Raw genomic sequence first — 133,014 nt, forward strand, 5'->3', positions numbered from 1 at the left:
TTCCAGCTTAATGGTGCCGTCGTGAGGGCTTCTGTAGAGGGAAAATGGCTCGAAAAACATTTATAAACGCCCAGAAAAGCGACAAACCGAATCGATTTGAACGCATCCAAACGACAGAGCTGAATAATGAAATGCTACGTCAGTGGGTATGCGGTCAACAACGTGGGCTCAAGTGTCCTTGGTCTAAAATTTAGCGAAATTAGCGGAAAATAATAAGGGCTGACCTTTAAAACCGAGGAACTCTATTTTCGACGAAGGCACTTTCCTATTTCCATAGGTTTAGAGTAGAAAATTAATTTTTTAAACTTTTTAGGGGGTGTACCAAATTTTGGAGGTTGTTCTGTAAAAGAAAAGGGGCAAGGAAAACGACGCCTCGAAGCAACAGAATAGGAAATCAACCATGCGAACGACTCAAAATCCGTGTTTCCGAGGCAAAACCTGGGGCATGCGTACACGTTATTCAGCTCTGTCCATCCAAACACGAACTGTTGAACTGAACGTTTTCAAATGAACTTGCTCAGTAGTTTTCAGCTACACTTTGCACTGACAAACATTTTGAAAGTTTTATTTAAATCAATCCCTTTTCTTTTCTTTTTCTCATTTTTTAGGGGGGCGTGGAGTAACGTAATATTTGAAAATTTTTCTCTTCTTCGAAGAAATTATTCACGTCGGGCACATCTGGTTATGCAAATGTTGGACTTATTCAAAACAAACTAACGACAGTGGAAGTACGATACTTCGTAAAACCTCTCGCTCTCGCCCTTTAAGATTAGTTTGCCGCTTTTAGTAGGCTGAATGTTGATTGGAACGGAAGTACTTAAGATCTCGTTTGGAACACGTAGCGCATCTAGAAATAGTGATCTTGATGATCTAGAGCCCAAATTAACTGCTACTAACTAAAAACTGAGGCCCAGTCAAAATATTTCACATAAGTAAGAGTACATGCACATGGTATATCCTAAACGATCCAACTAAGTGACGCGGTCATTTTTATAATATACCGGGATATCGGTGCGAACATTCTATGAACAGTTTTTTTCTATGTAGCTTTTGAAATATGTCACTACGTTCGTAGATAAAACGTGAAATGATGTTTAGGTTACTGAGGAACATTATTTTTCAGTTACGTTCCGCAGTTAAGAGGGTTTGGCAACGGTGTCTGAGTTCAGTTGCATTGAAATCGCACTAGCTTACGGCTTTGATCCTCAAATAATCCGGTAACCAATTATAAACTATAGATCAGCACATATTAAAATTATTACTATTTAAGAAAGATCACAACAAAAGTAACTAAGTTTGGTCTCGTATATATGTCATTAACATGTCTTACGATTTGAATAACCCACCCAGCGTTGTTTCAATGAAGCGGTTATAATTCTACTAGTATGATAAAGCAAACCTCTGGAATATTTGATCGGCAAGATCGACACACGTTACATTAAATCGTCTCAAATTTGTAGAGAGATATGTTTTTTAGTTATATTAAAACAACATTTCTTCTATCATGCGTCGTAGATAGGTGTTCGGTTGGATGTAGGACGGAGCTGTTAAGTGTTTACTAGATTTCTGATGGCAAACAATGCTTAGTAAAGTTTTATTTACTAAAAGAAAAGCATATCGAGATACCTTTCAAAACAGTTACAACACCCATCAGAAGAGCGAGATTATTGTGGCTGTGCCATGTAGTAATTATATAAGAAAATCATAATGAGAAACCATTAATTGAAAACATTGCTTTTCAAAAGTTGTATACGCGTGCGATCGGGTGGTTGCTAGAGCTTTCCATTCAACGCTTGCTGAGTCAGGAGGAAGACAGGTTTCCAAGTCAAACGGAAAAAAGAATAATCTTCAGGGAATGTTTCATTCATGCCGGAATGAATCAAATGAATTTTTTTAATCAAAATGGTATCGTCAAGTACAAATGTACAGTTCTGTTTGAAATGAACGTAAAGAGGTTCAGTGGGCCGATTAGTTGTGCAAATCATAATTCCAGGATTTTCGCTAAATGAAGAACGATCTCTTCAAAGTATGCATGTATACTTACAGTTGAACATAAACAAACTGACTGAGGAAACAAATGTGAGTTGCTTTTTGACGGTCGTCGATGTGTTTGCTTGCCGTTTCTATGGTCTCCAAGGCGATTGAAAAATAATATTCAAAAACAGAGGTACGGCAGTGGAATCCCGATTTCTCAAACCCTCGGTTTCTCGAACCTTCCGATATCTCGAACCAAACCTTGTTTCCCTTGAATTTGCTTCACTTGTAATTTCACCCCCGATTTCTCGATCGAACTCCCGATTTCTCGAACCAACATGCGTTTCCCCTGGAGGTTCGAGAAATCGGGATTCCACTGTATCTTTAGACGCTACAAACAAAAGAAACTGCGAAGGAAATTGTCAATGTGTAAAACATAAATTACGCTTTCTTTTTGCCATCTATTCAGATATTTTTTAAAAACCATCCTTTTTAATTTCGTCCCGGTTTCTTTGTTGCACACGTTAATTCTGATAATAGGAGCGCTAGCGTAAGGAATGATTAACTATTGCAAAAGTGCACAAAACATGCCTCTTTTTCAAGTAACCTGCGTGGGAGTATGCTTTGTTACTTGCCATCACACCCTACGCTCCTGAGGGGGAGGGAGGGAGGGAAATAAGGAAATTATATAGAAGGGCCATCGCTCCGTAAGGATTTTAACGGGGTTAGCCATACAGTTAGTCGTAAAACTGAAAACAAAACAAAAACAAACAAAAAAACAGAAAAAAAAAAAACAAATAGGGATTAGGTGCAAAAATTGACAAATTAAAACCTTTACTGGTAAAAAAGCAAGAGATTAACCACCTACAATTTCTTGAAAATATTAACTATAAAACGTTTTCGTTTAATCGTAAGGGAAAGAAATCACTCGTTAGACGTAAAACGGCCAAAGATTTAACCGTTAGACGTAAAATGGCCAAAGGTTTAATTGTTAGCCGTAAAATGGCCAAAGATTTGACCGTTAGCCGTAAAATGGCCAACGATTTAACCGTTAGCCGTAAAATGGCCAAAGATTTAACCGTTAGTCTTAAAATGGCTCCCTCGAGCTTTAAGTTTGTGGGGGGTATTTTACGAGTTGGGTTACTTTAATGGAAGACGAAGAAAAGGTATCAGTACCTTTGCAAAATTTCAACACATTCAATCACGGTCTCTTGTCGTAAAATAAAAACTTTCGCTTACCGAGGAGCGTGCAGTTTAAAAGCTTTGATATGCGTTGCGATGTGTTCATTATACACTGTCCTATTAGTGCTCAAATCTGGCTGGTGACAACCAATCACGTTTGAGAATTTTGTTATGGTTTTGATTAGTGAGAAATTAGATGCTCGTCAAAGGATTGAGCAGATTGCAACCATGACACAAATGCTCGGTTAAGAACTTCACAAAGCATTCGTCGTTTTCCTTCTTTATTGCCACGAACTTGCACTATTGTGATCGAAAGAAAAATGAGCGGAGTAATTTTAAAAAACTCATAAAAACATAGCATTTGCAACAGAAGAAATAATTGGCAAAGGAGTTCCTACGAGGCAGTCAGCAACAGCCGGGACTGGACCTGGTTAAAGAATAAATAAATACTTTTAAGTAGTTGATGAGGGGCCGATACCGATACCAAATATTCGATACCAGCGATACCGAGTTCGGGATCGAAAGATATCGATACTAGCGAAGAGTATCGATTCTTGCGATACTGCACGTGACCTATCCTCACTTAAATCTCCCGCGGCTAACCGCTGTCAAGTAGTCGAAAAGACTTCGGGCTCGAGATCGTGTATGTGCGCAATGTAGGACTGCCACAGTGAACCGGTCTAAATGGCGGTTTCTCCAGTCCCTAGTTCAACATTATATTATGAAATAGGACCCGATTTTATAAACTGTAAATGTAAAGTCACTGAGTACAACGGCAACAAAATTTCAACTCACAACAACCCAGACATTACCAGGACATATCTGGAGCAACTAAAATGAGTTGAGAACTACTATGCCTGCTTACTAAGGAAAAAACCTCGAGCGAGAAAAGAACTGAGAAAGGTTAAATAGCTCCAAAGTGTGGCATTTCTGTATGGTCCTGTGTGCCAGGGAGTCTCTGATGTATTGAGTATTGACGCGCAGAAGCCATTATAAGTCACGCACCCGTGTTTGGTTGTTATTAGTGACCCGAATGGTAAATGATAACCTTTTATTGTACACCTTAAGACCATGAATGCAAGAGAAAGTTGCAGATTGCTTAATGTAGTAAGTAGAAAGATTGCATCATTGCGTTCTTCATTTCCTCGAGGAAATTAAATATGAGTCCCAATAAATTGAAATTTTTGACTTGCTTGATTGTCTTGTTGATGCTGCAAAAGAGACTACACAGAAAACCACGAGTGCTTTCATAAAGGTAGTCAATCAGATCACGTGACTTACCGTTCATTTCAATGACGTCACAGTATCGGTATCGAAGAAAAAAAAGCAAATATCGTACTCGGTATCGTATCGATTCGAAAAAGCCGTATAGGCCCCTCCTTAGTAGTCGATACTCGGAGGAACAAGGCCCTTGTGTAAAATAAGTGTCTTTACCAAAACAATCTCGCAGCTGTTCTCAAGAAAACTAATCCAAGAGTTTTTTTTCCCTGTAAACCTAAACGGTAATGGTCAGGTAACAAGGAAAATTACTTAACAATTTAGAGGTAGATCGATGTAATGAAAAACTTGACAAATAACTATCAGTGCTGTACACGAAACTTTCTCTAAGAACAGCAATCGTTTCTTTGATTAATCTATTACCCCTGGACCGGAATGCTCAAAAGATTTATAATTAAAGACTTAGCTGTGATTTCCCTAGCCAGTATTGAAAATTACACTGAGACAAAAGTTTTTTTGAGTTTGATCGTCTTGCAAAATTGAAGTGAAAGAAACCAAAGATAAACAATAGAACTGTCTACAAAGCTCCCAAACTTAATCAGAAAGTTACTGAACCTAATATCGTTTAATCGCAGTCGCATCTTGAACCCGGCTCTGGTGTAATTCCTAAAATAGATATTGTTTCAGTTGCAGTGACAATAACATTTAAATTTGGAGAGTAATCAAGGAAATTTAACACACGCTAGGTCACTATATAATTCAAAAACTGGACAACTTCTCTAATAATTACAAAGGATAAACGATCAGCGAATAAAAAGATCGCTTGAAAGATTCAAAGCTAAAATATATATTTGATAACTTCCGCTTGACATATAAAAAAATACAAGTCGGAATGAAAATTAATCAACAATCATCTCTCTCCAAATAGTTTTCCAGAAAAACAAATTGTGGCGTAAAATAAAATTACTTCTCTGTGACCAGTATTTTGCACAATGCTTTTAACTGCGTGCTATTAAGCAAAATCTGGTCCAAAATCTCGTGCTTCATAAAGCATTGTATCTTAAAAAAATTGATTTCACTATTATCAGTCTTAAAGAAGTTATAAAAGAGCAATGATTGTAAAATTCTGAAAAATAATCACCTATGCTTTCGCAAATCTTAAAATACTTGAAGAATATTGCGAAAGGGAAGGCAACATTTGTATTCCCATTTAACAAAATGACTAAAAACGTTTTAGAAATTAATTTTCCTACGCAGATTGTTCACCCGTAAACGGAAGTGACAGGCGTTTAGACACATCCGTCAGTAACTGAACAGTAGTGGTAGGCGTTTCCATGGAAACGACACTTTTTATGTCTGTGAGTTTGACCAATGGAGTTGCAAACTGCACTTGAGTCATATTACCCGCGATGGGTGTTACTGAATGGAACTCCGTGTTTCCTATGTGAGGAAGTTGAATTGATAAGGTTTGTTGCACGGGGTGAACGTGTTGAGGTTCTAGCATGGTGACCACAGGATTTGTGATAACCGCTTGTTGTTTACCAGCGACAGACGGCTCCAGTGTAACTGGTTCTGGTGTCGACGTTAGTGACCTGGGGCTGTAAAGCAGTGGTGCGTTTACGGGCTGGGCCGCCATCTTGATGAGTTGGTCTGGAGAGGGTGTTGAGCTACAAGAGGGAGGGGTGGGTGTTGCCCACACTACTGACCCACCGTTACCTCCTGCTGAGACAGGGATCTGCACAAAGTAAGTACTGTTGGGGCATGCGTTGTTAACACTAGCAGGCCGCTCTGTTGCCGGAAGAATCGGCACAGGCGACATCGCGTGTGGGTTTGAGAGAGGATTCATTACAGCTCCACCCTGAAATGGAACTGGCGATGAGGTTGATGAAGTTGTACAGGAGCTCTGTCGAGACTCGGTATTTTTCCAGGGAGACTTAACTTTACGGTAGTAGCTCAACGGTTTCAGAGGGCTCAAGTCGTCTATGAGACTGGCTTGAATGGCCACAGACGTTTGCTCTACAAGTGCGTCGTAAGGAAGGGGTGACGAAGATTGATGGACCATCAGTGGATGGGTTGGTCCCCCTTTAGGAAATGCTTTCTCCAGCTCACGTTCGATACGCTTCCAACGTTCATCTTGGGAGTCAAATCCCCGCTGTTCGTCTAAAAGTTGCTGCTGTTTTTGTCTTTCTAAGAGAATCTTTTGCTCAGGAGATGCCTGGTTCAATTTTGCGATCTGAATTGTTTGTTTGGGACTCCCAACTACAGGAATATTCTTTCCTTCTGGAAGACTTTTAAACGGTGAAGTAGACGAATGTGAAAATCCAGCATCGGCTTCTTGCCGGATGGAATACACATCGTCGGCGCTTCGTCTTCGTTTCGGCTCCGGAGCACCGTCCACGTCCGATTTTGGTGGCATGAACAGGGAACGACGGCTCTTCCTTGCTTCGAAATCGTCTGAATAACTGCAAGCTGAAAGTAACTGCGACATACGTGCGAAAAGTCAAGGATAAATGAAGACGAAATTTCAGTCAGTGATAATCCATCTGTAGACATGACTTGACATTTTAGGCCCTAAGTTGATCAGGTTGAAGTTAAACTCTACTTAGCCCCAGGCATTAATACCCCATAGTAAAGATGGAATGGACTTCCCTTATAAAAGAAAAGCAAAATGCCATCAAAAGATTTCCATTTTTAAGAGAAAAGAACATCGCACTCATCCCATAAATAAATGGACATCTTTCCGGGAACAACCAGAGTAAAGAAATAAACAGAGGGTGAAATATTCAAAGAGAAAACAGTTAATGCATCAAAAGGATATGATCAGGGTATTGTTGGTGTAGCTTCTTCAACTCTGCACGGAATTTAGCTTCAGTTGGACTGCCTGTTGATGAACCAACGCCTGCCAATATAAACGAGACAAATCAAAAACAAGAACAAACTTACAGACTTTTGACTGGAATTGTACAGTTACTAAATAAAGGGGATAAATTTCTAAAGAAACTGTGGTGCTGCGTCGGTGGGCGAGTATAACAAGATAATTTGGATTTACTAACTGGGTTGATGATGTAAATTGGCCACCGTAAAGAGTTACTAAGCTGACGTTTCGAACGTTAGCCCTCCATTAGAGCGATAGACCGCTGGTCAGCTTACACCATAACCTCAGTTGATAAAAAAAAATTATTGAGAATAGTTGGTGAACTTACCAAACGCAGCCACTATCTCTTGAACTGAAAAGCCATCCTCAGATTCTTGCTGCCCTCTCTTTTTCGTACTCAAGACTCTCTCTGAACGTGAACGCGGCAACTTGCTTTTGTTTGCTTCAGTCTCCTCCGACTTTGGTCTTAGTTGTTGCTGGCTCGGTCTCCGCCTGATAAAGCGTCCAAGAGCACCTGACCAAGAAAGATATTTAATGATAAAGGTGCTCTGGAATATTACAGTTTTCTCTGAACAAGCCTTTAAAAACGTTTTGCAAAAAGCTCAAACCTAGTATGTAACGGCTAGCCTACCTCAATCAGCTTGTGGTAACCATTTCAACTGACCTTCATTGCCAAAGGGACAATCGTTACGGACAGTTGAAACTCTAAAATCGTTTTAACGTTTCGATTCACAGAGCAATTTTCATTTTTTAACTAATGTCAAGGGTAAGTAACACGAATATCGAACAAGACCCGAGATCAAATTCAAATAATATACTAAAGGTTAGTTGTCTTGTGAAGTATTTGATCCCTTAAACTTACTTTCCTCGTCTTCGTCAAATTGGAGTTGGTTTCTCTTTTCTCCACATATTCTCTTCACTACCGGTGGGTTTTGTACCTCCTCTGTAAAACGATAACAAATGAAAAGAACGCATCTTAAAACAAGGGAAGCAAGAAGAAGTACATAGAAATATCTTCACATGTTACAAGTAGTTCGTTAGCCCTTTCAAAGTCATTTACATGGAACATGAGGGAGAGGGGTCTATTTGAAATCTACTGGCGGGTTCCTAAAGAGAAGGGTTTCATTACCTCTTGTACAAAGCTTTTAAATTGCATGAAAGGTAATCATGGTTTAAATTCTGAAACCTGAATAACAATTTGCTTTCAATGTGACTGCCAGGGGTACTTAAAAGCAAAACCCTCCAAATCTACATTTTGACTTGGAATCATTGGATGGAGAGTCACTACATTATGTTATCCTCACTTAATGAATTTAATGCACTTTTTTTTCTCTGAAACCAATGTACATGAACTGTAATTTAACTAATAGGGACATTTGAGCAAATTTCCAATACCTTGGGTGTTGGGTACTAATAATTCCAGTTTATCAGGATCTATTCCTATCCACCTAAAGCCAGGTTTCCTTCCTGCCTGAATGCTGTGGATGTGCACTTTCTCTATTAACTGAAGACTTGATAGAATGTTGGCAATGTCGTACAGTCTTCTGACTTTAGCTGAAAGAGGATGATTTCGTTATTAAATTCTTGCCAACAGCTTCAATGCCTACAGTTGTAGCTTCTCAAAATTCTACTCTAGATTTTCACTGTTAGACATTATATTTTCATCATGGAAAGGGGTGGTCTTGTTACTAAGCAAAGAACTTGCTCATCTTTTCGAGGTACTTGGATGGAATATTTTTTTCTTGGGCAACATGGTCTTTTCAAATTTGGTTTTTCATCGCAAAGTTATTTTCCTACAGTTACTATGCTGTTATAATTTTCTCACAGCTGCTGTGTATACTTTATTAGTGCACATAGTTATATAATTATGCAACTTGTAATCATTCTTACTTTTATACTTTGTTTGGCCTTCTTCCTCCTCGCCAATCAGTACATTTGCAGCATCTTCTAGTGTCACATGTCTTGTCTGGCATGAAGAAATATTTGGTTCATTTATTTCACACTATTTACATAAGATTAACGTAGATAGAAAAGTAAAGTTGCAACAAATGATTACAGAATAAAATAAATAAAGTACAGATTACAATTGTGTGTGGTGGCCAAAGTAGCAAAGGCTTTCTAGTTGGCAACCACATATATTGAGTTAGAACATGTGACGAACAGTTAGGGCTGGATATTTAAACAAAGTTTACCCATTGTTTAACAAACCGCGTTTTTTTTAACTACATGTATGTAGAGTTCAGTTGAATCTTTAATCCGAACATCCATTTTTGTGGACAGTATCAAGAGAGCCAAAAGCTACACCTGTAGCAAGTAGGAAAGACATTCATTTAAAGAAAACAACCGTCTTATGGGGGAACATGGAAGGACCACTACTTGCAAAAGACTGGCCATTAACCCTTTAAAACTCCCGTGAGTGACCAAGAGAGAATTTCTCGTGACAATATCAAGCTGAAAAGTGACGAGAATAAAGAAAAATATCAATCAGGGGATTATCCGTTGATCCAATACCAAATTCTCTGAACTAAAATCATAAGAATTGTATGATAGACAGTAAGGAGAATTACTAATGGATCTTGGCAGTGAAAGGGTGAAAAGTCTATTCTTTCGGAGGATTTGACTTAAACACCATTCACACCAAAGCTGGAACAGGAGTTTCTCGCTAAATTGGACGACGAAATGGTAAAGGATTTGATCATTATGCAGGGGTTTCATTAATGTTTTCTGCAGGAGGGCAACTGGTTTTCACAGGCGGGCAAAACTCCTTGAACTGAACTTCTTTGTAAGATAAACTTTCCTCCAGACCGTCAAATCAGGTGGGCAAAACCGTCCTCACAACCGGTCAATTTGCCCGGTGCCTGGCCCTTAATGAAACCCCTGATTATGGGAGATTTCAACGCGGATGTTATTGCCCTGAAACCATGCAAATATACCAGAAAATTAATGCAAACCACTCGTCTCCATGGTCTGAGTCAACTCGTCTAAGAGCCCACACGCGTGACGGAATTCACAAGGACGGATCTTGTGTTTGTTAATAACACTCACCGTATTGTCTCGCATGGAGTCCAGGAATTCGGAGCAAGTGATCATTCTATTACTTTCGTAGTAAAGAAAGCCGGAGTTTGCAAAGCTCACGTGGAAATCCTCGACGTAAGATCTTTTAAACACTACAATAAAAACCATTTTCGGAAAGACATTGCTAGCGTTCCCTGGAGTGTTATAGAGTCTTTTGACGATATTAATGATGCTGTAGTCACCTGGAATAATCTTTTTGTTGATGTTGCAAACCAGCATGCTCCATTAAAGAGAATTAGAACAAATCATGCGTCTAAACCTTGGATCACTAATGATCTTAAAGAACTGATGTCTGAAAGAGACTATGTATTAAGAATTGCGAAGAAATATGGCAATCAGGAACAGTGGAATGAGTATCGTAGATTGAAAAACTTTACGAACAGAAAGATAAAATCAGCGGTGGCACTGCACTACAAAAATCTAATTGAGTCCGCTGAGAATCCTAAGGACATGTGGCGCTCGCTTAACTCCGTGATTGGTTCCAATAACAAGTGTGGCTCTCCTTTTCAAGTACATGACGGGAACCGTTTAGTATCGGAGCCAAAAAGCGTAGCAACAAAATTCAACAAGTTTTTCGCTGCCATTGGCAGCAAAGTTGCTGGTCGATTGCGCCCTGTGAGTAAGGACGCATGGAAGAAATATGAAACAGTGAAAGAAGCAAACAAGCAGAGTTATCAAATCCATCTTGGACTTCAACGGATTGAACAGAACACTGTTCAAAGCATTTTGCATTCTTTGAAAGTTAATAAGGCAGCTGGACTTGACAGAATTCCATCAAGGCTGCTAAAAGATGCTGAGGCGGAGCTTGCTCCATCAATCACCTATCTTGTGAATAGATTAATTAGCGATGGGATTGTCCCTGATCTGTGGAAAGTTGCACGTGTTACTCCTTTACACAAGTCTGATGATAAACTGCAAGTTGAGAACTATCGGCCCATCTCTGTATTGCCAGTATTGAGTAAAGTCGTAGAAAGAGTGGTGCATTCCCAGTTGAATGCCCATCTACATCAGCTAGATTATCTGTATCAACACCAGTATGGCTTTAGGCGTGGGCATAGCACTGAACAAGCTATCTCACAATTGAACAACTGGGTTCTTCAATTTACAGACAAAGGTAAAGTAACTGATCTACTGTTTGTCGATATTTCCAAGGCGTTTGACTCTCAGAACCACAAAGTGCTACTACGCAAGCTCGAGTATTTAGGGCTGTCTGAAAGATCTTTTAAGATGGTTCAGATCATATCTTGCCCATAGACAGCAAAGTGTTTTGATAAACGGAGAATTATCAGAGCCACATACCATCACACTTGGCGTGCCACAAGGCAGCATTTTGGGTCCCTTGTTATTTAATGTGTACATTAATAACCTGCCAAATGCTGTTAAAGAGACCCGGATGATTTTGTATGCAGATGATGCTGTTATATTTTGTGACGCATCAACACGTCAAGAACTTTAAATTGCTCTAGAACGTGAATTCACTGAAATCAGTAACTGGTACACTGATAACAGGTTGACTATAAATGTCAAGAAGACCAAATTTATGCTGGCAGGCAGTAAAAGGATGCTATTCTTATTTGAAGACTTTGAGTTGCAACCAAATGGTACACAAATCGATCGCGTGCAATCATTCAAATATCTGGAAGTGACAATGGATGCAAAATGGAGCTGGAAGCCACATATCAGCAATTTGCTAAAAAAATTAGGTCATCGTCTTTCTTTGTTTAATCGCATATTTCATATGTTAGACAATAGAACTCGCATAGCCTTCTACAATGGGCTAGTGCTGCCACACTTAGACTATGCCGACACAGTGAGGGGAGATCAACCCGGTCTAAAATCAGAAATGGAAAAATTGCAAAGTTTTCAGAACAAATTTGCGAAGAAAATAAAATTAGGCAAGATGTCTTCTTCAGAAGCTCTGAAATGTCTGAATTGGCTCCCTCTGGCTGGAAGACGTCTATTTCATCGTTGTACCACCGTAGAAAATGCAATCAAAGGAGACATTCCGCAACATTTTGAAAGTTTTAAATCGACATCGAGAAGTTCGCATGGCTACAACACTAGAAATGGCTACTTACCTAGACTGCCTAAACCTAAAACGGAATGCGGAAAGCGGGTGTCCTACTTCCGTTTTATAAATGACTGGATGTCCCTCCCGGTATTTTTAAGAAGGCCAATGCCATGCACAATTTTTAAGGAAAACCTTACAAGATTCTTAATGGATAAATACTTTAAATGATGGATAAAACTTTAGATATACGCCGTTTTAGATCTGTGACAATTGTATTTCTTATTTTAGCTTTTAATACTTTTTATTTTTACGGAGGACCTCCCTGAACACCACGTATCTACGTGACGGGCGCTTCCTCCTCAAAGATTGTTTATTATCATTATTATGTGGCAGTTAATTATTATTATTATTATTATAAAGCTAAAAAATGTTTCAAACCTGTTTAGTTCAACTCAGTTTAAAATTGGTTTCCTCAAAGAAGTTGCTTATAGCTATGTGTGACAACTTCAAATTTAGCAAAATAAAATTATAATCTAATGATTACTTGAACCCTTTTAAAGATTCAATTGGTTTTCATTTTCTGTCGCTAAATTTCATCCAGGTAAACCTGGTGTAACTAAACATGCTTTTCTGGTTTTCTGGTGTGACTGTGGCATTGGACACATGCATTGTACATACCTCAGAGACCAGAAACATCATCAAGAATTTTTGACTGAGAACTCCTAATGACTTGTCTTTTCTGCAGTATTCACTGTCTGTAAAGAAAAATTAAAAATAAATGACAGGGCTCGTTAGCAAGAATGGCTGTTTGAAATATTGGTCTTTAATAAATAATTTTTTAATTACCACGTTGTCCTACTATCACTGATGATAAAAATTCCAAAATGAGTGCATCTGGGATATTTGAAAAGATCGAAGGAATTCTACAAACCTTTAAATTTAAGATTTTTACCACCTTTTTCCTCTACTGCACTGTCTTTAATAGTTGTGGGTGGTGGCATGAGATTGTTGTTCATTTGGGACACTTCAGGTTTTAAAACTTGCACAAGGGACATGATATTAGAATCCTTTGGGAGTATAAGTGGTAACTGGCTAGACAATGCTGACCCAACTGGAACCTTACCCTAGGAAAAAAAAAAGTTTCAAAGTATTTTATATTGGCTGGATACATAATGTGAAAAGTAATAGAAAACTGATGTTTGTTTATCTCATGACCTGCCACATGGAGACACTCACCGGAAAAAGAATTTTAAGCACACATTTAAAGATTTTTTAGTTTGATTATCAGGAAGTTTTGCAACACTTAATGATGTCTTACTCAGCCACATGTGTTACTCTATAATGTATATGCAAGATCAAACTTTTCATCCAAGTTGAAAATACTTCTCAAAATCAATTTGACAAGACTTGCCATCTGCAGTAAGAATTCTTGGTTACAGCAGAGAAAACTTCATACCTTACAATTATCATAGCAAGAAAAGATAATCTTGCATTTGTATGGACATAAATACCTTTATCTTGATTACCTTTTCTTTTTTCATGTCTTTTGATTTTGGATTTTCCTTTGCTGAATTTGAGGGCTTCAATTTTAGGCCTTTTGATAAGGCATAGTGCTGTTTTAAACAAGGTGAGAAAAAAAAAAAAAAAAAAAGAATGAGTAGAAATTATGAGTTTGAAAACATGCCTGCTTCTTGTACCTCCCAAAAATTTTATTACAGTTCATTGGATCAAGATGATCAGGACCCAACCTACTGTGATTATATCGAAGTTTAAGGTAAAAACTCACAAAAGGTTGGCAATGACCTAAGCAATTTTAGGTTAAGACAAGGAGAACATTCTGTTCCTTTGCTATTACATTTCTAATGAAAAACATTCTTGTTACCCCAGTTTAGTTCACAAGAACTTGAATTCATTACATATTGGAGGGGAATCATGACAATCACAACTCTTGTTGTTTTATGGGTCTATATATATCTAAACTTGTAATAGCCTGTCACTAAGTCAAAAGAATTTTAACTTAAATATTACCCACATTGAGGTGGGCTTTTGAAGTTTATTTTAATGTTTACCTTAAGCTTTATTAGAGTAGAGGGAAGTCTTGATTTTCCATGCCAGACATATCTGTTCTTTGCATATCTGCTTATAACTTCTACACTTTCTAAAACATTCACAATGTCATAGATTCGCCTCCTTTCCACATCTGTAGAATAAAATTAGAGTATAAATTTTAAGTCCAATCTGGTCCTGCTTTGAGATACTCTGCTTTTGACTTGATAGTTGCACTATGCACTTTACATGAATTTTCCTAGCCAAGAATCTATATCCAATACTGGTAGATTACTTATATCAACAAAACAAACTTGAAGATTGGGACAGAAATAAGTTGATTTTGCCTAGAGGGTAAAAAGGTACTTTTTAAGAATCACTCTTCAAAATAAATACAACTCTCTCTGGATGGTAGACTAGCCTTGGGAATAACCAGAAATAATGTAAATTAATTTAGGTTTGAAAATTGGACAGGATTTGTAGCTAACTTGAAACAATGTAAATTAATTTAGCACGTTTGAAAATTGGACAGGATTTGTAGCTATACTAACACAACTGAACCGAACTGAATAACTATACAACTTCATTTGTTGTGTATCTCCAAATAAGAATATTTTTCTTACTGAGGTCCCTCGCCACATCGTCAAGGCCAATCTCGATAAACTCATTTGCCTTTGGGTATTCTGGATATTTGGACAGAAACCTGTGGAGAAAAGGGCAGTATTGTAATTTGGCCATTCTGCGAAACGTGACTGCACTTATTACTTAACGAGTCGGTAACGCCATCTCGTCGTTACGAAGGACAAATAATATCGTCGCTCCTTTATTTCAGTAAGAGGAAAGAAATAGTTTTCGTATTCTTACTTTATCGAAATTCAAATAATCAGTCGGTATCATTATCACAATCAAACGAAGGACAGTCGCTTTTTGGCGCGTAATCAACATGTCTTCACCTCTCATTACGAATTCAAACATTGCCACGTTTAACCTGATTTGGCGCTAAACGGTCGATTGCGATACAACGCGCCTATTTGAGAATTTTACTTACTTCTGACATAGAAGCCCCAATGACTTGTCTTTTCGGCTGATGGTTATCTTGTTTCCTCCATACTCAACATGAGATGATTCATCGCTCAAATGCCGTTCACTTACGAGCGCATCAGATTGTCTTGAATTTGAAATCAGCGCACTCGCCGCTGAGTGAAGTGTCTCAAAGGTGTCAAAACTTTCACCTGGAAATAATTCTCTTTTCTTGGTTTCCCGATCGCGGATTGCTGGACTGGCAGCACTAACGAGCATTTTAAGGTTAGCTGTAGGAGTTAAAGGATCGTCTCCCGTCTGATTTAACGAGTTCTTTCCTGCTTCGGCGACCTTTGGAGGTGTAACTGGCGGCCCTCGATTCCAGATACTATTCAGCTGATTTGTAGTTTGACTTTTGCAATCTTCGGTGCTGCGAGCTAGCATTAGTTCCTTCTCATCCATCGATGACTCAAAAGTACTAAGATTAGTTCCTCCACAGTTTGTAGCTATAGAGGAAAGCTCCGCCAACGAGGGATATCGACGCAAAGGAATCGAATGCGATGAACTATCGCACACACTTTCAGTCTCGTCATAGTCGCCTGCTGTATAATCAGTTTTGGAGTGATCGCTTACATCCAAAGCGACGAACGTCTGTGTAACTGTTTTAGATTCCATAATCTTCCTAAAATAAGTCGAATCGGAAGAAGATCATTTGCAAAGTTTTAACAAACGAATGGGAAATAGGAAGTTTGAATTTACAAAAATATTAATAAATCGTTACATGGAAATGACAGAGTTCAGTTAGCGCGTCTTAGCTTGATCGTACCGAAAGACTGTCTTGTAATATGACTTTGAAATGTTTTTTAGTGTAGAAAATATTACTCAATTCGTCTATTACTTCAATCAAATGAGAGATGGATCGGAAAAAAGATGATCAGCCTGTATAGAAGAAAATGTAGCAAATTGAAGTGCTTATTGGCTACAAATTTTATGAGGCACCAAGCTTTATGCTCGGAGCAGATGATCACGTTATTACAGTGTGTAACTTACCAATTGATTTAAAAATCCGTCACCTTCGCCCAGGGAACAGGACACTGTAGCGTTGTTGAAGGTTCATATGGATCAGTTTCACTAAAGAAACTGCAAGAAGCTAAACTAACTGAAATATCACCTCTTCTTTCTCTCGTAGTGCAACGAAACCGCGTTATGAAGCGGTTGTGAATTTTTGGCGCGTTCAATTTTACGCGGGGGATTCGACTCGTCACTTAAGCTCCATTATTATCCAATGAAATTCTCTCAATAGCCTCATGTGATTTAGTCTAACAGACTGGCCAGGCACCTTAGCTAGAACTCAGTTTTTCAGCAAGTAACGGTCAAGCTCGGTTACTGAGCATACACGCTTTGCGCGCTTTAACAAAATGGCGGCCACAAGGGGAGGTAAAATTGAATTTGTGTTGTAATCATTTTGGAACGTTGTGGTTAAATGCCTTTACTCACTTATTTAGGAACATGGAGGCCGTACAAGGAGCTTCAAGCGACGGTAGAACGAGCTTTATACAAGAAAACTTCAGAAGATTTTCATGAACTCGAGGTTGCCTTGAGGAAATTCAAACCAGATTTTACTACTTTGCTCAAAAATCCGGTACGTCAAATTACTGATCATGATTTTTTTCTTTCACATATCGTTGCGACTATATAATGCGCTCTACCAAAATAATCTGAAAAGTTGATCCATAAACTGTCGTTGGGTTTTTGTTAAAGCTCCTCGTTTTCGGTCTGATCTGACTTTCGTTCGAATTAAAGTCAGATCACGACTCGTAGGACGATACTGGGTATAAAAAGTTCATAGAACTTCAAGAAAAAGGATAGAAACTAGAAATGAGGGTTATCAACTATATTTGAAGATCTTAGTTGTTAAGCATGACTTTGCTCAGCAGCTCAGGCAGCTTAAATTTAAGTTACTACAAAGTTATGCATCAATCAATTCAAAGTTTCAACATCCTCTCGCCGGGCACCCCTACCCCTGGGCATTTTGAGTTTTGAAGATTGGTTCATTCAAATTCCTGCATCTTCTGGGGCCAAAGTACTGTTTAAATACTCCACCCAAGTGCCAGATTTGATGGTCAATTTTTTTGTAAAAGGCAAGATCAGTAATTGGCTTTCTACTCATTTCATTTTACCACTCAGGGTTTAAACCTTGACCCTGTAGATGCCCGTGAAAGTGAATTCTTTATCTTTTAACTCCTCCCTAGTAGAAGATAACACTCGTATTTTCTGGAAAGACTTGATGTTTCTGGTCCCCCTCCCCTCCCTGGCAAGGAAAGGGCCATCAAATGCTTGTGGGTTGCCAGGACAGGGATGTTAATGCTATGTTTTCACTGGCACATTACTACCTAAACCCCTGTTCAGATGTACTGTAAGTCTTACATGTACCTGAATTGTAACACTTGACAACATGTCGTGGAAACTTCTTGTTGTCTTAAATTTCTGACATTCCTTGCCTCAATTCACTCTTACTCTGACTGCATTCTCAAAGTGATAAGTTAAGGATGTAAAATTGAAACCTGAGGGAGAATCTATAAATACTAAACTTACAGTAAGTCCCAAGGCTGTGCTCAAAAAAAAAAAGTTGAATGGAGCCCTCTGCTCTGAAACTGTGAAATCCAGGGTGTCCACCTTAGGCTTCCTATGAAAAAACTAAGATTCCTAAGTCTTCCAAGAGCAAAATTAAGGCACCAGGGGTCACCAGGTGCTGCTAGACCACAGCCCTGAGTCCCCTTTCACCCTTCCCCCCCACCAAAAACAAATAAACAAACAAGCAAACAAAATTGAAGTTGAGTTGAGCCTTATTTAGAGATTCCCACAATTACTTAATTTGTAGTGCTTAATGTCAAAATGAACCTCCTTTTCTTTCCTTTAACTTGTAGGCAAAAAATTCTGACCACCGAGAGCAATTGAAGAGAGCCCCAACTACTGGTCTTCAACTTGCTGGCTATACAGAGAAACAGAAGCTTCCCGAGCGGTTTGTGCAGGAGACCCTCATTCTTAGTGACATTCTTGAACTGAATGAATTTGTGTGTGTGGAGTTGCTTCTTGCTGGTGAACAGCAGCAACCTAACTTTCCTGGTCTCACCAGAGGTTTGGTGGCAGTACTTTTGTATCATGATGGGCGGAGATGTTTGATTAGTGCTTTGAGAACAATGATACAGTCCCGAGAGGGAATAACATGGACGTTGGGTCTCTACGAAGAAATGTCACAGCTAGTAACCAAATTCAGTAACGAGCTTTTGGAAGAAGGTAATAGGTTATACACAGAGCTGGGTTTGGCAACATATTGGTTTCATATTAAGTTCAACACTACAGTGCTGTTTATCTAAAAAAACTGTTAAGAGAAGAATGGTATATTGATAACTATTGATAGGCCAACACTTGTTACAACAGAAGCCAAACTATTCACCCATTTTCAGGGCTTTACACTAACAGTAGCCAACTAGCCACAGACTAGTACAAATTCAGTTTTGGCTAGTGGTTTTCTGTTGAGCCCTGATTTTTATTGTTTCATATTAATTTTCTGGGCCGGGTTGTTCAAAGCTGTGTTAAGATAACCCAGGGTTAGTGTGAAATTTGATTTCAGATCTGAAAGCTCTGAAAGAAAATTCAGCTTAATTCCATTTGTCTACAATTTGATGATTGAATGTCCTAAAAAGAACTAGGAAAATTATCCTAAAATGGCTTTTGATTAGAGAAAATAATTTAGAAACCTGGATTAAAATTTAACCCTGTGTTAGAGCTAATTGGCCTTTGAACAACTAGGCCCTGATCTTTTGGAGGACAGACATATCTATCACATAATCATTACCACAATTCTGCTTCTTTATTATGTTGAACTATTAATGGTAAGTGGCCATACATGTATGTGTGATCAGTAATACACCACAGGTGACATCAGCATGCGGTAAGAACATCTGAAGGGACACACAGGGCTGTGGCTTGTGAGCCCTTTTGTTTTAACCACATTTGACCACATCTGAAGGGACACACAGGGCTGTCACTTGTGAGCCCTTTTGTTTTAACCACATTTGACCACATCTGAAGGGACACACAGGGCTGTGGCTTGTGTGCCCTTTTGTTTTAACCACATTTTGATGTGAAACCTTACTGAACAGAGGCATGGCAATATGGAATCTTTTAACTTTCTGTTACAAGACACGTGGCATCACGTAATCTACACTATTTTTGAAAAAGATGGTTGGCAACAGGAATCTTGCTATTAAGTATACTGTACTTGATTGTCATTTCAGGATTGGTAAAGATAATTTTTCAACAACTTGAGCAACTTGATGTTCAAAATGAACTTGACAAGCTGGAAAGAGGACAAGCCATAGGTGATGAACGCCACAAACAGCAACTCATTGACTTTATCACAGATCAGAGACAGCTCCTGGCGGAATGTCTCTTTTGCTTTGCTTGCCAATCACCACTCCCAAGGAGTGACAGTCTACAACTGTTGTCTTTTCTCAAGAAATGCCCCTCTATAGATGCTAATGGCTCACTCGACAGTGTTTCTCTTACTCTGTTAATGGCTATGTTGTACTGTTTAAATGTTGATCCTCTTGATGAAGCAGCAGAGATGCAGGGGTCTTTCCAAGGTGTGCTCAATGATTATGTCTTGTAACATAACCTTTGTAAGAAGCTAAATGTGTATCATGATATTTTGAATCACTCATGTCATTTAAGAGCATGAGCTTGAATTATGAACGGAATAAAAACCTGAAATAATAATTTTGTAACTAAAGGTAAATGACACAAAAGGAAGATAGAGATTGTTTTGGAGTGGAAATGATAAACTTGAAATAATTAGGCTTTGGCTGTGCCTCATGAGTCCACAACACTTTGACCCTTGTGATGATGAATATTGTTGTTGATAAGAATACAGACCACCTTAAACCACTGTGGCTTTGTTAATTCTCTTGTAACCATGTTGGTTTACGGTGTTTGTTCTTTTCTTTTTTTCTTACAGAGGAAATGTTTCCTTTGTTGACGGACCACAGCTTCATTCCAGACTTTCATCAGGAAATTATGGGGCAGGAAACATGGGAAAATCAAGGGATGCGTGCATGTGTTCGTTTTGCTTGGGCCTTGGTACTACGAACCTGTAGCCAGTGGCCTAATATTGTTGGAGCAGTAGAGGTACTGGAGGAAGACGAAGGAGTGTTGGATCTGGCAGTGGAAGAAAATGTTTTGAGTTTCCTTCGATACTGTGTGGTACGAGCCACCAATTTTCATCAGGAGGTACAGTTGTATGTTATAGTTTCTCTTTGAGCATTATATGGAATGTGTACATAAGATGAAAGTGAAAAGGGTGTTACGTACTTGGCGCGTGTATTGGATGTAATATCATTCTGATCACTGTAATGTAACGAATCTAAAGGCTTCACATTTCTGTGAGTAAAAGTCTAAAGCAATAATCTCATTTACTTCAAAACATTGTAACTTTTGTTTTTCAGTTTTCAGAGCTGTCCTTGTCCCATAGACAAGTTGTGTTGAAGATCTGACTAGTTCTCAGCAGTAGATTTAAACACTTCCAGGTCATTGAGCCATGAGTGTTGAGGAACCTTTGCTAACTCTAAGTACAGCATTGATCTGTGCTTTGGTGCTAACAATATGACTTGGTTCTCTGCAGGAGTATTTTGTCCAACGATTACACTCACTTGTTACTGGATTTATTGTCAAGATGCCTTTAAAGGTATTTTAATATTATTTACTTTAAAATTTTTAGTTTGAGATTTAATATTAATAGTTCAGTAAAAACTTTGTTGACATTTTGACCCTTTCTAGGATGTTTTCAGTATACAGCATGACTCCTTTAAATGCCCCTTGATGTAACACACCAAAGCATCTGATGAATTATACAGTAGAGCCTGGCTAACGCCAACTCCCTGGGGAAACACAAAATGGCAAAACAGTTTGAGTTAACAAGGGGGGTTTGAGTTATTGGAGTTGGTGTTGAACTTTTGTCATCCTGTTAATAATCATGAAATCCATGGGAATCCCTTGAATCTGCTTGAGTTAGCACTGATTGAGTTTGAGTCAGCAGGGTTCTACTGCATGCACACTGTACTTTTAAGTATGTAAGTTTCAAATCCAGTTAACCAATTGTTTTTTTTTTTTTAATCCCAGGTTAAAGAACTGCGCAACCATGGTGATGAAGCAGCACGTATTCTCCAGGCACACTTGCAGGATGGTGTGGAGCCCCCTGCTGACTTGCCAAGACACTTTGAAGATTTGATGAGAATGGTAGGAGCCCACTTACACATAACTCTAGTCATAGAAACTCAAATGTTGTCAATCAGTACAGTGCTATCCTTTACTTAGAATAAGTTGGCTCAAACTTATAACATGTTCCCTGTCAAATCCCAAAAGGTAAATTTTTATTCAAGCCTTTCTTGTTTCTTAGTTTTTAGTTTTTGTAAACCCCCACTTTGTCTTGGTTTGCGCATTTAAAAAATTGGCAGAATTCAGCCTTTGTGACTTTGAACATGGTTTGTAATACACCTATATCAACTTTATTTATGTAGCTAATTTTTCAGTATTCGAGTGTCCTGACTAATCTTATTATTTATAGATAACAGGGCTCAACAGTAACTTTTCAACTTACTAGCCAAGTAGCTAGTGACAACTTAGATGTTACAACAATTTCAGTTTGTTTACTACCCAAATTGGCCAGTGGAAATTGAAAACCACCAGCCAAAACTGGATTTCTACTAGTCTGCAGCCAGAACAGTTACTTGGTGACCCTTAGTGTGGAACCCTGGATAACTTTTCGGAATACCTTTGACACTGTACCTCTGTACACAAGTTCTTTAATGTTTTTGAAATAATGTATTTCGTCCACAGATTGGAGAGCTATATGAGAATAATTCACTTGGTCTTGAACTTGCTGTAGATTTTTGGTGTCCCTTGGACCCAGGCTCTTTCACTCCCTTTTCACCTTACAACTCATCAAGAATTTCACCAACTTTCAGACCACGTGCATCTCAGAAGCAAGTAAGGAAACAATGCATTGCATTTATTTGCCAGCACCCAAAGCTTAAATTGCATTATTTTAAATTATTTATTTAATCTTCTCAGGAAGTCATTACAACTATAGGAAGTTTTGTTGCTATGTACCACACTTATGATTTATACAGGGCTCTACACTAACTTTTTAACTAACTAGCCCAGTGGCTAGTGAAAACTTAGATGTTAGTACAATGTCAGTTTGTTTACTAGCCAAACTGACTTGTTAAAATTGGAAACCACAAGCCAAACCAAAACTGAATTTCTACTACAGTGTTCGTACAGGTCATGGAAAAGCTGGAAAGTCATGGAATTTTAAAATTTCATTTTCCAGGCCTGGAAAGTCATGAAATTTAGGTGTGGGTCATGGAAAGTCATGGAAAATCAATATGCTCTCTATGAGTGAAAGGCAATAAGACCAAAGGTTGAAAAGTTAACTGACGAGTCCAAAAATCAGTTTTAATTTCATTAAAAATAAACAGAAGCAATCATTGTGAGATTGTTTGCAAACAGGTCATGGAATCTTTTAAAAGGTCATGGAAAAAGTCATGGAAAGTGATGGAATTTTATCAGGTCAAAAGTGTACGAACCCTGTACTAGTCTGGCTAGTTGGCTACAGTTAGTGTTCAACCCTGTTATATACTAATCTTGCAGGATAAAGAAATTTTAAGTTTCTGTTGGTGCTTACTATCAGGGCAAATTCCCAGACAAAGCATGCATCAATTAATTCAAGGCCCAAGTTGGATTTAAATTTCTCTGGTGCCTCCTAAAGATAGCAGGGGTGGCTTTGCTGTCTGCTTCTTTAATGGTGCAGCACTTATTGTCAAGTAAATTTTATAATTCACAAATCCTTAAATCAAGGATGCAAGTGTAACTTTACCAACAAATAACAAATAAAAAAAGTGAACAAATATTGACAAAAGACATGGAAGAGTTGCTCTGCAGAAATCTTTGACCAATTGTACAATGTATGCTTAGTTCTTTCTTACATCCCTAATTTCAATAATTTGTTGTTTTTTTTTTTCAGGTCAGCCTCTACAAATTTGTGCGGCTGGCTGGAGATCTACTGCCTGCTCCACTATTTGTTCCATACATTGAAATGCTGTGTGGCCTCTCAAACAGCCCTCAAGCTGCTCATCACTGCTTCAACTTGCTCAAGTCTACAGCTAATGGTCCTCTCTCTTGGGATCACTTCTTTGCTTCCATCAAACAGTATTTTATGGATCTAAGACAAGATGGTGCAAACACAGGTGATACTTCTATTTCTGATGATTTTTCTCCTCTCTCTTTTCATCAGTACAGACCCAACACAGGCATCATTATTGTTTCATGTTCAAACCAAATCTTGATTGAAAAAACACAGCCTGGTTTTTGGAGGGTAATTTTGTGTTAATGTTAATTAATGGCTATAGACTAGTGTAATAGATGTATGGGATGATGTGCATAATTATTTTTGGTACACAATGCAATTTACACAATATATAAGCTAGGCATTTCCAATTCATGGCCTGTTTCTTTTATATTACCCTGATTGGTTTCTTGTAGTGCAATTTTTTGTTAATATTTATGTTCATGTCCATGTCTCTTAGTGATGATGTATGGTGGCTTGGCGCGAGAAACAGGCCAGGTCCATAGACCACACCTGGCAAATCGTAACATAACACCTGAGGAATTAGAAGGGCTGGAGGCAGTGTTAAAACTCACAGAGAGAGTTGCTGATCAGGTGATTTTGAAGAGATAGATTGTAAGAACTTGCCAAAAGTCTGGTCACCTTTACTGTTAGTATTGTTAGTTCTCCTATTAACATCTAGAAGCAGAAACAAGAAATCTGTCAAATACCACACTGGAATGGTACCTTTGAATCTTTGAAGATATCACACACATTCTTCAAGAGGTGTGCAAGGTGGATGGCAACAGTAAAATTGCTGTTGATCTACAGTTCATTGAAATCTTAGAAGACTTAGAGAGCTTTTTAATCGGATGCGATTACCACTGACTGTTCTTAAATGTTTATAGGATGAAAAAGCCCGTCTTACAATGTGTGAAAGCCAAGCTTGGCTTCCCATCGCATCCCTTTTCGGCCTGCTTGGTTGCCCTGTGCCTCTTAGGCTTAAGGCACAGATTCTCTCGACACTTGCAGCTTTTGCCAAGTCTCCAGAAATTGCTTCCTCTTTGTGGCATACCCTGGAATTATCACAGGTAGGGCCAGGCATTGTGCATCTTTATGAGTTGTGTGTAAGTTTTTGAAAAGTCTGCAATAATTGCAAGTTGAATAAGGTTGACAAATTGTACATATACATAGAGCTATCAGTAAACAAGCTTCACTGAAAATTTGCCCTCTATCTGTAGAATTACTTCATAATTTATTATCACCTCTCAGTTATCAAGAAGCACACAGGCGGATCTGATGTGGCTGTGCATCTCAGTAACCTTGCTTGCTAGCTAGCTCTCAAACTGCAAAATTTGATTTGTTCCAAACTCAAGTCAAAATGAAAAACAACTCTCTTTATCCATCCATTGAAATAACTAAATTATGGTTAGGATGTTTCTATGTTTCTATCTATTTATTAGTACTGGTAGTATCAAAATAATGTTAACTCTTCTTTTACCTTAGACATTGCAGACAGTCAGAACACCTGGGCAGGCTGCACAGCAAGGTGGAATACAGGTGAGTAGTTACTACCATGATGATAGGTATTGATGTGACAGTGGGATATTTCTGAATACTTATATCTTATTAACCAAGCGCAAGGGCCATACTGGGAGAATATCAGCCCGAGGTCTTGACAGTACGGACCAAGCGTAGTGAGGTCCGTGCAAAAAAGACCAAGGGCCGATATTCTTCCAGTGCGGTCCCAAGCAAGCTTGGTTAATAAGAGATTTATTATACAACTGAGGTTCAAAGGGACACAAGTGTGGTATCATTCGGGACCATTTGGGACAGTGCCCGGTCCAATACGGAGAGAATATTGACCAGCAATAGAGCATTTTGATTGGTTGATTTTAGTTATTGGCCCTTTGACTGCCCAAGTCGTGTAATAAAATGATTTATACTTCTTAACCTCCCAGGGATCAACATTAACTTTTCGACTTACTAGCCAAGTGGCTAGGGACAACTTAGATGTTACAACAATTTCAATTTGTTTACCAGCCAAACTGGGTGGTGGAAATGGAAAACCACTAACCAAAACTGAATTTCTACTAGTCTTTGGCTAGTTGGGTACCGTTAGTGTTGAGCCCTGCCTTAACACTTTTGGTCCTATGACTTACTACAGTAACTTCAAGTAAGTTTTGCATTGTTGTGCACTAATTTATGTTTGTATCTTTCTGCCATGACAATCAAACTCTGTAGAAAAATTACAAAATGTGATATTGTTATTGAAAGTATTGTTAATTTCTTTGTATTTTTCAGGTGGAATTGAATGAGCTTGAAGCTCGCAGTGAGACATACCCTGAGACCAGAGCATTCCTGAAGCTGCTGACTAATCTTACAGATATTCCCCTCCCAGTCAACTTGGGAGCAGGCTACAGGGTGCCTGGGTTTGAACCATACCTGGCATTCCTACGAGATGAGGTGTTTCTAAAGTTCAATTCAAGAGGATATCAAGATCCTCATGAAAAGGTGGTGCTTTTTTTTTTTTTTTTTTTTTTTTTGAGGGAATTAAATATTACTGTTAGTACAAATTGACTTTGTCAAAAGTTAGTGTGCCCCAAAACTACAATTAAATTCAAAACTTCAAAACTTGCTGGATACTGCAGTTAAATTGTATGGAGATACTGCATTTTTATTGCTTCTGTGAGTCCTCAGGGTTACATTTTCCTTACTATGGTCATTGGTGTTTTACTTTTGTGTCGACAGTGGAAAGTTGCCAGTGCTGTTCTACAGATCCTCTTCAAGTTACTGGAAGGTTACAGTCCGAAACCAGATGATTTTGTGGACAAGTTTGTTGAAATTCAGGGAGGAGAGCAGATGAAAGTTCCCAAACCTCCTGGATTAATTCTCATGACTTACATGTTAAATGACACACCAATGTTAAAAATGGTCAGTTTTTTTTAATGTTTTGTAACTTTATTGAAATAAAATTTTACCCAGCTTTATTTATTCTTATTCTTATTTTTATTATCATTACTATGTATATTCCCACCATCACTATCTCTGTATTACTTGTACTTTTAAAATTTATGAACCATGATTTCATGTGATTATTCTGATATCAAATTAACATATTTAACCATCCCTTATGCAGTTCAGGATTTGTTGTTGTTGTTTTTTTTAACAATCCATAATTTGTGCTCCACTTTTTGGTATATAATACAGTTGTAAGACAGTTGGCCTAAACAAAGGTTTTACTTTCTAAGTTGTTCCAAGGTCAAACTTCCATGCCAAGTCATGATTGATATGATTAACATTGCATTTGTTTTTATTTTGTCAGTTGCTCAATGTTATTGATAATGCTTCATCTTCGCTTGAATATCTCTCCATCACATCAGGTGTGTAGGTACACAAAATATTCATTAGATGATTTGATGTGGATTGTTATGCTTGTGCATTAGTGGTGAAGGGTGAGCAAAGAGGTTTTACAACATGATTACCAATAAACTATCCCAGAGCTAAAGTACTTTTTTTTATTATTAAGATAAATTATTTGATTTAATAGTTCTTTAGAGAGGTTTACAGTTTAGCTTTTGTTTTCTTCAGTTTTGCTTGAACAAAACTGCTTCAAAATATTTAACTTCCTTAGACCTTAGACCAAAATTGCATTTTTCACACAAGAGAAGTCACAGTTAAGTTTTAAACTTGTATTCCTGGTTTTGTGCTTTCTGTCCATCATGCAACTGGCATCCGATAGTTTAATGGTGGGTTGAAATTTATGAGGTTCATCTTTAGAGTGAATTTTTGAAACTGTTTTAGAGGGAAGAGAACATCTGGAAAAAGCAGCATTGCTTTGCCTGAGAATGATTGAAGTTGCATTGGAGAAACAAGAGGAGTTTGTGGACTTGTATCGCAGTGTACCACAACAATCAACAGTGATGATCTCCCCTTTAGAGGAACTGCTGCTCAGTGTTAATCCACAGTCAGGCTCCCCAGACTACCTGCTTAAAATCATGAAGTGAGTACTGATATGAGTAAAGGCTGATAGTTTTTAAAGAAACTGTTTGGGGCTGCGTCGGTAGGGGTAACGAAATAATTTGGATATACCAACGAAGTTGAAATGGTAAATTGGCCACCGTAACGATTACAAAAGGTGACGTTTCGAGCGTTAGCCCTTCGTCGGAGCGTTACGTTGGCCAATTACGGTGGCCAATTTACCATTTCAACTTTGTTGATATATCCAAATTATACTGATATGAGTACTTTGTTTTCCCCTTTTTTAGTCCTGGAACAGTATAGTAACTGTCTAATGATTAGAATGATAGCTTTGGTGGTGAGGAATGCAAACAAGGTTCCCACTTTGTCACTGTTTGTTCATAACTTTTGATTGGTTTCAGATCATAACATTTCTGGAACGTCACAAAGTAATTTGTCGTTCATATCTCTAACTCGCCAATTCTTCTCTTAAAACAAGATATATTGTGGCTGTAATTACGCGGGGAACGTTGTAAATTGTAAGCTTTCAGAACCTATCTCTTAAATTATTTGCAACTCTTGGATGAAGTTACTTTCGCAAAAAGAAGACGTGCCCTAGGAAGAGGATGGAGATAATTATAGTGATTTGTTGATGCATACACGCTGTGATAATGGAAGATTCTTGTATCGGGAAAAAGTGCTGGCACAGGGTAACTGGAAAATCAGGAAAAAATCGTGTAATTCTTCCTGGAGGGATCGGAACTATGTGTAGTTAACAAAATGGTAAACACAACGTACACAATTTAATGAATGGTAAAAGTCACAGCTACACTATTGAGTTATGGATGTGGGAAGTTGCTAAGCACGAAAGAAGCGTAAGAGTCGCGTGAGGCGATAGCTGAGAGCGACTCTAGCTTCTTGAGTGCTTAGCAAATCTCCAAGTGTACGCTGTGGTGTTTACCATTTGTTTTATAACATAACATTGATACATTTAAGCAAGAGAGTTACCTTTTATTTAAAACTGAAATGTTACGTTACCAGAAAAAACAAGCGCGTGGAAACAAGTCTTTGTACTTGCCTACGTCAGCAGCGCACACCCATGGGCAAATGGTAGATCCTGAATTGACCAATCGGAGCGCGTGCTTTACTTTGGTTATTTTGGAATTGATGTTGGGTCACATAAAAATGGCCAGGCGCTCTGACACAAAGAACACTTTCAACAAGTTTTTCTCATTTTAAATGCTTTTGTCCTTTCATTGAAAAAACAATTTATGTAGTAATAATATGTAATTGATTAGGCTGTCATAGCTGATGAAACTTTTTGTCGTTATCGCAGATTTGTTTCTCATCTTCACACTGGAGCTGAACTCAACCTATCTGTTGTTAAGATTTTGTGTCTGGTCTGCCAGTCAATAACCGTTCAGAGGCATTTTGTGAATCTCCTTACTACTGATCAGGTACGACAAGCTCAGTTTTTCTGAAATAACAAAGAAAACTTCAACAGTTATATGACCCCAACAGCCCCGCTCATGTAAAACCTGAAAACAAATGTGTAGAAATCCAGGCGGGTTGACTTACTTTTGTGTTCATTCGGATGGGGCCGTGCGGGCTTCCGCACCTCTGCCGCAGGTATCAAATGTTTTTTGTTTGTGTAATTGAATATAAAAGAAAACAGTTAAGTAGCGTTTTCGATTAATTTTGAGTTCCCTGCTCCGTCGAGAAAAATCATAATAGTAAAAAAATTACACGTATCTTGGGCTGGACTGAGGATTATGTGGCTCTAGGAAGTACGAACCTCACGGTTGACAATCTGTACGTCTAGACCCTGAGTCGAATATATGTTCCCTTCCGGGGCTCTCATAATCGGTTTTCACGACTCAAACTATACTTAAGCGCTCGATTTATAGGTAACTCCTCCTTCGGCACAGATGATGACTAACTCAGGTTATTAAAACTGTAATAAAAAATCACTGTCATCGACTTTAGTCCTTTACAGGACCACACCCACCTGGACTAGTAGACTGTACGATCGACTGTTCCTTTTGGGTTCAATTTTTTACTGATTGCTGTATCGATACTAAATTGTTTTACTTTTCACTGTCCAATGATTGAAGCAAAAAATGTTTTCTTCACAAGCATTCAGTGGATGACTGGTTATTTCAGCCTTCTGTACAAATTTACGGTTTTCTTATTTGGGGTTTATTACTTTCTGTTTTGTTGTCTTCTAGGTTGCCGCTCAGAAAATACTTATTGGATTTGTTGATCAGTTAGAAATCAATGAACCTGAAGAAAATCTCGGAAAAGATGAGCAAGAACTGAGAAATGGTAATAACTGATTCTTTGAATTAACTTTTTCTATGTCGCGTTAGAAGAGCGCAATCAAAAGTTGCATTATTTGGCCCTTTGAGCGAGCTTTTAAGGACCGGCATGTTATAGTTTCAGCTCCCTTAAATGAAGTATTCAAATGTTACAAATGGTTCATTTTAATGTTGTGAATGCAAAATTTGAGCTGTGCCCCGACATTTCCAGATTCTTAGTCAACTTAGAGAACCGATGCTGGAAATAAATTCTTATGACTTCTCTACTTTTTACTCTTTAGCTGGACATATGCTATCGTGTTTTTTTTTCCCCAAGGAACTCTCCAGAACTGTGCTGTTGAACATTTGTAATCCTTTTATTCTTTTGTAGAATTCGTTGATGAGAGCTCGTTTGGAATATCACAAATTCGAAACGCTGTGAGGCAAAATATACTGAGACTGGTTCTTCATTCTCTCCAACACCCTCCACCCAATCTGGCTCACTTTTTGATGGGCTTTGAGCTCAGAAAACCTGTGTCCAAGACCAATCTTCAGGATCCTGGTAAGTGTAAATCTAAAACGCCGTAAGGGTTGAAAGTTGATCTTGCCTGGACAGGCTCCGAATACTAATTTGCGGTAGGCACTATATAAGTTCTAGAAAACTGGCGATTACGAGCATATGTGATCCATCAGTTGCTGTCAGACACCAAACTGATCTTACGTCTACGTTCTTAGAGGGTAAAAGGTGCGTTCAGAGTTTCAGAGTAACCCGCAAACGGCAAATGAGTTTTTAGCTACGATAGAACAGAAGAATCTAATAAATTTGATTTTGCATCACTCTGTTCGTTGTCAGCCGTGGCGCCGGAGTGGCATGCGTGAGAATGCGCCCCCCTAGGCTCTGAGGCACCTGTGTAAACGAAAGGGGGAGGCATGTTCTCACGCATGCCACTCTGCCATAGACATGTACATATGCTGCACAGGTGAGCGTGTATTGGGCAATTTTTTTTTTTTTTACTAATTTTAACTTGCTCAGCAGACAATCTATGAAATAATCATTTTCTATAAAAAAAAAAAATCAAATCAAGGTCAAGCGGTCCTTAGTTCCCTGGCTTATATTGGTTTATTTTGAGACTAAGCTATTGCATTGAAAGAAAATGGTTTGCTTTACTGGGTCAGAATATAATAATTAATGACAAAACAAATTTAAAAACTTTCAACCGGCTTAGCATTTTTCGAATTTAAACCTCCACCAAAAATAGGTGCCAAGCGAGGATCAATTCGTCACATATCATCCACTGGTAAAAAATTCGATTTATTTCATGTTATTTCTACAATGTATTTATTCTGGTACAGGTGTTCTGGGTGCTTCAAAGACCTGTCTCCACGCAATACTAGACATTCTGAACAAAGGGGTGGATACACATCATGGTCCTTTATGTGTTAAAGACACTCCAAAATTCACCGAGCTTGCATATCAGCTTGTATACAATTTGTGTGCCAATAAAGATACCGCAACCCCGACACTGCGCTACCTGAGAACAAGCCATGATTTCCTGTACCGGCACCTTCAACATTTACCCTTTCTGAATCTTGCAAATATGAATATGGGCGAAGGGCAGCCTCCTGCTGTAATACTTACCATCATCAGTCAACAGTCATGGCTTCTGAAGACTGCTGCCATTGAACTGAGAATGACAGCTCAAGGACGACAAAGATCACATGCCCAGAGGCTCCTGATGCTCTTGGTGGGTGAGCCATCAGCTCAGACCCTGATGGGTAAGACGCATTCACCAGAGTTAGTTCCAAGGAGGTTGGAGGATGATTTCAGTGCAGCTGACACCAGCAATGCTGTTTATCCTGGCATAGGACAGACACAGACCAGGCGGAAGCTCTTAACCATCCTCGAATCCGTAGAGTTCTGTCAGGATGTGCCTCCACTCTTACAGTTGAATTATTTTGATGTGGCTGTCACTGAGAAGGCCATTGCCTCCTGTGAGCAGAAGGCAGAAGATAGTGGTGTGACATTCTGTAATGTTCCTGTTCTTCATAAACTACTGATAAGTGAGATCAGTGGGGTACAGGGGACTGCTACAGCTGGACAGAGAAACTTCTTGTTACAGGTTATTGTTGTATTTTCAAGGGGTTTTGTCTACATACTCAGTTTTACGTTTTGGAAACTTTTTACGGAGCAGTTTTTTAGTTTATTTGTTAAGTTCACTTCTTTTAATTCCGTAGTTTTGATCATGGAGGCGCCATGGGTTGAGCTGTGCCTCCTCTTTATCTTTTGTTGTTTTGGATTGTACTAATTGTAGCTGTGTCTGTATTGAAAAAAAGGAGGTTAAAGACATTCTTCACAATGTCGTGGTGCGGAACATGGTACGAGAGAGTTTGCACATCAAGAAGGAGGGATTTGAAGCTTGGAGACGGGTTACAGAAGTGACTCTGGCCTCGTGTTCTGCTGATATCTTACCAAAAGATACAAGGCAGACCGTTATATCTGAGGTACTACAGGATTTACTCTCCAAGGTATGTACTCCTTCTACGCCTAAAAGGATTGGCACTTAATCGAGGGGGGCTCCTATAAAGTTAGCGCAGCAATAGGATAAAAATTAAAGAGAATATAAAGCACAGAAAGGAACTTACTAAGCACTTGGAGATAGAAATGAATGGAATGGAAAAGAAACTATAATTCTGAACTGTTTCCGCTTTAGTTGAAGTTTAAAAGTTTTAAATAAAAGTGTAACGGTAAAGGTTTTCCTTGTATCCCTTCTGTTTAAGGAGGAAATACGGTATGTTATAATATTACTCGACGGTTTTACAAGACCTTAAGTTGTAAGAAATTATAAAGAAATCCTCTAAAGTACTTTTGTAAGGACTGACAGATGATATCTGTCAGGGACTATATTTGTAGCAATTAATTATCATTTGTCTTTCAGCTTAATGTCTGTTTTATTAACCAGCACCTCATTGAAATGAATCTGAAACCTTTTAATTGATGGACTTAGATTGCAGACGAGAATACGCTCCCAGAACTTACATCACCAGTATCAGGGGTTATCTTGACTCTACTGGCGCATTTACGTCAGTGTACCATTCCTACTGCCCCCTTATCCACACCTGGTGTAGACAGCGCCAGAGCAGGCATACCTGTCCGTCCTCAAGCTGTGAACTCTCTTGCTGTTGGTCCATCTGTAGCCATCTTGAAGGGCCTGATAGAGACAGTCTTGCGGTGTGGAGGAGGATTGCAGCGGGTCAGGGCAAACCTGTACGCCGCTCTGTTGTACTTTATGCAGACCGCGCCAGAGTCCGAACCGACCAAAGAACGAGGTTAGTTACCTCACTCAGGTAACTTGTGCTCTTCTCTTCATGACTCAACTGTCTTAAAGTTGACGTTTATAAACAATTCAATTTTATTTACCAAAGTGGAGGTAACTATCCACCAGTTCCACCGACACTGAAGTGATATTATTGTGTTTTGATACTAGAACCAAAATATAAATATATTTTTGTCAACGTAACGAAGAATTGAACCCCTTGATGCGCGATTCGTCTTCTCGGCCGCGCTGAGGTTAATAGTAGTCGTTAATCACATCAAAGCTAGCCAATCAGTGTGCGTGAAAAGCACTATTCATCTGCATGGTAAGGTTACAATGCTAATGCTTGCTTTTGATGGATGTGAGGCGTCTCCACCAATCGTAACACTTTCTTCCAGCTTCGGCCGCTGTTGGGTTGATTTTGAGGATGTCAGTTGTTGTCAAGCACTGTCAGTGTAAACCACACAGGTGAAGAGTGCTTTTCGCGCGCGCTTATTGGCTGATTCGGATGTGATTAACAAGTACTATTCCCTTCCGAGCAGCCGAAGACAAAATCGTTCATCAAGAGTTTAATTTCCCACCGTTTTTGTGCATAGAACTATTCACAGAAATGAACTTATTTTTTGGTTTCTGCGCGGTTTATACTAAAACAGTTCACAATGTCTTTGAAAGTGGTAGATATTTACTTCGAAGCTTCTCTGCTCTGTAAATATCCACCGGTATTAGCCTCCACTCTGGTGTTTAGTATTAAGCTCGATTGACATTTATTTTAAGATAGGTAGGATATTGGAGTGAAGAGTACAAGATTTTTCTTTTCGCATCTTAACTAGATGTCATACTTGCAGAAGTTCGAGCAGTATTGTAGTTGTTCATTACGTTTTCATATACACTTAACACTAAATAATTGACTATTTCAGGTGTCATGGAAAACGTATTATCGTTATATCCGGGGCAGCCGTGGGACACCAGTATTCTCCCGGTTTTGTCTAGTTATGGTGAACCATTTATGGACACAGTCTGTAGAGATTCTTGCGATGGACACGATGTGGGTCGGGTAAGTATACTGTAAAAATTGCACTTTTTATATTCTTAAAAATTCAGGGGATTCAAGCTCAAGCGCTTTTTGAGACGCACACTTAAGCATCAACCAAAATACCTCAGCAGACATTAGCATTTTTAATTGTTTGAAAACAGGATGAAGCAGTGACATTGTAGTTAGTAGTTCTTTCATTTTGTCTCATCCTTGCCAAGCCACTCAGTGAAAAGTGTTTACGATCACCAACCAGAGCCACGGGCTTAAGTTATGCGGGGCGGGTTATTACAACAGTTAGAACTTCTAAGGCGGAAAGAAAATAATCTAGAAGCTTTGTAGTGTAAGATTTCCTGGCCGTCTCTTTCCATTCCTTTTACTGAGATCATCTTTGCTGTTGCTGTCGTTTCAGATGTTAGCGTTTTCCCTCCTTGATACAATAATTGCCGTTGACTGGCAACATCGTTGGTTAAATTATCTCAACCTTAAAGGCTACCTCAAGCACATGGTGGACGCTTTAGCACACGAGGACCATATGTTGCTATCAATGTTGGACCCTTCACCAGAGCCCCTCAAGGTAATGCTCCCCCAATAGAATCAGTTCAGCTCATATTTGAGCTTCTGTGCGTCTGTATAATGGTAATGCTTATGGTTACTCGAAATCTGTCTCAGGGTGCAATCGCTATCCATGCAGCACTTCATACTGTTATGATCCACTTAAGCTCTCTCAGACAGCGAGGACTACTTGTTTCGATATTCTGTGGGGATTTGTTGGTTTTCAGCGACTAGGACTGGCGGAGTTTCGTTGTTCAAAACTGTGGAAGACCTAATAGTTGCACCTTAGTATTGTAAGTTAGTAAGTTAGCGCTTAATCAGTCTTCCTCATCCCCTGGGGAACTTGACCAATGAAACGTGCCTTTCTGCATCAGAATTGACTGAATCTTAGACGAACAAATAATGATGAGTTTTAATACTCTCATCACAGTGAACAACCAGGCGTCTTTCCATAACTTTTACTCTCTTAATATCAAATCAGGCTTTGTACATCTACGAGTCCAAGATGGCTCTACTAACCCGTGTGGCACAGTCTACGGAAGGCGCTAGGGTCCTTCTTCAAGCGGGACTCTTATCACGCCTGGCAGAATGTGCCTTTTTGGATCACAGACCCGAACATGACATCGCTCAAAGGCTTATGTCCAGTGACGTGTACACTCATGATCAGGATACGAGCGCTGTCCTTCATGAATCATTTGTGCCCACAGTGTTAGAGAGATACAGACAGTTATTGATCCCTGCTTTAAAAGTATCACTGGCAATGCTGACATCCTTGGGGTCACATAATCACAAAGAAGTAGCTTCTAAGGTAAAGTAGGGATATAAACCTTTTAATTAGAAACGCAAAATATCGATTGGGTAATTGATGTTTTATGGTTTCGACCCTTGATCTTTTCATGATTGCTACATCTCCATTTTTCATTCATCATCTCAGACCATGTGCTTTTCACGTTCCAAACTAATCATGTACAAATCGATTTTTATGAATAGTAACACCATGAATGAGCTTCTGTATTTTAAACAGTTCTCTTCTCTTCTAAGTGCATCTGGCATCTTGTAAGCCTTCCTCTGAAGAAAACTCGGGCTGTTCAGTTGCTTCTTCGCCATAAGACAGAATGCATGGCTGGTATGCATTATACGCTAGTTGTTTGCGTCAAAGTTACAGCAGCTTGCATAAAATATTTTTCCCCATTGTTTGCCTCTATAACTGGAAGACGTGATAGAAGTTGTATTTGGGTTCATATCTGATGCAAAATTAAGCGGTTTATTTTTCTGCAGGTTTTACACTTTGTTGTGTCACATGTGGACGTATTTGTCAGCATTCTTCAAGACAGACTGCCTGTTCAATCATCCGGGTCATTAAAGGAACTCGGCCTCGCTACAGGAATCGTGTGCAACATGGCACTCACTGAGGCTGCCCTCACTACTGACGAGGACCTTGGTCAAGAGCAAATCCAACTTAGAGGACCCCTAGCAAGGATCGAACGCCTTATGATTGGTTTGCTGCCGAGATATTGTTCAAGCGATAGCTGGGAGAAGGTAAAATGCTGTAGTTCTCTTGTTACTGAGCGAAGTTGATCATGATTCTTATAATTGTTTTCGTGTTTTATGAACGATCCTTCTGTCTTCTTTCTTTTTCCTATCTGTTCAAGGGTTGTTTAACGTAATTAGCCAGCAGTAGCGGAGACTAATTATCGCTGGGATTTGTAGTGTTTGTGTTGATTTAAGGAGTATTCTAACCGTTTCACGACATCTGCAGATCGTCAAATCTATGATGGAGAAAAACGGCGAGGAACCTGGCTCTAAGTACAGTGTTGTCGCCATGGAAACTCTCGAAAAATTGCAAAGAATCTGCTCAAATGTTATTGGTTACTGTAGAACAGTCATGGAGTCAGCTGGTACGAATTTTACTTTTTGAAATGAATTTTATTTCCACTACTTGATTATACATGTGGGAATGTGATCTCACCCCCGTGTCGACTTCGCGTAGACTGATTATTCCTACGTGCGGACGCTTTCTTTCCTCTCGCGTGACGGACTGAGTTGGCAAAAAGTTACTGGTTATTTTATACTTGAGGTTGTTATCCATTGCCCTTACTATAACTATCACCCCTAGCAATCTGTGCGGGTTCTGACAGTATCTGACGGTATTCATGGATTTATACTCCATATGTGATGTAGGGCCTGTAAACAAAGTGCTCTTTTTCTCCAGGTCCAGTTCCCTCCCATTGTCATGTGCTGTTTTCACCGAGTTTGACAGATTCTTTATCTCGCGATTCTCGCCTTACTAGAGAAGGTATGGAGAGTAACAACATTAAGTCACGCCCATAGCATATCTGGAATTCCATTCCGACGATAGTGATATAGAACGTAAATCTCCTTTTCAATACATTTTTTTTTTTATTTTGGAGGTTCTGTAGCCTCCTTTTTCAACTGTCGTTTAGCCTCAGGGGAAGAGTGTTACGTGACCAACTCAGACTTTGGAGACTTAAGAGTCGGCCTTTAGTTCAGATGTCACATTCTTTTTAACGTGAGCAAACCGACCTCGCTCGACTTTAAGGGTGGTACTAACCAAACATTTGAGTCGATTTACCGAGAAAGTAGATTAGAAACAGCTTGTGTGCGATCTACTGTCACTTAGATTTGCACTGTAAGGAAATCATCAAGTTTCGCGATTGTGTGAGGAATTTCAAACCGTTGAGGAGGAACTAAAAGAGTTACTTTCAGTTAGTTGTTTGGTTTTCTTTTCGTTGGTTTTTTTTTTCTTTTAATCATTTGTATTTCCCCTAGCCATTCGTTCGTCAACCGTGGCGCCTCCCCGCCGTCAGGTCAGCCTTGGTCTGCCTGTGACTTTTATGAAAAAGTGTTGCGATCAGGTGTTTCAGGCGGCTGAGTTGTTGTCACAGACGCGTGTGAAGCTGCAAAATGTGACCGACCTGACAACTGAAGAACTACGAGAGGTTTGATTTCTGATTTCAATTATAGCTAGTGGTCAGAAAAACTAAGAATCTTCGGATATCTCTGTTGATGTATGTGTGAAAATTATAAGTTATTCCTGCTCTTCGCCAATTACTTAACTCTAACAGATTCTTTTCTTACTTTGAATGTGTAGCCAGGTGATAGTCAGGTTTCAATCAATCAATCGATCAATCAATCCTTTATTTAAACACGTGACATCTAGGAGTACAGAAGTTCTCGTTAAAACGTGGACGTGTATGTACAATTAGAAAAAAAACATAATTTCTGTAAGAATACAAATAATAAGTAGATCTATTAAATAACTAAAAACAGGATGGAAGATCATAGACAAGAGCTATCAACAAAACTTTGCAATATTAACAAATTAACAATAACAATATTTACAATCACAATATTTACAATCACAATATTTACAATCACAATATTTACAATCACAATATTTACAATCACAATATTTACATTCACTACCGCTAAGCCATGTGGGCTTTAAGAAAGGATACACAACTTTTGGGATACACAAGGTTTGATCATCGTTTTCCACGCTTTGATAAGAGTCTCAATTGGGTGATAGCATTTATGGCTTATGGTTAAAATTTTGGTCAATTTTTCGGCTAACGGTTGAAATCTTTTCATCAGTTCATTATGGTCACCATTAAAAAAAATATATATATATATGGTTAATTTTTTCACGACTAATGGTTAAAATTTGGCAGTTTTTACGCCCAACGGCTCAATGTTTTGGCTGTTTTACGGTTAATGGTTAACCACATTGTGACCCTCTTTAATGCTTTCAACCCAAAAATGTGCCAGAGTGAATAACTGTGGGTTTTATGTTCTCCAATCCTATAGTTAAACCAAGCTCAACACGGCGGAGCTGTTCAAGAGAGATTATCCACACAGCAAAGACACCAACTGGCACAGAAATATCTCGCTCAGATTGTACAGGGCAAGACGCAGGAGATATCCGCTCAGTTGTGTATCCTTTGATGCCCTGCAAACGTTTTGGAGGCCCGTTTGAAGGGAAATCCTCTCTAAATGCGAGTGCCTTGCTCTCCAGCTACCACCAAATCAAACACCACAAAATAATAACCTCTGGTAATTAAAGGTGGAATTGCAGAGAAAGAAGTTTTTAAAAAACTTCAGGCTTGGTGGAAATCGAAGCTATGCTTTCCCGATTCATTTGGGACAATCTTACAAATTGAATTATGAAGCTAAGTTCGTGTAACTAACAAAGCTTGCTTCGCTCCTAACCCGCTTCAGAATGTCATGCACTTTTAAGAAAACGAACGTTTCCTCTTAATTTGCTCAACAGACATTATTGAGAATTGTTTATTTATTCTCTGGCGTCACTTCGATTTCTACTTTTTGCACTGCATCCCGTCGGATGAAGAACGACGCATGCTCGCTGGACCGCCGCTGATCAGCAGTCAAATGAGACGATTGCAAGGTACTGTTGTTTTGTGGTTATCATTTTCGTCCTGATTGTGGTGTCTTGTGACAACGAGCGCATAGCAGGCGCTCACTCGATATATGTGTCTTAACAGTTTAGATTCAACACCTTGTTTCATTAATTCGTAAAGGGCTTGTAGACTTTGGTGCAAATTGGTACATTGCGAGCGTTACTTTGAGTGAAAAAAAAAATGAATGAATGAATGAATAAATTACATTACTGATTACAAATTAAGTGACAGTTTATTCTCAGTCTTTTTCGTGGCAATTATTTGGTTGCCTCACGCATACTCTGCTGCAAAGACAGAGTGTTGTTTCACAAAGCTAAAGAGGGGCCGTTGAGGACACTAACATATATGGTGTTAAATATTTAGATAATTGTTTTTATTTGTTTTTCTTTTTCTTTTTTTGTAACCTCCCATCAACCATCATGCAACAAGGGCATTGATTTTTTTTTCTACAGAGAGACAGTCACTTACGGGAGCTTCATCAACATCAAATCCTGCTTCAGAAGCAATGGGATCGGGAGAAAGTGTGACACGAGAGGACATCGACGCTGTGAGTATTTATTCGACCACTTTTACTCGTTCTTTCATTCGTTGGTCGTTTCTCTGGCTTTCTCAACCCCTCCCCTTTCTTCGCCCCTTTTTTATGTTAGTTATAATTTTCTTGTGTATTGCAGCTCAAGAGAGAGGCAGCTAGTGCCCTTACAGAGACATTTTTGAAGAAACTCGTTGAGATTGAACAGGTACGTAGTTGGGAATTCCTTTTTCTCCTTTTTTTTTTTTTTTTTTTTACTACTGTCTTCCCTATTTTCTGAGAGTGATTTGTGGCTGGACGCCCTGTTAAGGTAAAAACTGCCTCCTTTCTTGGTCTCGTTGTAGAAAACATAACGATCTGCAAGTGAAAGAGGAAATGCGTGAGCTAATATGTACAGTTCATTCTGAAGAACCCCAGATATGTCGAGTTCATAGTTATTTTGAATTACTTATACTAGCAGTGGATTTCGTCGTTTTTTTGGGCAACAAGTTTACACTACATAGACTGGTGACTTATCTAACGTAAAAAACTTCATAGAGATAGCCAGTTAATAAACCAGATTAGACAAGAAACATTTAGCTGAGAGCAATTCTTTTGCTGAATCTCATGGTAATTTCTCTTCAGGATGTCCGAGCATCATTTGCAGTCATCGACGTTAGTGCTCTGGACTGCCACTTATGTCTCACCAATGCACTCCATCACAAAGGAGTGTTTTTGCAATCTATAATCCTGTGATTTATTCTGTTCTTTTGTTTTTCTCTGTTTTGTTTTTTTGTTTTGTTTTGTTTTGTTTTTTGTTTTTGTTTTTTCTTTGTTGTTGTTGTTGCTTTTTAGACGTACGGAAAAGGAAGAACGCGGTTTGGATTTATCCAAGTTCTCGTCCGACGTATCAAAGGACTCCTTCAGAGAACGCCTTCACGCTACGAGATGACCAGCGGATCACGTTAAGAAGACATCGAAACAAAGTGTCTGCCAACTTATTCATTCCCCCATTGTTCATCGCTTACTTGTCAAAGGCATTTTCCTGGACTTTGCAATCGGTTAAGAACTGTTTTTGTCGGTTGTATGGGTGACTTTTGAGCAGAAATAGAATAGTCGTTCAAGTCATGTACCACTAAGAGCAGTGTTAGCCCAAAACTGTTAATCCTTTGCGGATTTGCAGACTCTTACGACGACATGACGTGACAACCCAGAATGCACGTTTGACGTTTTAGTGTGTGGTTAAGCCAACTTAAACGGATTTTTACAGGTGGGATGTGGAGGGGGAAGTAAATTCAAACGCGAAGTGCGATCAGTATGATCCGAAGCAGTGCGCTTGGCTCACATCAAAAATTGACTCTCGCCGGGTATACAGGTAACGTTTCGTTCGAACTACAGGAGTGCCTTCTTTCTTCTCCATTCCCTATCAAACCCTTTTTGCAGCTAGGAGGAGTAGTCCTGGTCCGATAGTGAACTTTTGTATGAATTTAGAACTGCTTTTTTTTTATGTCAGATCTTTCTTTGAATTATAACTGGCAAAAAGTTTGTACCTCTGTATATAATCACATAGTTTTGACGTACTATTTAAAATAGCGAGGAATAAAGGCGTAAATAAAGCTTTCCTTTACAGTCTCCGTTTTCTTTCGCATTTGGCCAACCCTGCTTGTTCTGTGTCGTAGTTTTCAAATCCTTAGAGAGTAAAGTCGGTGTCCAGTTGTTTGACCTTGATTTGTTTTCGTAATTTGGATATCCCTTGGATATTTCAAATCCTTAGAGAGTAAAGTCGGTGTCCAGTTGTTTGACCTTGATTTGTTTTCGTAATTTGGATACCCCTTGGATATCAAATGAAACATCTAGAAACATGAAAATAGGGGGGAAAAGTCATAAAGCGACAGGATCCGAGTTTGTCGCGAAAAGAATTTCTTCATGCTCTACCCGACGCAAATAACTTCAACGCAATATGGATCAGTTTTCCTTCTCTGGAGCCTGTTTCAAACTCTTCCACATGCAGTTTATGACACTATTTTTGGTGATGTGAGTGGAATTTTCCTATAAAAACTGGTTAGAGTAGCTTGTTGCTTCCAACTTTGAGGTCATCATTAACACGCGTCGGGGACCTTTAGAAACCATGACGGCGACGGCAATGAGGACGTGGAAAAATAAGAGATCTAATTGGCAGAACAATAGATCAGCACGTGCGTTCTGAAACTTTGTACATTTCTTAGCCGTCCTATGCAAAACAACAACGTGAAATCGCCAAAATTTGCGTCGTCTGCGAACTGAAACCGCGACGGCAAATTATTCTAAGTTCCATTTGGAACTCAACGGCTACTTTATACGTCATGCTGAAGTTGAGTTGTGGCGCTGTATGAGACAGTAAGCTCGTGCAACCATTTTTGAAATTCTAACTAAGAGTAGAGATTCATTTTTTAATCGAAGTCTTCCTTGGCGTCGTCGTCGTGGTTTCTTAAACACGAAGGCGCGCTCCATAAGGAAGTCTTCCTGGGAAGACCTAGGCTCATTTGTGACTCACCGTTGACGTGTGCGGGTCAATTTAAATGCTGGTAGACGAACAAAAGGAGCTAATGAGATATCTATTGTTTACTTCCACCAGCATGGTGGCATGAGGTAACGTGCGAACCACCTACTTCGATCTCAAATTTACCACCACAAATAAAGACAGTTTCCATTGGAGAAAGGAAATACAAATCTCAAAAATTCTTGTATTGTGATGAAGATATAAAACAATTTTGAGGAATGCGCCCGCTGTTCACTGCTTTGTATTATCTGTGGCTCAAGCTGACTTGACTCTAAGAGTTCTACATCACACGACGGTTGATTGTCAAATGGTCCAGTGGGACCTAAGGCTCCTTTTATGGCGCGCCTTCGTGTTTAAGAAGACTGTCCCTAGTGTCACGCAACGGAGAGAAAGGTCTCTCGTTGTTAGACGTCTTGTGCAAGGTACATGACATAGTTGTTAGATCTATTAATTTCCATGCGGGCTCAATCATTGTTGTTCAGTATCTCTCCTTCTGTTGTGATTTCTGTTTACACTCCAACTCGAACAGCTGACTGACTTTTAGTATGGTTTGATTTAAAAAATTGTAATGGAGAAACTTACTTAATTCTTAAGTCGTTAGTTTTGTTGAAATCCCCCTCGTGAACAGCCCTAATTTTGAGAAAAAACATGAAGTAACGTAGAACGTCAATGGCGGGGTATCAACGATAATCTGAGGTAAACTTCTTTGCATTTTCTTTAATATGCCAATACTTTATTTAAAATTCGGTCCTCTATGATCGGATTGGTTCAGTTGTGTCCTCTATAATCGGATTGGTTCAGTTGTCAACTCGATTTTAGCGAAGTGAATCCCTTGTCATGGCTAAATCATCACTTTGAAATTTACTGAAATGTACAACGTAGGCAGTTGTCGGTTACTGTGCTCTTCCTGAAGATTTGAGCTTAGTTTTTCTAGTGATCATGTCGTCGTTGATGATTCTGTACAAAACACGATTCATTTCTGTAGTGGTGAATGCTCAAACCAATTAAATATATGAGTATGATTTCCACACAACCCCATAGACAGGTACATACAGTTATTGAATTAATATAGAAAAGAAAACAATGGCGGTAGCAATAGATTGCCTTTGGGACTACAGCTTTGTTTTAGAACAGAATGGGGCTGTGCAGAAAAATTATCAAAGTTTGTAAGGCTCCTTTAGATACTTATTTCACTGTCTGATCTTCTTTGTAAACATTAACTTGTAAGATATGGCACTGACACAATGAGCTTTTGGCAAGGCAATTCCCAACCTAATCTCTCAGTAACTGGCACATCTACATCACGTCATCAAAGGCCACCTAGTGGACGTCGTGCACAACCTGGTAGTGCTGGGAGAGGAGGGAGCACAAAATCTCACATATTTGGTATTGATGATAGCCCCAGACAGAAAAACCCTGATGCTAACACTACAGTCAGTTCCCATGGAAACAGTATTAAATCAAGCTCAATCCGCACCACACCAGAGGCACCACGCCCTGTAAGTGGGCACCCTCCAAAGAAGGCAGCAGGACTGACTTCAAGTGTAAGACTATTTACATTGATATGCATTAGAAATAAAATAATGCACAATCTGATTGATAATGCCACAAAGGGGTTCAAGCAAGGATGAAATTAAAATTTTTATCTCCAGAATTTTGATTTGTCATGGTTAATTTGTTTCAATTTACTATGTAGGGAAAATATTTCAAATTGGATAATTTGCACACCTCATACCTTTGATTGGTAAGACTGATCCTATGTCAAGAATTCTACTTTCTACCAGCTAGATGCATTCCCTATAGTTAAGGAAAATTTGTTGCTTCATCAATCTACATAGAGACAATAGTCAAGCTGATACCAGATACTAAAAAAAAATTTTGAGTAACTGGACTGTGTTATAATTTAAAGAAGTATTTTGTCAACCTTGTGATACTTTTGTCTTTTTTGAAACATCCGTTCATTTGATAATGTTTCAACATTGTCTGTAGAGGTTACAATTCAATTTTCTCTGGCTTCTAAAGTATCAAAACACACCCAAGTATGATTTTTCCTCTCAGATGCATTATCTGGGGTTTTAGAACAATGTGAGTCTAGAGGGCCATAAATTTTGTGTTTTCTCCACCATGGAATACCTTAGTCACATTTAGCGTATTATGACACTTGATGGGTTATCAAGTTTCCCAGGGAACTAAGGCTCTGGTGGACCTCAGTCACAGTGCTAATGACTATAAAGGAATAGCATACAGTGTACAGTTACATAATCTGAAAACTTAAGAAGACACCTGAATGGTTCACAATGAATTTATTTAACATGTGGTAATGTTTAGGTTTATGAATATTGGATGTTTTGAGTTATGAATCTTAAGAGAAATAAGAAAAAATTTATATTTCAATCAGATGAGAAAAGTTCACGTTGAAAACCTGACTATGCCTCTGCATGTCAAACATCTTAGATTAGTATTATTATTCACAATATTCAATTAGGCAGGCCTTTCATTGCATAGTTATGTTTTGAGTATACAGTAATCACCATGGTATTGGAACTGCTCTCTTTTCCAGGCTTCAGTGATCACAAAATCTCAGTTGGATGCTGCTAGAAACTTAGCCAAGGTCAATATTTTTCAGAGTCATGTAACAGTGATAAATGTTAATTATGAACTTCAAGATATTTCAGGGGTCAACACTAATGGTAGCTAACTAGCCACAGACAAGTAGAAATTCAGTTTTGGCTACTGGTTTTCAATTTCTACTGGCCTGTCAGTTTGGCTAATAATTTGGATATATTAACAAAGTTGAAATGGTAAATTGGCCTCCGTAACGATTACAAAAGCTGACGTTTCGAGCGTTAGCCCTTTGTCATTCGCTCCGACAAAGGGCTAACGCTCGAAACATCTGCTCAGCTTTTGTAATCGTTACGGTGGTCAATTTACCATTTCAACTTTGTTGATATATCCAAATTATTTCGTTAACCCCACCGACGCAGCCCCAAACAGTTTCTTTAGAAACTATCCGCCTTTATCAGTTTGGCTAATAAACAAACTGAAATTGTTCTAATGTCTAAGTTGTTATTAGCCACTTGGCTAGTAAGTTGAAAAGTTAGTGTTGAGCCCTGTACATATTTTAAATAGGCTTTTGTAAGAGAAAAGATCAGCTATGACAGTCTTAGAAGTAATACATATAAAAGTAAGGTTTGTATAATATATTAAAATATAATAATGTATTATAATATAGGTTTGTATTGTATAATAGACCTTCTCAAAATGGTAGCTGAAGGATTAAACCACAAACTATTAGACTGTACACTTCATTTGTACCAGTATTTATACCAGGATAATAATTATTACTCCTTATCATAATCATACATAATATCATCAACTAAAGCTAATTGTTGATTCAGTAAAGAACTAAATGGGTACTGCTACCAATAAGACAGAATGATTAGGGATTTGAGTATTTTTTGATGTGGCCTTCCATTAATGATTATGTTGCACACTAAGTCTTGTAATGTTCATGGCAATTTTTTTCATTCCTGCAGATGATTTGTCTCAACTTTTGTATAAGTAGTCTCGATCATTCTATCATTAAATTTCTGGACAATTTATTTTTAATAATTTGAATTAATGCATCTAACGTTTTGGTCATTTGTATTAAAATGTAACTTAATCAAATTTCTTCATTTCTCAATTGTATCAGTTGATTAGTAATTTAATTTCTTTTTCACCTATATTGTTTCTTTTAATTTTACATGACTTTTATCTCTTTAAACTCCCTCTACAAAAATGCACCCAAGTTTTGATAATTGCCAACAAAGTTCAAAAGATTTGGAAGTTTTCTTTTAGGAACAAATCAAATGTTAAGACTTACAGTGTAAATTGCCGCTAAATAATTATTGAAGTATAGATTCAGTATAATTTCTGTTATTTCTGTACTCCTAAGGAAAATCCAAATTATGCTGATCAGCCTAGGGAGGTCCAAGTTTTCTCAAGGAGTCACATGGGTGGAAGAAAGGCACCTCAGGGGTACAAGAAAAATTTTGCAATCTTTACTTGTGTGTGTTTGACGAAGTTATAACTTTTTATCAAAAAGTGATTTTTTTTCCTGCAATTTGACTTTCAGGGTACCTCAGTTAGACCTTGGAAATCTTGCCGATGATAATTACCAGGTATTGTGCATGACTTATAAGTGTAAATAGAAAAAAGTACTATAATTATATACAGTCTGTTCAATGACATTGTACGGAATATTTAATAAGAAATTCATTCTGAAGCGATATATTTTATGCACAACATATACTTAAATAGTGCTAACCTCCAACCTACAGATGGGGATGTATTTTGATGCTTTAATGGCCAGAGAAGATCTATTTGTAACCTTTGCAGACAATGTTGAAACATTATCCAATAAAGAGATGCTTTAAAAAAGACAAAAGTGTGGCAAGGTTGTCAAAATAAGCCAGCAACTGGTGAATTTCACCCTCTGCTCTGAAAAAATGTGCTGGCTATTCCAAACTCAATACCTCTGGCCTATTTTGTAACACAGTTTAATAACTCAAAATCTTGACTATTCTCTTAACACCATTGATTATTTAACATTACCTGAAAATGCTTTTTAGTCAAGAGTCTACAGATATACTTCATTTTTTCCTGACCCCTTTTTCTCTTAGTTTTTTTGTTCTGTCATATGCAATCACTGCTGCATTTTTTTAAACAAACTCAGTCTGGTAATTAAAATTAATTTTTAGTTTAACCCTGTTTGGATTTATAAAATTTTCCCCTTTGTTTATACAATCTTTTTATCAATTTTAGTTGCTTGAACCAATAGAACAGGATGGTCCCCATTTACACACACCAGATTCCAATAGCAGTCTAATCAGGTGAGATTGCTTTAATTTTTACGATACAACCTTTCATGTGTTAAGGGGGTCTAAAGAAACTGTCACTGGTGCTGCATCAGTGGGGGTAACAAGGTAATTTGGTTTTATCAACTAAGTTGATAATGTAAATTAGCCACAGTAAAGAGTTTAAAAGCTTACGTTTCGAGCGTTAGCCCTTCATCACAGCATATCCAGTCTTATTTGGTTAAATTTCATTCAACCATAGATGCATGCAATGAACCTCAATGCATAGCATGTTCTTGTGGTCAGCTGAGAGACTCACAAGTACAGGCTTATGTGGAATAATAGCATGGTCATGGTAGCTAAATTTCTTTCAAGTCCTTGAGCAGTTATTTTTAGCAATTCTTTCCCTGACCCTTACCCACCCATTTTAGTTTTCTTTTTGCTAACTCAGGTAGGGTTGATGAGACAGTGTTTTATTGATGCAAACAGCTGGCGTGCGGGGGCTGACTGGCAATATTTAAAGGCCAGGGCTCGACACTAACTTTTCAACTTACTATAGCCAAGTGGCTCGAGAAATCTTAGATGTTATGACAATTTCAGTTTGTTTACTAGCCAAAGTGGCCTGTGAAAATCAAAAATCACTAGCTAGCCAAAACTGAATTTCTACTAGTCTGTGGCTATAGTGGGCTACCATTAGTGTTGAGCTCTGAAGGCATTGGATTCTTTGGGCATCCAGTTAATATTGATCTTTGGCATCATCAATCAACATAAGAGTGTTTATTGATTCTGAAGAGCATTTTTCCTCATTTACTCAAAGTCTAACAGTTACCATAAACCTTTTACATGTACTGTGCACTCGAAATTTCCCAAACTTCATTTTCATTCAGTCATGTAGATGGAAGTTCCCATAGAAGTTGATCACGGGTTTTATGCAGCTATCTGCTTTAATTTATTTCCTGGAGCATTATAAATGGAAAAAATGGCTGTAGTTTAGATGTTTATGGCTGAAATATACTTAATTTCTGAACATGTTCTTTTTGAACCTCTCGTAGCTGGGGAACTCCTCTTCATAGCTCAAGATTTCACCCCAGTCCAGCGAAACCTAAAGGAGGGGGGTTGCAGCAGGTAATTGTAAGTTTAGTCATGTAACTAGTCCTATTGTTGCAAACTGTGGCTTATTTCTCTGAACTTGAAAGAAAGAAAGAAAGAAGCTGTAGGAAATTGAGTTTCAAATTGAGTTAAACATCGATTTCTACTGGGTTTGTACTAATTATGAAGAACAGGTCATGGTGGTAGTTTTTTTCATGTCCTTTCTTACTAGCATTATGGTCCATAGCATGCAAAGGTAAAAATGGCTCTTAAAGCTATATGAAGCTAAGCTAGAGTAAAATTTACTTTTTTACTCTTACTAGTGTTGCATAATCAGCAATTCACGCCGCCATTTAGATTTATCACAACAGAATCGTTGCTAATTAGTGTGTATTGTAATGTGACGGTAATTATATGCAAAATGCCCGAAGGTATAAAACACGTGAATTTTGACTCTACATTTATTATTATTACTTGGATTAGTGTGTGTGAAAATAAAGAACCTTATTTTTACAGGACCGAGTAGTTAACAACTATTAAATAATTTGTGAACAATTTTTATCTAATATTTACAATCAATGTTGTTTTTACCAGTCTCCAAAGTTGCACCCCAATAAATTATCAATTTTACAATAATTTATATAGAATGGATTCCAACATTTGAGAAGGAAATGATCTTCCATATAAAATTATTGTTAGTAGTTAAGTTTTATGCATTAAATTATTAGATTCATTACATTTAACAGGGTCATGGTACACAGTCACAAAAGAAGCCAGGGGATGATGTACCTCCTCTTGATCTGAAGAGGTCACAAGGAAATGATTGCTTGCAGAAGGTTTGACTATGATATTTCAGTTGATATTTATGGTACACTCCAACAACATCAAGTTTATGATTATATTACTCTTCTTAGAAAAGTGGTAGACACGATGGCAAACCATTGGCAAAATCGTGATCATGCAGCCAGTACCAATGAAAATAGGTACTACTGTGGTACATGCATCAAGCAGGGAAGGTGCTGCTGTTCTCTTATGACAATGCATATAATGCAAGCGCCTCTGTTTTTTCTCAAATATATATTTAATTAATAAGTGTTTTGCATTTATTTACTGTGTGACAAAAGATATAACTGTGTGTTAGTAACCACCAGTACATCAAGTTTGAGGAGTTCTCTTAATAGATGGATAACAAGGCTTTAACTTAGATTACATGTAACATTAATTTTGCTCTGATCTTTGTACTAATTTCTTCTCAGGCTTTTCAAGCAGGCCATGATGAGAATAGAGATGTCCATCCTGATGTCAGATTTGAAGAGAAGCCATTCAAGGTAAATCAAAGGATTATCAATTTAATTGTCTCTTAGATTTGAAATACAATCTTTTGACACAAATTTTTTTACAATGTAATTCTTGTCATAAGCATAGATCAAAAAAAATAGTTAAAAAAATCATCTGCTCTTGACCCAAGTGTCCCATTCAGTCAAAGCTTATCCCAGTTTTGGAAACATAATTAAGTGAATGTGAGACAGTATTTTTAATATCCCCCTGGATGAAAAGCCAGTCAATCATTTGTTAACCCCACCCCCTACCCCAGAATTCTATCAGGTTTCCCTTGAAGTTTAGTGGTACCCATTTATATATTTTACTCCTGGGTGTCTTGAAAACCAGACTTAATTTGCAAAACTTGTCACTGACAGAGTATAACAGTACTGTAACAGAACCTGATTTGAATAATCCATACATGGTGAATTCATTTTGTTTTGTTGATTTATGAAATACGCATCATCTAGATTCACACTGAAAACATCAATCCTTGTATGCATATGTTAAAGTGGACAATGTGTACAATTGCTTGAAGTGTTAAAGACCACAACTGAGATGTTACTAACAGCTAATAGCCTGTAACAACTAACTGACTGACTGTACTGTGTAATTCAAGTGTGCTTTGTACAGTTTTTACATATTTGGTGAACAACCGGTAGTTGCTTTGCATATCTTGTACAAGATCTGAGAAGACCATAAAGAGTTTAAAACTTACTACTCATTCACTATCCAATACCTTGCAGCAATACCTAGAAGCACATTCTTAATAGTAAATTGTACTTTTGTCCTAAATATTTAAATACAAAATTTAATCTTTTTTCAATTTTTTGCAGGTGGATACCAATTACACAAGGAAGTAAGTTCACATTGGTCAAAACATCATTGTGTGTTTTCTGCCTCTTTAAATTCACATGCACTGAATCATGATGATATTATAGAATGCAACTACTGGTCTAAATTTGTAGAAATTATAACTATAATCGATGATTAATTATTAAGGTGTTAAAACCCATTTAAGTTGTGACTGGAAATTTAAGATTGTTTTGGAAAGACCACATGATTATTTTACAATTTTGGATCTCAATTGTTGTTATATAGTGCTATAATTTCATGAATCCATAAGGTGGAGGTGAAAGGTACGGTAACTGGTAAATGATTTCTCTAACAGACCTTTCCTTTCAGATAGAGTTTGACTTATCTTTCTCCAATATATTGTCTTTACCCAAGCAGCCTGGCCAATAAGCATAATAGACCATGGAGTACGCAACCACACACACAGCGAGAGCTGGCTCAGCTTAAGACAAGACAAGAAAGGGTATTGAGTATACTAGATTTGAAGGATATTAAACACTGAGTTCTTCAAAGCACCAGCAGCTGGTGTTTTCATGGGCTGCTTGTACCAGAGGTGCCAGCAACTTTATCAGACAAAGCAGGGATAGACTTGTCATGATCTGAAATGAATTTCAGTCCTTTGCTACCTAAGGTTTTTCATGACTGGCCCCTTAAAAAATATCTGAATGGCAGTCTTTGCTATTTCATTTACATTGGGTTTATTTTTATAGACACATTTTCTCTCATCGATTTATTATAATTTGAATATGTATTTGACTTCTTGTTGGACCAAAATAAATCTCTTAACAGAATAATTATAATATTAATTTTATGAGAATGAAAGATTGAAGTGATCTTTTGGCAGGCAGAAAAGGTATATGACTTGTATGATGTAAGAAATTACAATAATTTGTTATTATCACTTGATTTGATGGTTTAATTTTAGGAAAATTTGCACTCAGAAAAGAAGAAGGATTTGATTGCAGAAACCGTTCTGGTGGATCAGTTGTCAAGGTACATGTAGAGTGCGCAATTCATTCCATCTGAGGGTTGTTTGTTAGGGAACTGAGAAGTTAAACATGATTGAATGTTTTATTATACATGTATTTACCGCTAATGTTAAAAATTAGTACTTATAATTATTGGCTAAAAGTATAATTATGACTCTATCAATTCACTGTTCATGCTATGACATGCATTTGCTCAATAGCAAAATTAAGACACTATCTTTTATGGCTCAAGCTTATGTCAGCATGTTCATACCTACCCTCATCTAAACATTTAATCCATTGACACAAGAGTTTCATTTCCTTCTGGTTCAATTATGTTAGTTGTGGGGAAGCAGGAAAAGCAACTGCATGGTGGGATATGATTAGTCAAGAATTGTCCTAATTTCTGAGAAGCCCCAAAATGTTTGTTTGAACCTAGAAGGAATGCTGGACATTGGGAGACCGCTGTCTTGATCTCATTCAATCATTTCATGTGATTGCAAAGAAAAGGGATACCTTTCTTGTACGTGCTACCACAAGTCATCATTTGTGAATATGTTTTGAAAATTGATGTGGAAATTATGGATTCTGAGTTTTACGGTGGCAGCGAATATAGGAGGCAATCATATCACCAGCCTAACCGAGAATGATCATAGGAACCACAGTAGTGTCAAGGCTATTGAAAGCGGTTACAAGGGGAATAAATTTCATTTCAAAGAATTTAACAAAGAGGAAGTGCAGTGTGCTCTTAAAAATCTCAATGTAAGAAAGTCGTATGGGTGGGATGTGACAGCACCACCAAAACTCTTTAAGGGAGTGGCTGAAGGAATTGCACCATCCCTGACTAGACTTTACAATAACTGCATTGACTTAGGCGAGTGGCCATCTGAATGGAAGAAAGGCGAATGGACCCCTGTATTTAAAAAGGGAGACAGACAAGACAAATCGAACTATCGTCCAATCACTTCACTTATATGTGTGGACAAGATTTTTGAACATTTACTAAGCAAACAAGTGACCAGACATTATGACCCTGCTCTGTACCACAGGATGACAGCTTATAGAAAACAACACAGCTGTGAGACAACCCTGCTGATGTTGATTGAAGACTGGAGGTCTGCAGTGGACAGAAAAGAGCTGGTAACAATATTATCTGCTGACATGAGTAAAGCATTTGACTCGTTAAGCCATCCACTCACTCTAAAAAAGCTGGATGCCTACGGTTTTAATAGCAGTTCACTTGAACTGATTAGATCATTTTTTGATAGCAGGCTAAACAGAGTAAAAATAAATGGCCACACGAGTGAATGGAGAATTATGGAACGTGGTTGTCCTCAGGGATCGTCATTTGGCCCTCTCCTCTGGAACATGTTCCAAAATGATATGGCATTTCATATCCCTGACTCAAACCTTACGCTCTATGCTGATGACCACCAATTATATGTGACAGGAAAAACCTATGAAGAAGTCGAATCTACTCTAGTGAATCAGGGTCAACAAGCACTGTTATGGTATAGGGACAACTTCCTCTTGGCAAATCCAGATAAGTTTCAGTCTCTTACGATTAACCCAAGAAACATAGATGCAGATAAGAAGGGCAGCGTTCTCACCATCGCCAATGACGTGATCAGGAAAACTGAAGAAATCAAGCTATTAGGAGTAAATATAGACAAGAACCTTAACTTTACACAACACATTAGCGAAATATGCACTAAAGCCAGCCAGAAAGTAGGAGTCCTCATGCGCTTGCGTAACCTAATACCATGCCAAGCTAAGCTCATACTGTATAAAACAGCTATAATGCCACATTTAACATACTGTCATTTAGTCTGGAACTTTTGTAAATCTTCAGATGGGCGCAAAATCGAACGCATCCAAGAGCGAGCCCTGCGTGCGGTCTTCAAAACAACAACAGAGACATATGAGGAACTTCTTAAGCGTGCTAAGTTACCTACGCTTCATAATAGACGCTTACAGGACATAGCAACACTAATGTATAAAGTAAAGAACGATCTAGTACCCAGCTACATATCTGAGATATTTACTCGAAAGGGTACTCGTTATAACCTTAGGAATAGTGACTTTGAAATACCACGATTTAACACTATACGCTATGGTAAACACACACTAAGGTATCAAGGACCATATATTTGGTCCAAATTAGAAAATGGTATGCGTGAACTACCAAGCCTTAGTATCTTTAAAACTAGAATCCGTAGAGTTGACCTGGTCAGCCTAGTGGAAGACAGTGGCAACTGCTGCAATCTTTGCAGCACGTGATTTTTTTATTTTTTTATTTTTTATTTTTTTTTTTTAATTAATTGCATGGTACAAGTATTTTCATGTTATCTGAACACTATAGATATTTCTAAATATTTTAAAATTTTAATGCATAGTTTATCGGCTGTATTGTTACTTATTATGATACTGTACATAGTTTTTTTTTTTTATTAATTTAGTAAGTAGGTGTCCCCAATTAGCTCTATGAGCTAAATACATTGACACGGTAATAAAGATTTTATTATTATTATTATTATTATTTTTTATTTTTTTTTTTTGCTAAAACCCCTAGTTAGTAATTGTAGAGGTTTGAACACAAAATGCCACTTTGGAGAAAAAGGAAGATAGGGGCTTTTCATGTGTCATAATATTATAAATATATACATGTCTTACTTTAATTTATTGCATAAGATGTTCTTTTCTTTCTTTGTCAGTATCTTGGCCAGTACTAGCTAGGCATATCAATTAGTTCACTAATTATAATAATTATATTTTGTTCTGGAATGATGCTTCTGCATAGTCCTGTTGAGGCTTTCATTTCTGTCATTCACAATGACTCTATCCATAATAATATTTATTTATCAAAATTTTCCATTACAACTAGGGCAACTGTCTCTGATCCAGAGAAAAACAACAGCACTATTCCCCCTGATCTGGGACCCAAACAGCGAAAGCAAATGGAATTCTATAACACAAGGTATATTAGAAAACTCCCCAAACAGATTTGAGAAAAATCTGTATGTTAGAGAAAACATTTGAAGAACTGGTAATGCTTTATATGTGTAATTTTTTTTTTTTTTTTGATCTTACACTGTATGATCATATTCTTTGGCTAGGATTCTTGCATTTTTCCTAACAGTTAAAACTGTTTCTCTCAATCAACAAGCAATCAGTTACATGATTGTATGACTTGTTCCCACAATGTTTTAAATAACTCGCTAGAAACCATACGTTATTCATTTGAAATTACTTCTCATCAGTTAGTGAAGAATGTAGGATCGAGTCACTATAATTTTGAATTCACTCTCTGTCTCTGAGGATAAGAACATCATATCACAAATGAACAGAGTGGTTAATGTGAATCTGTTGCCAAAGTCAAGAGTCATCTTGTCTCTAGTGACCCTCAAAAGGAAGACTGGGGACTGCAGACAATATTCATCTTTGATACACTGTATAATTCACTGATGTTGAAAGGCTTGAGTAATAGTTGCCCTCCATCCTTCTTCTCAGGAGTCCTTCCAAAGGTCCAAGCACAGAAAATTCCCTTTCCAAGAGGGTGCGTTTTGGAGCCAGAATTGTGACTAAGAATGGTCGTGACGCTCATAGAGAACTGAATGGGTTCTTCTTCTCAGCAGATGGAACACTAACACTCTATGAATTTCACCAGTTTGGCACAAGGTTGATATTTGCTTGAAAGTGTATTTCATAATTGACAGCATAAGGACTTAAACTGTTTGAGATTATTATAAAAGCACTTTCACTAAGACAAACTTTTGCACTTGGTATGAGTTAAGATTAAAAATTGTTAAAAATTCCTATGCACCTCTTTTTTTCATTTTCAACATGTTGTTTCCCTCCTTTAGGTCATCAGCACTCCCTTTTATTCAGCGAGGATGTTACAACCATGTTCAGGGAAGGAATAAGGGAAAAGCTTACACTCTGCTCGATATTCATGTGGTATGTCCTTTTAACTGCTACTAACAACTTGTTAGCCAAAGGAACCCTAGGAATTTTTTTAGCAAATTTGATTTTGACACAAAATTATCCATATCAACTGATAATAATAATAATGATAATTATAATAACAACGATAATCAAACTTCAGTCTATAGTGCTTAATATACATAGTTGTTCAAAATGCTTTGGGTCTGCACCTTTTAAAGTGCAAGTAACTTACTATACCTATTTAATTAAACTCTTTAACTCCTATGAGTGAGCAAGACAGAATTGCTCAGTACAATACCAGTAGTTTATCAAGCAAATAAGTGATGAGAATTAAGAAAAAACAAGAATAAGGGAATTATTTGTTGATCCAATACCAAATTCTCTTAACTAACATCATAAGAATTGTATGGAAGATGTTAAGGAGAATTGTGAATAAGATCTTGGCAGTGAAAGGGTTAGGGAGGAAAACATGGCTTCCCCAAAATTGGGTGTTGTCCCACACAGGGTGAATCAGATTTCTAAACACTCAAAGACACTGAACTATAATTATCTGAAGAATCAATGAAATACCACTGCTGAAATGTTGACTGTTTTGTTTTCCAATTTCAGGGCAGCAATTTATCGTTTTTGACGTCTCAGCAAACATCGCTTCCCCAGAGCATAAGAACCCAACCAGTCGTGGTGTTCAGAATTTCTGAGGTTGATGAAGAAGCCAGAGAAGCACAACTGTAAGTGACAGGTCACAGGAAAATCTAGTTACATTAATATGTTGTTCCTTGTTCTTTATAAAAAAAAAAAACACTGAAAATATGGAAAACCCTGGAGTGCAAGCTCAATTATCCATCAACGAAAATGCTGTTCACCGAGTGGTTTTGCCTTTTAAAGATCAAAAGTCAGCTGACACAGTGAAAAGGCAATTATCAGATCTAAGCAACAAAATTGATCACACCCTTCATCCCGTGTTCAAGAGTTGCAAAATCTGTGAAGATCTCAGAGTATGTGAGCCTAAACCTCCTATAGTTAGCCAACAATGTGTTGTACATAATTATAAATGTGATCTGTGTGATGCAGAGTACGTCGGGTACACCAGCCGGCATTTACATCAACATATTAATGAGCACCATAATTCAGCCATCGGCAAACATCTAAAGAATGACCACAGCCTACAAACCATCGGCGACCTGACCAAGCATTTCAACGTTCTTAAAAAGTGCACCGGGAAACTGGACTGTTTAGTTCATGAAATGCTTTTCATAAAGAAGATGAAGCCCTCTTTGAACAAACAATCGGATTCCATACCTGCAAAACTATTTATTTAATAGTTTACATTTTTAAACTCAACACACGCAATTATTGATTTAAATTTTTAAAAAATTTTTTAACTTTTTATGTTTGTCACCTTCATACGGTATACATTAACTATTCATTTTTATTCTCTTCTCACTTGAGAATGATGACATGGAGTCATTGAAACATTGTGTGCTTTTCTTGCTTATATTTATTCTTAAATGTCTAACAAAATCTAATGTCATTCAAATACTGAAAATATGTTATTAGATATTAAATAATTTTTTGATGATTCTTGTTAGTTGAATAATGTGTTATTCCTTTTTGCAGGTATGAGAGCTGTCATTCTATTGATGAGAAACGGTCAATAATGGAGAGGTTGGATAATCCTTTGTCAAAAGCAGAAATGCAGGAGCAGGAGCTAGTGAAAAATATACAAAGTGAGCTGAAGAATAATCTCTATTTATCAATGAAGCAATTATGAAACATGTTTGATCTGACAAAGTACAATGGTTTGAATTGTTTTGAAATGACTGATAAATAAATGTGGATAAGTTAGTGTATCCACAGGTGGTCAATTTTCTGAGGTTTTTTTTAATTTTTTTATTCTTTTCAATTCTTTTAAGTTCCATTCAAGTTTAAAAACTTGCATTATTGGTTTTGATAAAAACCAAAGTTTGTCTTCTTTTCAATTGGTCAATTGGTAAAACCAGATATGTCTTACTAAAGGTGTAAAAATTCTTAAAGTGTTCATGAGATTTAAGTGAAACATAATTTGCTATTTTAAGACTATTTTGATTGACATTTATATAGACAGTCTGTAAAATAATTTATTATATACTTAGATACTGATGAAATACCAGGATTTCTCCTTTTACTAAAAAAATCATATCTTCACTGCACACAGTGAAGATACTATTTTTATCTTTCACGTGTGAGGATATTGGTGTGGCCATGGTTACCAACATAATTACCCAATTGCTGTTTCAAAAATGAATAAAAAAAGTTGTCTTTTATGTGGAAATTTCATCAGTATCTATATAATAAACAGAACATTACATGGCCGCTTGGGGATACGAATTTTATCTTCTCGTGCCGAAAGTATCTCTCACTTGTTTGCTGCGCTCACTCGTGAGAGATACTTTCAGCACTCGAAGATAAAATTTGTATCCCCGCGCGGCCATGTAATATCCTCTTTGTATTCAACCCTTGCACTCCCAAGATCTCGTTAGTAATTCTCCTTAATTTCTGCCATACAGTTGTTATCATGTTAGTTGAGAGAATTTGGTATTGGATTGACTAATCATCACCTACTTGACACTGTTCTTTATTCTCGTCTAGTGGCTGCTTGATAATGTATTGATAAATAAATGTAAGGAGGAATTCTGTGTTGGTCACTCACTTGATTTAAAGGGTTAAGGTCTTTGCTCAGAAATATTTAGAACTGTTACAAAAAGTACACCAGGTACAGCTGTATCAGTGCTAAGACATCCATCACCATGATACCAGCATTGCACAGATAAACATGAATGGTGGGTAGTTTTTGGGCCATCTTATTCCCTTCAATCTGTAATTTTTAAGACACCATTAGAATCCTTTATTCTGATACCAAACAGGTATAATTTCCTTGATGTTGAAACACACTTTCCTTAAAGTTGGGGGGGAGTTATGATTAACCAGCCATTGACAATACTATCATACGATTTATTTCTTGTAAGGTATGGTCAAGAAACAACTTCAAACAAGGGCTGTCAAAACAATGATGGGTCTTGGACAACACTTCAGAAAGATGGACCAATCAGGAGATGGGCTGTTAGATAGGACTGAACTCCAAAGAGCTTTAGAGGCTTATCACATCAGAATACCTGATCAGGTGAATGGAATACAGTGTCGTTTTTGTACTTAAAAACAATTTATATAGAGTACAAACTGGTTTCAATTGAAACTACGGTAAATTGAATATGATTTCTTTCCTATGATCCTTTTTAACCCTGTGACTTCTATTAGTGACTAGAATCCAATTACTCCTTACAATATCACCCCTGAATCAAACATCAAGGTCAAGAGAATAAAAGAAATAATCACTGTAGGTCTTAACAAGCTCTTGATTGATGGACAAAAATGTTCTCTCCGTCAGCACTAAGGGAAATGTATATAGAAGGGGATGGAGAATGTGGACACTGATGTTAGGGTGTAAAGGGTTACACAAAAAAAGTTTATTTTCAAAAAAGTTTGAATTTATTTTTACCTGATTTTAACTACAGCACAGTTGTGCTGTAGTTGTCTACCAGTAATCACTGTTGGAAAATTGTGCAACTGTTAATCTTAAGAAATACAGAATTTGTATATTGAATTAGAAATCAAGTTACAAAGAGGGTACTACCTTTTTTTTGGTTAGACCTGATTGCTCAGAAAAGTCCATCCAGTAGATTAAGCTAATTCCACCAAATTAATGGAAAGCTCTTTAAAAAAACCTAATGTTTAATTTCAAACTGACTGGTCTTTGCGAAGGAGGTAGATGTGGATGGTAGAAGCCTCTTTACTTTGTAGCTCAATTTTTTTTTTTTTCGCTGATGAAATAGCAATTTTGATATGAACGCTATTTAAGTTTATTATTATTATCGCAGAGAAATCAACTGAATGTTACATTCTAATCAAGCAGAACAGGGCAAAAACCGTAACCTGTGAGCCATGGAGTAAAAAATAAATGTACATTAGCTAATCCCAAAAAGCTTTTCCGTTGTGTCTATGGTCCTCTTTCTAACAGGAACTCAAACTGCCACCTTGAAAGTCTGGGTAATATTCAGCGTGCCTGAGAGCACTGCCCTCTGCATCTTTCACAGAACATCTGTGTTTCTGCCTCCCACCAGCTCATGCATCATGACATCCAGCTCCCGTGACCACCCCCCGAGGGCATCCATTATGATGTTATATTGCTTCACCTGGGAACTGCTGCCTTAGTTCTCAGGGCAGGGGTCCGTACTTCATTGTCTTCTCTTCCTCCTTTCTTGTCTGGTTGTTAACCCACAGGCAGCTCATTTCCAGTGTCACAACTCTCTTGCACATTATGATTTACAATGCGTGCATCCACCCTATTGCACCTGACCTCTTGTTGATCAGCATATATAGGGACATCCCAATAAGCTTTACCGATAACATTCTCTGACTCATACACGGGTCGGAGTATTATTATTATTATTTTTATTTTTTTTATTTATTATTACAATTATTATTATTATTATTATTATTATTTTAGCAGCCTTATATATAGGGTTCTAGATTTGCCATTCACCTTTCTCTTTTCTGTATAGTTTTAGATATGCTTTTTCTTATCAGATATTAGACTTTGATTCTGTTCAGATTTGACTCCATTGTTATAATAATTATTATTATTATTACTATTATTATTATTATTATTATTATTATTAATTTTTGAGTGCTTCAATCATCTTAAGGGCCACCCAAATTAAAAGCTTGGAATGCAACATGGGTATATCTTAAGTTGAGAATGATTTAATTGATGTTAAACACAACAGAATTTTAGATAATAACTAGACAAGTGCCTCTCACTTACACTTTAGACATTTAATCGTTTATGGAATGTGCTTGACATAAATCAAGATGGGTTCTTAGATTATGGAGAGTTCTCAAGAGGATTTATTGGTGAAATGAATGAATTAAGGAAGTCCTCTGTTAGAAAGGTAAGTAAAATCATAAGGTGGTTTTTCAAAGGCATTTAGTTGTTACCAATCTATGCTCTGCTCTCTTTATTACAAGTGGCCCTTAACATCGCTATCTTACTTTCTTTTATTAGAACTTTTCCCTCTTTTATCCTGACCAGTCATGTCAATCTTCACAGTTTTTCCCTGGCTAGCAATGTTAAAACAAACTGCATTCATTGTGCAACAAAGCATCCTTTAAAAGGTGCTCCAACCATTAGTTCTATTAATGGTTGACACATTTCCCTTTTTTTTTGTATTTTATTAATTTTTATTTGACACGTCCTGATGAAGCCACTTGTCGAGTTGTGATTTCTGTACCAGTGAAGATCTAAGAGAGAGGACTTAAATTGTCTTTTAGAGAAAGACATATTATTAAACCGCTTTGATCTTCTCTCTTTTGTAGAGAAATGTCCTATTATCATTTTGGTCTTCAACACAGATAGTGTTTTTGGCATGTTGCCTCCTTTAGGTGTGGGTTGGGGGCATATCAGCTGTTAGACACTTTTCTGTGTCTGCCTTAACATTTTAGTGCTTTTATGTTAGGCTTAGACATGTGAACTCGGCTGTGCTTTGGAGTAAATGTTTGTGCAACCATACAGATTTGTCTCTGTGAAATCATACCCTTAGAATTTAATTTAATATACATTTTGTAGAGAATTGTCCTATTATCATTCATTTTGTTTTTCGACACAGATAGTATTGCTGGCATGTTGCTTCGTTTACATATGGGCTGGGGGCATATCAGTTATTATTAAAAACTGGATCATTGGATATTGCAATTCAAGACTTTTTTTTGGCTAAAGCCATTATGGTATATGAGCCAATATACCATAATCTAATATCTGTACATTGTACTATGCAGTTTCTTCTTACAAAATAAAGTCAAGAAGATTTGTCTAATATCTTGGGGGTGTTTTTTTAACAAAACAATTATTCCACTCATGCTTGTTGTATATGGGATGATTATAGCCAACTTGGCACTTAATGCACCTCATTGGCTATCTATCATCTCATAAGCAACATGCGCGCATGGAATAATTGTTAATTATTAAAAAGTGGATCATCGGATAATGCAATTCAAGACTTTTTATTGGCTTAGCCATTATGGTATATCAGCCAATATACCATAATCTACAAATATGGTAAGCATACGCGTCAGCTTAAAATCAAAAGGGAGCTAAAAAATCCAGTTTCTTCTTACAAAATAATAATTTCTTGAGGGCGTTTTTAATAAAACAATTATTCCACTCGCGCTTGTTGGATATGAGAGGATTATAGCCAACTCGGTGCTACGCACCTCGTTGGCTATCTATCATCTCATATCCAACGTGCACTCGTGGAATAATTGTTAATTAGACACTTTTATGTGTCAGCCTTTTTAGTGCGTTAATTTATGTGAGGCTTAGACATAATTATGCATGTGAACCTCACTCTGTTTGTGCAACCATATAGATTTGTCTCTGTAAAATCATTCGTAACCCTTAACTTATAACCAGCATGAATGCTGAACTTGACTAAGAGTGTTGTTTAACAGGTGTTCCGGAAGTTGGACCCTAACAAAAGTGGCGTGGTTAATTTGAATGATGTAAAAAAGTTTTACTGCACTAAAAAACACCCAAAAGTTATTTCAGGTAATAAAAGAATTAGCGTTTATATATGTTCACAGCAATAAAAATTTCTTGGGCCCAACTCAGAGTTGGCCATTAGGAACATAACGTGTATTAATGTAACAATTATTAACACTTTGGAGGGCATGATGAGAAAAAAAAAATGAAAAACATGACAACATAACAGTCTGAACAATCAACCAAGCATTGGAGTGGGCTAAATTCTTCACTTTAGGCGACAAAATGTGCCATAATGCCCAACAAAGTGAGAATCATCAGGTATTTTTACTGCTCTGTGCAGTGATAATTTCCAAGTAGAGCAAGTGGCTCAGTAATACAGGTGGTGTTTCAAGTTTATGAGTGGTTTATCTAATTTTAGTTCCACAAAACTTAAACCTCAGCTTGAGATTTCATTCAAAGTTAAATCAAACCACAGCATAATATACAATGCATTAAATGATTTAATCTGCAGTGTCATGTATTAGGCATAACCAATTCCAAATAATTATCCTACTTGCTTTTATTGAAGATGTATAACCAAGGATTTCCACCAAAACAAGCTTTAAATAAGTAATAAAAATAGCTTGTTATGTTACATTCTTAAACAGGCAATATATCTAACATTACAGCTACAACAACAACTTTAATCCTTTCCTTACATTTTGTTCTTCAGGGGAGTCTCAGGAATGGGAAATTGAAGAAGCCTTTCTTAGTGCCTTTCAACTTTGTGAGAACAAGGGCCAAGTAACTTATGCAGTATGTTATCATTTTTGCTACTGGACTTATTATTTGCCCTTCTTTCTAAAGTGGCCCTCTACTTTTTCTTAAGGAAAAATAATGATTATTTCAGATGGCCCAAAATGGTGGGCAATGAAAATTTCACAATCATTTGATACAGCTCATCATGAAGGATACGAAATTGTTATTTTTGTCTGGCATTAACATTAAAGTGACTTTTTCAACTACAAATTCCATTTCCTTGCCTGAAAGGACACGTACATAATAATTATGCTTCTGAGAGTTTTCATCAGTCCGTCATCAAATGAATAGTACTGTCCAGATAGATAGAAACTTTATTAACATGTCAAAGAACCTTCTAGTTTGGGAGATATCCCATGCTAATGTGGGGACACAAATAAAATGGATAAAAATTATTTGCAAAGAATATTACCTAATTAAGAATAAAATTAAGTCATCATGTATGAAAGAAAATATGAAAGGAAATAAGAAGTACATTGAGCACAGCCCCTGCAGCCATCATCTAATAGGGAGCTGAGGTCACGCTTACGTATGCGGTTTTTGAAACTAGCTAATGTTGTGGCTGATCTGTCATAAGTTGTCAGTTTACTCCATAAATAGGTCCTAAATAGCATAGTGAATGTTTGCCATAAGTTATTGTGTTGTATCCAGGAATAGAAAAGTTGGCCTGTCTTAAATTATAGGAAGCATTGTGTTTCTGAAATATATTACAAATATTCAAAGGGCTAAGGTTGTGTTTAACTTTGTACATTAGAATGCATAATTTATATCCTGTAAGTGTCTGTTTAGTAGCAAAGGTAAATTAGCTTTCTGCAGCAAACATTGTTGTGATTCCCCATTTCCTAGCACTTAATAATGTTACTTTGGAAAGAGAATATTATTGTTACTGGTATATTTAAATAATATCTACTTGTCAGGTCTTGAGTGTTTGTCCACAACCCAGCATCTGTGATTTATTTCATAAACTTTATTCAATCACCTTCTTTGAAGGAAGTGATTGCTGATCACTAATATAGTCTCCTTTTTTTTTTAATCACCCAACAGGAATTTGAGGATTACTTTGAAGGTGTAAGCCTTGGCTTTGAGAGTGATCAAGAGTTCACAGCAATGATGAGAAACTGTTGGGGTATCTAATCCCCTTGACCTCTGAGTGTCTTTTTACAGTACTCTTAGCCCACGTTCTGCTGGAAGATTCATAGTTATTTGGGAATGGTGTTTTCCAGTACTATAATTATTCCAAATGACGATGTGGTTATAACTTTTTAAAATGTACTCTAAGTGCTGTTATTTATTACATCTTCTCAACATTAATTAGAAACTTAGTTTACCATATGATATTAGGTTACCATGTCTTTACTCTGCCAAAGCAGGCTGTTTCAATCAATTATATCATCTATTCATAACATTACATTTGTTAACTATTGAATTTATATGGTTGCATGAGCATGCTTCACTCTCCTGTTTTTTATGCTCAGTCTGATAACTGGTGTATGTCCTCTAAAGCATAGAAGAGAGAATTTCCCTTGTGTAACAGGGGTGTCCATTGTAGTCAGAAGATCATGGAAAGTTAGGAGATTACTTAAGCGAACTTAGCTTTTTTTTAAAAGGAAGCTAAGGTTGTATGGGGCTCTAATGAAGTATTCTTTATCTTTTTTGCTGTCCAAACTTCGCAAGTGTCTCACATCCCAAATAATGCATAATGATGCATGACTCAGTTATTATCAATGTGTCCTGTCTGGCTGATAATTCTGTTATATATTGCTATTATCAGCCATCACTATACATGTAGGTGATTAAAATTTTTAAAATAACTATGTGAAGAATACTATAGATTTTTAGTGATATTTCCACAGGGGAAAAGAAGAAGTCAACTAAAGTTGTGCTTGGAGCCCCATGAAAAGAAATTGCATTATGACACAGTGACCATAAATAGGGCAGTTACCATATTCTGCATGTGTATTGTGGCATTTACATGTTTAGTTATAAAAGTGTTGTGTCTAACTTAATACAGTTATCAGCAATTTTAATCTACCAATCTTGAGTAGTAAATTTTTATTGAGTCACTGAAACCCTTCCTTGTTGGTCAGGACTTGACCGTCAAGAAAGAATCAATTTCAAGAATGAATTTTGATAGCTGTACATATACTAAATAAATAACACTCAATGGAAGGAATTCATTCTCCTTTTTGTCATTGCTAGCCATGCATTCTAAAAGTTCATAATATAAATAACTTACAACATCTTCATTTGTCTGGTTTTGGCTAATATATGTACACATTTAACAGATTGAATGTAACTAAGTTTTTAATTCATAATCCTTGTCCACTTAAAGCCTTACCAACAAAACATACCCCCATTCTATAAATGCAGATTGAATTATTAAAAGCGATTAATGTAAACATTGCAAAGAATTTGAGGCTTTTCAAACATCATTTACATGTACTTTAATCAAGACTCCTTGCCTATCTGCTTCCTGAAAATGTAAATTCCCAAGTTTTGAGAATTAAACGCCCTGTAGTCGCAATAGTATATTAAAATTATGAAAGATGACGATCGAGAAACTTAATTCTAATTTTATGCTTCTTGAAAAACTATTTGCCCCGAAAACGATGAATTGAAAGATCAAGTCCAAGGTGTGTTTCATCTTTTCACATCCTGAAAATCTCAGTCTGCAAACTACGCGCGATGTCGCTGATAAATAAATACGAAATAAATAACCACAAACTACGCTTTGAAATTACGGAAAGATTTCCGTATAATCCCATAACAATCAAAAACAAAGCCGTAGTCCCAAAGGAAATCTGTTGTTTTGCCTCTGCTTTCCTTTATCCAAGAACTGAATGCATAATGAAGTATGGGGTTATACGGAAATCTTGCCGAAATTACTAGTACTATTACATATAACTTCTTTTATCTCCCTTACGCGACGTATATGGAAATAAATCGAGCTTGAAATAATGCAGGGTCATGCCTCTGTCACTGTAGGCACTCGTTTTCTTCAGCTTATCTCAAGTCCTGGCGGAGTGAATAATGAACAAAAGGCCCCACAAAAAGTGACAACAACCCATTCGAGGAGCACTAGAGATATTCAGAGACTAGATTTTTTCTTTTCATCCTTTCGTCATGAGGATAAACGTCATTCAGCAATATCGCTGACAGCTCCTGCGATTCATCAGCTCATTAAATATTCTTTTGACAATATTTCCTCTAATTTTGCAATGTCGTGCATCAAACATGTACCTCGGGCTCGTTGGATTTGAGTTTCATTCGATCCTGAGGACTTCTCACGATCACTGATTTTCCCTTGTGTTCTATAAGTAATCTAGGTAGCTCGCCGTTTGGACGTTTTTCGAAGCAAAACCGCACGAAAGAACCGCTTAGTTTAGCGGTGGGTTTCGTCTGTAACACTTGCCAATATTTAATGCACTTAGCACGGCTGATAGCGACAAAACTCGGTGGCAATCCGACTTGAGGAACAGTTCCATCGATCCAAGCGTTGATTTTTTCTGTTCCACTTTCCTTGTCGTACTGTAAAGGATCAAGTTCGAGGAGATCACCCACAATATTTTCCATGTCAACATCAATATCGTCGCTTTGATACCGTGCATATCGAGGTCCACAAATCGCCGAATCATACTGACAACATGCACAGTTTTCCCAACAAGAGCAGTACATCAAACTGCAACTTTGGCCCATAATTTACACTATTTTATATCTTTTTCTTTGCATTCCTCTTTCTACAAGTTGTTCATGAGCAGAACGAGTTGAAATTGTTCAGCCACCTGTGATCGTTTAAAGAAATGTTTTCAGTTTGTATCACGGGCTCAAGATTGAGCGACCCTGGTGTTCTAGGGGGATACGTTGATCCATGGAAGTGCTAGTAGAGTTAATTTTGGCCAGCGAGTGCTCAGTATATTCTTCACGAAAATTAAGGCCCCATCTTCGATTTTAATGGAAGTGGAAGGTTGGGGAGAGAAAGAAATTTGTACCAAGGCGGTAGGCAAAAATAAAAAATAAAGAGGGGGAGGGTGGGGGAGTGAATATTACATGTCTTTTTTCCCCTTCCTGCCTTCCTCCCCCCTACTGTCCACTCTTACTCCAAATTAGACATGGCTGGTTGAATAAACCGTCACAGGCTTCTTTTTAACTTGCCCTAATAAGGCACCTGCACAACAGGCTAAATTAATTTTACTGCTGTATTTGACTGGGGTGGTGGCACAAGTTTCCTGGACCAATCACAATGCAAATGAAGTAAAAAAAAAAAAAAAAAAAAAGGTAATATGACCTCAGATTAGTCATACATGCCATTGAAAATTTCTCCATTAATAACTTGATTTACTGCCCGCTCAGAAGGCAAGGTCATTCAGAACACCATCATTTGTTTTTTTTCCAGACAAACGAAAGAATAGACATGAAGAAATGGTTTTGGATAAAGGAAAATGAATGAAAAGTAATAATAATTATTATTCTTATTAATTCTTTATTGGGAAATACATGCAAATAATTAAATGAATAAAACAAATGATCTTTGATACAGATTTTAAACTTTTCATAGAATTTTAATGACTAGCTTTGAGCTTGTTTCTTGTTAGATGTCATCTTTCATCATTATGTTCTCATCATGCCACAAGCCACATATGTCAACATTCAGAAGGTATGTTGGAAATGTTGTTGTTTAACTTTGTCCTTGGTTGAAATTTTGTTTACTTCTGAGTTTGGGTATGGTAATGAAAGATATTCTGTATTTATCATCCACTACAATTGTGAGAACTTCTCTACAGTAAATTAAGAATTAAGCTGACAGATTTCACTTGATTAGCCATGCAAGTTAAAATCTTACATATATTTAACTGTGATAAATTTCAAATTTATATGATATATCACTGTAAATTATGACCCACAGCATCACAAAATGTATTTGCTGAAATGTTTGTTTTATGCTATCCAGTTAAGATATGCCCACAAGAGACACTTCCTTTACTTCCCCCCTCCCTATATATATTAGTTTATCTGTTGGGCAATATGGGGCACCAAGCAATCAATACATGTAATCAACATGTTATAGCTTTCAGCTTTGTAGTACATGTTCCAACAAGTTAGTGGAATACCTTACACTATTTTGATTATCTAGAGGAACATTAAAAGGAAAGTCAAGGGCTTGCCCAAATCAACACAAAGCTAACAAATTAACAAAACCAAACAATAAACTTGAGGCAAGTACAACTTAACAAAAAAAAAACCTTGTAATATATGCAGGTTGCATATCAGTATATTATTAATAAACCTTTGCACCCATCTGATCTAGAGAGTCCAGACTGCTGAGACAGAAAACATAGTGTTCTCTTGATGTAACTTTAATACTAACTGTAAACCCAAAAGAGAGAGTAATAAACCAGAAAGGAACTTGTGGTTGTTATAGCTCCGACCTGGTTTGCTTGTAATTTCCAGATGCCACAGGGTGCCATATTTTCTCTATCTGTTGCTTGTATAATTTTGACCATATCCAAGACAAGAGTGTTCAGATACTAGAAGATTCTTCTGAGAGCACAAATTTGATCTCCAAAGCAAGAACACTATTAGGCCTGATCAATTTGAAGCTACAAATTCCCCCCTTCAGTAACCCAAAGGCATTTGATTGTTGTCCGTGGTAAGGGGTGTGAAAAATGAACCCTTTCCTGGTTGGGGTGGGGAGTTAAAGCAAAAGTGTCCACTCAATTGCTGGCCAATGTGGAGAGAGCCTTTGTCACTGCTCTTGCCTTTACAAAAACTGTGACCATCTATGAAATTAAAGCTGGCACTTGGGTTAAGGCATTTGAACACAATCCTAGCTCAAGGGGATGGGAATTTGAACAAAACATCCTTCAAAAGTTTGAATACCTAGGAGGTTGCCTAAGGGGGCGGAGGGGGGGGGGGATGTTGAAGTTTCAAATCGATCGATACTTAAAGTGCACCTACACCCAAAAATTTTTTTTCGCTCAACGAAGTAAACTTATTTTTTTGAGTGTTTCTGCGCAAAAATTTTTTTATTTGCTCAAATCTTCAATTTTCTATGCCCAGTCAAAATACGGAAAATCGCCCGCCATCTTGCCCCACGACCGAGTTTAAAGAGGAATGGCTCTAGTGGGTAATGTGACGTCAAATCGAGAACACGAAAGTCTGCATTTCACACATTTTCACTTGTTTGGGAAGGTTGTAGTCGATAATTGTCCGAAAATATGCCGACTAAGTGTGTTGTAGAAGGATGTAGCAACATGCGAAATTTGCAAGAGGGTATCGCGCTTCATACATTCTTCATACGACACACCTAGTCGGCATATTTCGGACAATATCGACGACAATCTTCCCAAACAAGTGAAAATGTGTGAGATGCAGACTTTCGTGTTCTCGATTTGACGTCACATTACCCGCTAGAGCCATTCTTCTTTAAACTCGGTCGTGGGGCAAGATGGCGGCCGATTTTCCGTATTTTGACTGGGCATAGAAAATTAAAGATTTGAGCAAATTAAAAAATTTTTGCACAGAAATACTCCAAAAAATAAGCTTATTTCGTTAAGCGAAAAAAAAATTTTGGGTGTAGGTGCACTTTAATAAGAATATTCCACATTTCCAGAAATAGGTAAGTATGAAATGTTACACTCCTTAGCCAAAAAACTTCGAAATTGAAAAACATAGTGCGACCAGAAAAAAGACTTATTTCAGAAAACAAATTATTGGTTTGTTAACGGAAATTAATCACTGTGGATCAAATCGCAATTGCCATAGATGATCGTTGTATCGAGTTATCACTAGAGTAGCCTTAATTCAGCATAATCCCACGATATGCCACCACACCACTGACTTATTCTTCCTTTAATCTCAACGTATACCTTGCAGGTAGTTGTCAATTCAAAAATCCCCATGTTCTGTTCAAACCATTTACGCCTACCATAGCGGCGTTCTGCACGTTTCAGATCATGCTCGGTCCATTTCGAACAAAGCTCTCTTCCACAACCCTCCTCCGGCCTTGCTCGGAATTCTATCGATTCCCTTGAGTTTAAGTAAACTCCATCGAGTTTCATACGCCATACTAAAGCGTATTTTCCTGGAAGAACGCCGGCGAAAAACTGGTTGATTTGAAGCCAACAAACAGAGTTCAGTTGAAGAACTTCTCCATATGTGCTTTCCCTGTCTTTCGCTTTCTGTAAATAATGACCGTTCAGCCAAACTATATCAAAAGAAGTAGCCGGCTTCTTACTTGTAGCTAGTTTGAAATAAAGCCCTCTGTAATGTATCCCGGGATTTTTGTTCTCAGAAACTGCCTGCCGTCCAAACCGTCTCTCGATGAGGATTTTCCAAACGATGTTCTTGCGAGATATTTCGTTCCACAATGTACAAGTCTTTCCCAAATTTATCAGATCTTTACCATTCAGGAAGGACGCAATACGTTCTGCAACAAGTACGGGAAGCGTTGTGCTGTCAAATGAAATATCTTGAGAGATATTCTGACAAGTATCTCCGCGTTTAATCGCCTGAAATGCTCTCTGAGTGAGGGCCATTTCAAATGTGCGACATGCGAGTTGGTATATTATTTGGACACCTGAGTGACGTTACATAAATCATCTTTATTTACTAACTGGACAGTCAAAGAGAGAGAGAGAGACTTTATTAACCCACCCATCCCATTATTAACCCACCCATCCCACCCCTGGGGAGGACATCCATCACACAGTAATCTCGTGCATGTGTGGGAAATTAACGTCTCCTACCCCAACCCTGCAGGAGACGGGACCTCCATTTATTCGTCCCTATCCGAGAAGACTAGGATATCTAACCATTTCTTGATGTCATAGAAAGGTAGCAAATTCTTCTCAATCATTTTAAGACCCTGAGTGTTGGTCCGGCCGGGGCTCGAACCCTCGAACTCCCGCACAACAGTCCAGCGCTCTATCCATTGAGCTAACCGGGAGGCGGAATTCGAACTTCCGCCTGCTCTTGAAGGATCACTGGAGAGTCTCGAGAGGGAGCAGCGGAGTAAAGGGCCTGATGGCACGGACACCGACACGCGGGTATAGAGCAAGTATCATAGCATGCTTTACACCCTGGCAGCAGCGGTTTCATTTTTCCAAAAACCGCTAACCGCCTCTTGTGAAGTATCAGAAGCTGCTTGTGTGCTGAACTCCCTGACACCTTTTCTTTTCATCGCAGACACTTTATTCATACATTCGCCTATTGACGACAAGTTTGCTAAAATAGCCTTGTAACAGAAGCTCCTTATCGATGGGTCGTAATACTTTGGTCAAGATAGTTATATCTCTCTGTAAAATGAAGGATAGAAATGTGTTTAAATAAAGTAGGGAGGGTAGTCACATATGACCCAGACCCCAAGTGTCGCGTGAAGATCGCGTGACGAAAATGAGTGACGCTGTCATGCATGTTTCTCTATCATGTGACTCTCTCCCCATTGCAAACGGCCGATTCGAAGGAACATTTAAAATTAGAATTGAGCGATATGCTTGTCCCACCTGTAGCAAATGATATCCAAAACGGTGACCACCATCCAGATGGTGCATCGAAAGAGGATCTCTTTGAAAGTAATGACGAAATTATACAAAGAGGTGAGCACTATTCTCCTGAGGAGTTGCAAAAGGGTTTAACCGTATTCACGGCCGCAGTTTTCATCATCGGAGAGATGGCTGGGAGTGGAGTCTTGGCTCTTCCTGCTGCCATTGTTGGAGCCGGTTGGACAGGATTCGGTTTGCTCGTTTTGTGTTGTTTTGCCTCAGGTTACTGTGGAACGGTTCTTGGGAGATCGTGGGCGACTCTGCGTGAAAGGTATAGCGAGTACAAGGGACACGTACGATACCCGTACTCAGCCATCGGAGAGAAGGCTTATGGAAGATGGGCATCAGTGGCTGTGACTGTCTGCATCAACATCACACTAATCGGTACAGTACTTAGAATAAAATTGAGATGAATTGCCTAATGATTAACTCGATATTGTTTTAGATTTAGCAAATTAACGCGGAAACGGGTGCCAGGGAACTTCTGCTACCGATCTCCGAGGAGGGATCGGTAACAGAAGCTTACAATTGACCAGAGTTAGTAACTACTAACTCTGAATTGACTGAACACACGTATTATCCTTGGTTGTAGGGTTACCATTCAATTATTGCTTTTGATAATATTTTCATGCGAGGTAATGGCAAATTATGGTTTTTACTTAATTCACCTTAGCCTTTTGTATTTCCCTCTATTTTCCATGACGTAATTCACGAAAACGAATATTATGCTTACACGAATATGTTGCAGTCTAAAGTCCTTACTTATCCTCACGTGCAGTCAATTTTCTGAAAATCGCCAGTGGATTCTCACTTGTATTTAAGCAGATACCGAAACAAACGAGTTTCGTTCAGTCATCACCAAAGGTCTGGCACTTGATTGTGGTAGAGAAAGACCTATTTATCAACGGGAGATAATTGTGGTATGCGTTACGAAATGCAGGCCTTTTCTGTCACGCGCTCTTAATTTGAACATGGAAACGAGGCTGAGAACTAACTTGACCCAACATCTCCCAATGGTACAATGAATATATGAAGTTCATATATTTTGAACTGCAGTATTAGATACGCATGATGCACGATCCTCGCAGTAGAGAGCACTATTTATACAATAGCTCCCAATGGATAAGCTAATGCATTTCAAAATTGAAGGAAATTATTTTCTCAGCCAAGTTAGTAGATGTGAAATGAATGACAAGATGATGATAAGGCATGTCTCGTGGCTGATGAAGTCAGCATTTTTGTCCTATACTATTAGAAATAGCAAGTATCCTTGCGATATTAAAATATGCGTTATTACCCAATCGTGAGGTTAAGATGGCTGAATATTGGCCGAGTTCTTTTTTTTAATTTTTATGGACCCAAGCGAAGTCGAGGTGCATTAAAAATGCGAAAAAAGAACAAAGCTAATATCCAGCCATCTTGACCAAACAAGCTTGGTTAATAAGGGATTTATCATATACTAAAATAAATTTTGCTTTATTAAGGATTGAGAATGACTTGTTAACTTCAAGAGCCAGGAAAGAAAGCCAACTGTATTTGTGGCACAACAAATACATTTCTGTTTTCTTTGTTTTGACTATCTTCTGCCAATTTTTGAGTTTCTGTCGCCGAAATTTTCTAAGAATTATGAATGTAGTTCTAATTTTTTTTTTTTTTCATGCGCGGGATCAACGTGGGCAATCCCGAGCGGGTGAGATGGGCCCATCTTGCAACAACAACAACAACAACAACAACAACACTGGTTTATTTGAACTAGTGTAAATTTTACCTTAGTTACAAATTAAATGAGAAATAAATTAAAAATACATACAGTTGCTGGTCACCCAAAATAACTAAAGAGCTAAACTAGTTGGGTGACCACCATATAGTGATTGAAAATAAATATAAGGTCAGAAAAGAGGCGTTTTACATTTTACATTTTAAATTCTTATTAAGGAAATAGATTACAGAACTTCTTAAACATGTATACAATAAAAAAGTAAATGAAATAAATAACTAAATAACAGAAACACCAAAACATAACAATAATTAGTATAGGTAATCACATGATTTCCATTGCAATTTGGAAATAAATAAGCACGAGTAAATTTTTTCAAAGACTAACAAAATTGGAACCATTCATTTGCTATGCCACGAATACCGTAATTTTTAATTTTAGCAAATAGAATGCTGTGATCTACTGTATCGAAGGCCTTACTTAAGTCCAAAAATATACCACAAGAGTATAATAATTTTGCTTCAATGACCCCTTGAATTTCATCTGTAATGAGCATTGTAATGTGGGTAGTGGAGCATCGAGTACGGAAACCAAACTGATTCTCAATTAATATATTATGCTTATCAAGAAATTCAGTTAATCTCTTATACATTAATTTTTCTATTATTTTATGGAAAACAGATAACAAAGTGATAGGCCTGTAATTACCGGTAGATATAAGAGTCTGACTACCACTCTTATATAAAGGGATAATTCTACCAATTTTTAGTTTATCTGGAACTAAGCCTAATGCAAAAGAACAATTAAATAAATAAGATAGAGGATAACTCAAAGCTGTTTTCAATAATTTAAGCATTTTCATTTGAATGCTGTAAGGCCCCAGTGCTTTGCTTGCAATCAGATTAGAAATGAAATTTTCAACTTCCATAGGCACCGCTGGTGTTACAAAGAAACTATTGCATATTGAAGTTGTCAAGAATTCTACAAAAGATCTATTTCCTGGTTGTATAGCATTGGGTAATGTTGGGCCAATTGAAGAAAAATACTTGTTAAAAGCATTTGCAAAACTTTTGGCAACAGTAAGAGTGTCATCTCCAACTATTAATCTGCTTGGAAAAGACAGCTTACCACCCTTAAGGCTAATTAATTGCTTAATACCCATCCATGTAGCTTTTACATTATTGACATGGTATGAGAAGTATTCGTCATAATTAAAGCTTTTTACTAACATTTAGAATATGTTTTAGTTTGATTCAGTAAATTTATATCTAGAGTGATAAACTTGGGATTTATTTCTTACATAACAATTAAATAACTTATTTTTTGTTTTAGTAGACTTTCGAATACCCTGTGAAATCCAAGGTTCAGACTGAAATTTAGCTTCTTTTTTACCTAGTTTTTTCAGAGGAGCATGTTTATTTCTTGTAGTTAATAATTACAGAGTAGGAAGAATCAAATATGTGATTGATATCATTCTCCTTAAACATATTTTCCCATTCAATAGCCTGAACATCAAGTAAAAGGTCTTCCTGAACAAAATTGGAGTAGTCCCATTGTTTGATGCCCAAGATAAAGTATTAAGGAATAAAAAAATTCGGTAAATGATCTGTCAAATCAGAGACTAGGTTACTACTAATAGAGAAGAATTCATGAGAATTAAAGAAAATGTTATCTATTAAAGTAATTCTTGTAGGCTCACGGTAGAATATTTGGTAGAAAATCATAAATTCTTCCGTTAACTGACAGTCTTCAAAGTTTAAGAGATTAATGTTAAAGTCACCCATAAATAATCATAGCTTTTTTCTTTTGAAATTTTGTCTAATGTTGAATAATGGTACTGTTGCCGTCATGTTAAGTTTAATTAAGCCGTATTGATTTGTTTCTTTATGCCTCAGGGCTGCAAATAACGGCCGGTCAACTGACAATGTCCGGTCAAAATTGGGTGCTGACCGGACAAATCCTTTGATTGCCGGACATCTTGTCCAGTCCTTTACCGACTCGTTCAAAGGAATTTTAATTTTTAACTTTTTGATAATCCCAAGGGACAACAGTCATGTTCCCGAAAGAAAAAAAAAACGAATATAAAAGTAGACAAATTAGTGGTCGAGAAATTTCCGGCAGTCGCAAATTTCCATGATGTCATCAAGTCCTGTCGCGACGGCAAACATTTTGCTATTAGGTAAAAAGTCTTCTTAGGTGAAAAGGTAGCGTACAGTTATCTACTGTACAGAAGGTTCACGTTTTATTTTCTATATATTAATATCCAATTATTTTTGTTGCTGCTGTCTTTTAGGGGATAGCTTTCTGCTTGAAACTAAAGAAAGCATAGTGTTCGAAAAAGGTGAAAAGAACAAACCATATGTCACTTCCGGCACACCCAGCAAAACGTGCTTGGTTACTCAGCTTTCTGGTGATCAACTCAAAAATGGAGCGTATAACACAAAAAGTGGAAGAATAAGGTTGTCTTTAAGGGATTCTGAATGCAAGAAAGTCAGCGAGCGCAACAATTGCACTTGGAATAAGACGCCATGCATTTTATACAATTATATACAGTGGTGCCGAATTTCAAAACCCTAAGACGATACGAGTTAAAGTTAAGTGTTTCTTATTTATATTTAAGCTTACATTTCAGTTAGCTTAATTAAGAGATCGATTGAACCCTTCAGCTTTCACACATCATGCATATTTTACTTAAAGTTCAATTGTAGAACTGATGTGGCGATTGCCAAAGTTTAATATTTAATTATAAGTGATTTTGCCCGATGTAAAGTAAAACGGACAATTGCGCTTTTATCTTGCGTAACCGTTCCACGTACGCAATGCGAAGCTGCTTCTGCAGTAAAGAATAGTAAAATTATTAACTTGTAATTTTTATTGCCAGACCGACTTGGATGCAGTTGTTTTTTTTAGTTGTAAAAGGATTACCGTGCAATCTGGGAATCGTGCAAACCGCCTCCCGGTTAGCTCAATGGATAGAGCGCTGGACTGTTGTGCGGGAGGTCGAGGGTTCAAGCCCCGGCCGGACCAACATTCAAGGTCTTAAAATGATTGAGAAGAATATGTTACCTTTCTCAAACTCCGCCAACTTTAGTTAAGGTTGGCTTTAAAATAAAGTCATATCCGTTGATAGCTATGTTGTTGGTTGGATCACAACTACCTTTTATCTTTGTCTCAGAGAGATCTATAACATCAAAAGCATGCTGAAGTTGTGATAGCAGCAAAGTCATACTCTCATGGTTAGCAGAGAGACTTCTAATGTTGAAGTGAATAGTAGAAAAAGAAAGAGTTTGTTTGCTCCGATTAAGATTCTCATTATTAAGTAAGTCTTCTAAGGTATAATATTGGAAGTTAGTCTACTGCATAAAGTTATTTTCATGATGGATGAGACTGGATATCTTGTCAAGTTTAGATAATAGTTCAAATCGTGGTAAGTTATCTATATGTGTAAACGTCATATGTAATAAAGAACTGTACCATAAATAAGTAACTTAACCAGTTGGGTTAGCCGCTGGGAATGGAATGAACTCCACCATCTTGCTTCAGGATATCCAGGTCAGACTTCTTCTGTAGAGCAACAACAGGACGTTCTGAATCTTTCCGAAGATAAGTCCGACCATAAAAAGTCCAGATGAACTTGTACTTTAGACCCTTCCTAACTTTCAGACTTTCCTTAAAGAGATCCTTTTTGGCTTGGGTAAGGTTTTCCGAGATGTAAATTTTGTTATCCCAATCATAGTTACTAACTATGTCCCAATATATAACAAGACCCAAGTCTCTTGTCGATTTATCTCGCAAGTGTTTTCTTCCTTTATAAAAGTGATCTCTCGTCTCCCTTCATACAAACTGTACTATAATATTAGGGACTCGAGCTAGTGTTCGAGGAAGCTCGAGGTCCTTTGTAACCGGACGCAATAGAGCAGCGCGCGAACTTTAGTTTAGTTGCACGTGCGGCCTCATAACATCAGCGCGCGACCTTTAATTTGGTTGCACGCGCGTATCGCAAGCGCTCACGAAAGCGCCGCGACAGCCCGCAAGCTGTATAAAGGTTACGTTCTTTTACTTAACAATTGGTTCATGCTTTAGCGTGCACTATCGAGTTATGGAGCACGCGGGAAGTTTGGAGAGCACGAAAGAAGGGCAAGAGTTGCCCGAGGCAATAGCCGAGGGCAACTCTAGCTTCTTGAGTGCTCTCCAAACTTCCCACGTGCTCCATAACTCGATGGTGCACAGCTAAAAGCATGAACCAATTGTTTTAGAACATAGCCGGGTGGAATTGTGCATCAAATCTGACGCGAAAAACGGACAACAATATCAATTGAAGCGAATCGTGACGGCGCTGATACCAAGTCTCCTTTTTCCGTTGTTTTTCTCTTTCTCTGCCTCATTTAAGAACTCTAGCCCAAGGGAAAAGGTCGAAAAATTGTCTTCGTTTTGGGACTAGTTGGCCAAGTCTCTGTTTGTATCCATTATTGTCGCGGAATATTTTATTTTACCCCGCGCTAACAATGGCCGCTCGCGCGAAAAACAAAATTTTTATGGCGAAGCGATTTGCTGACGCTATCAGCGTGCACTATCGGGATTTTGAGCACGCTTACGTATAAAGAATTTGATTGCGCGGCTCTGCAAGCTATGTTCTAAATCCTTTTACTGCAGCACTGTAAGATCCTTTTGGTAATCGATGACTCACTGATATATCATTTCTCGTCAACTCTAATCCAATTAAAGAACCAACCTTTATCACAATGTCATCCGTATTTTCATCTTTCACCTCGGGTATACCAGCGGGAATAATGTTCCAAATTGTTTAAACAGGATTCACAAGATTGCAGTCTGTTAGTCAGAGTAGCATTTTCAGCTACTAGACTCGCATTTCTTGCTTCGAGTAGATCGAGCTTTGGTTGGAGAGCTGTGTAACTATCATTCATTTGCTTAACAAGGTCATCCAACTTCGCTTGAATTCGTTGAAGATTGCTGACGAGGAGCAAATCAAATTCTTTAATTATTGGCATTTCGTTTTCAAAACATAAATGAATCGTAAGAAAACACTACAATAGGGACCCGAAAAGCTGTCAGCATGTACATAATTCCTGAAACACTACAAGAAATGTACATTTAGGTTGAAGATATCGAAAATTCACAGAGAGCAAAAAATGGCCACCCGCCATCTTCGCTGACCATTGACCATGCTCGGGTAGCTAATCAGAACACAGGATTCGCTTCATCTTGCCCACGGGCGCCTGCGAGCAATGTAATAAACATTATTACCATCACCGCAGTAAACTGATTGGTCTTATTTGCATCAGTAATTCCGATATCTTTTTAAATTTTTATAGCAGATTTGAAAACGAGGCAAACATAAAGAGTGGTGTATCTTTTGTCAAATGTTTTAAACAAGAAACAAACGTAACAAGCTGTTAATTAAAAATAAAAAGGATGTAGCGGCCGACACAAGCGAAGCAAAATTTCGACGACAACTAGGAGTTTCGCAAATGAAGACACACTATGAAGCGAGGATATATTTTACGGACAAGCCTTGAATCGTTTTATTTAACGTAGTCGTGGTATCCAAGTACTTATCATAAAACAACAGTCCCGCTTGTAAGAATTGAACCAAAACGAACTTCAATATAAGGTAGGTATTCGGAAGCGAAACGGGAAATCCAAACAGACACTCTACCACAGAAAATTGAAGTCTTACGGCAAACGACAACAACCAAACGATAAACTAAAAAACTTAAACTACTCTTCTCTAAAAGTCGCACACGTCAACATTAAAAAGGGTCCGCTTGATTTGCTTACGAGATTACTTCGTAATCTCAAAGCACGCGCACGCGAGTCGCGCGCGCACAAGTTTGTTAACGTCTTCTTAACAGCAGGCAAAAGGCGTGGCAGCCGTTGCAAAGGATCATAGGTCGCATAAAACCAAGTTAAGTTCGTGAAACATTTTTCGACATTACTCATGCCCCTTCAGTTCTTCCCAGTTCATTTCTAAATGCTCGCGTTACAGCTTACATTTAACTCTTAAAACTAGTTATCGAATGCCGATGTAAGACTATACAGAGTCGCGAACTATTTGAATAAAATATAACAGAAGCACAAGAGGACAAAAGTGGTATTTTGAATTATATCCTTTCCGTTGAGTCCTAACAATTTTTAGGTACACTAGCATCTTGTAGTGCAAATGTATATCATCTACGAATATCATCGTGGTCAATATTCCTTCACCTCCCCACCCCCCTTTCCATCGCAGCGAATGGATTTTGGTGAAAACGGCTACATTCCGCGCCACAAATCCCGAAGGAAAACAAAAAGCTGTACTCTCAATTGTAATGACTCTATCGCTATTGCTTCGCCCCATTTTATCCCTCGCCGTTATTCTCACCTGAACTGACGTCATTTACACGTACAGAAACAACTTCGCTCTGAGTTGTAGCGGCGATTCAGACCGTTCACATATAACTTCTACAACATAAGTTAAAGTACTTTCGCTAACTGGCTTTGAGAATGTGAAGTCCTCTTGGACTATTATCATTAAAGGTAGTTGAATAAACAGTGATTTGACTTCAATCCTTTTTTCAACTGTCGTGTAGCGTAATGTCACGCATGAAACAGAGAGAGACATTGTTTCACGTCAATATCATGAGCAACATTAGTTACTAATAACCTCGGTGTCTTCGATAAGACGCTGAAAGTAGTATTTTTATATCTCGAGCGAACATCCATTTTGGGGCAGTGAGATGTTTAGGTATTATCTGACGTTACAAATGTGTTCTTATGACTAGGGGTGTGTGTAGTGTTTTTGATCCTGGCGGCGGAGAACTTGACCAATCTTGTCAACTTGCACGTGGCTGATGTTGGCAAAACCGGTAAATTGCGTATCTGGCTGGTGATTTGTTTTGCTGTTCTGTTGCCCTGCTCGTGGCTGGGAACGCCCATGGACTTCTGGGGGATAGCTGTCGGTGCCAGTGTGGCAACAGCAGTGGCTTGTTTGATGATCTGTGTGTGCATCGCATTAGATATGCCGTCAGATTTGAATACCGTTGAACAACCTACCGTGAGTTTCGAGAGTTTCTTTTCAGGTATGAATTCATAGGTGGACCTAAGATCATGATTGAATATGCTACTTACGTAGAATTATATGATAAGCTACGTTACACAAACATATTGATTGGTTTTTACTTATGTTCCGTTGAAGGAAAGACGCATGGGTGACGTCCCATTAACAACCTTTTTGCTTTTTTATCATGTACAACTAGATTCGAGGTTGCCGTGGGTTTGTACCGTAAGAGATCACAGAGGACGTCAAAATGTGGCAAGAAAAGACAGAGCTGAATAACGTATGCGCATGCGCTATTTTGCCGCGGAAAACGGATTTTGAGTCGTTTCCCGATGATGGGTGATTTCCTATTCTGTTGCTTCGAGGCGTCGTTTTCCTTGCCGCTTTTCTCTCATATAACAACCTCCAAAAGCTTTGTACACCCCCTAAAAATTTTTGGAATTTAATTTTCTCCTTAAAAACTGTGGAAATAGGAAAATGCCTCGGTTTTAAATGTCAGCCCCTGTTATTTCCGCTAATTTCGCTTGATTTTGGACCTCGCATGCGTTGTTAACCCCATACCCTCTGACGTAGCATTTCATTATTCAGCCCTGTTACACGAACATCAGTGACACACTGGGCTGCGCCTCGTTTGCCATTTTGTTATTTGTTACCTCGTTATGACGTTATCCGTTCTCTCTTACTAAACAAACGCACGGCAACATGGAATCTGCTTGTTGAATAGTTACTAATAGTTTCGGTGAAGCCGAATCGACTAACCAGGTTAACCATTGTGAAAAAAATCCCTCACCAATTAGCTGGTTTAATAAATTCACAATTGCCCCTTCCTCTAATTGAAAATAAAAAGGCCACGATTTGATTATCAACCCCTGTTATTCATTTTCTTTACAAAAATGTGCCGCGAAACGTCAACGTTTTAATAATAGGTAACAGCTAACAATTAACTGCGTGGCTCATATTTCGCAGGAAAAATGAGAATGGTAGCTTTAATTTTGAGTGAACCTTTATGCCCATTCCTCAATGCTGTGTTCTTTTGATTATTTTTTTCTTTCCTTTAGCTTTTGGAACTATATTATTTTCTTTTGGTGGTGCTTCGACCTTTCCAACGATTCAGACAGACATGAAAAAATGCTCCAAGTTCCCAATTTCTGTGTTCTGGGCCTATGTTGGTGTTGTAAGCATGTATCTGCCAGTGTCAATCCTCGGTTTTATGGCTTACGGCAAGGACATCAAATCGAACATTCTCGAAAGTGTGGAACACGAAGGACATAACACCGCTACTGTTTTGTTAGACATTGTGCTTGTTCTGATCACACTTCACCTGCTGTTCAGCTTTGTGATTGTGATAAACCCAGTATCACAGTCTTTTGAAGAGTTTTTTAACATACCTCAAGGTTGGTGTGAAAACACCCAGTTTTAATCTCACTGATTCAGTAGGAAGCAAGGGTTGCGATTACCTCTAACTATTTCGTAAAATAACTTAGAATTTAATATTGTACAAGGAATATGATCGAGAAAACTTTGGGGTCCACAGCTGTGCTCATCTAAGTGCAAAATAAGTGTTTTTTTTTTTTTTGTTTCTTGCTTCCTACACGTAAAACTGTTTGGCGTCTCCGTTCATTGAACCCCCACCTATACAGCCATTTCAGGTTAGACACCTACGCTAACTTATGTCATTTTTCGGTCTCCTTTTCCTACAGGATTTAGTGTCGAACGGTGCCTTCTTCGCACCGCCATCATGTGTCTTATTCTTGGCATAGGCGAGCTCATCCCAAACTTTGGTCCCATTCTGTCTCTCATTGGAGGATCCACAGTAACTGCATTGACCTTTGTATTTCCCTGTTTGTTTTATTTGAGAATTGAACGTAATATTCCTCTTCATATCAAGGTTTTCTTGTATGAACTCATTGCTGTAGGAATATTTGGGGGCGTGGCGTCCACTTACTCCGCAATAAATGACCTTCGAAAAGTATTCAGTTAAACATTCAAAATAGGATTATCATTTTAAGGGCGTTCTGTTCGCTCAAAGTATTTCTGATGACGATAATTATTTGACCTCAACTCAGATGATATAAGGTTACTAATCATTTCAGGAGCTTAAACTCTCCTATCGCAAAATATCGGACTTCTGTAGTGGGGAGGGGGAGGGGCGGGGGGAAGGGGGGGTTGGGGAGGGGCGGCGGGAAGGTGAGAATTAATTTCGTACACAGCCAAGCGACAGAGGTCGACCCTACATTTTGATCACACTGATCGAATCAGGGCACGAAGTGTGTTTGATCCAGTGATGCCTTCTATTACTATGCATGAACTATGTTTGCTAGTTTATTATAAAGAGCTGTAATATGGCTCTTGTGTATGATTCACCCGAGTACATAAACAGCTCACCATACATGAATAAAGATTTTTCAATTCAGTGTAACAGACATGAATGATGGTTGTCTCTTTCTTCAAGAAAGATCTCATGGTGTTGACGTATTTGGCAAGTCTGACACCACAGACAGCCCAAGCTCAATCTGAGAAGCTTTAGTAACGAACTGAGTGATAACATATTGTCAAACTGTTGCACGAAACTTGATCAAAAGAAACTGTATTGGCAAATTCACCTTTAAGCCTGAATAATTAAAAAAGAGCTTAAGTTGCACAGGAAGTTTACCTACGACTAAGTTTCAGGACAAGAAAATATATAAAAGAACTTCTCATGTTAGGTTTGGGTGATCTGCGGGATCTGATTTGTTAAATGTGTTGGCATAGCGAGACCTGTGAAAAAGTTTGAAACGCCACCTATCAAGCTGTAGCTTTCTGTGTGCATGCGCACTCCTTTCACTCCTTCGAAATGTACCCTTCACTGATATCTATTACTAAATGAATGGATATTCATTTCAACTTGAAAAGTATTCATCAGCTTAATTTGGTAATATCAACCAAGTTGAAATTGTAAATTGCCCACCGGAAAGAGTTAAAAGGCTGACGTTTCGAGCGTTAGCCCTTCGTCAGAGCAAATGTAAGTTTGTGGGTTGTGTGGGTTTTATGCAGAAAGTGGAGCTACACTATGGCTGGGAATGATGACGAGAAAAACACGAATAAAATTAGTAGAATGAAAAGCGTTCGTTGATACCTATGGAGTTAAGAGTGTCGATTTGAAAGATAAACATTTGTTCAAGAGTTTTGCGGCTTTCCGAGTTACCTAAATGTAAGGAAAGACCGCAGATTGCCAGGTGCTGCTTAGAAAGATTAGGTTGATTTAAGTGTCTAGCGACTGGTTTTGATGCGTCCTTGCATTCCTTTCTGCGTCGCGGAGGTGTTCTTGGAGTCGGTCACCCAGTCGTCTTCCTGTTTCGTTCACACTCAACTGTTTTTCCTTCGAGGACAACTTTTTCAAACAAACCAGTGACGTAGCCAAGGGTACCAAAATGGGACACAGCTATGCCAATCTTTTTGTAGATTTCGGTCGAACACCAATTTTTCAGCCAATACAACGGCCGCAAACCTGAACTCTACGTCTGACTCAGTTCATTCTACTAATTTATTATTGTTTTTGTCGTCACCATGTTCCCACCAATAGCGTAGCTCCACTTTCTGCATAAAACCCATACACAATCCACAATTCCTCCATTTGCTCTAACGAAGGGCTAACGCTCAAAACGTCAGCTTTTTAACTCTTTACGGTGGCCAATTTACAAGTTAACTTAGTTGATATTACCAAATTACCTTATTACCCCCACCGACGCAGCATCACAGTTTCATTAGGATCTTACCCCCTTTATTCATCAGCTTAGTCCAGTAATTATTCAAAATTTCTTTGCAAAATACTATGAATTAATCTTACGTGTTTCATTTGAATTTTCTTTGATAGCTTTGATAAAGATCGCTAGTTTTTAAATAGCCCAACAATGGCAATAACGTCATTTTTAGACAGGCAGTGAACATATTGAACAAAAAAGAGATGAGAAAGCATCTAGTTTTGCTGTAAGTAAAGAAAAGAAGTCGAATAAACAATTCTGATTTTTAAAATAAGATGAATTCCTGAAAAGTTTAGAAGTTTCAGAACACTTTTCATCCGTGGGATGTTAATCATGTCTCTTCCACCGCGTAATTACCAATAATAATGCATGCAAATCTACGTTTTCATGCGGTTTATTTCAACGTATGCAAATAACGGTATTTGAGTGAGTGCGGCTTTCTTTAATGGTTCAATATTTTCGTTTACAAGAAAACAGAGACTAACCATGGGGTAATTAAGGTAAATAACTGAATCCATCTATTTGTGAATTGTAGGTAGCATACTTAAAAATTATTACAAACAATTGGTGAAGAATCTAGAATTACAGGGAAATTATGGCTTAGTTTGTGAGCGAGTCATAATAACCGTTAGCACATCATGTTTTTAACTTTATTTTGTTGTTAGGCTTAAAAACCACTAAAAGGTACCATAATACTCACTGTGTTTTGAAAGTTACACATGAACAACGTCTTTTAAACTGAGATCAAAGAAGGGGGACATTGGGATTTTCAGTTTTGCGGTTTTGGCGATTTTTTAGATCAGTTTTTGTACCACAAAACTTTCGGGGTTTTTTTGGCGTTCGATGCGGTTCGCGGATTTCTGTTTTTCAGCATTTGGTTTTCGTCGAAAGTACTAATGTGTTTTCAGATTTGGTATCCGATGTGATTTTTCGATTTTTTCCTATTGGGGTTCTGGTTCGTCTCCTCGATCTGAGCGACAATTACGCGCCTTGACTGAGCTCGAAAAGCCGTCAGTTAAGCCTCTATATGCTCGATTTGTTACTACTGTATAGCATCGACAAGGCTTTTGATAGATGGGATGTAAGAGTATATCGGTTAGGAAAATTTTGCCTGCAGTTTTCGGTTTTGATCATCCTCGGAGACCCAGGGGCTGTGGGTCGATTTCAAGTTAGGGCATGGGCTCTTCATGCCCTAACTTGAAATCGACCCACAGCCCCTGGGTCTCCGAGGATGGGTTTTGATCGATTTTGTTTTTGAATCTTTGCGGTTTTGGACAGGAGCCCATTACTTTTAGCAGGTAGTTGATTTACAACACTCCTGGGAAAAGATAGTCTAAAAATAAACTGTTCTGCGAAAATCCCTTGACACAGGTTCAGTAGGGGAATTGAACGCTCCAAGTAATGGGCTTCTGTATTGTATTTTTTTTTTCACCGTTTTGGGGTTTCCATTAGACCCCAATACCCCTCTTGAAGAGACAATGGTTGTTTGTGCTGATATCATTTAACACGATTAACAGAAACAAATGTAATTATTATGGTATGGTGGTACATTTTACTTCATCGGTTAACATTTGGCCGATTTTCAAAAGGATACATGTTTAACAATCCCTGTCTCAGTCAAAGAATTCACCGAAAATCGTATAACAACACTACGATTCGAGATTTGCGTGAGATTGCAATAAAGGAAGTTCTTTTCGTTACCTCTCATGGGCTATAGGAACTATCAACAACAATAACAGCAACTTCATTTGTACCCAACATAAAAATTACTGATAAAAATAATGATCAATTAACAAGAATATAAAGGAGTACTAGCTGCCCCAAATAACCATAGGGGCTAGAAAAAAAGGGCAGCTATACTTAGGTGATTTATCTAATGTAATTACTTGGGTCAGATATAACACATACAACACACACACACTCGTTCATCATACAAAACAAGGTCAAGGAAGCAAGGAATATCAGAGTAAAAGACAAACGGAAGGCCAGAAAAAATTATTAATATTTATCAAGAAGATTTAGCTTGAGGTTTTTCTTAAAACGTTTCAGAAGAAGAAGGTTTATGTCTTCACATTTATCATTCCAGACTTTAGCACCCTGACATCTTTTGTTGAAGATTCCATAATTTGTTCTGGAATTTGGAATAGTATAGGTCATTTTGCTAGATAATCTGGTATTATAATTATGTAACATCCTAACAGAATTGAAATAGGGGCCAAATACAGGAGGTAAGAGTTTCTTGTGAAACTTATACATAAATACTGCAAGTTGAAAGGTAATAATGTCAAACAGCTTCACAACATTTAGATCTTTAAATAAAGGACTTGAATGTTCATTATAACTAGAGAAAGTAATTACTCTTAAGGTTCTCTTCTGCAAAATAAATAAAGGTTGCAAAGCTGTCTGAAAGGTATTACCCCAAACAATTATACAGTAGTTTAGAAAAGGCTCAACTAAAGCATAGTAGAAGCTAAGTAGTGTTATAGTACTTAAAAAATTACGGAGCTTGGACAGAATGCCTATACTTCTCTTGATTTTTTTAGAAATTTTGGTAATGTGCATCTTCCAACTAACATTATAATCTATGTAAACTCCAAAGTATCGAATGGAAGTTACCTGTGTTAAAATTTTATTGTTTACAATCAAATTTTTACAGATAACATAACCTGTTTGGGCAATTTTCTTTGAATTGGATGGAAAATAACAAAATTTGACTTAACAATAATTAATGAAAGCTTATTTTCACATAACCAGGTGTAAACTTTCTCATGTTCAGAATTAATCATGCTTTCAAGCATCTTTATGTCCCTATGCTGAAAGAATAAATTTGCATCACCTGCAAAAAGATGGAAATCCAAAAGCTTTGAACAATTGTGAGAATCATTTACATAATTTAAGAACAAAGTGGTCCAAGCACTAACCCTTGGAGCACACCACCGGGACACTGTCTGACTGTCTGAAGTAAGAGCATCAACAGAAAAAAACTGTGATCTATTACTTAAGTATGAAGTAAACCAGTCCTTAACAACACCTCTGATACCATAGTAGTCAAAATTGTGAGACATTAACGAACACGTCCGCCATGCTGCCTGACCGCTGATCAATCACTGGAATTGTTCGCTAGGCTTTGTAGAAATAATCTGAAATGCTTTTTCTCTCTGTGAACGTGAAATTATTCTTCGTCATCATCTGCTTAACAGTTAAAAATAATGAAAAAAACGAAAGTTATCCAAACTGTCTTCGCTTTTCACAAGTGCTTTTATTAGAACGGCATGTGTTAATCATAGGTCTCAATGTTACGCCGACACAGACTGCTTCAAGGGGCTTCAAGTATTTTGCTTTGAGCTTGATTCAGAGTCGGAAGATCCAGGAACGTCTGAATCCAGCAACAGAGTTCATTTTCATTGACATTGTCATATCCTCATGATCTCCCTTCACTAGAGGTTAATTGGCAGTCAGTTTTCTGCGGTCCCTTCCTTCATACTTGGCGACAACTGATCCCGTTTGTTTCCCCTGAAAACCATGCGATGCCCTCAACCTCGTTCACAGGGTCTGTCCCCTTAGTTGGTGATAAAAGGCCCTGGGAGCGAGGCTTCGATGCCCCCTAAGTTCTTGTCGCCCCCTCCCCCCTCCCCCCTCCCCCGCTTCCCTTCCCCTTAATGAACAAGAACTTTCTTTTGCACCTTCAAAATTTCTTAATTTTCAGCTCTTGAAAATGTTCTAGGCTTAGTTTATTTCCCCTTTTTAACACAAAACTGAAAATGCGTTCCACATAGATTTTTTGCCATGCTTGCTTGCCCCCAAGCGCTGATCTTGTCCATTTAATTCGCTTTCCAGGTAATTCTTGCGCCATGGCTGTGCTAACAAAGAAAACCATGTTGGTGTTCATTTGTTTGTTGGGTAAGTGATGAAATGTCCTTCTCATTAATAATAATAACCAATGATTTAACTTCCTGATAAATGGTGTACTTTTGCTCGACCTAAAGAAAGCTTTCGATACAGTAGATCACCAGATCCCACTGCAGAAACTTCAACTTTATAGAGTGGATTTCCATACTTTGAAGTGATTTGAATCTTATCTAACAGATCGTAAGCAGAAAACCTTTGTAAATTGCCATTTATCGGACTACTGCCCCATTATTTGCCGTGTCCCATAGGGATCGATCCTGGGACCACTTTTGTTCTTAGCCTATATAAATGACCTCCTTGCATGCCCCCTATACTTTGTGTCTAGAATGTACGCTGATGACACAAGTCTTACTCTAAGTTCAAATAATCCGGCTGACTTAACAATACAAATTGAATAGTGACTTAGCCCAAATTAAGACCTGGCTACGAGCTAATAAACTTAGTTTAAATGTCAAAAAAACCAAACATTCTATTTTTGGTAGCCATAAAAAATTGGCCTAACTTAAACTATCAGTTTGATGTGAAAATTGATGACCATTTCTTAGAAAGAGCTAAAACCTACAAGTATCTTGGTATTGATTTGGATGAGAACTTAGCCTGGGATTCCCATATTGACAACATTGTCAAAAAAGTATCCGCTGGCTTCGGGGCTATCGGACGTGTCAGAAGCTTGGTTCCTCGTGAAACTCTTATTATGATTTATGAAGCTATCGTCCAACCTTACTTTTATTATTGCAGCGCCGTATGGGGCTGCATAGGTATATGTCAATCTGTGAGACTCCAAAAACTACAAAATAGGACTGCCCGCTTAATCACCTTTTCTGACTTAAATATTAGATCCTCCGCTTTACTCAATGACCTCGGTTGGGATTCCTTGGAACGGAGGCGTTCTAAGCAAATAGCAGTCATTTTTATTTAAGGCTCTCCATAACCCTGCTCCGACCCGTTTAAACAGTCTTATCAAATCTATATCCAGTGTTCACTCGCATAATCTAAGAAAGTCAAAATACAACCTTTTCGTTTCTAGACCGAGTACTGAAGCAGGTAAGCGAAGTTTCCAATATCGTGGTTCTGTTCTATGGAACAGCCTGCCCTTGAGCGCTAAACTACAACCAACTCTTCGTTCCTTTCAGTCATGTATTTGATTAATATTGATAAGTAGCTATAAGTAATGAAATCATTTTTATAGTATAAGTAATGAAATAGTTTTTATAGTCGTTTTAAAACCTTGTACAGGCAATTAATTTAGTTAGATATATTATTGGTTAATTAATTAAATAATTTGTATTTAGAACACGACTCGATGGAAGAGGAAGTAATATGAATTGATACCGTGTATAAATAAAGTTTTACTACTACTACTACCACTACCTTTGCCAAAAATATTTAGTAATCATCAGTCATCCTTACATAGTTTTGTTTCTTTTCTTGGAAATACTTATCTCGTATGTAAATTAATCTGAACAGCTTTTCAAACCGTGAGAAGCAGTTGTTTGGCATCAAATACTTCGATTGAATTCCTGCGACACTGTAAATGCACGTCAGTAGATGGTTCTACCAATTCAACGAAAGTTACATGCAGAGGAAAAAAACTTAAATCATTTCCGTGGAAACTACCAGCTACCACGACAATCCTGTGCGTATATTACAAATCATAATTAATATCAAGTAACGAACAAACGAACAAAAGCCTTGCCTTTGCAAAAAATTTGGAAGAAGCATTAAAAAGCAGAAAAAAAAAACAACAACCCAGAAAAAAAAACAACAACAAATCCGACAGCCCTCTCCGAATACATCCCTTCTCTGCTTTGGAATAGAAAATCATTACCGCGATTTAATAAAAGTATTTTATATGTCCTTATTGCGATTTTCCTGTTGACTCAATGAAACCCAGATAAAGATTTTTTATCCTAGAATCTTTTGATGTGGTTGTCCGGCGCACTCTCACCTTATGCATGTAATCGCGTCCTATTTAGGTTAAAACATACTTTCAAAATCTCAAAAACTTATTGGTGATATGATAAAATATCCATTGACTAAGTAAGGTCGAGGAGGACAAGAAAAAAATTTGTTTGAGGTCATAACGCGTGGAGCAAGCGCAGCAAAGAAAATAGTCAGAACAAGAAAACTCAGTTAAGTCAAAGTTCTCGATTAGAACTCACGTTCTTGGAAAACGAAACAGAGCTGAGTGAGTGCTGGGCCAGACGGAATTTTCCGAACTGGCTCGGGTCAACTCCCTCCAGCCCTGCACAGGTCAGCTTTCGTGAGCGGGGACGTACGGGTCATGTTTAATTTGAATTTCGCACTGTCTACTCCCACTTTAAACTTAATCATTGTCTACATGTATTTGCGGTTTTATCTCATTGTTCAAGTCGGTTGCAATTTCCATTGTCTTTCATAGAGACCTGAGAAACAATCTTCTAGAAGAGCTACCGTCTGACTTGTTTGCCAACCTCAGCAATCTCCAGGAATTGTATGTTTAGTTTTTGTTACGATTTATTCAATTTTATGAACGTTTTTGTTTTGTTATTGGAAGAATGGACAATATGATGTACCTGTGATACATAAAATCCTGGGAAACACTACTTCCATCATTATGGAAAAACCCGTTGTCGGTTACCATCTTGGACAGTTTGGAGAGTAATTAGATCTCGTTAATTCAAGAAATTGTCGAAATTCAAGTATACTTTGTTCTGATATGTCGCGTACCCCGGTGCAGTGGACCCGGGGCGTGGTGCACTGGAGTTCGGGAAGTGTCAACCACAGTCCAAAAATAGACAACACAAGTTGATTCAACAGCATTTAATCTGATCATCGACTTATAGATATTACACGTAATCCTTTGTATAGAAGGGCTTATTGGTAGACGGACAGGCAGCGCCCTGATCTGAACTGATTGGCCAAACCTGCTCATCCCAGACTTATGCTCATTCATACTAAACTGAAAATTTGTTGTAACTAACCAAACTGTTTGTCCAGACTATTCAATTATCGATTATTTTAATAAAAGTGTGAAAAGGAAAATCAAAATGGTTTGGCTGGCAAGTTAGGACTCATGAAGAGTGCTTACGTAATAAAACGCTATAGTAGGTTACTAAAAAGACTCACTCAAAGGATACATGCATTTAATTTCTCCTGGAACGTCGTTATCGAACTCATTTCTGTGTATTTTAAAGTACATTTAACCGAAAACTTAACTAGTATATCGGGATTAGTCTCATGTGAGGTTTCCTTTCAAGGGATATGTTAGACACCTGATATTTTTCTGAGAAATATTCGAGTGTCTTGCTCTTCCCTTTCGCAACGAGAAACAAAAAGAACAAAAAGAAAAACAGCAATGAGATGTGTGAGTTGTCTTCAAAGGCCTAATTTTCTGATATGGTGCGCAGTTTACGAATATGCCATTGATCAACTGCATCCGAAACGTCTGTCACTTCCTAGGATCCTGGGATACTAGGTTAGCACCATTGTCGGTACGCAGACCTCCGTGCCTTGCGAACTAGGCATCCAGGTAATGAACAATCGTTTTTCTGGAGGTTGTTAGGATGACTTCAATTTCCATTCAACGGCTACAATAGTCAACGAGCACTAACAGGTGTTCTCCAAACGGTAATGGCACATCAGATCCACAGCTAAATCTTGGCATGGTTGTTTGGATAGCATCGTTTGTTTTAGTGACGAAGGCGGAACGTTCTTTGTATCTAGCTGGCATCCATAACACTCTGAGTATCTTCTATCTGCATCACGGTCCATTCCAGGCCACCAGACTTTTGTTTGAAGTCTTTTTAACTCTTTTGTCCTTTGTCTTTTTAACTCTTTGGCGCCCCGTATGAGTTAGACTGACGACTCTCTTGCGAAGAGCTTGGGGTAGAATCATTCTTGTTCCTCACCGATAAAGGTCAACTCATTGCGTGCAGGCAAGTATAGCTTAGGAGTGCTGTCCCACTTTCCCTCAATGAGGCAATTTCTGACAGCTTGCAACTCTGGATCTTGCGCTGACATCTGTTCGATCTCTTTGATTCTCAGTGTAGCAGGAATAGCATGCAGAACTACCTTACGTACATATCTCCTATCTTGCAAGTACCAAGCAGTCAGGAAAGGGCATCCGCTTTATTTTTCCTTGAAGGCACATAACAAACTTGATAGTTGTAGGGCTGAAGACGGGTAACCCAGCGTTCTATTCTAGCAGATAGTCTCGACTTTCTTGAATATATGACTTTGAGTGCTGCATGTTACAATATCAAACTGTGAGAGCGCATACTAGAAGAGGTGGAAACGTTCACACGCCCAGACCAAAGCTAGTGCCTACTTCTCAGTTTGGCTGTAACGGCGCTCAACTGGACTCAGACTACGACCGGCGTTACAGACAGCACGACTCTCCCTTTTTCGCTTGCACCAACACTGCTCCAAGCTCCACTGGACTGGCGTCAGCAACAACTCAGGTACACGCGTGCTTATCGAAGCACTTACCTGTTCAGTTTTTGGAATGTACCCTCTTGCTCCATACCTCACGTAAACGGTTCTCCTTGCCTTGCAAGTCTCCTGAGAGGATCGCCACTAGTGGAAAAATCAGGTATAAATCTGGCACTGAATCCCACAAGCCCAAAGAAATTACGAACTTCAGAAGATGTCTGTGGCTTACCTGCTTCTACCATGGCCCGGCCCTTTTCTTCAGTCGGCCCCATTCTATGCTTGCTAAGTAAAAGAACCATGAACGCCACTTGTCCATCTGGAATGAGCACTCATCAGCATTCACTGTCAGCTGCTTCTCGCTAAGTCGCTCCAACACACGATGCAAGTTCTTGTCATTTTCCTGTGTCTAGACCATGAATGATGCGATCATCTCCTATCTAAGAAACACAACTCTTGTAGACCTGCCATTCACTGAGTGATGATATACGAATACTTTTCTGGCGCAGCATTTAACCAAAGCTTAAACGCTTGTACCGAAATATTCCGTTCTGGGTGGCAAAGGCAGTGATATCCCTTTACTCAGAATCCGACTCGATCCGGTGAAAACCCATCACAAATCCAGAGAAGACAGCACTTCTCTTTAGACTCTTGAGCACTTCATTCATGGTTGGTATGGGCAACCTCTCACGAATAATGGCTTCGTTAGCCCTTCGCATATCAACTTATAACCTTATGTCTCCTGACGCTTTCGGGACATTAACAACGGGACTAACCCATGTTGTAGGCCCATCAACCGTTTCAATGATTTTCTTTTGAAGGATTTTATCAACCTTGGTAGTTTCTCGGTCTGTTAGAAAAAAGAATACTCGTCGCATCTACTGAACCACTGGGGTTACAATGGAATCACTATGTAGTTTCAACTGATAATCCTTTAGTGTCCCGATTCCTTGAAAAATACTGGGACATTTTGCTTTGAATTCTCCGACAAGTGTCACTGACCGTTTTACCGTTTCCTGTATTGAAAGTATCTGCTGGACCCACATGGGAGGATTCCAAGGTCTGTGGCGGTTGGGTATCCCAACAAAAAACGCCCTGTTTTGACTGCAAGAAAATCTGCCACAACCCATGATTTATTTTGATAACAGAAACCTCTGACTTAAACTTCAACTTCGGTTCCCATAAGCATAGTACTTCTTTGTGCATGGTGGTAACGCAGTCTTTAGCTCCTAATAGTTTGGTTCTTTTAAACTAACCATGCTAACTAGGTTGCTTGCAAACCTGAATCAATCAACTCTGCTAATGCTCACAGAGATCACCGGCTCAGCTCAAGTCGACAGAGCACATGCCTGAAATTCTACAGGAAAAGCAAATCTGTTATCCTCACCTGAGTTCTCGAAAGGACTCCCCACAAAATTGGCTTGTCTTCCTTGAATATGGTGTCGTTGTCCGCCTCCTCGTTGTTGGGCTGAGCTTTGAATTCCCGGCTTTGCGTTTCTTCCTCCTTTGCAACAGTTAGCACAATGGCCATATTTATGGCAATTACCACACTTTCGACCTCGAGCTGGGCAATTTCTGTCAATTTGAAATATGTTTTGCAAGGTTTTCTTCCAAATCCATGCCCTGAAGGTTTCTCAACCATATTAGCGCTTGCTCCTAGCTCTCGAGCTGGAGTGACCATTTGATTTGCTTGCTCATTTGAGGCTTCCCACTTTCGAACTTTATCCAGTGCAGCTTTGAAAGAAATATTCTTGACTTCCAGCAGCTTCTTCCTTAACTGGAAATCAGGCAGCTTCTCAATCAGTTGGTCTCGCAGGTTTTCGTTCAAGGCTTCGCCGAAATTGCAACTATGGGCTTGTTTACGAAGACGAACCATGAATTTGTGAGCAGTTTCCCCCTGTGTCGGCACAAGTTGACGAAAAACATGTCGATCAAATGACACGCTGTGTCCTCGGCTCAAAAATGAGAAACCAGCTTTCGAAGGCACACTTTAAATACATCATCCTCCTCGGCATTGACCGGCCCGGAGCTTGCAATACTGATAGGATCGTTTTCACTGTCGGCAACGTTCTGCGACCTAAGATGGAGAGCCTGTTAAATCTAACGGCGGCAAAGCTCTTTCCACGGAATTCGAAATCCTGGTCAAAATTAACCACTCGTAAATAATGCTGTGGTAGCTTATCTACTTTGTTTACGCTCTCAGTGTTTGCTTAATTAAGACAATCGGGAGTAAATACTTCTTCCGGCCGACTGTCTAAACTGGTTATAAACACATGAAATAGGTATTGCTATACGACTGGAACAATTTAAAAGTCCAATAATTTTTCAGAGGACGAGACGAGGTACAATATTTCCTGGACAAGCATTCAAGTGTGTTTGAGTTCAATCGTCATTCGATGTGGAACCCAGCGAAGGAAATGATAGAGAAAAGAAATTCAGCTTGCATCACTTGAGTGAATTGAGCTAGCCAATCTGAATACTGGAAGTGCAATATCTAAAGCCGAGAATCTGATAGAGCGATTATGACCATCATGGCTTAAACGGAATTCGATGGGATGAGCGCATGCTATGCTATGAAAAGGAAATAGCTTCCATTGAACTCGTAAAGGTGGTCTATTTAATCTCTCGAGAACTGAGCACTCTTACGAGAATGAAATTTAAAGAAAACTTTGAGCGTCGCGTCAGCTATTGTAAATGACGGACACATCGTACTTGAACAAGTTATTCATATACAACTGAACAGTTTATTGAAATAGAATAGTTATTCAACGAAATACTAAAGAAAAATTCAGGAAATATAGGAGGGGTGCATACCATTAGAGGAAGTCCTACATCTGAAATTTTTTTACTCTGACCATTAGAAACTTCTCGGAGATTTGACGTTGTAAACAGGGTGCAAATACACTGAGTGGTCAGCTCACGCCTGTGACAGAAATTGAAAAAGAGCTCGAGTTATCGATGTATGGATATTTTGAGTCTGTAAGGACAAAAGACCACAATTAAGGAAAATAGGAATTTCACGAATTTCTGTTTATACAGTGTCCAGACATTTCTCTTGACCCTGTACATTCTGATCAAATCTAATGATGGCATATTGATTAGTCGAGTGAAAATAAAGCATTCTGAGCAAGGATCTTTAGGAACTAGGGAATTTTATGAATATCATTTACCGACAAATAAATGATATTGTGACAAACCGTTATCATTACTTGAGTATTCTTTTATGAGTTATGAGTATGCTGCCTATAGGCTGCATTTGTAATGCTACTCAGTCGTTCAAAAGTAATTTCAAACTCTGATTACGATGGCTTTTGTTAGTTCTGTGAAAGATTTTCTACTCAGCTCTCAAAGATGTGCCCATGAAAAGAGCTCCTACAGTAAGAGCTGGAAAAAGAATTTCTTGTTAATTCTGCTTATTTATTGCGATTTTTTCCACCGTAACCCTCGACATAATCTTGAGAAAAATGTCCGGAACGACAGGTTTATGACTTCACCAAGCTTCACTTAGAGAAGTAAAAAATCTTACTTAGATGGTCTAAAAGAAGCGGGCGTAAATTAGTAAATAGATAAACCCTAAGAATCTAAGAAAAAATTTAAACAAATACAAAGAATTTGGAGTAAACTACGTAACTTCGGGGGCTAAGAAGTAAAATAAACTTCAGACTAGACTGTTTTAAATTGGAGGTCCTTTGTATCGTGGAGGGCTAACCAGGATAGAGACGGTTTCTAATACTTGAATGTAGCTGTCTAGAGTGGTGCGAGATCGCAATCATCTTTTCAAAAGTGTATTTCCTGCTTTGCTGGCAATAACCTGTTAAACCAAAAACGCTTACAAAGGTAACTCATGATTAAAGCTACGAAGGTAAACATCCCTCTGTGAAAAAGAGCTTTAGAGGTCACCGATGTAAAGACAAATGTAGGAAGATGTAGATAACACTCTTTGACTTTGTCATGTAAATAACAATTCTCAAAGGGAAGCAAATATTTGAGAAAGAACTTTTTAATATCATAGACTGCCTCCTGGTTGGCTCAATTGGTAGAGCGCCGGACTGCTGTGTGGGAGGTTGAGGGTTCAAACCCAGGCCGGATCAACAGTCAGGGTATTAAAATAACTGAGGAGAATGTGCTACCTGTCCATAATATCAAGAAATGGATAGATACTAGTCTTCTCGGATAAGGACGAATAAACCGTAGGTCCCGTCTCCTTCTGGGTTAGGGGTAGAAGACGTAAATTTCCCACGCAAGAGATTACCGTGTGGTGGATGTCCTCCCCCTGAGATGGGATGGGTGTGTGTGTAAAAATTGCAGATGGATAGGTACTCTGTAGATAAACTGTATCGGTGGTACAAGCCGTGTTGGAGTCGCTTGATGTCACCAAGGCGACCGGCCCAGATGAGATCCCTTCGCGCTTGCTTAAATAAACGGCCTCCGCGACTGCGCCGTCACTGTGTCAACTCTTTAACAAGTCTCTAAGCACCGGGTCACTTCCACAGGAGTGGAAAACAGCGAACGTCGTACCGGTCTTCAACAGGGGCGAGGCGAAGTATGTATAGAACTATCGTCCGATATCATTGTTATCACTGACATCCAAGGTCTTAGAGAAGTGCGCGCTTAACAGTTTTAAGGATCGGCTCGCTGAGGTTGAAAAATCGTGCCATCATGGATTTCTGAGTGCAAGTCCAGTACCAAAAATCTCCTGGAAGCTCTTCATTATATTGGGTCAGTGCTTGACAGTGAAGGTCAGGTGGACACTGTATATATGGATATGTCAAAAGCCTTCGATACGATGTGCCACCAACGCTACTGTACAAACAGCGTGTCTTCGGATTCGGAGGTAACTTACTTCGGTGGTTTAACTCTTATCTAACCAACCGACGTCAAAGAGTGACTGTGCTCGGAGCGATGTCCTAACTTTTCCCATCACTTCCCGAGTTCCTCAGGATCCATCTTGGAAACGGCTCTGTTTCTGCTGTATGTTAACAACTTGCCAGACGCAGTAGATAACAGCCGCATCGCTATGTTTGCCGACGATGCGAAAGTATTCAAGCCGATCAAATCCGTTGGAGATGTTGCTGTTCTACCACCTTGTGGTAGAACAGACCTCCGTCTCTCCTTCAATGAGACGAAATGCAAGTCCCAGATGATCACGAGAAAGATTCACCCTGCTGTTTCGTCATATATCATCAAGGACAGCCCTCTGGAGTGCGTGACGATCGAACGCGATCTCGGGGTTTACGTATCATATGATTTGACATGAAGCCATCATGTAAATGAACAGACGGGCTGAGCTAATAAATTGATGGGATACATTAAGCAATTAATTAATAAAATATTCCTTTTGTCACTATATTGCTATTTTCATGTCTCTAACTATGCAAGCTGTTAACTTCTTAAGAATAGGGATTTACAGGGGCAGGATAGTTGTCATAAGCCTTCCAGGGCTCAGTTTGGGATTAGAACACAAAGTGCAGGTAACAGTTCTTAAATTATCAGGTTAGTGCAAAATGTTTCGGGCTCAACAAGACCAGTGCCATTTGGCCACTTGCCCCAGGGTGCTGGAGGACAATGAGAATGCTTGTCACTTGACTTGTGCTAACCCCAACCCTAAACCCTAACCTAAATGTAACCCTAACCCAACTGGAACCCTAACTCAACTGGAACCCTAACCCAACTGTAACCCTAACAGCAAAATACTGGAAAAGGGTCAATCGATTTCTGCATCCCCAACCCTAACCATTGGGTTAAGTCGAGACTCGCCATAGCTGTCTCCTGAGGGTATCAAATACCTTAGTTAGTTGATTTTAAATTTTTTCATTATCTAATTTTAAGATAAATACTCGAACTACACAAGATACAACCCTAAGACGCTTAATGCACTTAACATTGGTTCGGCAGCTGTTCGGTTACGCCTCACAAATTTGGGCACCCCAATCCGTGAATCTCATCTCTTGTATTGAGAGAAAGCAAGCGCGTGCAACTAAATACATTCTGAAAATGCCTTTTTTTGAGCCCTGTTTCTTATCGTTGAAGTTGCTTCCCATAACATATTGGCACGAATACCTTGACATGGTATTTTTCTTTAAACTGACGCACGGTCTTGTTAAAGTAGATAGCAACATTGTTCTCCGTATTCGATCTACCGGTACAAACACGAGATCGAACACTAATGTCATGAAATATACAGACAATAGATATAGAACTTCAACATTTCAGAAATCTTTTCTTATCAGATCTACGCGAATTTGGAACAAACTTTCCGATGAACTTGAGTTTAATATGGACAGTATCTATTCTTTTATGGCCACTATGCTATGATCCCGCCCTTAGTGCCACCTACGATGTTAATAACCCCCTTCGTTCAAAACTGTATGTCTCAAGTGTAATCGCTGTAGAAACTTTGCTATGCACATTACATGCTGCATGTAATTGTACCTATTTTTAGATTCTTTTAGTTGTTTTTGTAATTGTATCTATTTTATTATTATTATTATTTTAGTCATTTTCTTTCTCAAGGCCCGCAGTAACTTGCTAGCCGATGTTGCGGTTCCCCTGCCATACTTTGTAGTGGAGAAGTTAAAAACTAAATAGATAAATAAATAAAATAAATAAATAAACTGCAATAAAGCCATTGTTATTATTATTATTATTATTATTAGACAAGTAAACAATATTTGCCTGATAAAATTCAAATATGCCACTAATAAGCTGCATTCTAATGCCACACGGTCAGTAATTTTCCAGCTCTTATTGTACTGAGTGCATAAGACCACTCAAAGAAAGCCAGGTTTTTTTTTTAACTGTTTCAGAACAGATAACAAAGAGTGCTGTTTGCGTTTTTGACAATTGTTCCAATCAAATCATAGTGATATCAAGAGCAACAAACTTAGCAGCCTTCATACAGCAATATTCAGGACTGTAAAGTCCTTGGAACGTCTGTGGGAGGTTGTGTGTTTCTTTTTTTTTCAATTCGTTGTTGTTTCTTTGGAAAATGTAGAAATCACAGGGAAACCTTTTGGTCAAGTACACTTTTATTCGAAAATTACATGACTTATTATTTGCAATTTTTTATATAAGAGCTCCTCGGGGGATCTCTTCAGACGTTAAGATTTGTTGCTATGATTGCTTGGGTTAAGTATTTGTTTTAGCTCTATGCTCTTTTGTTCTTCGTCTGGGGAATAATTATGTTAAGGTGATCTGGAATATCTGCATAAAATACCTTTAAGTTCTCCACGCATCCACAACGATCGGCAGATACGTCACCTAAAGCGTTTTTGTTGTTTCTCTTTCGAATCAAATCATAGGTATATCAACAATAACAAACTCAGCAGCCTTCATCCAGGAATGTTCAAGACCTTAAAGTCCTTGGAATATCTGTGAGTGGTCGTGTTTTTTGTTTGTTTGTCTGTTTTTGGTAAACAGCAGAGATCAGGCACACTTTTATTCGAAAATTAAATGACTTCTCTGTAATTTTCTTAATAGGGGCTCCTTAGGAGTTCTCTTCCGATGTTAATATTTATTGATATGATTGCTAAGTTGACTAGGACAGTTTAGTTTAGGAAAAACTAGAGCTGCTGGGGTTAAGTATTTGCTTATCGGCTATATGCTCTTTCGTTCTTTCTTTGAGGAACAATTCTCCTGAGATGGCCCGGAAAATATCTGTATAAAGTAGCTTTTAGTTCCCCAAGCTGCCACAATGACCGGCGGATACGTCTCGTTTAGCGTTTTTCTTTTGTTTTTGTTTCTCTCTCATAGACGTAGTACAAGTATTTTAAATTTTAAGCCGTCAAAATTTAATTAGCAGTGTTTACTTAACTTATTATTCATCCTTTGAGTGTTTCTGCTGCTCAGTGTCAACGAAAGAAAGTGGCGTGTCGTTTGTTTTTTTGATCCCAAAGTGGGATTAAATTAAGTCAGCAGTCTATTACTCTCAATTAAAATGACTCGAGGTATGATCTAGTGGGTTAGCTGTATTTAAAGAAATTCCAAAAATGAAGCTTACAAAGATATTCGTGCTGTGGCGGGAGCCGACCGACCGACGAAGCTAAGTGTCGCGAGCGAGGCAAATTTTAGTGCCCTTCTTTATCGTAAAGAAACATTATAACAATTGATTGAGATAAATTTTACCTGTTTATACTTACTTGTCCTTCATTTTATTAAAATCGGTGCAAACTTGGAGCAATGGATTACCCTGTTTTATCAATGTTTCGTTTGGAAATTGACCGATGATAATATCGCATTCAAGTCTAACAATGAAAAAACACGATCCTCGAAGCAAGTATTGGAAAAATGAGTACAGCTCCGGAGGTTGCCAGAGCGAATATTTGAAGACCTAAGCAGCTTAACTAAACTACAGCTATATATATATATATATATATATATATATCAGCTGAATGATTGATCAATGAGATTAAGCCTCTTTACCAGTTATATGCTGTGTGACGATAGGTTATGAAACATCGCAATGAAAGAAACTCGCATGAATTGAGAACGCCAAAATGCCGAAAACAACGAATAAATATGCCTGAACAACCACACGGCAAAATCACTAAATTTTCCCGTAACATTCCTCCCACCTTAAACTGAAACCTCCTGGTCGAGAGAAACTTCGAGAAACTGTAGGGATCATAATGACAAATGAACTTGGCATTCGTAAAGACAATAAATTATCCTTAAGGTTAAACTATATTTTCTTCTTTATGCGCTTATGTCAAGTTACCCACTTCGCCATTAACACATTTCCACTGTCCTCGAAAACTATTGTAAATCACGCGATGTTGACATTTCTCAAGAAAGCTTAAGTACCAATTGATTATAAGTGGATTTAATGGTATCTGCTTAAGCTTAATAGACTAAAGCTCTTGATTAACGCTGTCAAACGCTTTACTGAAATCCATAGCATATAACCGCACAGCTTTGCACTTAGGATCGCCGTCGAGATAGCTGCACGCGATTTGCTGCATACTTATAAGTGCATCTATACAGCTCTCCCCTGTTCTGTAAGCGAACTGAGTCGAGCTCAAGTGTTTCTCAACAGTGTCCCGCGCGTGGATGTTATACACGCACTTCTCAAAAGCTCGCGCAATTACTGGAGTACTATTGATTCCTCTGTAGTCTGTCTTTCCCTTGGGAACGTCAACCTTAGAGAGGGGTGTTACGTGAGCTCTTTTCCACGATGCGGGCCAGGTACTAAACTTCAGAGACATGTTCCAGTTCTTACAGATTATAGGCGTAAAAATTTCTGCTTGGTCTTTCCTCACCCAAAAAGGTATGTTGTCTGGTCCAGTGGCTGTTTTTTTAAGAGCCGCAAACAGTTCCACACCTGTCTTTCTGCCAATCTCAGGAACTTGGACTCCATTCTCCACTTGGGCAGGTGTAGGTTGCTTATACTCAGTGTCCCAACATAAATCAGCAAAATAATCATTCAGTTCAACCAGCGATTGTATGTCCAATGTAATCTTAGCTGAGTGACAGCGACGCTGCGACAGGTCATCTACATGTTTCCACCACTCCCTAGCACCTATGAGTACTTGCAGAAGATTTCTTCTGTTCTTGCTGATCAGTTCACTTATTCTTCTGTTTATCTCACGTAGCCGAATTACATTGTTTGAATCAATTCTCGATTTAGCCCTCATCAAGGACTTAACTAAGGGGGTCATTCACGCCGGATCACGCGATGACATGCGCACTCTCCGATAAGGCATGCACCTGTCCATGTAATTGTGAATAAGAGTCTCTAAAATATTCACCGCCTCATTCACCCGCTAGTTCCAGATATAACGCTTCCTTTCTGTGTTTCCTACAATCCCGAATGCGAACTATTTGGCGCACGGGCTTCAGTTTTGTTCCCACCGGTAGAATGACCGCCGTATGATCCGTTTTTATCGATATGCAATACGGAGTACATTTTCCAAACAAGTCCAGTCGAATCATCTCCTCCAATTTGAATAACACAATTGCATCATCTTTAGCCGGGAATCTGATAAAGAGGTCGTCTCTGATGTAATTGAAAATGCAGAAAAGATATGAATAACGCCCTGTGATTGGAAAACTCAGTCGCATTAAAGACAAACGGGCTTTAAACGAAAATATATCTATGAAGAAGAGTGAATTGAAATCACTGAGAAGTTAGCGACATCTGCGGGGAGTCCTCAGCGGTACCTGTGGATTCTTTAGTAAGTTTCGAATGCGTTGCCTATAAGTTAAGATAGTTATTAATTAGCAAAGTATTCCAAAAATAATTTCTTAGAAAGGATTGAATAGGAAATAAGTTGTCAAAAACTTGTATATCGTGAGAAGTCTTATGTAAAGTCTCCTTTCAAAGGACTCGCTAGACACCTCACAAGTCCTTAAATACTGATTAAGTATCGCGATGCTGACACCGTTCGCAAAAAAAACAGTAACAAAAAAAAATACTAAAGACATCTGTGAAATGTTCCTTAGGCCCTAATTTTTCGAAGTAATGTGCTAGTTAAGGAAACGCCATTCATAACTCGAATGTGAAATACTTTGCTTTTTTGATAATCATGAATGGGACTCTATAGATACTAAGATTTTAAATGTTCTTCCTGGCCGGCATGTTACATTTACAAAACAACGACATTTTGGTAAAACTAAGATGGGCAAAGTCATATTTTTTAAAACCAAACTAGTTTCCATATTCCTTTTGGAAAATAAGCCGTATTAGATCGTTTTCGATAAACAACTGCATGAAACCATAATAAACGCACTTGTTATCAGTAAACTATATTACTGTTCATCAGTATGGTCGTCCACCTGAGCCTGTAATATTCATAAATTGCAATACGTTCAAAACTTCGCCGCGCGAATCATCAAAGAAGTATGACCATATCTCTCCTGTATTAAGAAACTTACATTGGCTCCCTGTAAAAACACAACTATATTACCGAGATGCTACTTTAACATTTAAATGTATGACGGGTCATGCGTCAGAATACTTAACATCTATTTATATAACAAGAGGCAGCGTACCTGGACGTATAACCAGAAACTTTCAACGAAGAAAAATTCCTCTTTTTAAAACTGCAACAGGACAGAAAACAAGTTAGATCCAAGCCGCTTAAATTATGTAAGAAATCCCGCTTCCTTTCAGTATTGTATTGGATGTATTTTAATTTCGTAATCCAATTTGTTCACTGAAAAGCCTCAGATGGGGATGTGCTCAATAAAATGTATGTAGCTATGTATGTATGTACGTAGGTACGTATGTATGTATGTATGTATGTATGTATGTATGTGTGTGTGTGCGTGCGTATGTATGTATGTGTGTGTGTGTATGTATGTATGTATGTATGTATGTGTGTGTATGTATGAGTGTGTGTATGTATGTATGTATGTATGTATATATGTGTGTGTGTGTATGTATGTATGTATGTATGTATGTGTGTTTATGTATGTATGTCTGTGTGTGTGTGTATGCATGTATGTATGTATGTACGTATATATGTATGTATGTATGTAAGCACGTACGTACGTGTGTATGTACGTAGCGTAAAAACTTTACCCTCGAATCGGAGAGTGCTCTACAATCATGGAGCTTTATAATCAATTGTGTAGGAAAATAAAAATTAAAACTTCGCACTACAGAACTGTTTCGACAGGGTCTGGTGGTCCTCTCTCGTCAGGTGCATAAAACACCGGTTACCTAACGTTCCTTTATAAGTTGATGGTGCAAGCATGCTTTATCAAGTATTTGGTGGAGTACTGACACGCACTCGCCAGTTCATTACTTTTGTTCAGGGTGCCCGCCACTGTTCTGCATATGATGAAAAATTTTTCTGTTACGCAAAGATTGCATCTCTTTGTTGCGTTCGAGTACGGCCTGGCGCGGGCCATTATTTTCCAGGTCACGGTAAACTCCGTTTCGGCGTCCTTTAGGGACCAGATATATTTGCTCAACTCTGTTGCGTTCCTTTTGTTCTCATTTTTAAATGAAGCCGTATGGTCTCTAAATCTTGTTTTAAATTGGTTCACGGTAAGCCCGATGTATGTTTTCTTTCCCATGGGACTTTCAACTGTGGCCTGGTGGACCACATCTTGAGTTAGGCATTCGCCACCTAGCGGATAAGAGTGCTTGTTTCAACAATTGCATGATTTTTCTTGTGATTGAGAATCATTTGCGAGGGAGGACTTGTTGTGGGCGCTGATTTTTCTTTCCAAATTTGGCATGCATGAATAGCTCACTTTCAAAGTGTTCCTGTTAAAAATTTTTCTTAGCGGGTGCTCTGGTGTAAAGGATTTTTTTACGATGCCTGAAACTTTCTTTCCCACTTTAGTAACAACGTTCTTACTGAAAGGTGGGTTATATCAAGTTGTATTTCGGTGTCTTCTTCTCCCTTGTCTACTTCTCTGGTCTTTAGTGGTTGTGTCAAATTGTAATTGGTAATTATAGCCGCTTGCTTCTAACGCTTGCTGATACATGGGTGTTGCTTTGTCGAAGGATGCCCTGTCCGAAGAGATTTCGCTAAGTCTTTTATAGAGGTTTTGCACAGCAGCTATGTTGGATGGCAGGAACAATAGATTATTTTACCTATGGGAAATAAAATTCTTTCTTATGCAAAATATTTTCATTGTTCCTGCCATCCAACATGGCTGCTGTGCAAAACCTCCATTGATCGCCTGGTGAATGTTCTTTATGATGGAAGGAAGATGATTGCTTTCACGGTGCACATAAAGCGGTGCGTTGTTAGGCTTTCTATATGGCTCATAAGATCTTTTGTTTAGGTCCAAAGTGACATCGAGAAAGTTGACCACTTTTTTGTTTCTTTCGATAGCTATTTTTAAGCCGTTGGTGCTGAACACTTTGCAAATATCTTTCTTGATTCTTTCGATCTTTTTCGGTGTTTCCTGGAGTGCGCCCATGCCGTCATCCCTGTGTAAGCCTATTTGTTTTCTGATGCCTTCTGGTAGTTGGTTTAGCAAGTACGATCCCACTAGTTCACAGGGTTCCGCACCGTCAAACGAGCCCATTGTAACATCAAATGAAGTTGTTGAATGCTCCTTGTTCCATGGGGTGTTGTCGTTGAACGAAAGTGATTGCTTGGTGTGAAAAAGAATTCTTGTGTCTTCCGCGGAAATATCGGTGTAGAAAGCCGCGAAAGATAGGGCGTCGCTTAGAAGCTTGTGTGAAATGGACGGGTAGAAGTTTACAATATCAAAGGCAATGAACAAGTGATGGTCTTTGTTAGGGATATTGATGAACCAATCGAGGGTAGCTCTTGTGTTTTTCCATTGATGGACGTTGGTCTTGTCGATGATGTATGTATGTATGTATGTATGTATGCATATATGTATGTATGAACGGATGTATGTACGTATGTATGTATGTATGTATGTATGTATGTATGCATGTTAGAATTTTAGTAAAGCTGTCTCACTGGTCAGGAAAACATGCCATTTGGAGCATAAAATGATGCGATTTGTGAATAAATCGCATTGTTGAGAGTCAGTCAGATCGCAAGAAACACAAGTGATTTCGAAATTGTGTTATGATATACAAAAAAATCCAAGTAGCTATGAGGTACTGAACTCAGGAGATCAATAGTGGAGAGATATAAGACCTCGAAGCCACTGAAGGGACTTCGTAATGAATGTGTGGTTATGGCAAGTCATATTTTATCTATATGGTCTACTACCGTAAAGCCCGTCTGGTGTCGTCCAAAGTCGCATTCAGTCAGGAAGAATTTTATCAGCATTCGCCTATAAGTAGTAATTCTAAAAACCCGATTATGTAATCGCGAATCTCGAACCAAAGGAACGGAAAGAAGGACAGCAGCCATCAATTTTCCTTCTTTTGGTTTTTCTTTCCCTCGAAATAGTTTCTGTTTATAGATATTATACTTAATGCTGTGTAGAGAAAAGCTTATTGATAGACAGATAGAACCAGCGCCTTGTTCTGAAGTAACAGTCCCGACCTCCTCATTCATAAACTGAAAAAATGTTGTAATTAATCACACTGGTTGGCTAGATTCTTGAATTATCCATCATTCTAATAAGCATGTAAAAAGAAAAAAGCAAATGATTTGTCTGGCAAGTTCGGACTCAAAAAGAGTGCCTTACGTAATAAATTGCGAGTAATATGTACGAGTCATCATGTGTGAGTCATCTTCAAAGATCTAATTTTCCGACATGATGCGCCGTTTAAAAATGCGCTATTGATCAATCGAATCTGAAAGGTATGTACCTTTGTTGATAAACATAGATGGAACTCCGTGGATTCTTCTTTTATAACGTTTTTCCAGCCTCGATGTTTTATCGAAGACATCCACGTAACCATGATGGACTGAATTAAGATGGGAAAAAGCATGTTTTTAAAAACCGACCAAGTCTCAATATCTCACGTGGAAATTGAACAATGATAATTGTTGTATTTAGGCAGAATAATCCTCGCCTTAAGTACCTGTATTGTAATGGTGTGTACTATCAAGGAGATATACAATGCCTCTGCATTCGGGTAATGAATGGATAGAGGCAACTTTTAGAGTCGATGACAACTGAATTTTTACTTAAATCTAAATGTTCGCTTTTGCTCCCAAATTTAGAAGCGTCAGGGACAACGAACTCCACACTTTGCCCGAGGGAATATTTGACAACTTGACCAGCTTAACTAAACTGTAAGTATATGTCAGCTGACTGATTAATGAACAAGATTAAGACTCTTTACTAATGAGTCATATGCGTATTTGTTAGTATTAATAATGTGCTGCTTATAATCTGCATTTATCATGCTTCTAAGGCTACACTGCTTCACAAAAGATAACAAAAAGCTGTTTGCATTTTGCGATCAAAACACAAATACATCTACAAGAACAAATTTAGCAGCCTCCATTCGAGAATATTCAAAGCCTTAAGGCTCTCTAGTGGTTATATTAGGATGCAGCTGGACGAGTTGATTTTTTTCGGCAATGGAGAACTTAATTTAGCAGTAGAATTTTCGTCCTTTTAGTTTACCTTTTAGTTTTCTTATTTCCTAGTTTTCTTTTTTTTTTTTTTTTTTTATAGTCACTAGCTAAAGACGGTTGTTCCTATGATTATCGGGTTAGCATATCAAAGTGTGCTAATATATTGATTATTTTCTGAGTAGCTATAATTGAAGGTACCGGTTTTGGCCAAATCGTCAAAATATCTCATTTTTAATCATGGTCTATGTGGATTTTTAGCTCCAGTTGTTAAGAGGTTATTAAAACAAACCAAAAACCGTGAAAGCATATTGTCACCAAGCTGCACCTTTAAAACTCTTAATAAAGCAATTTTGAGTTGTCTCTCAACCACTTTTTGGACTAATTTAAATGGATTTTGTCATTTGAATCTTTCAAATACTCTATCAGCATATAAGCAGAGAAGTCCAAAATAATGCAGAGAAATCGACGACAGCCAGCGGTTGATGTCGTAGGCGCTGCATATGCTAATGAGGGAATTTCAATTCTCAATTTCCACTTCAAAAATACTTCTAGTAGGGGTCTCTCAGACATTTTTCAATCGAAATTAGCGTTTCTACAAATAAAGGATTACTATGTTTTGGAAGTCAAAGGACTTTAAAGATATTATTGAGTAACAGGAAACGTAATTTAACTAGAGTTAAGTTGCTCATACATAATTCATGAGATCGGAATCAAAATTATTACAAAACAGCTTCAGTATAGCGGAAATTCTCCAAAATACCTAGGTTACAAAGCCCTTCAAAGATGGCGACTATTTTTCTTGTGAGTTTCAAGACTTAACGACTCACTTTTTAGCTCACACAAGCGCACCTTTCCCCAAAGAGGTGGACACCTGGAAAACATGAAATTCGGGATTTTGTCAGCTATTTCGGCCGAACTTAAACGGCTCTCTGTGCCTTGAAATATGTCTCAAATGGACGACTAATCATCGTACAAGACGTTCTGACAGGGACATTTTTGAAAACACTTCCTTACATTGTGTAAACCACAAGACTGAACTAATCGACTTTAATCAACGAATACTTAATCAGAAACTTCTAACAGTGGCAGAATAAAGCGGGGCGGCCACGCTTAGTAAAACAACACAACGAGTACATAGCGAGTACAAGTTTCGACATGGCGGTTCTCTCATGCACTCGAGCACATGTTTTTTTTAACTGTTTCTGCGCATGTACCGAACGCATACCGCAGGTTAATAACATTGCGGTCTAGACTACTAGTCACCAGATTCCACACACATCGGCGTGATGAGACTTGGATACTGGTAAACACAGGCGGATTTAAAGGATCAGAGAGGCCATAAGTAGTCAAAAACATGACCGTCCGGGGCCGAACCTAGGTCCATCGGGGGATCGTAGGAACTCTCGTGAGTGTTATTTACGTTGTTTTTTAATGACTTAGACGTGGACATTTTGACCATCCAGTTTATCTTCAAACACATAGCTGCATTTTATTCATTTCTCACATTTGTACGGAAACCATTTTTAAAGTCGGATATAGTCTATGTGATAAGATTGGTTACTCATTAAGGTAGACAGAAACAAGATATGCTTTTAATAATTTTTAAAGCCCTCTATAACAATATGCCTCAGTATATTCAATCTCTATTTCAAGTAAGAGAAAATAAGAAAAATCTTGGGGGCAAAAACAAACTTGTTTTACCTGTAGATAAGACCACAACATACGGCCTTAAATCGACTTCTTACATTGCTGCTAGGGCTTGGAATGCATTACCTGATAAGCTAAGATTAATGGCCGAATTTGGCCCTATCAGGAATGAGATAAAAAAACTAAGTAATTCGTAATTTTATATCATCGTGTATATTTAGGCTTGTATCACATTTAAACTCTGTGATTATATTCATATATTTTTCCTCGGTATATTAGCATCTCTATTGCTAGAGGCCTAACAAGCCTCATTTTCATCCGAGTTTAAAAAATAGGTCCGCAATGCGTACCTGTATGGCTTACGAAATTGAGCTGCTCTTTAGTGTCTGGTGTCTTATTGAGTTTCTGTTAGAAGAGCTAATATCTGATTACGGTTAGACAGTTTTCAATATTGTTCCTGTTGATCGATAAAATAAGATAACTGGCATACAATAGTCTCAAAATGTTCATTTTCAAGGTGAGGGTTTTAGGAACCAAAAAAAGGTGTCATCATCATCTCCCATAGTGGCCTAATAGATTTGGTCATGATTTTGTTTACATAACTAAGTGGAATAGAGTTCTGATATTTTTTGGTGGTGTTTTCCAAGGCAAGTGATGGGAAATTAACTCTAGGGAAGCATTTCATATGAATATTTTTTGCATTTTGTGTACCAGTACACGAAGAGAGAACTTTCCAGAAGGGCCGAAACATTCGGGAAATGATGAAATCTACACTAGAAGCCATTGGGAGCTTGATTTGGTTTGAATATACAACTAATTTTGGACAATACATACATGTTAAGTAACACAATGCTGAGTGTAGGTTTCTATTATTCATTAAGGCACAAAGTTCTATTTTCAGTTGGTTGAGAGCAAAATGTTTACTCTAATTATTGTATTTGGGTTTTGCTGGACTGTATTTTCAATAAAGAACACAGAAAAATATAGTTGAGGTAGGTGTATATGGGGGTTACAAATGGAAGAATCTAGGGAAAAAAGATTGGTACGTAAGATCAGAACACCAACAATATGATCACATGTTAGGTAGTACTCTGAAGTAACATTACATTAAAACTACTAATAATTTTTAACCCAATAAGATTCAAAATTGACCTGGAGGTTTCATTTAACAGAAAGTTCAATAGAGATAAGTGTCACCATAATAGATTTGAGGAACAGTATTCAGAGACATAACTTAAACACAACAGAGTTCAATGTACATGTAAGTGCATGACGGCATCATAAGATATAAAGGACCAGAATCTTTCAAGTTTTCTTATTATTGATATTGTTATTACATGCCAGTGTGTTTCCCAAATTAAAACTATGTGGAGACATGAAACGAAAAGGTGAACTTCACATCATCATATAAATGGTTAACTTTACATGCTATCAAAATTTGTCCTTCTGCCGAAAGCTTACTCAGGAATGAAATTTTGTCAGTGTCTTTCAATATACCTAAAAAATTTAAGCTTTTGTTTATTTTGGTCAGCTACTGGGTATATCAATCAGCACAACCTACTTCGTGTAAATCTGATTGGTTTCTAGTGTGATCTATTGTTGTTGAGCCTACCAGTGGTTTACATTTGTACTTGAGTGGTTACTTTTGCACTAGTGATACATGAAAATGACACCGAGCTGTTTTCAGCCAATCACGAGTGTAATTTTTCATGTATATCAGTATTGCGATGAATTAACCAAAACCAAACAAGTAATTGAAAAGGAGTTGTTGTCTGCCAAATAAAGACCTAATACACATGTATTGTTACTAAGTTTAAACATCAATGTTCATCTGAACCATTATGAAGAGAATTGAGAGGACTGCTAGCTTACAGGAAGTCAAGAAATGTTAAGGTCTGAATAATTCTAGGTATTACTTAGAAAACATAATAATAATAATCACAATAATAATCAACATTAAACTACTTATAGGCCCCTATTAGCAATGAAATATAAGTATTGTAGAAAATCATTCGCGAAAACCAAAACATCACATCATTCCACATTTTGTGTTATCCAAAAACTTGTTTCAATACTGGCAAGTAAAATATTTTTAAATAGAACATCATAAGCATTAAATTGCAAAAATAATCCTTACAACGCGATAAGATATCCTTTGTTTTTACGAAATTGTATAAAAGCCAATCCTTGAACGGTATTGTACAATCAAGATTCCCATACTTACTTTCGTCGTTTTGAAATATGCCTCCGTGAATTCTCAACAGCGCATTGAAGGAGAATGCAACTACAATACAATTTATTTCACTTTATGGCGCTTCCAGGGGGCTTCAAACAGTTTCAAACTCTTTCAAACTCTCTCAGAGACTAAGTTGTGCATCCTTTAAATGTGATTCCTTTAACTGAATGTGATTCCTTCATTCATGGACCTGGGAAACATGAAGGTTCAATGACTTAGACACAGTTTCCAGTACGCAAATACACCTGTCCAAAGGAGGCGTGAGATCGCAATAATTTTTTTTGGAATTTATCTACTACTTTGCTAAATATTCTTATCCTGTTGAAACTGAAATGTTACGCAAAGGTGCCTACAGCTGGGAAAATAATTACCCTTCAGTAGATACACCTTTAGAAGTTACCAATGTAACCGAAAATGCAGGAAGAAATGAATGGCTCACAATGATTGGACAACTAAGTGGCGTAAAAAAATGCTCTTTAACGAAAATGAAACTCTATCAAATAGTAACTTGATATCACTAAGAGGTTGGCAAAGACGTCTTGGACACTTGTCGAGGATTGTTACTACGATGCAATACAATTAGAAGTATTGCGTTAGACTACAAGACGTAAAGGACCTGGGATCGAAAGGTGCGGGTTCCAGTCCTACTGCAGAGATTATTGAAGTTACTCTTTCAACTCAGGGGAATATAACTTAAACTTTGAACTCTACCAAGTAAGGGATAGTTACGTCTGAGCTACAATTGTATACTTCAAACAAATTTTGTCCAACATCATGTGGTACATGGAGAATGTATTACCATCCGTCAACATTGCTTTAGATTGGAATCCTAGTTCTGTTCAATATCAAAATATTCATTTAACACTTTGCTGCACGGGCAAATGTTTGATGGTTATTAAGCAAATGTCGAAGTGTGGATGCACGTGCACGTGGATGGTTTGGAGAGTGGGAGAGAAGCGTAAGAGTTGCTAAAAAGGTAGAGGTTTTCCCTTGTGCGGCTATCGCTCCGCTTTCTTGACGGACATTAATACCGATAAGGAAGACTCGGATAAGCGACAAACTGCGCGTAGTTTTTGGGTTGTAGGACTTGCGGCTGAACTGAATTTAAAGTTGCAGTTTATTACAACTCGCACATCATATAACTTACGTGCAGTTATGCGTATAGTTAACAGCTATCTATGTAGATACCTCGCGCGTGCATTAGATATGAGACGGTAAATGGGAAAGACGCGCGTAGCGCCGACTAGACTACGATCGGTCACGTAACCAACAAGCGCAAATGGAATAACTACGTTGGTCAAATTAACCTCTTGTAAATAATTGTGCAGAAAGAATATGAATAATGCCTAGTGATCGGGCGACTTAGTCGTATAAAAAATGCGTTCTAACTAAAATAAATCTTTTAAAATAGTTGAATTGAAATTACTGAGGAGTCAACAATATCTGCGAGGAGTCGTTAGCGGTACTGGGGATTCTTTTCTAAGTTCCGAGTGTGCTGCTTATAGGCTGCATTTGTCATGCCTCCAAGACGTTAAGTTTTAAACGCAGATTGCTAAAGGTTCCGGACACCAAAAATGGGAAGCAGGCTTATTATTTTTTTAACTGCTTCCTAACAGATAACAAAGAGTGCAGTTTGCATTTGCGATCAAATCACAGGTACATCTACAACAACAAACTCAGCAGCCTTCAGCTGGGAATATTCAAGAACTTAAAGTCCTTGAAAATTTTGTGATTGGTCGTGTTTTTGTTTCTTTTTCTTTTTCTTTTTGTTCTGTAAGTTATAGAAATCTACAGCTGAGATTTAAGCCACGGGCTCTTTTATACGCAAATATATACAATGAGCGATTCTATGTAAGTGCTCTATCAGAGTTGTTTCACTATAGACTTTAGTACCTAGTTGATTAGAAAATACTGGCTGATCAGATTGAAGGAACTGATATAACAGGTGGTGTGCCTTTCAGTTTAGGTGAAACGTTGCCCTGTTAGCAAATATACTTAGTGGAAAGTAGCGAGGAAAATAGTAAACAAATAGCAAGTAAATGTCAATTAGATCGATTTCATAAACTTCAATATTTTATGACTTTGTTATTACTGATCTGCACCTGAAATCATCTATCACAGGTGGTTAAAAAAGAGCTATCACCAAACATATTAGATGCAGAAATTACAAAGAGCACTCTCTGGTTCCCTCGATAAAAATTCAACGAGATTGGCTATAAAAAGGAACAGGGTCACTGAACTTATCGAAATCGTAATTAACAGGTAGATTTCCACGTTTCCGTGCGACTGTACAGTGATATATCACAGATGACGCCGATAAAAATTTAAGAGGCCTTTTTCATCGAGAGATGCTTTTCCTTACAGAAATTCTCCGGTTACATTTCTGAACGACAGCTCACAAAGCAATATATGTACGACCAGTTGCCTCAGGCCAATTCCGTGTTTAAAAGGCGTTTTTCCTTAGAAAGATAACCGAGATTGTACGTGTTGTCCATTTTTCGGGAAAGGATGCCTTTTGGGTAGATTCGTTTAAATCAGCTTCGGCGATTTTCACCACGTGAATTTGTTTACAATTATATGCTCTTTTATGTTGTTCTTTGTTTGAGGTACATTAACTATGGAAAAAGTTCTAGTAAAAGTGTGAGAAGAAAATTCAAGATTCTTCTAACTCTCAAGTTGATTACGACTTTATACGTTGTGCGCTTTTCTAAAACACTCTTACAGTGGGAAAGGCTAGCTCAGATCTAATGGAAAAAGTACGTTCCTTTGAGATATTGGCTCTTTGCAAAATGATTTTCTTCCTAAAATTTTCATAAATGTTCAATGAAGATCTAACAAAACAAAAACACGTTTGACAATATGGTCAGCGGTGAGCGAGCAAGATGGACGCATGGTTTGCAGCTCCGTCCTAGCTTCAACTTTTTCAACATTTTCTTCGTGTATTGTATACTATTTTCTTCAGTAATTGTCAAATTTTCAATCATCAACATGCCGACTGACTCTTATTCATCGTTAAAGAAGAATAATCCAGAGCCTAAAGCTCAAATTGAAGATCTCGCTGAAGAGATCAAGAATCTCAAATCGCAGTTAGCTAACAAAGATGGCGACGAGTCAACATCAGCAGCAGCACAGGCTGAGAGAGACCAACGATCTCCCACAACTGAGCAAGCAGATTTTTAGCCAGTCCAAACTAGAGCAGAAGCAGAGCTCAGGCGGTTAAGTGCTCGTCTTGCCCAAGTGAGTGCAAAAGTTGATGAGGTAGGGAAGGCAATTGATACCATCAAGGAGTACAGCTTCCAGTACAACATCAAGATTGTAAGAGTACCTGAACTCAACTGACTTCCTGCGTTGCCGAAAGCAGCGAGTGGAACTTGGTCAAAATCGTTCTTCAGAGTGGCGTGATGTACCGGTGGAGGTCCCCCAAAGTACAAAGGAGACTCTCGATCTCTGTCCTATTCTTATTAATGACAAGAAAATTGATATTGTTTCGTATGCTAAGATCCTTGGTGTAAATGTTTCGAGCGACTTAAAATGGAACCATCATATTTCCGAAGCTGTTAAGAAGGCTAGGAAACGCTTCTTCTGTCTCTCTCAGTTAAAGCGCTGAGGTCTAGGTTCTGAGGAATTAGTGCAGTTCTGTCGTAGCTGCATTTGCCCTATTACTGAATATGCCTGCCCAGTCTGTCATGATAGTCTACCCGTGTATCTTTCTCGTGAGTTAGAGGCAGTGCAAAGGAGGACGATGCGTATTATTTTTCCATGTTTTCCTTATGACGAAGCGCTGGTTAAGGCAGGACTTGTAACTCTGTCAGGCAGAAGACAAGCCCTGACGGACAAACTTTTTAAGAACATTTAGGAAAACAAAGACAGTAAGCTTAAAAATTTACTCCCCCCACAAAGTACCAAGTGTTATAACCTCAAGAAGTCACGCATGTTGAACCCGGTTTTCAAGACTGAGATTTCGTAAGAGTTTCATCGTTTAAGATGCAAGATTTCTGATTCTATACTTTAATAGTTTGTAGATATAGTTTTAATCCCCTTAATTATGTAGGGATTTGTACATATTTTTTTTACCATGTAAATATGACGTAATTCAGCTTTTGGGTTGTAAAGTTATATAGATAAACTATCTATCTATCGAAATAGAGAGTGTGTTGTCTCGGAAAGATAAAGAAGAAAGTGGAAGTGGTTCAGCCCGTAGTTATGACCAAAATTTCCGATGATGTCCGCCTTTTCGTGGGCCGTGAAATTAAAGATAGCGAATGGAACTGCAGTCAGTGGCGAAGAGCTTACGGAAGAATGTTTCAGAGAATTTAAAGGAAGAGAACCTGTAACTCAGAGAATGTGGCACATGCAGCTACAATTACAGTTATTCTGACCAAAGAGCCTATGCGTATCAAGACCATAAAGTTGAGTGAAGCAACTGACTTCGAACAGTTCAGCAATGCGACGAAACTATTCAGTCACCGCTCTCATCCTAAAGTTTATCAGAAGTTTAAAGGCAGCGAGAAACCGGAGAAGAGAACCGCATAACAAAAAAACCAACCCTGACGGTAGAAGAGATCAGTGAAGTAAAGAGCTTATGGATTCGCGAAATACACGAGCCTATGAAGCATGAAAAGAATTTTGAGAATCTAAAGCAAGTACTCGGTTTGTTCAGCCAAGATGGTAACATTCTGAGGTGCAAAGGCAGTCTGGGGAACGCTCCACTGGACATCCCAGCGCGTTACCCTATTCTGTTAACAAGACGAAATCACGTGAGAAGACTGATCGTGTAACCCTGTCACAGAAAGTTGAATCAGGGAGGAGTAAGAACTGTAACTCTCGTACAACTGAGAAGTGAAATCTGGGTTCACAAGGGCAGACAACTTGTGAAGAAAACGCCTCATCAGTGTGTTATCTGCAAGAAACCAGGTTTGCCTTACAGGGCCCCCAAAGGAACTGATCTACCCGAAACAAGGGTCACCGATATCGCTGCGTTCACGCACGTGGAAATTGATTTCGCCGACCTGTTATTTACGAAGACTACCAGAGGCACAGGCACAACTTACAACTGCCTGTTTACATGTGCTACGTCCAGAGTGATGCACCTGGAGCCTCTCTCAGATTTATCCTCAGAAGCGTTCATTGGAGGCCTTTAACGATTTGTTGGAAGACGAGGAATACCAGCCTCCATAACATCTGTCAACGCCAAAACGTTCAAGGGAGCCAACAAAGACCTTACCCAAGTATTCAGAGACATGAAAGCCCAAGATTTTACCACCACCAAAAACATTCTTGGAACTTCATACTAGTGAAAGTACCACGGGGGGGAGGATATTATGAGTGTATGATCTAGCTAGTCAAGAGAAGCTTTTGCACGGTGCTTGGAAAGGCGCAGCTGCCTTACAAAGAACTTCTTACAGTCTTAATTGAAGTAGAGGGAGTGCTCAACTCACGACCCCTTACGTACATCTACCCCGAAGTCACGGAAGAGTCATTAACGCCATCGCACTTGGTGATTGGGAGACGCCTGAACACTCTTCCTAATAGGACAGAGCTTAGCGACCATGAAGATTGCGCCTTCAAACTACAACGAAAGGCGCGACACCTCAGCAAACTAATAGGACATTTTTGGAAACGATGGATCAAAGAATACTTTATCAGGCTGAGGAAGTTTTACCTTTGCGGTATCCTGTTATTAATCGTCTGAGTGATCCTGCTGCTCATATTCGACAAAGGAAAGTGGCGTGTCGGTTGTTATTTCTGATCCTAAAGTGAACTTGCACACGAGAAAATCGGCCGCTTGACTTGCTTAAGAAATTTACGAAATTACAAAGCGCGCGCATAAGCTCATTATCTAAAGTTTGAGCATTTCAAAATTTGTGCAACCCTGGAGCAATAGATCTGTTTGGAAGAGGAAACGGAAATCTCTTAAGAACGGCGTGTTTAATTGAGTGAAAAATAAAACTATAACATGATAAGATGATAAAAAATTGCGATTCAAGAAAAAATCACAACTCTTAGCTCCCTACAACTTACACACGCGAAAATCGTCCGCATGACTTGGCGACGAAATTTTTTAGAAATTACGAATTTTCAAAGGACGCACACAAGCTCAGTGACTGTTTCTGTAACATTTCCCACCCCCCACACTGGGAGGTAGTCTTGGTGGGTTTCTTAAGAAGTAATTGACAATTATTTCCAAGCTGAACCAGTTTGTTATTAGTCTCAAAAAAGTCTAGGCACCACACGCAGCTTTAGCTACACGGGTGTGGCCATCTCGTCCAGAATGCATTTCAACAATCCTTCCTTATGGCCAACGTCCTCTTGGAGTATTGGGCTGAATCAAAAGAACTGCATCCTCAACTTGTAGGTCTCGGCATTCTGAGGTCCACTTTGGTCGGCTTTTAAGTAAGGGCTCGAACGAACTCCATGAGCCATCTCCTCCACACTCGCGAAATAATGCTGATGCAAACTAGTAGTTTCAACGGACTCAGCAACTCTTCACCCATTTGTTCGTGCAAGAAATTAGATGTCAATGGAACATCGTCTCGTGGATAAGTAGACGGACGGGAAGCTAAAAAGGACTCCAGACCAGAGAACACAGTGATCAGCTTCTCATCGTTTACATCTCGTTTCCCTTCAACGGCATAAGTGGCTTTCGAAGCAGCTTTTACCAATACTTTATGGCTTGTCCCAGTATCCCAGCAACCTCTTCGTTTAGGAAAGTTTCGCTCGATGCGTCGTCTATAATGGCGTTTACTTGTATTTTTTCTACCATTGACCTTCATCCACACAGGGACAGTTCGTGAAGAATAAGATTCAGTCAGTCTATTTACATTACAGCTGGTCAGGATCACAGCGGGCGCTCCCTCCCATGGAAAATCTGGGCGTTTGCAATGGTCAACATAAGGCAACTTTGTCATCGGTCCGGTCTCTGACAAAAACTTCACCTCCGTGAAGAAGGTTGTGGTGATTTTTAGAGCAACCATGTATTCCACCCTTGCAGGCCTTTCGGCAATCTTTCCCCTTATGATCAGAGGCTACGCAACGAAAACACAGCTTTCTTTCTTTCTCGATCTTCCAGCGGTCATCCACTCCTCTGTTGTAAAACTCCTTGCAATCCCATACCCCGTGATCGAATCTGTAACAGATAGAATATGGACGCTTCGTACTACGCGCCACTTTCCCCATTGCAACAGCATGCAAATTTCGCATCGTGTTCTGTTCGTGGTATCTAGATACTCTCGGTAGTCCAACGTGCTCGACAGTTTGACTCTATCCCGTTTACCAGTTCCGCTTCTTATATTCTGAATCTGTGTTCGTCTTTCAACCATTCTATGAAAGCTATGACTGATCTTTGTCTGGCGCGTTCATTTAACCAGCGACTGAAGTTCTTTAGTTGATGATCGGGCAGCTTTTTAACCCGCAAGCTGTGAAGAGTTCCATCTCCTAACTCGCCGTCTTTTGTTTTAGCCTGTAACTTTATCACTGCGATTCCAACAGGGTCAGCGAAATTCTCTAGCGCGTGGACATCGTTGCTTCTTGTTAACGGCGCCTGTTCTAGTTGATCCAAGTATGCTCACAGACGCCGGCGCGTACCACCATACTTCGTTTTTAACATTTCTTTTCTCTCCTCGTATTCGGGTGCAGTGACTTCACAATGCATCCGGAGTATGGAAACGCGAATAAGAAACGATCATTGGAAAGAAAATGGTGAAGAACTTACATAATTAAATTGGCGAGTGTACGTTGGCTAAGCTATGAAAAATGTTCAATACTGAGATTTTTAAGCCCAACTTAATTTTATCAAAGTAGTAACATGGAAATCGCAAATGTCTCGATTTAGATCTAGGTTACTACAATGAAGAGCATGTATAACTGTTGCAATAAGAACACACAACGCCATCCCCACTCCCTCCCCCTCCCCAACTATTTATCCAGGACTTATCTGCTTGTGTTTGCTGAGAGTTTCTGTTGCATACTATACTGATGGATGAGGCTTTTAGTAGCAACAGCCGAGTAAAAAGTTATTTCACAGCACCTTGGGAATGTTACCTGTCGCAATTAACAGTGTGCACACACGTTTGAATATTGACAATTTTTATTAGAGGTCTCAATGGCTTATTCCACATTGTCTTCTTAATATATGAGGGCAGCACAGGAGCAAAGTGGGGAATAAAAGAGTGATTACTGTCTATCTATCTATCCATCTATCATTCCTCGTGCTCCTGTGCCGCTCGTAATGTAAAGATTACGGGGCCTGGTTTAGAAAAAACTTGCAATGCAAAATTTTTTGGTTGCCCTCTTATCTAGCACGTTTCGTCCTTGTAAGGGCTGATAACTAAATTTTCAAATCTGACTCCTTCAACCATGGTTCTGGGAAACGTGAAGGCACAATGAAGGCGCGAGATCCCTTTCATTTTCTATAGAAATTTATTTCCTGCTTTGCTAAATATTTCTATCTTGTTGAGAACCGAATGTTACGCACATGTAACTCGCACCTACAGCTTGGAAAATAATCACTCTTCATTAAATACAGCTTTAGAAGTTACCACTGTAATCTAAGCAGCATAACGATACAAATGACCCACAGTGATTGAAAAACTAAGTAGCGTAAACAATTTTGGCATAATTTCTTGATTTTTAAAGTATTTTTGCATAGTGTTTTTTTTTTAAACAGTTTTTTTTCTATCTAAAATACCAAGCCCTAAAAGGGTTCAAAACAAACTGAAATTAAACTCTGGAAATTAACTTAAAAGTTACTTCTTGAATGCCTCCGTAACATTGCGGCAAATACATGATTAGTAGTTACAATAACTGGTTAACTTGGTTGAAACTGAACTGAACGCCTGGAAAAAAAAGATTACGCGTCTTTAATGAAACGTTGAACGCGACAAACATCGCGATACGTAGTGCGATATATATTTCACCTTTCTGGGACAAAATTGCGGGCTGTTTCCACAATTAGGGAAGTTCCTTTTTTCAAAACCCTGATTGGTTGGGTAAAGTGTTTGTTTAAGACTTTTTGTTCTCTTTCTGCATCTTTTTCATTATTATTTTTAACAACAATAACAGGAAACTTGATTAATTGGGAAACCGTCTAATGAAGTTATGCATGGTAAACCTTATGGCTTTATCTTGTTTGCACTTGGAACATTTTACGGTTCACTCAGCTGGTACAGAGGCTGGCAGAGACGTTCAAGAGCCGTAACTAATCGTGGGTTGCAATTAAAGGGCCAATACACTGAAAAGATTATACAGTATAACGTATCGCGTTCGACTACCGGAAAGGATAAAAACTGCCATGTATCATGATATCTAATGTGCACTAATCGTACATATAAGCGAGAGGGGATGGCGCTGCCCCTCCCTTTATTGAATGTGAAGGTTTGCTCGCGCTGAGTTTTTGAGTAATTGCCTGACAGCTCTTTATTGATAATAATTGTAAACAGTTGGTTGGCATTTTTATAATTATGAAATATAAAAGGGGAAAATCAACAAATATTTACACGATATATTGTGGCCTTATCATTACTATAGCCGGTGTCTGGCGCGTTGGATATGCGATCGAGAGGTTGGGGTTCGAACCCTAACAGAGATCATTGTAGTTTCTCGAGCAAAACTCTTCTTTACTCTCCGAGTACTGGAGATTGTACACAGTTTGGACAAGTGTTTTGTCTTTTGAAACTTAGCGAGGGAAATGCTGAATTGAGATATTAAATTCAGCCAGCAACACCTGAGTGAGTTCAGCTAACCAGTATTAACACTAGAAGTGCAATATCCGAGGCGAGAAACTAATAAAGCGATTAAGATCATCATGGCTTCAAAATAATTCGATGAGACAAGCGTGTGCTCATAAAAAGATAAAAAGCGTCCATCTAACTCGAAAAGGTGGTCGTATCTTATCTCCTCTCTAAAGAAAACTCTGAATGAAGGATACTTAGTACTTGGTTAGGATATTCATATATTGCTGAACAGTTTATTGAAATAGAATAGGGATTCAATGAAATAATAAAGAAAAATCAGGAAAATATGAAGGCTGTATACCATTAGAGGAGGTCCTTCGTCTAAAATCTTTTTACTTTGGCCACATTAGACTCGCACGATTAGCAGAAAGGTGGCGGAGGCTTGACGTTGTAAACAGGGTGCAAATACACAGAGTATTCACTGCGCAATGCATCTTATTCTAATGGGTGATAAAAAGGAAACAAATACATTCTAGAATACAACAACTCTAAAAATTCCCCAATGGCATGGTGGTTCTCGTAACAGATAAAAAAGGGTGATGACTTTACTTTACTTCTAAGTTGAAATGTGGTGCTTGTAAACTGCATTTGTCATGCTACTAGAGCGTTGAGTTTTCAAACTCAGCTTGCAATCGCTACACTAGACCACACAAAGAGAGCCAGGTTTTTCTGGCACTCCTTACTGCACTGCTTACTGCTTACTGCACTGCTGTTGTCCCTGCTCACTGAACCTGCATACAGGCAGGTGTAATCATGGCGGTCTGCCACGCAATATTGGCCTCCGTGTTTTTGCTATGGCTGGCTGACTGTGGATGAATACTCGTCTTGCAACACACCTAACTTATTGGAAACTAAACCCACAATTATTTAGGGCAAGCTGAGTTCTGGAAGGGAAAATGGTTTTAATAATTTTTAAGAACTTAGCTCTCTTCACTGCTGGTGTATGAGATACGTTGTGATTGAAACCTGCATTTTGGTAGACGATGTGATGAATGCTCGTCTGGCAACACACTTAACTTATCGGTGACTGACCCTACAATCATTTTGTGCAAGCCGGACTCTGGAAAGGAAAGCGGTTTTAATAATTTAGAAGAACTCTGCTCTCGTCACTGGCGCTTGAGAAACGTTGAGATTGAAATTTGCATCTTGGTAGATGATATGGTAATGTGCCCTGAATTGTTTAAACCTACATTGTTTAAACCTGCTAATTTATTGTTCCATCATTTCTCCATCTTAAACAATAGCAAGTGCAAGCGTAAACTCTCTAATAGCCGAATTTCATAGTACGCTAATACGATGGCGAGCAAACAGCTTTTACTTCTTTCGGGCGATGTTGAAACCAACCCCGGATGGCAAGGCGTGATTGGCCAAACGGGAGATAATCTGCAGGACCTCGCAAGGTCTTTTCACCAGGGATTAAGCCTGAGTGTAGCACACATCAATATCCGCAGCCTTAGGAATAAGGTCGACGAGATAAAAATATTGCTGCACACGGCTGCCGTTTTGACATTATTGCGATTACTGAAACTCACTTGGATCAGAAAATTTCCAATCGACAACTCGAGATTGATAACTACAAGATTATCCGAAGGGACAGAGACGCTAACACCATCGGCGGTGGATGTTTTTTCTACATCGCCAATCATATATGCTCAACAAGGCTAAGCTCCTTGGAATAGAAGGACACTGAGGCTATATGGCTTAAGATTCTGGTAACCACGTCCGTTTTCATCGTAGAAACTGTTTATAGACCACCTTCAGATTCTCTATTCTTTGATAGATTTCAGGTCACACTCGAGAAACTCTGGATTAAACGCCGCAATGTAGATATTTAACACTCTTCTCAAAGCAAAACAATCCAAAAATCAAGAACTGTGGGCTAAGTATCGCTCATTAAGAAATAGGGTTAAGCGCGATGTCAGAGTTGCTAAATGCAAGTTCTACATCGATCTTTTTGACGAAGTAAAAGATTACAAGTCATACTGGAAGTTGGTCTAAAAAGCTGCTTACAGCTCTGTGCCGCGCAGCCTATACTTGGAATTAGGTCATCAGATGGGGAAATCGAAACATCTGATTATAAGAAAGCGAAGATCCTTAATGAGCACTTCTTTACTGTTGGTGAAAAGTTGGAAAACTTTGAAGATTCTGTTTGTAGTCAGGAGAGTAGTAATATTTACTTTAACGGTGTTACTCTCTGCATAACGATTATTTCCATATCGTATGATAATGTTGCTAATAACATTAAAAAGATGAAAACAAACAAGCCAGCGGACCGGATAATGTTTCCCCAAAACTGCTGAAACACGCAGGAAAGGAGGTGATCCCACCATTATTATCTCTTTATAACCAAAGTGTTGCACGAAATTCAGTCCCTGCCTCGTGGGAAAACGCTAACGTCCTTGCCCTCTTCAAGAAAGACGATGAAACTGACAAACAAAACTATCGACCAATTTCCCTACTATGCGTCCCAGGAAAGCTGATTGAACAGGCTGTTGCCACCACAATAACTGCTCATATTTCTGAGCATGATCTCAGCCACTCTCGCCAGTGGCCCTACAAAAAGGGCCACTCAACGGAACTGTTGTTGGTAAAAATGTTCGAGGACTGGAGACGTGCACTGGATAAAAATTTAGTGGTTGGCATCGTCTTCGTTGACTTCCGCAAGGCCTTCGATTCCATCTCTCATCATGTCCTCTTCAAAAAGTTGCAAGCAGTTGGTGTGGCTGGCGATCTATGGTGCTGGATAAAAGATTACTTAGCTGGCCGCTCTCAAGCCACAGTCGTAAATGGTTTACACTCCGAAATCCTACCTGTGAAGTTTGGCGTGCCACGGGGATCCGTTTTAGGTCCCACCTTGTATTTGTTGTTTTGCAAAGACTTGCCTGATATAGCTGGGGATTGCGATAGTGATATTCACATGTATGCCGATGACACTACGAATTATGCGACTGCGTCTTCTACCGAGTAGCTACTTTTGGCGACAAAACAAACTTATTCGATATACATTTAAATTCTCGAAGCTTATTGAGCAATTTCGATAAATTTAATTCATTGCTGAGAATCTTAATATGCCGTTCTCTGTGGTTGCATTGTCAGAAACTGGACTAACTGATTGCACTGCAGAGTTCGTAAACATTACAGGATACAATTTTGTCTCCAACCATCGTAAATCGAAAACAGGCGGCGGAGTTGGAATTTATTTTACCAAACGGCCTTGAATACAAGCTTCTCCATGCGAAGAATGCAAATTCTCAGATCCAGATGTAATTGAATCACTTTTCTGGGAAATTATCGTTCCTTACGGAAAAAAAAAGAAAAAACATTTTCGGTCGCGTGTACAGACCTGGAAATCAAAACACTGCCATATTTATTGACAAATTCAACAATATTCTCTCACTAATTTCTGAGGGCAATAAACATAGACCGTCTCCAATACAATCATCATGTTCCAACACAGGAATTTATTGACAACTTATTTCACACGCTTCTCTTCCTCTCATCTCCAATCCAAAATGGTAGAGTGGTCCAAAATATCTTTGTGACAGATTGAGAGGTAAATACGGTATAGAAGACGATAGAAGTTAAGGGTCAGATAAGGCACGTATACTTTTGTTGAAAAATTGTATATCGTGAGAAGTCTCATTTAAAGTTTCGTTTAAAAGGACATTTAACTCATCTCACAAGCCCTTGAACACTGGTTAAGCATTGTGGCGCTCATCCCGCAGGCAACAAACAACAATACCAACAATAACAACAACACGCTAATGACACGTGCAAAATTACTGTCAAGCCTTAATTTACCGACATGATGTGCCGTTTAGAATAAGGCATTGCTCACTCGAGTCTGGAAGGTCTCTGCTTGTGTTTATTGTCGTGGATGAGGTTCTATAGAAACTAATTTTGGAAAGTTTTTCCGGCCGACATCTATACAGCTTTGCAGATCATGTTATGATAAGGGTTCATTGCGGGCTCATTTAACGTAAAGGTAATAAACACCGAATTATCGAAAAACCTTCCCTAACTGCAGCGATCAGTTTTTTGTTGAATTCGCAGACGCACTGCTTAAATACATTTGTTATGTCGGAGAATACAAAAAGGCCAAATGTTTTGAGAACCTTGCAAAACATTTATAGTATCACGCGATTAAAATCACACTTACTATACTGAAGCCATCTGCACTCTCCTATTGGTAAGGATGATAACTCAACCTCTCTAGTTTGAACAATAAATTTACATTTTCTTAAGCCGGGAATCTGGTCGTCTCCGATGAAATTGAAAATTGAGAAAAGGTATGAATAACGCCCAGTGATCGGACAACTTAGTCGCATTACAAAAAAGTGGGTTTTAACGAGAATTAATCTTTGAAAAAAGGTGAATTGGAATTATTGACAAGTCAAAGATATCTGCGGGAAGTCCCTAGCAGTACTAGGGATTCTTTTCTAAGTTCTGAATGTGCTGCTTATAGGCTGCATTTGTCATTTTAGTGAGACGTTAAAGGCCCATTTTCATCCGAGATCCTTTGCAGTCGTTTGTTTTTGTTTTGGAATCGCGCTATTGTTAAATGGCGAACTCTGATAGTCATTCACAAACACTATTAAAAAGAAAAACAAAGATTTGGTGAAGAACACAGTAAAAAAATTTGCAGCTAAATATTTGAGACTGAAATATCATAAATCGAGTCTGTGTATAAAACTTGTACAAAGCTTACTTGATGTTGAAGGAAATTGTTCGGCTTCAACACTAAATTAAATGTAAACAAATAGCCAATATTGGCCAAAACTGATTTACTTTACGCAATTCAATTATAGAATATTGACTTGTACAAATGAGATCGCTTACATACATATCTCAGGATCTCAAGTAAAAATCAGTCAAATAATTATTCTCACCTGGAAAAAATCTCCCCGGAGTCTCTAGTTCCATCGTAGGAACAATGCAATAACATTTCTGCAAAAGCACTGTCTGTAGTGTTACCGAAACCCATTGTTGTTTTTCTTGCCCTCCATAAATCATACACAGACTCTCGAAGTCGAACAACTTTTGCCGAGGCGGGCAGACTCGGCCTTCCTCTAGACCGCTTCTTCGGCGGCATCAACTTTTCAAATGACGTTTTTCACCGTCATACATGTAAGAATTAAAAACTATTTACTGATATGGCTACTACGAAAGTTTGTTGTTCGCACATGATTCAAGATGGAACTTTAAAAGCCCTAATTAGTAAGATGGAAGATGTCAAAGCGATTCCGCAACTTCGAGGAAATAGCGTATTTTTCATATATGAAAAATGATCTGGGCGCGCAAGGGATCTCGGTTGAAAATGGGCCTTTAAGTCTTAAACTCAGATTGCACAAGGTTAATGACACCAACTGAATAGGAAGCCAGCTTTCTTTTACACAACTTCATTACAGATATTAAAGAGCGCTGTTTGCATTTTGCCATCAAATTACAGGTACATCTACAACAACAAACTCAGCAGCCTTCATCCAGGATTATTCAATAACTTAAAGTCACTGGAAATTTTGTGAGTGGTTGTGTTTTTTGCTTTTTGCTTATTGACTTTTTGTTCTGTAAATTGTAGAAATCAACAACTAAAATTTAAGTCAGGGCTCCTTTCTACGGAAATACATCGAGTGATTTCTTTGGGTGCTCTATCAGAGTTGTTTCACCATAGACATTTACTGATAAAATTACATAACATAACATACGGTATAATTTCAGAGCTGAGCAAAGAGTTTGCAGCAATCTGATTGGTCGAGCGGTTCCTTATATGACGCTATATAAACCGCTCCACGCGGTTTATATAAAATGTTAAAATAAAATGTTAATAAATGTTACTAAAATGTTATGATTTTAGAAATTTCTCTGCTGTTCAGCTCTGAAATTATACTAAAACAATTATTCGTCTCAGGCTCGATGAATATTGTCAAATAAATCCCTCTACTTCGTCTCGAGCATTATTCGACGATATTCACCTCGCCTTCGGCGAATAATAGTTAAATAATCTTTATTTCTTAAGATAAAATCACATATCCTAAGTTACAACATAAACTCACAAGGAAAACTATTACATGTCATATTTAAAAATTATCCTATTACTAAAAACGTTCTTAAACCTTTCAGTGTGGATTCTAAGGACAGAGACTGACGTATTTCTAAGATTGTACTTCATGTTATTTTCCTTAGGTATAAACTGGAAAAACAGGCATTCGGGGTCATTCGATCTTTTTTTGTAGAGTGCCTTTTCCGCCTTCTCTAGCAAATCCCTGAGGTCTACATTCTTGGACATAAAATTCCTTTTCAAACACGGGTCCAAAAAATTCTGTATTATAGAAGTTTCGGAGTCTGAGGCACCATAGACCGGCAGGCATAAGAAAAATTTGGTAAAACTATAGCATTAAAAAGGTGATCTACTTCCTCCTGGGACATTCCTTCCTTACGTAAAGATCCTAATATGAATAATGACTTGTTCGCCTTAATTACCTTCGCGAGTACGTGACTACTATATTTACAATTTTGTTGGAAAGTAATACCTAATATGGATAATTCTGCACACTGCGGTATATTGCTCTTTGCAAATAAATCCGGCCGGTTTGGGAAGACTTTGTCCAAATACGCAATACCCCTTGTTAGTACGTAGTTGGTTAAAAAAACACTGAGTGAGAATGTTGAAGGAAAGGATATAGCAAGTGGTGCGCCTTTCAATTGAGGTATACTTGATTGAAAGCAGTGGAAAAAATTAATGAACAAACAGCAAGTAAATGTTGATATGGAAGATTTCATGAATCTCAATACATTATGACATTGTTATTACTTATCTGCCACTGACGTCATTTATCACTGGTGGTTAACAAGGAACTACCACCAAACATTTTTAGTGAATTGACTCCTGATGGTCATTAACAGGAAGGGGGACGCTGAACTTATCGAAATCATAATTAACCAATAGATATTCACGTTTCCGTGCGACTGTACAGATATAAATCACAGGAGACATTAAAATGCATAAGCGCCGAGGAAAAAAAAATAGAGGTATTCGGACAACTTCGTTTCCAGGACCCAGAATCTTCTCTCTTCCCCCGTCGAGAAAGTACCTGGTTCCGGCTGGTCACGTATCTCCCAAAATTTCAGGAGATGGAAATAAAACAGCAACAACAGCAACATACCGGAAGGTTACGAGCGTTTCGGTCTTGAGCCACCTGATCCAGTATAAGCCCGCGTTCCGCGTAAACAGCGGAAGATTATAAGTGAGTGTGCTGATCAATTAATGTAGAGATTCCATCACATGGAGAACCTTCAAAAGAATCGTGTGTTTGCCTACCTCGTCTTTTCACTTAAATCAACCAAAATATGGCGTTCTCTGGCAACAAAACTGTCTTTTAACCCCGAAATTTGAGCATGCAGGGTTTTCCTTCTTTTCGAAACCGTAGTCACCAGTCTTACAACATTTAAACGACTCTTTTTCACCCAGAGCTCCTTTGCCTTCCAGAAGTTCTCGGGGTTAGCTATCTCAACGACAGTTCACGATGTAATATAACGGGTTGCGGCCGCAGGCCAATACCGTGTTTGAAAGGCGTCTTTCCTTAAAAAGACAAAACTTTAGAACCGAGATTGTACGTATTGTTCCATCTTCGGCAAAAAGATGCCTCTTGTGTAGATTCGTTTGAAGACAGCTTCGGCGATTCTCACTACGTGAATTTGTTTACGACTATATGCTCTTTTATGCTGTTCTTTGTTTGAGGTACATTTACCATTCTAGTTCTAGAAAAAGTATTAGAAGAAAATTCAACATTCTCTTCTCAAGTTCATTACGCCTTAAAACCTTGTGCACTTTCTAAAACACTGTTGCAGTACGAAAGGCTAGGTCAGATCTAATGGAAAAATTACGTTCCTTCGTTATGTTGACTCTTTGCAGAACGATTTTTCCCTAAATTTTCATAAATTTTCAGTTAAGATCTAGCGAAACAAAAACACGTGTTACAATATGAAAATTATAGAGAACCTACTGACAAAATTAGAATTACACTTAAAAAAGAAGTCTACAGAGAAAAAAACAGCCTTTAAAGGCTGTCACTTGATAAATAAAGTAAAGAGAGAGTTCGGAGAAAAAAGGGCCTGCAGTAGGTACCACTGTTTAAAGACTGTTACTTAATAAATAAAGTAAAGAGAGAGTTTGAAGAAGAAAGGGCCTGCAGTAGGTACCGCTCCTTAAAGACTGTTACTTGATAATTAAAGTAAAGGGAGAGTTTGGAGAAGAAAGGGCCTGCGGTAGGTACCGCTCCTTAAAGACTGTTACTTGATAATTAAAGTAAAGAGAGAGTTTGGAGAAGAAAGGGCCTGCAGTAGGTACCGCTCCTTAAAGACTGTTACTTGATAATTAAAGTAAAGAGAGAGTTTGGAGAAGATAGGGCCTGCAGTAGGTAGCGCTCCTTAAAGACTGTTACTTAATAAATAAAGTAAAGAGAGAGTTTGGAGAAGAAAGGGCCTACAGTAGGTACCGCACCTTAAAGACTGTTACTTAATAAATAAAGTAAAGAGAGAGTTTGGAGAAGATAGGGCCTGCAGTAGGTACCGCTCCTTGAAGACTGCTACTTAATAAATAAAGTAAAGACAGAGTTTGGAGAAGAAAGGGCCTGCAGTAGGTACCGCACCTTAAAGACTGTTACTTAATAAATAAAGTAAACAGAGAGTTTGGAGAAGATAGGGCCTACAGTAGGTACCGCTCCTTAAAGACTGTTACTTAATAAATAAAGTAAAGAGAGAGTTTGGAGAAGAAAGGGCCTACAGTAGGTACTGCTCCTTAAAGACTGTTACTTAATAAATAAAGTAAAGAGAGAGTTTGGAGAAGATAGGGCATACAGTAGGTACCGCACTTTAAAGACGAGTAGGTACCGCTCTTTAAAGATATTACTTAATAGATAAAGTAAAGAGAGAGTTTTGAGAAGAAAGGGCCTGCGGTAGGTACCGCTCTTTAAAGACTGTTCCTTAATAAATAAAGTAAAGAGAGAGTTTGGAGAAGATAGGGCCTACAGTAGGTACCGCTCTTTAAAGACTGTTACTTAACAAAATAAAGTAAAGAGAGAGTTTGGAGAAGAAAGGGCCTGCAGTAGGTACCGCTCCTTAAAGACTGTTACTTAATATATAAAGTGAAGAGAGAGTTTGGAGAAGAAAGGGCCTACAGTAGGTACCGCTCCTTTAACTTCCATAAGTGACCAAGATAGAATTTGTCCTTACAATATCAATACAATGTCAAGCAGACAGGTAATGAGAAAAATATCAATCAGGGGATTATCCATTGATCCAATACTAAATTCTCTGAGCTAATATCATAAGAATTGTATGGCAGACAGTAAGGAGAATTACTAATGAGATTTTGGCAGTGAAAGGGTTAAAGAGCTAAGTGCTGTCACCTCAATAATAATATAGAATAGAACTTTAATAATATGGAATATAACTTACCGCGAGGTTCAATCACCGCATGTAGAAACTAAGCATTTGTTTTCTTGTCGACTCCACGATAGGAGAGTATGGAACTCAATCAAAATTGATAGAAGCTTAATACAAATATTTTGCACAGTTAAATAGACTATTTTTTTACAGTACGAAAAGGTAACTATTTTAAGTGTAAAGTTAGGTCGCTAAGGAAATAGGAGATGATTAACCAGCTTTTATATTTTTGCTGAATAGCTTACGATAATACATTATTTCCATTCATTTTCTTAACACCTAAATAAGCGAGAAACATATCTACAGAAAAAATCTTGTTTGATGCCAAGTTTGTCTTTTAACGAAAGGAACAAGAAAAGTCTAAGTCACAGATAACGAGCTGGAACCATGTAGTATAATTTTTTTTTTTGAGTTTTATAAATCAGGATAAATCTCTCTAAAAATTTGATATATTTCAGCAAAGCAAAGTGAAAGAGGTCCAATAGCGGACAACTTGTAACTTTGCAGGACCATTTTGACTTTCTTTGTAGATCAGCGTATGGAAATGAGTTGAGGATGTTACCACGGGGAATATTTAACAACCTGAATAATTTAAAGATACTGTGAGTATACAGTCATTGATTGCTTTACCAACTAGCTAATTAGTTAATGTAACGATTGTTTCCGAACGTGGCAACCTCAATTTGAGATCCATCTCAAAGGAAAATTGCAATCACTTCTTAACTGGTATGTACTACCTTTTGCAATAGACAATATCGGAGAAAAAGCAATCGGAAATTATTCAGTAACAGATGCCTATTTGATAGGAGTGTTGAGCATTTTTCGACCAGCCCCTCCCCCCTCCTCCTCCACCTCAAGCTTACAAACGTCTTTCAAATTTAGTTTTGTCTTTCAAAGCGCCCATGCACTCTTCTTACCATTAACAGCACAGTAATCAGCATTTGATAAAACCACCGGTACCGAATCGAAATGAAGCTTTGGCCTTTCCTTTCCTTGTCTTTTAAGGTTTTCTAATGGGTATTTTAGAGTGCAGCTAAACGAGTGGATTTTTTTGGCGATGGAGAACCTCATTTAGCAGTAGAGTGTTCGTCCTTTTAGTTTACCGGCGTAATTGCTCATGCGGGGTGTTGCAAGAACAGCTTTTTTTCCTTTTTGTCTTATTTCTCAGTTTCTTTTTTTCTGTTATAGTCACTTGTTAAAGACGGTTAATTATGTTCTATGTGGATCTTTTAACCTCAGTGTAAAGAGGTTATCAAACTACCCAAAAACTGTGAAAACATACTGGCACCAAGCTGCAGCTTTAAAACTCTTGATACAGTAATTTTGAGTTGTGTCTCAAGCTCTTTTTGGACTAATTTAAATGGCTTTCAATGACTCTATCAGCATATAAATGTAAATATAATCCCTAATTAACCAGAGAAGTCCATAATATCTTTGTTACAGATTGAGAGGTAAGTAAGATATAGAGGACGATAGAGGTTAAGGGTCAGATATGGCACCTACTAACACTTCCGTTGAAAACTTGTATATCGTGAGAGGTCTCACTTAAAGTTTCGTTTAAAAGGACTCGTCACACACCTCACAAGTCCTTGAATACCGGTAGTGTCGCTAATGGCACATGCGAAATTTCTCTAAGTTACAGACATGAAGTGCCGTTTAGAATTCGGCATCGATCACTCGAGTCTGAGAGGTCTCTGCTTTTGTTGATTATCGTGGATGGAGTTCTATAGAAACTAATTTTGGGATGTTCTTTCGGCCGATATGTTAAATTCACAAAAGAGGCATGACTTTGGTCAAATGAAGTCGGGCAAAGTCCTATTTTGTAAAACCAGAGTCTTAATATTACTTTTGGAAATGATGCTATTTTTTTTCAGGCTTGACAGTAGAAAAAAGAATGATACTAGAAAGAAATGCATTCGACTAATGACTGGATGGATACAGCTTTTGCGCAGTCGATCACAACTAAGTAAAATAAGTTTGTTCAGTGAAGAAGAAATTTCAAATTGCTTGAGTTGGAACAACTCAGTAAATGTTTTCTTCCCAAATTTAGTGACATCAATAACAACGAGCTTCGAACGTTGCCGGAGGGAATATTTGAAAACCTGACCAGCTTAACTGAACTATCAGTATATATCAGGTGATTGAACGATTGAACGAGATTAAGCCTCTTTACCAGTAACATGTGCGTTTACTCATTATGAATGGTGAAGTATATTTTAAAAACATTTCAGCAAATTTTCATCTCGCTTTGGATTCTATTATCACCGGTGTAGTTCTGTACCAAATCAAGCATCATGCAGCTTAGATTCTGTTGAGGGGGGACATACCTAGAACGATGTGACATGAAGACCGTAAGAAATATTAAGTTACAGAAAACTGTCCATAACTGCAACGAACGAATTTTTTTCAATTTGCAGACGAGCTGCCTAAATACATTTGCCATGTCGGAGAACCATAATATCAAGGCGAAATGCATTGAATACCTTGCATAATATTTATAGTCCCACTTTGTAGAGGTAACCGAATGGGGCTGAGTGAAATAAAGGATCAATATCACGCGTGTTTTCAAAAGTTACAAAAATTGCCCAAGTCGCTGACAATGACTTGTGAAATGTTTCTAAAGCTCTAATTTTCCGTTAAGATGCGCTTTATGGCAAAAGAATTAATTTGCCGTCGATCACTCGATTCTGAATCTAGAATCTGTTCATTTGTGTCGAGTGCAATTTGTGGTCTTTGAAAAAATTTACAAGTGCCTATTCATTCCAAATTTCAGGAGAAAATCATGTGAATATTTATTAATAATATACATGAAAAAATACGAGGTAGCTTCAATTCTCATAACTACTCAAAAGAAAAGCGCGCGCATCACGTGCAAAAATTATTTATTCAAACCCTGCAAGTGATATTGACCTTGACAATGACCAATCATTCTGACCAATCAGAATGTCTGGTTTGGTTCTTTCTTTGCACTGAATTAATCCTCTTCTGCACTGATTTAACCGAAAACTGCATTCATCTTAACCAATATGAACTGAGAAATTTCTTCATGTATATCATTAGATCCA

At 38.2% G+C, this 133,014-nt stretch overlaps 6 protein-coding genes and 1 long non-coding RNA gene across 12 annotated transcripts; 3 read left to right on the forward strand and 4 right to left on the reverse strand.

Annotated features, from left to right (window-relative positions):
* Positions 1 to 4,810: 4,810 nt before the first annotated feature.
* Positions 4,811 to 16,608, reverse strand: LOC111343581 (uncharacterized). Of its 2 annotated transcripts, none has more exons than XM_022950768.2 (13): positions 16,452 to 16,608; positions 15,430 to 16,083; positions 15,005 to 15,084; positions 14,405 to 14,535; positions 13,862 to 13,948; positions 13,267 to 13,459; positions 13,014 to 13,090; positions 9,140 to 9,215; positions 8,645 to 8,803; positions 8,112 to 8,192; positions 7,578 to 7,763; positions 7,193 to 7,273; positions 4,811 to 6,864 (listed from the first exon to the last, which is right to left on the reverse strand). In XM_022950768.2, the coding sequence occupies exons 2-13, from the start codon at positions 16,074 to 16,076 to the stop codon at positions 5,624 to 5,626; spliced, it is 3,039 nt and encodes a 1,012-aa protein (XP_022806503.2). In that variant the 5' UTR covers positions 16,077 to 16,083; positions 16,452 to 16,608; the 3' UTR covers positions 4,811 to 5,623. The 2 variants fall into 2 exon arrangements, with proteins under 2 accessions (XP_022806503.2, XP_022806502.2); XM_022950767.2 differs by having other exon boundaries at positions 13,847 to 13,948.
* A 141-nt stretch (positions 16,609 to 16,749) lies between these two features.
* LOC111343579 (nuclear pore complex protein Nup205) lies at positions 16,750 to 41,303 on the forward strand. The gene is made up of 34 exons (XM_088737979.1): positions 16,750 to 16,838; positions 16,907 to 17,043; positions 18,329 to 18,698; positions 19,703 to 20,050; positions 20,422 to 20,693; positions 21,085 to 21,147; positions 21,582 to 21,698; positions 22,299 to 22,448; positions 23,488 to 23,710; positions 24,050 to 24,183; positions 24,477 to 24,659; positions 25,075 to 25,128; positions 25,873 to 26,082; positions 26,320 to 26,502; positions 26,894 to 26,951; positions 27,373 to 27,571; positions 28,865 to 28,985; positions 29,757 to 29,853; positions 30,217 to 30,387; positions 31,179 to 31,945; positions 32,160 to 32,351; positions 32,831 to 33,152; positions 34,057 to 34,193; positions 34,582 to 34,746; positions 35,206 to 35,532; positions 36,003 to 36,263; positions 36,484 to 36,622; positions 36,937 to 37,020; positions 37,515 to 37,684; positions 38,553 to 38,679; positions 39,016 to 39,150; positions 39,616 to 39,710; positions 39,835 to 39,900; positions 40,527 to 41,303. The coding sequence occupies exons 1-34, from the start codon at positions 16,820 to 16,822 to the stop codon at positions 40,638 to 40,640; spliced, it is 6,210 nt and encodes a 2,069-aa protein (XP_088594105.1). The 5' UTR covers positions 16,750 to 16,819; the 3' UTR covers positions 40,641 to 41,303.
* A 1,360-nt stretch (positions 41,304 to 42,663) lies between these two features.
* On the forward strand, positions 42,664 to 64,773 carry LOC111343575 (calcyphosin-2). 3 transcript variants are annotated; one of them, XM_088738792.1, is made up of 22 exons: positions 42,665 to 42,906; positions 43,439 to 43,754; positions 44,771 to 44,821; positions 46,148 to 46,230; positions 46,328 to 46,373; positions 47,017 to 47,084; positions 48,101 to 48,173; positions 48,884 to 48,973; positions 49,394 to 49,465; positions 50,294 to 50,316; positions 50,688 to 50,775; positions 51,238 to 51,305; positions 54,165 to 54,257; positions 54,791 to 54,958; positions 55,144 to 55,237; positions 55,835 to 55,953; positions 56,843 to 56,952; positions 58,231 to 58,385; positions 60,094 to 60,213; positions 61,769 to 61,865; positions 62,515 to 62,597; positions 63,645 to 64,773. In XM_088738792.1, the coding sequence occupies exons 2-22, from the start codon at positions 43,455 to 43,457 to the stop codon at positions 63,732 to 63,734; spliced, it is 2,091 nt and encodes a 696-aa protein (XP_088594918.1). In that variant the 5' UTR covers positions 42,665 to 42,906; positions 43,439 to 43,454; the 3' UTR covers positions 63,735 to 64,773. The 3 variants fall into 3 exon arrangements, with proteins under 3 accessions (XP_088594931.1, XP_088594918.1, XP_088594925.1); XM_088738799.1 differs by having other exon boundaries at positions 50,691 to 50,775; XM_088738805.1 differs by lacking the exon at positions 61,769 to 61,865 and having other exon boundaries at positions 42,664 to 42,906.
* On the reverse strand, positions 64,638 to 66,544 carry LOC111343576 (uncharacterized). Its single transcript, XM_022950759.2, has one exon. The coding sequence runs from the start codon at positions 66,294 to 66,296 to the stop codon at positions 65,829 to 65,831; it is 468 nt and encodes a 155-aa protein (XP_022806494.2). The 5' UTR covers positions 66,297 to 66,544; the 3' UTR covers positions 64,638 to 65,828.
* Positions 66,545 to 67,060: 516 nt separating this feature from the next.
* On the reverse strand, positions 67,061 to 72,164 carry LOC148741287 (uncharacterized). 3 transcript variants are annotated; one of them, XR_015993314.1, is made up of 3 exons: positions 71,913 to 72,164; positions 69,184 to 71,532; positions 67,061 to 68,539 (listed from the first exon to the last, which is right to left on the reverse strand). It is a non-coding gene; the product is annotated as an uncharacterized LOC148741287 (long non-coding RNA). The 3 variants fall into 3 exon arrangements; XR_015993311.1 differs by having other exon boundaries at positions 71,903 to 72,164; XR_015993313.1 differs by having other exon boundaries at positions 71,874 to 72,164.
* On the forward strand, positions 71,011 to 82,333 carry LOC111343573 (uncharacterized). Its single transcript, XM_088738850.1, has 4 exons — positions 71,011 to 71,524; positions 79,640 to 79,936; positions 80,973 to 81,308; positions 81,615 to 82,333. Exons 1-4 carry the CDS (start codon positions 71,011 to 71,013, stop codon positions 81,893 to 81,895), a joined length of 1,428 nt encoding a protein of 475 aa, XP_088594976.1. The 3' UTR covers positions 81,896 to 82,333.
* Positions 82,334 to 100,822: 18,489 nt separating this feature from the next.
* LOC148741288 (uncharacterized) lies at positions 100,823 to 101,605 on the reverse strand. The gene has a single exon (XM_088729028.1). It carries the CDS (start codon positions 101,603 to 101,605, stop codon positions 100,823 to 100,825), a length of 783 nt encoding a protein of 260 aa, XP_088585154.1.
* Between the last annotated feature and the right edge of the window lie 31,409 nt (positions 101,606 to 133,014).

Source organism: Stylophora pistillata, chromosome 1 (assembly GCF_964205215.1).
Source record: "Stylophora pistillata chromosome 1, jaStyPist1.2, whole genome shotgun sequence".
Taxonomy (NCBI): domain Eukaryota; kingdom Metazoa; phylum Cnidaria; class Anthozoa; order Scleractinia; family Pocilloporidae; genus Stylophora; species Stylophora pistillata.

Excerpts from the sequence above, each read along its gene's own strand:
- LOC111343576 (XM_022950759.2), bottom strand. The coding sequence starts at position 66,296 with ATGGGCCAAAGTTGCAGTTTGATGTACTGCTCTTGTTGGGAAAACTGT.
- LOC111343573 (XM_088738850.1), top strand. The coding sequence starts at position 71,011 with ATGTTTCTCTATCATGTGACTCTCTCCCCATTGCAAACGGCCGATTCG. Across the intron at positions 71,525-79,639 it reads CATCAACATCACACTAATCG|GGGTGTGTGTAGTGTTTTTG; the intron begins GTACAGTACTTA and ends TCTTATGACTAG. Across the intron at positions 81,309-81,614 it reads GTTTTTTAACATACCTCAAG|GATTTAGTGTCGAACGGTGC; the intron begins GTTGGTGTGAAA and ends CTTTTCCTACAG.
- LOC111343581 (XM_022950767.2), bottom strand. The coding sequence starts at position 16,076 with ATGGAATCTAAAACAGTTACACAGACGTTCGTCGCTTTGGATGTAAGC. Across the intron at positions 15,085-15,429 it reads TTGGGGCTTCTATGTCAGAA|GTTTCTGTCCAAATATCCAG; the intron begins GTAAGTAAAATT and ends TTTTCTCCACAG. Across the intron at positions 6,865-7,192 it reads ACACCAACAATACCCTGATC|GTATGTCGCAGTTACTTTCA; the intron begins ATATCCTTTTGA and ends GACTTTTCGCAC.
- LOC111343575 (XM_088738792.1), top strand. The coding sequence starts at position 43,455 with ATGAGCTTTTGGCAAGGCAATTCCCAACCTAATCTCTCAGTAACTGGC. Across the intron at positions 54,959-55,143 it reads TTTCACCAGTTTGGCACAAG|GTCATCAGCACTCCCTTTTA; the intron begins GTTGATATTTGC and ends TCCCTCCTTTAG. Across the intron at positions 58,386-60,093 it reads ACATCAGAATACCTGATCAG|ACATTTAATCGTTTATGGAA; the intron begins GTGAATGGAATA and ends CTTACACTTTAG.
- LOC148741288 (XM_088729028.1), bottom strand. The coding sequence starts at position 101,605 with ATGAGGGCTAAATCGAGAATTGATTCAAACAATGTAATTCGGCTACGT.
- LOC111343579 (XM_088737979.1), top strand. Across the intron at positions 21,148-21,581 it reads TTGTCAAGATGCCTTTAAAG|GTTAAAGAACTGCGCAACCA; the intron begins GTATTTTAATAT and ends TTTTAATCCCAG. Across the intron at positions 36,623-36,936 it reads AACAGTCATGGAGTCAGCTG|GTCCAGTTCCCTCCCATTGT; the intron begins GTACGAATTTTA and ends CTTTTTCTCCAG.